At 37.4% G+C, this 144,179-nt stretch overlaps 5 protein-coding genes and 1 long non-coding RNA gene across 13 annotated transcripts in view; 3 read left to right on the top strand and 3 right to left on the bottom strand.

The window, feature by feature from the left end:
• rsph14 (radial spoke head 14 homolog) overlaps window positions 1-20,231 on the top strand; it is a 20,503-nt gene extending 272 nt beyond the window's left edge. The window contains exons 2-8 of one of the 5 annotated variants that reach the window (XR_012383716.1): window positions 2,115-2,330; window positions 2,490-2,592; window positions 5,014-5,132; window positions 5,268-5,493; window positions 8,465-8,601; window positions 17,383-17,465; window positions 18,833-18,964. Coding sequence is in view for 4 of the 5 variants with exons in the window: in NM_001327866.1 (NP_001314795.1) it covers window positions 2,132-2,330; window positions 2,490-2,592; window positions 5,014-5,132; window positions 5,268-5,493; window positions 8,465-8,601; window positions 19,747-19,985 (1,023 nt within the window). In the remaining variant the exon portion in view is untranslated. 5 annotated transcript variants of the gene reach the window in all.
• Window positions 20,232-23,784: 3,553 nt separating this feature from the next.
• Window positions 23,785-83,458, bottom strand: si:dkey-220o5.5. Of its 4 annotated transcripts, XR_012384733.1 has the most exons (12): window positions 83,322-83,412; window positions 70,854-70,991; window positions 67,401-67,505; window positions 55,352-55,485; window positions 36,742-36,838; window positions 36,421-36,626; window positions 32,788-32,964; window positions 32,297-32,382; window positions 31,876-31,969; window positions 29,919-30,133; window positions 24,277-24,380; window positions 23,785-24,125 (listed from the first exon to the last, which is right to left on the bottom strand). XR_012384733.1 is itself a non-coding variant. In XM_073911123.1 (10 exons), exons 1-10 carry the CDS (start codon window positions 83,335-83,337, stop codon window positions 23,969-23,971), a joined length of 1,293 nt encoding a protein of 430 aa, XP_073767224.1. In that variant the 5' UTR covers window positions 83,338-83,458; the 3' UTR covers window positions 23,785-23,968. The 4 variants fall into 4 exon arrangements, 3 of the variants coding, with proteins under 3 accessions (XP_073767224.1, XP_009302509.3, XP_073767225.1); XM_073911123.1 differs by lacking the exons at window positions 67,401-67,505; window positions 70,854-70,991 and having other exon boundaries at window positions 32,297-32,389; window positions 83,322-83,458; XM_009304234.5 differs by lacking the exons at window positions 67,401-67,505; window positions 70,854-70,991; window positions 83,322-83,412 and adding an exon at window positions 47,144-47,199 and having other exon boundaries at window positions 32,297-32,389.
• Window positions 83,459-102,129: 18,671 nt separating this feature from the next.
• Window positions 102,130-105,938, bottom strand: mhc2d8.46a (major histocompatibility complex class II d8.46a). Its single transcript, XM_694857.8, has 4 exons — window positions 105,806-105,938; window positions 105,020-105,268; window positions 104,414-104,695; window positions 102,130-104,333 (listed from the first exon to the last, which is right to left on the bottom strand). Exons 1-4 carry the CDS (start codon window positions 105,855-105,857, stop codon window positions 104,212-104,214), a joined length of 705 nt encoding a protein of 234 aa, XP_699949.2. The 5' UTR covers window positions 105,858-105,938; the 3' UTR covers window positions 102,130-104,211.
• Window positions 105,939-115,460: 9,522 nt separating this feature from the next.
• Window positions 115,461-117,336, top strand: LOC141375553 (uncharacterized). The gene is made up of 3 exons (XR_012383972.1): window positions 115,461-115,508; window positions 115,669-116,135; window positions 116,228-117,336. It is a non-coding gene; the product is annotated as an uncharacterized lncRNA (long non-coding RNA).
• Window positions 117,337-118,264: 928 nt separating this feature from the next.
• Window positions 118,265-123,166, top strand: mhc1lba (major histocompatibility complex class I LBA). The gene is made up of 7 exons (XM_009304231.5): window positions 118,265-118,521; window positions 120,208-120,465; window positions 120,652-120,927; window positions 121,062-121,352; window positions 121,484-121,606; window positions 122,929-122,967; window positions 123,062-123,166. The coding sequence occupies exons 1-7, from the start codon at window positions 118,464-118,466 to the stop codon at window positions 123,082-123,084; spliced, it is 1,068 nt and encodes a 355-aa protein (XP_009302506.3). The 5' UTR covers window positions 118,265-118,463; the 3' UTR covers window positions 123,085-123,166.
• A 10,804-nt stretch (window positions 123,167-133,970) lies between these two features.
• On the bottom strand, window positions 133,971-142,011 carry mhc1laa (major histocompatibility complex class I LAA). Its single transcript, NM_001017904.2, has 7 exons — window positions 141,829-142,011; window positions 140,147-140,404; window positions 139,758-140,036; window positions 137,703-137,993; window positions 137,454-137,576; window positions 137,273-137,317; window positions 133,971-136,367 (listed from the first exon to the last, which is right to left on the bottom strand). The coding sequence occupies exons 2-7, from the start codon at window positions 140,388-140,390 to the stop codon at window positions 136,345-136,347; spliced, it is 1,005 nt and encodes a 334-aa protein (NP_001017904.2). The 5' UTR covers window positions 140,391-140,404; window positions 141,829-142,011; the 3' UTR covers window positions 133,971-136,344.
• Window positions 142,012-144,179: the final 2,168 nt, after the last annotated feature.

The raw sequence follows: 144,179 nt of genomic DNA, 5'->3' as shown, positions 1-144,179 counted from the left end.
ATCACCGTAGCGTTTTACAGAATATTTTTTTAGAGAACTTGACATTTCCTCCCAAAATCCTGCGATCAAATGGACTGGCTCCTCTTTGAGACGTGTAACGTAATTATTTTCACTAAGATCTTATTGGATCTAACGTTACAGGTGACCGTAGTGTTGTTTTTTCTCGTCATTTTGGTTTTGGATCTTTACCAGAGGACATAGACATGTTTTGATTCATTAAGCTTAAAATGTAAGGTTATCAACTTCGTGAAAATTGATATTGTGGTTAAAGATTTCATCGGCCCTAGGATGTTTATGTTGTAAACCTTATTTCATCTTTTGCTGTTTTATGTTCTGCATTAGTGTTAACACCTGGCAATGGACCTGCTGATAATCTGGCAAAGCATGTGCATACAATGTAGCCTAAACATTAATGTTAAAGGGTTGAATGTTAAAAATGAAAATGACCTCATACTTTTTTCTTCTCATGTGGTTAAAAACCTTTAGGAGTTTCTTCTGTTGAACACAAAATAAACATTTTTGAAGGGTGCTGGTTGCTGGGACACATTGACTTCCATTGTAGGAAAAAAAGTTGAAAAGAAAGCAAAGAGCAGAGAATTACCAAGAAGCGGCAATATGTTGCTATTTGGTAAACAGCCACCAGATGCCGCTAGTGTCACGCGGCGGCCATATGGGTTAAAATATTACAGTGCTCTCAGCATAAATTAGTGACATTTTTAACAGTATCTCAATGTAAACAAAAGTAGTTTTAAAAATGTTGAATAAACTAACACATGTTGAACTTATAGCAAGTAAGGTTAACAAAATAACCAAAAAATAACTTTTTTTTTTTACTTTTTTTTTTTTAGCTTTATTCAAATTAGGGTGATGCAAAAATGTGTGTAGCTACCCCACAACCAAAACTACTTTATCTAGTCGTTCGTGTCGCCTCTATAATTTTTAATGATAGCACCAAGACTTCTAGGCATGGAATTACTCTTTGTAAACATTTCACAACATCTATCTTTTCCAATTTTTAAAAATGACCCCTCTTTTAGAGTTGCTCAACTTAATGTGTCATCAGATTTCAGATTTTCTATATTATAATAATATAACATATTAACATAGGTATATGTGATGTATATGTGTGCATATCTACACATGCATGCATGTGTGCAACTTGAGGTAGCCTATATTATAAATTTATGTGTCAAAATTCAATAATTTCGGAGAAAGTGGCTTTTTACATAACATATTCCTTTATAAGTCCTTTTTAAACAGACAACACTGGGGAAAAATACTATATACTATTATAACTTATTAGCTAATACTACAACAAAAAGTGCATGTTCAGTCTGTTATCAGTGTCTCATTTTGAAAGTTATGTTAATTCAATTTAACATGTCAGTCTTCATTTGTATTATGCCAGTGCGTAAACTATTAAATTAAATTAATTTAAAGTAATTTCACCTAAAGTGACAGTTCAATAAAACAAGGATTGTAAAATATCTCATACATTCATTCATTTTCTTGTCGGCTTAGTCCCTTTATTAATTCGGGGTCGCCACAGCGGAATGAACCGCCAACTTATCCAGTAAGTTTTTACGCTGCTGATGCCCTTCCAGCCACAACCCATCTCTAGGAAATGTAAAATATCTGTAAAATAATATTGAACATTAAGTCTGTAAATTAAACTTGTGATTGTAAGTGTTGTATTGTCATCTTTCAGGTAGTATTTCAGCTTTAATGCACTTTTTAGTAAAAACAAATAATAAACAAAGCAATTTCTTGTCATCATGACAGCAATAAGATTCCACAGACAGCCGATCCCTTTCACATCAAAATCTCAGAATTGCGGGACTGTTGCTGGTTGCTATTGTTACAATGGGACGTTCTATTGAGTGTCACCACTTGGTAACTCTAAGCTCTTTGTAGAAAGTTAATAGGTCACAGCAACCAGCATTTTTTAAAATATGTTGTTTGGTTAACAAAAGAAAGAATGTAAATAAATGAAGAGTGAACTATTCCTTTACATTTTTACTGGGTCTCTTTCAAAAAAGGAAAACTAATGTCATTAAACTATTAAATAATCAACTTGTGTTGGCTAATCACATTTAATGTACTCACATTTGAAGCATTCAAGGACTTGAAGATGGCAAGTCCACAAACAACCGAACAGCCCCCACCGCATATTGACCCAACACAAGCACCGATCGCTTTTGGTAACTTGGCGCTTCCTAAGCTGCTTGTGGAGCTGCAGGACGATGATTTGTTTACCCGTCAGAAGGCACTCACTGCACTATGTGACCTTCTTCATGATCCTGAGAGGGCATACGAAGCCATTTTCAGTGGTATGCACATCTTTTATAATATTTTGTAAAACAAAGTTATATACTATATATGGAATCAATGATTGCAATTACACATTTAGAATTTTGTAAATGTACTTTTAATAAAGTACATTTTAATGTAATTATGATGACAGCAACTATTGTTTCTTTGCTTTTTAGAGTGCTTGGAAATACTTAAAGTTTTGCTGCAAGATGAGGATAGCTTAATCAGGGTCAAAACTACTGAAGTGCTTTATGTGCTTGCTTCACACAGTATGGGAAGGTGAGTCCTACAAAAACTAAAAAGATCTGCATTTCTATTTTGTAGCATTTAGCATAAAAATGTGCTTAGGCTCCTTGTTAGCCTACTATGTATTTTGCAAAAAGGAAATACGCAACCCTTTAAGTCAGGTTATTACTAAGTACTCGTTTATGTCTGATAATCAACAGATTGCGAACTCGCCAGATGACCAATCAGTCCCAAGGCCCACATGATATCTGCTCACACAGAACCACAAATATTTTAATGTTTTAAAATGGAAGTGAAGCAGTCAGCTAAGATTACATTATTTTGTAAATAGTTTTCTACTTTAATGAAAATATAGCATTAGAGGTGTGAACCTATACTGGTCTCACGGTTCGGTTCGGTTACGATTACGATTATCATGCCTTCGATTCGGTTCAATTTGATATCTGGGTGCATCAAGGTGCATTGACGATGCTTTCCATATACAGTGTTATATTTTAGGGGTGAGGCTATAACAAGCTGTCTGTATAAACACACAGACACACAGCACCACACTGTCTCTCATTCAAACACATACACAAACATAGACAGCACCAAAGAAACAAACACACACATACACACACGCACACACACACTTAAGCCCTCGCAACAGGGAGAGCTCGTGATGAGCGGAGCAGAAAAACGAAAAAAAGAGAGAAAAAAAAACGAAAAAAATAAGCACTTTTCCGACGGTCCCTTACTGAGAGCTCCTCTCAGCGCGAGCTCTCCCAGCTAAACACATATTGCGAGGGCTTAAACGAAGCAGTGCTCGTAATGTCAAGCGAAAAAAAAGAAAGACAGCTGTGAAACATAACCAGCTTTGTCTTTCTGTAGGAAACACTTTAGATCTTTTTAGGGTAACAGGTTTTTGAGTTATTGCCGTCTGTAACTGAATGTGTGTCAGGAATATCGAAAACAAAACCAACTGAACCGTGCTCATTTCTGGCGCCCCCCTGGATATACAGCACCCTTAGCATTTGCCTATGGTGCCTATGGCACGGACTGGCCCTGAGTTGGCTGAGTGTTGTAAATACTCGCGCTCACCTCCCTCGCGACAGAGCGCATAGGAGATAAATGACGTCAGTACATAATAACTGGTTATGATTATTACTGAACCGATACCTTATTGTCCACGTCTGCATCGCGGTGCACCAAAGAAACAATTAATTTAGGCACCCCTAGTTTTAGTAGTTTAAATATTTATTTTAAATCTAACTTGAATAGTGTAATCAAATGAAATATACAACCAAAGATACCAACCCAAGCTCATTCTGGAAACGTAGCCCCGCGGATGTTTCTGGAGGCCGCGATTTACGTGGCCGGAGGTACGTAAGGCCGCGTTTAGTTTTTTTCGAGCGAACGCTGCGGGGCGGTGTGGCACCGCTCCGCCCCTCCTCTTCGCGCTCGCCGGCCAACGGCTCGCCTCCGAGTGGAGGGCTTTCCCGATGCAACCAGTTTGTCCGCTTAGCTCACAGCGTTGCGTCGGCGGAGCGGAGGCCCCGGAGGAGGAGCCGGCCGCGGGGACGACGACCGGGATCGATTCCGGGGAACAGCGGTACCGGAAATCAGGTAAGACGAAAAACGGAATCCGAAAAATAAGGGCGAGAACGCGGCGGGATCCAAAAACGCAGTCTAAAGCGAAATCGAAGACGAGGGCTTTTGCTTTTTTTTTTTGCGAACCGTCGCTCGGGTTTAGGGGAGAAGGAGGAGGAGAAGGAAGAGGAGGTCGGCCGATCCGGCGGCTTTTTGCGCAAGAACGGCGCGGGCGTGAATGGCGCGCGCTCCCAAGAGGTGCCCGAGACGCGAAAAAGTGCGCACATCGGCTTCTCGCGGATCCGCAAAAACAAAAACCGCTCGAATACGTACCTCCCGGGACGTAAATCGCGGTCCGCAGAAACGTCTGCGGGGCTACGTTTCCACAATGGAAATTTTCACATTTCACATATAGTCAATGGAAATTTTCACAGAAACTTACAGCAGAAGCCCCTATTTCACTGATTTCACTGCGATTGAGAGAATGAAAGTACTCAATCTCTCTCTCAATCTCACTGTGGCCCATTTGACCTGCTGGCGTGACTTTACCTCTCCTCTCGGCTGTTTTACAGCGATACCTGTCTCTAGGAAACATCTGTCTCTGGGAAACATCCACACACACATTCACTCACACACTCATACACTACGGACAATTTTGCCAACCCAATTCACCTGTACCGCATGTCTTTGGACTGTGCAGCTGTAGTTGTCGTCAAACTAAATTATAATAATAATAAACGTATTAATAATAACACTAAAAAGGTTTCTTGAGCTCCAGATCAGTATATTACAAACCTTTTTGAAGGATATTGTGATGTGTGCAGTCATGGGATTTTTAAATTTTGGTTGTCAGAAATATTCAATGTGTCATATGTGTTTGCACAGGGATGCCTTTTTGAATTTTGACATTGTGGGCCCCCTTGCAAACCTGTTAGATGACCCTGAGATTGCCTGTCGTAAAAATGTGCACCGGGCACTTAACAGAATTGCTGAATTTCCCTTGGGTAAATATAGTTTTTAATAAAGTACTAAATAAAGTTAAGTTTTAATAAAGTTTTAATAAAGTTAATGAAGAACTTTTGTTTTAAATGGAAACATATATCAGATGCTTCTAATATGAAGAGTTCTCTATTCTACAGGAGCCGTATTTATGGTGAATAAGGGTCTTGTGCCCAAATTGGTTCCCAAGATCTCAATTGAAGAAGAAAACATTCGTGCTTTAGTTCTGTCAACGTTAAGCTGCTGCCTGAGTGTGAATGCCCTGCCGGCACTGGAGAGTGATGTGATTCAGGTCCTAAGAGATCAACTATCTCACTCCTCTCCTATCATTCGCAAGGAGGCTGCATCTGCCTTAATGGCAATCAGGTAGGTAACAACAGTCTAGTTTGGGTTACATTTACTGGGATGATTTGTGTGAACTACATCTGTAATACTGGTGTAACTACTCATGTAACAACCTACTGAATAGTGTATATAAGTAGACATGTGTAACGTGACATTGGTAACTATACTTTTTTCAGATCAAAAAGTACACATTAACAAGAATTAGTTATCTTTTAATTCTGCAAAATGCCAATACTTTGCCATACTTATTTTGGTCACATTTTATTTTACTTTACAATTCATGCTAGGCAGGCCCGGATTGGCCAATCGGGTGGACCGGGAGAGTTCCCGGTGGGCCGGTCCGTTTTTTGGCTGTGAGGGCCGGTGTTTCTAGCTGCTTGCACTCTCAGCAGTCACACTTTTTTTCAATTATTTATTTATTTGACCATAGCCACACTGTTTTTATTCATTATTTTGCCGCAGCTCCGCTCTTCTTATTTATTGTCTCGCAGCCCCATGAACAAAATGCAGCCTGCAGGGTAATGATGATATAACTATCATTCCGTCCACCTAACTTTAACAGTGCCATTGTGGTCCAGTGGTCAGCACATTGCATTGCAATGCAATTGTAATTCTTTTTTTTTTTCTTTCATTTTTATTGTTAGGACATAAAACTGTAAGGTTGTTGAACATTTGAAGTTCTAAAGCAGCTGTTTTCTTGAAAAAGATGTGATAGAGTAATTAGAAACTGAATTGGAAATGACCTTATTTTAATATAGTCAGTCGTGAATTAAGGTGGGCCGGTCTAATGCTTGAAACTCCAGGGATGAAAAGGAGTCCCCCTCTGGCCCTGATGCTAGGGCTGCATGATATTGGGAACATTTTATATTGAAATATTTTGTTTTTCTGCAATATATGTTGCAATGTTACTACAATTTGACCAAATCGCTTTACACAAAATTTACCTGAAGGACAACAGTTGCACCCTAAATGTGTTGAGTCTTCATGAAAATATGAAAATAAAAAATTATTTCATTTGTCTGTTTTTTCCCCTAAAAAACAAAAACTAAACTTTAAGTATTAAGAATTTATCATTTATTTCTGCTGTTAAAACAGTGCCAAGCTCATTTTAACCCATAAGTCAACAGGAGGGTTAAAGTAGTAAATGTTCTCATTTATATTGCCCAAGTGCTATAATTTATTTTGCCTAAATGCTTTTAACTCACTAAAATGCTCACAGTCACAGGCCTTAAATTCACTCTATTATAGTTCAACTTTTGCAGTAAAGCTTCTCATATAATGATGAATGATGGTTTTATCCAGCTTTTCAATGATATGTTATTGGTCTTATGGATTATTCCTTTATGGATTATATCTATAATGTTAAGTTACTGCTTTTCTTTTCTGAAGGAAACCTACCAGAGCTTTGAAACAGATGGAACATCTTCACCACCTTAAACACACAGACATCAAGAATCAGAGTCTCCATGCAGTGCATGCTGGGAGTCATGGATGAGTTTTGAATGGCTCTCCCAGCATACACTGCAGCATGAAATGTGCCACCATCGATGAGACTCTGATTCTCAAAGTCTGTATCTCTTAATTGGTTCTGATGTGGTGAAAATGTTCATTTATGTTTGTTTTGATTGTAAATAAGTCCTTAATAAAGTAGTTAAATTAGGAGTCTACTTTATCCAATTATTTATTACTCGTACCATGTCATCAACATAATTAGAAATTATGTTCATTCATTCATTTATTCATTTTCTTTTCGGCTTAGTCCCTTTATTAATCAGTGGTCGCCACAGCGGAATGAACTGCCAACTTATCCAGCATTCTCTATGTTTTACGCAGCGGGATGCCCTTCCAGCTGCAACCCATCTCTGGGAAACCCATATACTACCGCCAATTTAGCTTACCCAATTCACTTATAGCGCATGTCTTTGGACTTGCGGGGGAAACCGGAGCACCCGGTGAAAACCCACACAAAAATTAAAAGAACATGCAAACTCAACACACAGAAATGCCAACCGACCCAAGCTTGAACCAGCAACCTTCTTGCTGTGAGACGAACATGCTACCCACTGCACCACCACGTTGCCCCTGCAGTAAACAGTGTAATATAAAATAATAAGCTATAGTTATAGAACACTTCAGTTAGTCAAAGGACATTAATTAGCATTCAGTCACAATTCACTATCGTTTAACTTGCAGTAAGAGAAGCTGCAATTGATTGAATGATGCTAAATGAACTCACAACTGAAGTGCTGTCTTGGCTCATGTGATCTCCTCAGACAGTACTTAGTACTCCTTGTGCCTGAACTGTCAAATACACACCTACTGGGAGTTCACACCTTCTTTTGAGCTGGTACTGTCCTCTCTGTGTATGTGTGCGTGTGTGTATGTGTGTGTGTGTGTGTATGTGTGTGTGTGTGTGTGTGTGTGTGTGTATGTGTACATGTTTTTGTGACATATCAGGACACAAATCTGTATAATGACATGGGTATGACACAGGTATTACAAAAAGGTGGTAAAATATGAGGTCATTGGTGACGTCCTCATTTCTCAAAATGCTTATAAATCCTACAGGATGAGTTTAATCAGAGAGTAAAGCTGCACACAGTCTCCTGTGATGGTTGGGTTTAGGGGTGGGGTGGGGTGAGGGCAATATAATATACGGTTTGGACAGTATAAAATGAATGGAAACCTATGTAATGTCCCCACTTTTCACAAAAACAAACGTGTGTGTGTGTGTGTTTGTAGTGATGCCGCTTGAGTCTTGCCTACAAGAGACCAGACATGATGACAGTGGCAGTGTGATTGACAAATTCACTTGAAATGAATAGGATCATTATTTTATATATAAAAAAATACTGCTGCACCAAAACTTATCAAGCTCATTTTCCTATGTCTCACATTAAGTATGATATACAGAATAAGAATGTTTAAATATCATAAAAGTATGCTGGCTTTCTAATTCCAATTTTTGCTATTCTCTCCTGTTCTCGTTTAGTGTTCCAACAGTTGGGAAGATAAAGGTGTGTGAGGAGAATCTTTTGCCCATATTGGTTAAACTGTTGTCAGATGATGACCAAGAGGTTGTCGCAAATGCTGCAGGGACCATTATGAACACAGCTGTTATCACAAAGGGTCAGTACAAAATCGACGTTCATTATTATTATTTCGTCATCTTAGAATTATAAGGTTCTATCTGACATTTTTGTCAAAATTGAGTTATTGACATATTATTATTAAATGACAACTTATTTACATTATGAGATGTTTTTTATGAGTTGTTTACATCATTCAGAACACAGATAGAAACTTATAAATCCAGAGTGACGATTTGTTGTTGTAATTTTGTTCTGTTTTTACAACTTAAAAACAAATGAACAACTTCTGTTATAGTACAACATGAAGGCATTAAAGGGGTAGCTCACCAAAACAGAAAGAAAGAACAATCTCTTTTTATTTAATACTTTGCAAAAAAAATTATGGCTTTTAATTACATTGATGTAAATATTTTTTATATAAAATATTCACATATTTATTATGAAAAGCGGAAGTTATATATGTTTGGAGTGGCACGAGATAAATAATAGATTAAATAGTTTCAACTGTCGTGCCTAAAGTGAATGTGCCAGTGCAAGTCAAGGCCCTTTGTTTTTCGCCTGATTCCGCTGACAATTTTTGGCTCAACTCATGGGCCAATTTCGGCCAACTCATACCAGCTGGGCCTTTGGGGCGGGGTGAAAGCAAAGTTTCACAAGTTTTACGAGTCAGGTAAAGAGTGTCTGCGGCATGCACAAAAAAAGCATATAGCTATATTCAATTCAATTCAATTCAGCTTTATTTGTATAGCGCTTTTACGATGTAGATTGTGTCAAAGCAGCTTTACATAAATGGTCATAGTAACTGGAACAGTGTAGTTCAGTTTTTAGTGTTTAAGTTCAGTTCAGTTCAGTGTGATTTAAAATCATTACTGAGAGTTCAAACACTGAAGAGCAAATTCATCGATGCGTAGCTCTACAGATCCTGAACCATGCGAGCCAGTGGCGACATATGACATATATGCTTTTTTACTTTTTTTTGAGCATGCCACAGACATTCTTTACCTGACTTATGAAACTCAAGAAACTTTGCTTTCAAACCCTGGTCAAATAAAGATACAGATGCATAAATCACCGTAGGGGTCAGTTTTACTTAAGTCTGCCCTTATGTATAAATAATAATTGTATAAATCTTAAATTTAATGCTCTTAAATTTAAGTTGCATAAAATAATCTTTGAAATGTTAATTAAAGGTTTCTAAAAAAATGTCATAGAACATTTAGAATATTAATTAAATGTCTAAATTTGCTTTAAGTAGGCCTAATGCCTTATTTTAATATTTTGCCAGAAGTAATAATATCATTTTTAGCCCACTTTCATGAACTTTGTTTAGACAGTTTTAAGCCATTAAGCGTTACCCTGGGTATCCCTGAAGAGAGGCATCTCTGATCTACAAAGGCTATGAGGTTTCCCTGTCTCAGGCCTTCAGGGTCAGAAATGGTTTGCGTTGGTATTTTCGTCATCTCACGTTAATAATGGCACCATTTATTACATTAGCACCATTCACTACACTATGTGTAAATGTTTAATGAAGTGTGTTTGTGTTATCTCGTGGCAATTTAAAATTCCATCACTGAATAAGAGACAAACATGTCCAATTATATTTTCAAGACGATTTTATTCTCTTGCAAGAGGGTCAGACAGTCATACAGAAACATAGGTCACTGCAGTGTGTCAAGGAAGGGAGGGCTTTCTCCTGCTTATGTCAGTTATTCAGTGTTACATGACAGACCTGCTGTACGTTTCCACACAAGACAAAGAATATTTTTCCACATAAAAAAATAACAAAACTATATCTCATGCTATGGCCCTGAAAACTTCTTTAAATAGACAAAACATCTTTTGCAATTAAGTTTGGTTAAAAAAATATTTTTCCTCCACAATTTCCAACCTTTTTTTTCATTAACTGGTAATTAAAAATTATTTTAAAAACAAAACTTTAATAATCACACAAGTCCTGGCTACTAATTATTTAACAGTGTTCATGATTTTGTCAAGCTGGGCTAGATGAATATTCACGGTTATTGCATCCCTCATCCTAGTCAGATCTTCAGTCACATCTCCAGAATCAAGAACACACATAAAACAAAACAAATGATTCAAATCACAATCAAAATATCAAAGCAAATCAGATCACAATGAACAGCAAATAAAATCAATAAACAGAAATCAAATTAAAATCTAATACAAGCCATCAAATATTACAGTATCACTAATATTGTTTAGTTGGCCTACCATATTTAAATTTCACAAAATTGGAAAAATAAAGAAATAAACAAGACAAAATACAATCATTTATCATGTTTCATTTGCCTCATCAGCCTCTGTGTCCTTCACAGCTTCATCTGCTCCTGCATTCCCTGTTGATACAGAATCTTTGGTCCCACTTTATATTAAGTGACCTTAACTACTATGTACTTACATCAAAAAATAAATACAATGCACTTGCTGTGTTTATAATGTATTTGAGAACACTTGTGGTGCTTTTGAGTTGGGATAGAGGTTGGGTTATGCACAGGTTTGGTGGCATGGGTAGGTTTAAGGGTGGGTTAAGGTTTAAGGGATGGTCAACAGTGTATTTACAAATGTAATTACAAAAGTTATTTACAGATGTAATTATATACATGTATATAATCAAGCATAAGTACACAGTAAATACATGCATTTACACAACAAGTACATTGTAACAAACTATTAAATCCTGTGTAAGTACATATTAGTTAAGGCCACAATATAAAGTGGGACCGAATCTTGTTATTAGTGTGCGCTGCATCATAGATGGCAAAATTTCATCCAGAGGGGCTGACTGAAAAGAAACATGTTATATAAACATCTTTTTGTGTTTCCACCCACTTTCAAAATTATGTCAAACTACAAAAGCACAAAGTTACCACTTTTTAGGAGTTAAACACAATCTTGGTCTAATTCGACAAAGATCAAATATAAATACAATCCAAACTCAAACACAATTTAACAATAGTTTAACAGCAATCATTATTTCCAATTAAACCTACAAAACTTCCCAAATTCTACTTTACCAAAATTCTCAACTAGTCCGCATACAATTAAACATAACTTCATAAACCTCAAAAATTTAATTAACTTGTTATTTTCTTGTCAAATTAATTAGATATGCTGCCATGTTGCTATCATATCAAAAAAAATTCTCTAAAGATTTGTCAATTGGCAATACACTTGTTCAAAATTTTTAAAAATAGAACAATACAAACATTTCACAATTATTTTAGCCCACCAATAATAATGTTTAGAACAACCACATATTAATTAAAAGAAATCCCCAGTTTCTGTACATTTTCTTTTTAAAAATACAGAGAAAATAAAAGAGAAATAAATCATTGAATTAAGTTGAATTATTTTGGGTTAATAGGTAAATTAAGTAACTCTATGTGATTCTGAAGCCTGAAGGTCTGAGGGAACTGATTAGTTCTGGTGATGTGGAAAAAATATAAGTCAAATAAACACTTTGCATACACAGAGACAGAGAGAGTCCTTAGGAATCCAGGACTAGTAGCAATGCATGTTCACTCATTTTTAACATACATTAAACATAACATTAACTTTGATAACATAATGTCATTGTAATATCTTTTACACTAGCCCATGTTAAAATGAATTTTTCCCCTCTTCCTTAAAGTTAGTTATTTTGCTCTTCGTGTATGTACATTCATTCACTTTTAACCATTGCTTTTTAGATATGTCATAACTGCTTTTATCCAATTAATCTTCGAAATTCGCATTCATGTTACTTTATTACAATTAAAAATCAATCTAACAGAAAATTTACTCTTTTACACAGCCATAAATTACAATTTGTTACTTAAAACTGTTACAGTTTAACTTAGAGTCATGGTGCTGGCTAGTAATTAGATAGCATGGTCCCACTTTAAATTAAGTGGCCTTAACTAATATGTACTTACACAGGAATTAATAGTTTGTTACAATGCACTTATTGTGTAAATGCATGTATTTACTGTGTACTTACGCTTGATTAAATACATGTACGTAATTACATCTGTAATTAACTTTTGTAATTACATTTGTAAATACACTGTTGACCATCCCTTAAACCTTAACCCACCCTTAAACCTACCCATGCCACTAAACCTGTGCATAACCCAACCTCTATCCCAACTCAAAAGCACCACAAGTGTTCTCAAATACATTATAAACACAGTAAGTACATTGTATTTAATTTATTTGATGTAAGTACATAGTAGTTAAGGACACTTAATATAAAGTGGGACTGGGACCGATAGCATAAGTGTTTCAATACATACCATCTGTTTCTAAATAATAAAAATAAAAAAAGCTTTTAAGTTTTTCCAAAGTGCTAATGCACATTTCTGATTTTGACTGATCTTTGTTTGCAGTCAATAAAGGTTCATTTAACCTTCCAGTCATTATCACAGGCCAGACTAATTATTATTATTTTTTCACTACCTTCTTTCAAAACATCCCTTAAGCTGAGAGCTTTAAACCGAGCTGTTTCGAGCATTTGCTCTCTTTTGTATCATTATTTCTACCAAGATTTATCATGTTACTTAATCCCTTATTTTTACACAATGATAATTTTGACGTCGCCTTTTTTTCTGCCTCTTACAGTGCACCTAAAAATGTACACTTCACAATTCACTTGTGTTCTACTCAACACCCCTACTTTTATTTTTACTGTACTTGTTACACTCACCATTTCCTGCTTTAGAAAATCAGTATAAATCATTCATTTCCCCATATCTCTGGCCATATAACTCTTCTCATTTAACAAAACGCATATTTAGTGAGCTTGCTCTAAGATTTCCTCCTACTGGCTGTTGTATCCCTCTTTTTGGAGTTTTTTTGGTACTCCTAATAATTTGGTGGACATTTCCTGCATATCCGTTTTTTCACCTAATCTGGAAAAATTAGGTTCTGGGTTTCACCCTGCTTTGTCATTACACTTTGCCCTTGTGCAAACCACTTTGCTGTCAGGATCTACAATTTTTATGATTTTAGTTTTACATGTTATGATTTTGGCGAGGCAGTGGCGCAGTAGGTAGTGCTGTCGCCTCACAGCAAGAAGGTCACTGGGTCGCTGGTTCGAACCTCGGCTCAGTTGGCGTTTCTGTGTGGAGTTTGCATGTTCTCCCTGCCTTCGCGTGGGTTTCCTCCGGGTGCTCCGGTTTCCCCCAAAGACATGTGGTACAGGTGAATTGGGTAGGCTAAATTGTCTGTAGTGTATGTGTTGTTTTTTGTGGATGTTTCCCAGAGATGGGTTGCGGCTGGAAGGGCATGCGCTGCATAAAAACTTGCTGGATAAGTTGGCGGTTCATTCCGCTGTGGCGACCCCGGATTAATAAAAGGACTAAGCCGACAAGAAAATGAATGAATGAATGTTATGATTTTGTTTCACCACTAGATGTCATTTCTCCCTATTTTTTATTTTGAGTTTAGTGATCTACTTGATTGTTTCCCCCTAAGTTGGGTGTATTTAAGTTGACTCATTTTCCTTGTTTCTTTGTTTGGTTATTGTTGATCCTATCCCATGTCTTTCGTAAGATTGTTCTACTTTTCTAGTTTTTCTGTTTAAAATGTTTGATGGTTATCTTGCCTGTATTTGTTTTTTTAAAAGTTTATTCTACTCATGATTGTGACATATTTTGCCTGTTGGCCTTTTTGTTCATCCGTCAACACAAGTTTTATGTTATCTTTTTTTGTGATCAAGTCTGGATTTAAATTTTTTTTCTTTTTTTTTTTTTTGTCCACTGTGCAAGCAGTGTCTCGCTGTTGGGTTCATTAACCTCCTGTGGCTCATTGGTTAAACTCTTGAAATGTTTTACACTGCAAAGTCCTAACCACCCTGATTTCCCAACCCAGTCTCTACCCTGTTTTGTGACTATAAATCTGCCTTGTGTAAGCTCTAACAAAACAACAGGCACATAACATCTGCCATCTGACCTGGCTTCCCACTTGCAAAATTATAGCCACCCCGTTAGCTAGCCAATGATTCCAATCTCATGTCTGGCTTTGGACAAGTGTGGCCTCTAGCATTTCCTTTTTCCTCTTAGGAGATTGTGCCCACAAGAAATATCCCACCATAGATCTGTAATCAATGCCATCCCACAGACACGGATCTGCTGATATGGTTTTAGCTCTTTTTTTCTCTAATTACATATTCAAATACTTTTTTTCTCCCCAACCCCGGCTGCTGTTCATATTTGAACAAGAGTATGTTGTTTACAGTCAAGTGAGGGGTGACACAGTGGCTCAGTGGTTAGCACTGTTGCCTCACAGCAAGGTTGCTGGTTCGCATCCCGACTGGGTCAGTTGACATTTCTGTGTAGAGTTTGCATTTTTTCCCTGTGTTCATGTGGGTTTCCTGAATGAGTGTGTACGGTTTCCCAATACTGGGTTGCAGCTGGAAGGGCATCTGCTGTGTAAAACATAAGTTGGATAAGTTGGTGGTTCATTCCGCAATGGTGACCCCTGACGAATTATGGGACTAAAACAAAAGAAAATGAATGAACATTATCTCTTTCTTTTGATGAAGTCTATGACACTGCAAGGCAATGCCAGTTGATTTTTACTGTAGCACATTTCATACACAATTTATACTGTAGCACATTTCATACACAATGGTAATTCAAAGTGCTTTACATAAAGAAAGTAAAAACATCATGAAAAAAACAATAAAAACAAGGAATTAAAAACATTCTATTTAAAATTAATAAAGACTCTAAAAACTGAATTAAAATTGATTGTACAAAAACATACAATGGGGTCAATTCGTTTATAGCACAGTGATCATTTAATAAATGCTCAGCTAAACAATAAGCTAATTGTGGCTGTTAAAGTTAAGTTAAAATTTTGCCAAGTCGTCACAAATAGGGTTTTGGGTTTTCTGTTCAAAATGGCAGATTTATCAAACTCGAGAATGCAGGGTAAGTCAAGCCTGTTTCTGAAAGAGAGGTAACTTTAACTCAGAGTCAGTTACCGTGGTAACTTACTCTGTAAACTTAACCTGGTCAGGAGCAGGTTTTATTCTCTAAACTCTTGAGTTTCTGTCTCTCTCCTCCCCTTTTTTAAAGACGAATCGGTATTTCTCACCTCAGACTTAAGTTTCCACGCACCTATTTTGGTGCTCATTTTGGAGATGCGCATAAAAACGATTGATGGAAGCGCCATGATGCACATAACTTTTGAAAATAAGCATAATAAAACATGTGCATAACTGAGTAGGTTAAACTTTTATTCAATAAGAAAAGATGCGCATAAACTGCGTTGGAAACACTTTTACTGAACAAATTCCAGTATGTGCATTAAAAAAAAAGTTGAGCACATTGTAAAACATCCTAAATGTTGTTTTGGTCATTCTTAAATGCCTTAACCGTTTCAATATTCATTCATTCATTCATTCATTCATTTATTCATTTTCTTGTCGGCTTAGTCCCTATTAATCCGGGGTCGCCACAGCGGAATGAACTGCCAAATTATCCAGCAAGTTTTTACACAGCGGATGCCCTTCCAGCCGCAAACCATCTCTGGGAAACATCCACACACACATTCACACACACACTCATACACTACGGACAATTTAGCCTACCCAATTTACCTGTTCCGCATGTCTTTGGACTGTGGGGGAAACCGGAGCACGCGGAGGAAACCCACGCGAAGGCAGGGAGAACATGCAAACTCCACACAGAAACGCCAACTGAGCCAAGGCTCGAACCAGCGACCCAGTGACCTTCTTGCTGAGGCGTCAGCACTACCTACTGCGACCTCCAGAGTGACCTCCAGAGTGTCAAGAGCGTCTGTTCTCTGTGTCTCATGGCTTCAAACGCCCCCACGTGTTTATTGTATGACAACATTGTCTTCTGAGGCGCAAGTACATTTATTAAATAAAGAAAAGATTGACGCAGCTTCTTCTAAAGTTTTTACAGTTGTTATTTGGCGGCAGTTAATCAGGAAGTGACGATTTTGTTCTTTTTAATTAATTGTATGAAAACATTACTTTATTCGCACATCTTTTATTCCAGTTTTGCATGTAAATTAAATTAATATTTTTGGATGGAGACATAGCTATTGCCAACATTTCAGTTACACAAAGAACAAAGTCACGTACAAGAATGGCTTGTCCTTTTTAAATAAATAATTAGCTTAAATTCACTGACCTTTGATATGTACTGTAACTAGATTAATGGGATTATTATTTGTTCTAAAAACTATTTTTTAATTCTGCTTGCATTCTAAATGTCAAATCAACCTCTATCACTTAATCAATAATAGAGGCAGACACACAAATGCACTTTTAAATCTATTAAAACCGATCAATGTGTATAAAAGTGGGAACGTGTAAATTTGTTTTTTATAAATGTCACACATTACTTTTTAAATATACTTAAATATTTAAATACTTTAGATGAAAAATTCCGCATTAAATTGTGCAGCTATGTGTTCCCATGCTAACTGTCTCTGTTTCACTGATGCAGTGGTGTTGCTTTTTAAAATATATGGTCATATTTGCTATAACTTTGCACATCAAGTTCAGATGGAGAAAGAAATGCTGATCTGTTTTTTTCAGATGTTGCCATGGTCACTCATAATATCTGCGCTCCATTGATAATGCCTTTTTATAGTAGCAGTGTGCACGCTTAACGCTGAGTTGGCCTTCTCAAAGTTGATTGACCCGACTCAGATACGCTATTCTAAAACCGAAAACTTGAGTTTTTAATCTCTCGGTAAATCAACTCAGAGAACAAGTTTAAACTCCGAGTTGGTTGAACCTCCTTACTGAAACTGGTGTTTGTGTTCGTTCTGTCTGCAGTGTGGTGTTTCATACCCAGCCTCTCAGTCTAGTTGGTTTTGGTTGTGCTAGGATAACATGCACGTTGCATGTGTGAATGCATGGTGAGTGTTTTCACTTGTCATGTACTCGTGTCTTGCATTTAGTCTTCTGTTGGTGTTATTACACGTTTACATGCGCCACGTGCTTTGTCTCATGTAAACACGGTTAATGAGTTCACTCATTGGTTGCTTGTTCTAGGGCACAGGTGTCAAACTCAGTTCCAAAAGGGCCGCAGCTCTGCACAGTTTAGTTCCAACCCTAATTAAACCCACCTGATCAAACTAACTGAGTCCTTCAGGCTGTTTTGAAACCTACAGGTATGTGTGTTGGAGCAGGGTTGGAACTAAAGTGTGCAGGGCTTCGGCCCTCCAGGAATTGAGTTTGACACCACTGTTCTAGGGTGGACGTCAGTAAGGACGTTCAACCAACTCAGAGTTTATACTTGAAAATGTATTATTTTTACACAAATTATTAATTAAATGTATGTCCAAAGCTGGAATAACACATAAAAGATGTGCGAATAAAGCAGCATTTCCATCCAACGAGTCAAAGAGAACAGAATTGCCACTTCCTGATTAAACGGGTGCCAAAAATCAACAGATGCTCTTAACATGCTCCAGACGCTCTGGAGGTCATTAATAATATAATAACATTAACACTAAAACGATTAAGGCATTTTAGAATGAATGACCAAAACAACATTTAAGATGTTTTACAGTGTGCTCAGCCTGCTGTGTTGTCCATTCACACACATATTCATCATCATATGATCTCTTATAACAAACCTTTTTTAATGCACATACTGTAATTTGTTCAGTAAAAGGGTTTCCATTGTAGTTTAGGCATATCTTTTCTATCAAATAAAAGTTTATCCTATGCATGTGTTTTTATGTAGATTTTTAAAAGTTATGTGCATCATGACGTTTCCATCAATTGTTTTAATGCTCTCCAAATTGAGCATTGAAATAGGTGTGTGGAAAAGTAAGGCCAATACGAGAAATACCGCTTCGTCTTTAAAATAAGAGGATGAGACTTACAGAAGCTCAGAGTTTAGAGAATAAAACCTGCTCCTGACCAGGTTAGGTTCACAGAGTAAGTTACCACGGTAACTGACTCCGAGTTAAAGTTACCTCTCCTTTAGAAAAAGCTTGACGTACCCTGCTTTCTCGAAAAACAGAAAACCCAGAGTTTCTCTCATTTCAGGGTTAAAATACTCTTGAGTTTTCACTTAACCTCCTTTCTGGAATTGGCCTCTAGTCTTGTTTTTTTGTGAACACATGGCTTATGTTTCTTTGTTTCATGTGCTCTACTGTCTATTGTCTAGTCCCACCCTCCTTTTTAAAAATTATTTCTGCTTATATTCTCGTTATGTCTGCTGTCCTGTGCCAGTTCATCACTGTATGCTGCCTTGTCCTGTTTTGTGTTCCAGTCCTGATCCCTGCCAGCCTGCCTAGTCAAGTTTGTTTGTTTATTTATTTTGTCAAAGTTTTCCCCCGTGTGGTAGTTTGTTTTGCCTTTTGTTTCGTTTTTATTATTAATAAACCCATATTATATTAACTGCATTTGAGTCCTCACTCCCTTTCCCCAACCGCTGTGACAGTATATATATTTTTTAAATACTAGGTATATCATGTTTGCAACATTATAATAAAAATGTTTCTTTGACATGAATCCATTTTTCAGAATAATTTCTGAATGATTTTGATACATGGAAATAATGAAAAAAGCTTTGATCACCAGTATAAACAATTTATTAAAAACAGAAAACCTCTAAATCAAAATAATATTTCAATAGCTAATTCAATAAACAAACAAGATTTTAATGTTTATTTTTGCTCAAATAAGTGCAGACTTAGTGAGATTTTGTTTTTTAAACTTTTGACTGGATAAACAAGGGTTAAATAAATAACTAATAATAATAAACAAATAACTTTCGTGTAGCATGTGTCTATTTCTGAGTAAAGCAGCATCTCATCATGAGGTCATAATTCTTACTGACAATAAAATGAAACAAACATTCTACCCAGAGCCACTATGTTTGTGGCTGTTCATAAATTCAGGTGGCTGTCATCATGATTTCTGATTGAATGCAGAAAGTAGGTTTTCGTGCTGTGCTGTGAGTGATTGGCCCTACAGTGGAAACATGTCTATTGGCCCTGCCCAGCTCAATAAAAACCCCGACTTGCACTGGCCTGACAGTGGAAAAGTGGCTATTCAAATATAAATATTTTTTCTTAAAAAAATAAAAATAAAAAATTACACTACTTTCCTGTTGACCCCTTAGCATCCCCTGTACTGTATATTCCAGGTAATGGCAAAATCTCATTGTCTGTCTGATTCTAGGTAAATCCGAGGCATTGGAAGCAGATGCCTTAGCCCCTCTGCTACAGCTAGTGTTGAGTGAGAATACAGCAGTGTGTGCTAATGCCCTCCGTGCCCTTACAGTTCTGGCAGAAGTTCCCAGAGCCCGAGCACATCTGCGGCAGCATGTACCTCTGCTGAAGACCAGACTCACAGATTCTAATTACCTCATTCAAGAAGCTGCCTCCACTACCATCGAAGTGATTTCCTGGCAGCCATGAGGAATAAAGATGTTTGTGAACTAATATTAGCAAGACCCGGTGTTTTATGTTAAAAAAAAGTAAAGATTATCTACATCATTTAAGAACTTGTCATAAATGTAAAGTGAAATTAACGTAATAATAATAATAATGAAGAAATCTAAAGGATTTGAAATTTATGTTTGATTAAAATAATCTGTTACAAATAAACTGCATTGCAGCTGAAATTAGGTGCTTAAAATAAAAATAAACGTACTGGAAGGCAAACTATGTAATCAATTCTTTTGATGTGGTTAAATCTGTGCAGTGTCATTCATAAAATTTTTTTGTCGGCTTAGTCCCTTTATTAATCCAGGGTCACCACAGCGGAATGAACCACCAACTTATCACGCAGCGGATGCCCTTCCAGCCGCAACCCATCTCTGGGAAACATCCACACACACATTCAGACACACACTCATACACTACGGACAATTTAGCTTACCCAATTAACCTGTACTGCATGTCTTTGGACTGTAACCCCACTGGGGTAACCCATGTGAACGCAGGGAGAACATGCAAACTCCTCACAGAAACGCCAGTTGAGCCGAGGATCGAACCAGCGACCCAGCGACCTTCTTGCTGTAAGGCGACAGCACTACCTACTGTGCCACTGCTTCGCCTGTGCAGTGTCATGCTACTTGAAATCACTCTGTGTGGCAAATGGACTGGCCAGCAGTCAACAGGGTTCCAAGAATTTCTGTTTGCGAGATTTTCTGTCTGCTGTGTTGATCCCTAATAAATCAGGGACTAAGCCAAAGTATAGTACGTAAGAGTAAATTATATTTTCTGTTTAAGTGGCCAGTGAGCTTCCTGGACATGCTCTTGGAACTGAGAATTTTAGTTCACACTCCTATCTCATCAGATGTATTTATAATTTCTCAATTCTAATGATTAAATTAGAATCCGTGAAATTTTCTCCTACTTACAAACATAGGTATAAAGCAAGTTATCAAATTTCGGTCCCACTTTATATTAAGCGGCCTTAACTAATATGTACTTACACAGGAATTAATAGTTTGTTAAAATGTACTTATTGTGTAAATGCATGGATTTACTGTGTACTTATGCTTGATTAAATACATGTATGTAACTACGTCTGTAGTTAACTTTTGTAATTACATTTGTAAATACACTGTTGACCATCCCTTACACCTTAACCCACCCTTAAACCTACCCATGCCACCAAACCTGTCCATAACCCAACCTCTATCCCAACTCAAAAGCACCAAAAGTGTTCTAAAATTCATTATAAACACAGTAAGTACATTGTATTTATTTTTTTATGTAAGTACATAGTAGTTAAGGACACTTAATATAAAGTGGGACCCAAATTTCTTAAAGCTAAGTATCACTCTTAGGCCAATTCTATCCCTTAGCACTTCCCCTTACCCCTACCCCTCGTTTTGTGCGTTCCCGTGAAGGGACAGGGGTGTCCTAATTCGCTTTAGCTTGAAGGTGTAGGGCTAAGGGGAAGGGGTAGATACGCCTTAGAATGGAGATTTTTCAGCACCACACTCGAAACCAAGGGGTAAGAAACATTTACCAGAATACACCATCCACAACAACAGGATAGCTGCCCCCGGCAGTAAGGAGATCCACGAATTAGTATTTTTTGTCATTATTACAAACACACATATGTTTTAAAATATTTCTAACCGAAAAATAACATTTAAAAATTTGATGGGTCCCAAATTATGCATTAGTTAAGCTCAGTTAATCTAATATAAACAATAAATAAGAATAATAATACATAAATAATGATTAACTGAAAAAATAGAAAAATTATTTGAACCCTTATTTACAATTTGACAAGCCATATATTAATACTTTTATTCATTGTCTATAAAGTGACGGGGTTTCACACTACATAACTGTACATATGGAAGAATCGCTCAAAACTTTGTCTTGGGCAGCAAACTACGTCTTACAACCAACATGGTATATTTTGTTATTAACTACATAATGAGAAAGAAACATTTAGTTGGGTAGAAAAGTTACTTATTTTGCTCACTTGGCCTAGATGACACATCAAATAGACATGGGTGCTCCTGCCAAATTTCCACTAATTTTTCATCCATTTCTTGGTTCCAAATAGACTGAAAAGAAGCTCTTAACTTCTCCCTTAATCTCTCACTGGCCTTCAGATACCCATACAAGTGGATGCTGCTCTCATTGGCTGTTGGTAATCACCAATGTTATTTTTAATCAGAAAACAGATCCAGATATTTAGCATGCCAAAAATTTGATGACTGTCCGCGACTCATCTGCGATTCTCTAACAATCTGTGTGATTGTTATTCGTGTGCATTTGATTTCAGGCATTTGTTGGCGATTTCTCAAAGCCTGTCATTAAGTCAAAATCGGGGCTATAATCATGCAGTGAACTCGGCGATGTACCCCACCCAGTGTTGATATATAGCCATGTTGCACTGCTAAAAGTGTGAAATTGCGTTTATACAACAGTACGATGGCATAATCATGTATATAAAAATGAAAATCAAACAGGAAGTGTCTCAAAAACCTTTTGTACGAGAAGTACCACTGCTTGGTTGCTAAAAAATTAATTATTATTTATTTATTTTTATTTAATAATATTAACTAAACTGAGTGTAAATAAAAATATATTGATAAATACATTTTAAAACTGCATTTTATGGCAAACGCAAAAAACATGTGACAACTTTTTTCCCCTGGCCCACTTATGTTTGCGGCTACTTGTAGAATGTCAATATTACTATGCCCAGAAAAAGACAACAGCAGTCTGGAGCTGAGGAAAAAAGTACACTATGAATCCTGTGCATCACTTTCAGGTAACATATCCATGAATCTGTTGTACAGCCATTTTCAAATCTCTCCAGAGTTGTTCAATAGGGTTTAGGTCTGGGCTCTGGCTGGGCCACTCAAGAACATTCACAGAGTTGTTGTGAAGCCACTCCATTGATATTTTGGCGGTGGGTTTTGGGTCATTGTCCTGCTGGAAGATGAACCGTCGCCCCAGTCTGAGGTCAAGAGCACTCTGAAGCAAGTTTTCATTCAGGATGTCTCTGTACATTGCTGCTTTCATCTTTCCCTCTATTCTGACTTGTCCTCCTGTTCCTGCTGTTTTATTTCTGGCAAATTCCAGGTAAGGAGTGACTTTCTTCTGCCAACTCTACTATACAAGCCTGATTGGTGGATTGCTGCACAGATGGTTGTCCTTCTGTAAGGTTCTCCTCTCTCCACAGAAGAACGCTGGAGCTCAGTCAGAGTGACCATCGGGTTTTTCACCACCTCCCTAACTAAGGTCCTTCTCCCCTGATCACTCAGCTTAGATAGCTGGCCAGCTCTAGGAAGAGTCCCAGTGGTTCCAAACATCTTCCACTTACAGATGATAGAGGCCACTGTACTCATTGGAACTTTCAGAGCAGCAGATTTTTTCCTGTAACCTTCTTTAATGTACAGTTAATGCTTAACAAATAATTTATTTGCATTTATTTGCTAATACCTAATAAATGATTCATAATGTGTACTTATTTAAAAGTGTTACCAATCATTCATAGTCATTATAGAACAGAGGATGTCAAGTTTTTGTGCTGATTTGGGTACTCCCGTAAAATTACTGTTTAATCAATGTAAACAATCTAAAAGTATAAATATGGGAAAAAAAGTGTATGAGCTGATATAATACCAATATTACATGAGTAATAATAGTATGTAGAGTATATAGACTATAATAATATGGAGTGTTAATATATGCAATAAAATAAAAAATCTGTAATAGACAATGTGCCAAAATGTTTGAAATTTAGAATACTTTATTGTTTTTGAAAGCTGTCTCTTGTGCTGACAAAATACATTTATGTAATCAATAAACTAAAATGTTTATTTGATCTTCTTTTTAAAGATAAAAAGAATTTCTGGCCCAAATTATTTAATGGTGAATTGATACTCATTTTTAATCTGGGTATGTTCTTCACATATTCTTCAAAGGTTTCCTTCACAATTCCTCCCAGACTGCATCATGTCCTCCAGTATGAATGAGTTGGAATAGATAGGCTGCAAGTGGATTCTGCCACCCCGCTTCTGAAATGGGCCTTCTATGTACATGTTTGAGGTGGGAAGCAAATGGCAATTCAGTACACTGCAGAAAATAAGAATACAGAAGAAAAACATGATGTTATAGAAAAATGTGTTTTAATGATTGGACGTTATAGAATGTTGTCATACAGCATCTCTCTCTCTCTCTCTCTCTCTCTCTCTCTGTGTGTGTGTGTGTGTGTGTGTGTATATACTTAAGTGAGTCGTAGCTGGTGCACTGGTATGGAGAAAAAGTTGCATGAGAACACTCATCCTGAAGGAGCTGAACCCACTGATCTCTATCATCCGCACAATTTGCCTGTACATTCATACAAAACAAAAAAAGAAAAAAAATAAGAATTTAATATATTTTAAACAAGCCATGTATGCTTTTCTCATAAATACCCCTGTCCTTTAATAAGTCTAAATATCAGACCCTGGGTTTATTTAATATATGGCAAGTAACATGCAAAACAGGACACAATCTCTGATCCAGTGAATGGAGTATCTTGGTGAACTTTTATTCAAGGTATTTTTAATTTTTTTTATTTTTTTGTGTGTGGAGGGAATACCTAGTTTTTCTTATCAATAGTTTCTACATATGCCAAATTCCGGCTGGTGCGGGTGTTGAAAGTGAAGGGTATGGGCACTAGAAAGGTGTAGAAGTTTGACAATAAATCACACATTTCTCTCATGGCAGCGCGTTGTTGCCTCACCCATTTTGGTTCCTTTGAACTACGTTGAATTAATCATTGTTTAGGCTAATTGACGATTTGTTCAGTTTCTTCTTTGGGTCTACTTAAATGATGGATTTTTATTTTGTGGGCATCAACAGATATTGATGGTTACACAGACCAGGTTCATACCATCATCATTTTGACATGGCATTTTCAAGGCCTTGAAAGGTTTGGGAAAAATAAATAAACCCACAAAGTTTTGGAAAAGTCATGGAAATTTGTTTAACAGTATCTATATAGAATATTTTTCAGTATCAAGCTGTGGTCACACTAGTGTTTGTGCATGCAAAATTCTGTTGTATGGCACTACGCAAAGGGGTGGGATTAAACAAGATGATTAGACATTTAAAAAAGCAATGATTGGTCCATATCCAACACAGTGGCTGCAGACACAATGCACTTTCAGACAGATGCAGTCTCTGCTGCATATCAGACAGTTATGTATTCATGCCGGCATGTTTATTCTCAGCAAAAATGCTAAAATTAAAAAAGTTAAATTTACTTAGTTCAGAGTGTAATTGGTCCCTCTCTAAATTGAGTAAAAGTTACTTAGCAGCAGAGTACAGCTGCGGTCACACTCGACTTTTCTCCCCATAGACTTTCATTCATATCCAGACCAAAATGCAAGTTTGTGCGCCAAGTTCCTGCAGTTCACTGTGTGGCAAAGTTCAAGCTTGGTAAACTCTGACCTGCAAAAAGTGCATCACTTGACTGTGTTTAACCAATCGAGGATCAAAACATGACCTCTCTGGACAGAAATTTTAAGCATTGGCCAATCGCTCGCTTTTTTAAATGTCTAATTATCTGTTTAATCCCACCCCTTTTCGCAGCGGCCTACAACAGAATTTCGCAAGCTTAAACTCTAGTGTGACCACAGCATTAAAGTTAATGAGACAGTGAAAGAATTAAGCAATGACCGAGCACTCATGATGAACATCTGCTGTTAATAAGCATAAACAGAAGATAAACACAAAACTACAGCTGACTTCAAACAGCAGCAGCAGGTTCACTCATAACCTGTTTAACTAATCTCTGACTTGGATTAAAATCCATGTGATTTATTGAGAATAAACTTTTGGGTGTTTCATTTTTAACTTTCGAGTTCTGTTTTAATGTAATTTGATACTGCATGGCGAACGGAAAGAAAAACCTATGCATTTTGTGACTCGGTGGTCCTTTAAGGTAATAAAAAATTGCTGCTTACATGGTAGACTCTTAATAAGAGTATAATTTTAATCATATTAAAATCAGAGTATTATGTAAATGTACTCAGAAAGTGTTAGGTAAAGTCGCGAGCTGTCAAAGAAAGTGCAGTCCTCTGCATTTCAGCATGCGCCCTCCAATGTTTCATTTAGTTTGACATGTTTCCTCCATACAAAATGAAAGTGTTTGCTTCGCGTTGTGTCAGAATCCTTGTGAAATACAACCATACTTTAGAATGCTTAGTTTAAGCAAATTTGATGAACGCGATCTTGCGTGTTGAATCTGAAGGGAGTCGCTCTGGCTGCCCTGTCCTCTTTGTGTGTGTGTCTGTGTCAGGCCCATGCACAGACCCTTACAGGGACAGGTGCTCAACGCGATCGCAAAGTGAAGAGCAAGTGCCTCCTGAGAGGGCCACCTCAGCCAATGAGGGCAGAGGGGAAGTGGCCTTAGCCACCGGGCCACCACCCTGTGCACGGCCCTGGACTATGTCTGTGCGTGCGTGTGTTTCTTAGCAACAAACCTGCCTAAATGTTGTTGTCCGTAACCCCTAAATCAAAAAGTTATGAATTGCTGTGAGACTGCGTTGCACTCTCAGGTTACATCATTAAAAAAAAAAGGTCCACATTGTCCACATGTGTCCAACAGACTGGACCCTCTTAGCAACTGGATGAATGTCATTTTATAATTAATGTTCTCAACTCAGAGCAATATAACTTTAGAATGAGTACAATTGTTTGTATTCAATACTTTATTATTATTATTATTATTATTATTATTATTATTTTCCATTTTCCATGTTTGCAATGCCTGTATTTTGGCATTTTTTTGCAGTCCACTTAGAATCCAACTTGGAAATCAATTTTTTCTTTAATGGCATTGATTGTTTTGATATCAAATGGCATTTACATGCCTGTGTTTTAATTTCTGTAATAAATATGGCTGTCAAGCCAGGATCTTGATGGTTTATTGTGGGTATGTTGTTTACATGAAGAAATCTTTGTTACAAGTTAAGCATAAAAAACAAATAAACAATTATATCTTTAATTAAATATTTTTTTTGTCTTGCGTTTACATTAATTTTACATTTGAATAGCCAAAATTACAAGTTTCCGTCTTTTAAATGTGATTAATTTTCCAAAAAAAGTTTAAAATTGCGATTAATTTTTAAAAAAGTGTGATTAATTAGTTAATTTTTTTAATCGATTGACAGCACTAATAGATTTATAGGTAGTGCTGTCGCCTCAGAGCAAGAAGGTCGCTGGTTCGAGCCTTGGCTGGGTCAGTTGGGGTTTCTGTGTGGAGTTTGCATGTTCTCCCTGTGTTTGCATGGGTTTCCTCTGGGTGCTCCGGTTTCCCCCACAGTCCAAAGACATGCGGTACAGGAGAATTGGGTAGACTAAATTGTCTGTAGTGTATGAGTGTGAATGAGTGTGTGTGTGGATGTTTCCCAGGAATGGGTTGCGGCTGAAAGGGCATCCGCTGCGTAAAAACGTGCCGTATAAGTTCATTGGAGTTGCTTAACCATCCTCTGATTTTGAGATTCAATGTGTTATATTTCAGTTTATTTCATCTAAGGCTGTGTCTAAAGGTAGATGTAGTTTTGTGTTTCTCTTCTGTTTCTGCTTATTAAAAACAGTTGTTTGTCATCAGTGCTCAAACCATCGCTAAACTAGTCCCTTCACTGTTTCATTAACTTTAACTCTGCTGCTGAGTAAATTTTGCTCAATTTAGTGAAGGACCAAACACATTTTGATCTGAGTACATTTTACACTCTATTGCCATGATAATTGCTATCCTTTCTGCTTTGTTGATGTACCAACTGTTATCTTATTTGCCTTGCTATCTTCAAATTCTAGTATGTATATTACAGCTTCTGTCCTATCCGTATTTAAGTTTTTTGACCCATCTGTATGCACTTGGAAAAATGCATAATATTCTGTTCTTATGTTTTGTTTTACAAACTTTAACTTCATCACATATGTCCCTAAATTTGGTGGGTTTATTATCCAGTATGCTATTGAGGGAGTCACAACTACAGGTGCAAATTGTTTACATTCAATATTTGCCTCACACATAGTTTTTCTATATTCCATGCAAATCCTTTACTTGTTTTATTTCAAATTTCCCAGGGTGGTCAGTTTTTTGTCCTTGCAGATTGATCTAAGTGGCAAGTGCAAGTTTTTCCTTTCCTAAATACACTTGCATTTCTCCAGACTTGATCAGTATTACTGCTATTGGAGTCTTCTTAACTGCTCCTAGGATGACTCGAAGAGCTTTATTTTGAATAATATCTAATTTCTTGAATGAAGTAGCTGATGCAGATTCATACACTAGATTTCTGTAGTCTAGAACAGATCTCAGGAGGCCAGTATAAATTCCCTTTAAGGTTTGTTTGTCCCCTCCCCCTAATATTTACTATTGTTTATATAGTTTTGTGCTATATAAATAAAACTTGAAATTGAGTTGCATTAGAATTTGAACTTGAATTGGGGTTAAAGTTTATTTAACCATAATTGCAGATCACAAATCTTTGATCAAATCTTTGTAAATATTTCATACAGTAAAAACTGTACTTGTATTTTTTATGTATTTTTTGCAAAAATGCGATCCGATACGGATCATCTTATACCTAATGAAAAAAAAAAAAACTGACAAAAAGGCACATATTTAAAAACTTATTTAAAATGTTTTATATTTGATGGTATTTTTTTTTTATAAAAAGTTCTGAAAACCTTTTGTATAATAAAAAGATTTTTCAAGTACCTTGTTTACATGTATCTGCATTATTCCAGGTGTTCTCTGTTATTTGTGTTTTGTATTTACTTATCTACATTTAAAAAATAGGGTCAATGTGGCATAACTCATAATGTGGTTAAATGCTCATTAGTTTCTCTTACTGGTAAGTATTAATACTTAAAGATGATTAATACTAGCTTTGCTTTTGCCAGATAAGATTTTGTTATCTTACATATCTGTCTAAGCCACTGGTCTCACCATGAACCTGCTCTGTTCTCCTCACAATACAGTTCAATCACACTTCTCTGACTGCTGTTCTGTCTGCTGGTCTGTCCACAGGCTTATAATTGTATGGCTGTGGTCTATCGTTTGTGTGAATATCTCAGAATATCTTATCTCGGCAACCAAACGCGCACCGTGATCACTTGTCTTCATACTGTGTATATGTGCTATCTGCCTCTTCCGACGTCACTCCCAGTCTGGCGATTTTGCAGATGTGGAAGTAAATTTCTGTGACTAAAAACGACTCCAGATTGCTTAATAATAAACTTTAACGTACATATATAAAAAAATCTAGTTCCTACGTTATGCACATTGACTCACTGGGGTGTCTAACCTATAATATGCTCTTTAAGTGAAGTGAGATCAAAATAATAATATTAATATCAATACCAATATGATAACATCCAAACGATGTTAATATTTGAGACTAAAGAGTAGATAAAGCTAGTTAAAGAATAAAGAGTAATTAACCTGGCATCCTGGCTAAATTTGCCCACTGGCCTCTCACCATCATGGCCTCCCGCTCATTCCCATATAATAATTATATATAACATTATATATCCCATTATATAATTATATATCCAATAATTATAATAATATATACAATAATTATATATCCCATATAACTCTGTCTCCTCTCCACCAATCAGCTGGTGTGTGGTGTGCGGTTTGGCGCAATATGTCACATCATCCAGCTAGATGCTGCTCACTGGTGGTGGATGAGGAGATTCCCCCCAATGAGTAAAGTGCTTTGAGTGTCTAGAAAAGCGCTATATAAATGTAAGGGGTTATTATTATTATTAAATAATCATTTTGTATTTGGTGAAATGTGTGAAATCTCAATACAACTATACTATAAAGCTCTTTGAAAAAAAGAGGATTTTAAATCATTACCTTACCTCTAGTACAACCACGTGGTCTCCATGCTGTGTGATGGTAATGCGGTAAGCATGTTCTGTATCAGGGCCAGGTCGAACATCACTCCCTCTGAGGTGAACTGTGTACTCAGGGATTTCTAAAGAAGCCTCATCACGATACATCTTTAGATTCCCGTCCTTCACCCAACACCATAAACTCTGCCACTGACAGTTCATCAACACTTTTAGAAAGGCCACTAAAGGACAATGAGACGAAGAGAGAGACAGAAGATTTTACACACATTTTTAGTGCAGACAATAATTTGTGTGCATCGTATATTTGCATGTATAGCTACAGTTGAAGTCAGAATTATTAGCCCCCCTGTTTATTTTTCCCCCAATTTCTTTTAACGAGAGAGATTTTTTTTCAACACATTTCTAAACATAATAGTTTTAGTAACTGATTTTTTTTAATCTTTGCCATGACAGTACATAATATTTTACTAGATATTTTTCAAGACACTTCTATACAGCGTAAAGTGACATTTAAAGGCTTAACTAGGTTAATTAGGTTAACTAGGCAGGTTAGGGCAATTGTTATTGTAAAATAATAGTTTGCTCTGTAGACTATCGGGAAAAATGCTTAAAGAGGCTGAACATTTTGTCCTTACTATGGATTAAAAAAATAAAATAAAAACTGCTTTTATTCTAGTCGAAATAAAAAAATAAGACTTTCTCTAGAAGAAAAAAATATTATCAGACATACTGTGAAAATTTTCTCTGTTAAACATCATTTGGAAATTAAAAATAAATAAATAAATAAATTTTAAAAAGTGGGGATAATAATTCTGACTTCAACTGTTTGCACATGCTCATGGTTACAAGTGGCAGTGTATTTTGCCAATGTTTAAATACTTTTTACAATTTCAGCAGAAATGCTCACAACTGCTAGACAACCATTGCTTGAGTTTATTAGTGTTCTGCTACTATCCTTTTTTCAAAATAATTAAAAAAATATCATAGCAACAAATTTCACTGTGTTTTATATTTGTATGGTTGTCCGTTTACTAATCCAGGTAACATCAATAGAAAAACATGCCCCGGGCTACTTTTTTGCAAAACATAAAATATTTTACTCTGGTTATATTTTGCTGCAGGTTTCTAAAGAGGGTGTTGTCTGTATATGTTATGTAGAATGTATTTTGTTATACACATAATTTACATGCCTTTCTTGTACAATTCCACGAGAATACAAAGCTTGTCTCTTATACATATGTTTCATATACACGTACACATATGTTTATATCACTTTGCGATCACCTGACCTAAACTTCATTAATTTTCTTTTTGGCTTAGTCCCTTTATTCATCAGGGGTCGCTACAGTGGAATGAATCACCAATTTAACACAGTTTTACACAGTGGCTGCCCTTCCAGCTGCAATCCAGTACTGGGAAACACCCATACTCTCATGCATTTACATTCATTCACTTCGGCAATTTATTTTATTCAATTCACCTGTACCGCATGTCTTTGTACTGTGGGGGAAACCAGAGCACCCGGAGGAAACCCATGCAAACAAGGGGAGAACATACAAACTCCACAAAGAAATGCCAACTGGCCCAGCCGAGGCTCAAACCAACGACCTTCTTCCTGTAAGGTGGTCGTGCTATCCACTGTGCCACTCTGACCTAACCCCAATCAATATTGTTTTAAAAAGCAAACAAGAGAAATTTGCATTGTGGTCACATTGTTTTACCATGACTTTACACTGATTTTACTTGTTTTGTGGAACCATGCTTCACTGGAATTGAACCTAAACGCTGCTATTTAAAAAGTATTTTCTATTGCTAGAATAGTACATGGCTCTCACTTTTTGATTCACAAATAGTGTCTTAAATCAAATACTTTTTACCTGTATACCAGGGAAACATGCAACTTAAGATGCAGCCAATCTTTGTTGATTTCAACCTTTTTCCTTCAAGCACTGTCTTGTCTTACCTCTGTCTTTGTCTTTATCTTCTACACAGCCAGCTGCAGATAGAAGATTGGACATTTTCTCTTCATCCGAGTCTGTATTGAGGATAGTACTTAACTACAAAATAAAGGAGATTGTCAGAATTGGAATAAGCAAGAACAGAATGTTCTCCATCATGGCTAAATAACTGCTTTGTTTACAAATTGTCATAAATAGGAACACAATACTTTGCCAGTCACTTTAGTTCATGACCAGCAGAACCTTCATGAAAGAGACTGGAATTTGAGGAAAATTTATCCAGATTGTTAACCACAAAAACTAGTACAGTAACATATCAGAGAAATATATATTTTTAATTTCTTGTTGCACCAAATAGATTGATAGTATAGTGAGTATAAGAGAGCAGAAACTGTAATGGTCTCATGGTAAGTATGTGTTATTTACACTGCAAGATTCCAGTCTCTCATTCTTCAGGGTTGATGAGGAAGTTTGGGATCCAGGCTCATAATAAGAGGAGCCACTAACATCTTCTATAACCTTCAAATAAGAAAGAAGGGAAAACACCAGAGGACAAATTAGTTAAAGGATGAAATAAAAAGTATGCTATGTTATTTCTAGATTATATTGTAAACTACTCATCTGCGCATGTGTTTTGACCTAAAACATTAAATGGTCCTTCCAATGGAAAACGCATACTTATGGAAAGGCTGATGCATACAGGACCTCTTTAATGACTTAGTGTTTTTTAAACCCACTTTCCACCTAATGTTTATCTCCCTCCACTTTTAAATGAAATATCAACATCAAACCTAAACAACTTATATACAGTATATATAAATCTGTTACTTTCAAACAGATATTACAATATGGAAAAAAAGACCTGTAGCTACTTATGTTAAATTTCAAAGCAGGTCTAAAATTAAACTTGGTCAGACCTTCCTCCACTCTTTGGCCTGTATACTGCTCTGGAAGCCCAAGATGACTGTTTCAGCACCAGCCACCACTTTCAGTTTGTGCTGAATCTTCTTACTCTGTTTGAATTTGTAGACCACGTTGCAACCCATGAGGTTTAGGTCCAGCAGAGGGTGCAGATCTTTAGCACATTTAAAACACTGCCAGGGAAGATGCAAGTATGTATTTCAATGATTGCAATAACACAAACAGGTCTCAGCAAAAACAGATAAATGCACTTAAATGCGTTATATTTACAATAAATTTAAATAGTTTTGAAGTTTACATTTCTTTTTAATCTAATATCTAGAATGAGTCACTTAAGATTTCAGTACATCTCTATAAGTTATTTATTAATAATTTATTTCTTTGAATAAAGTCAAAATGTATTGCTCAATGTATTGACCTGTGTTAATACTAGTGGTAAGCATTTATCGACGTTAACATGCTGCGTTAACACAAGACTCTTATTGGCGATAAAAATAACGACGTTAATTTATTCTCAAAGTTGAGTTGTGGGTTGGACCAGAAAAGGCTAATAATGTATGGGACTTTGTCAGAGCTTGACAGGAACTTTACAGAGCACAGTTCATGGACCAGTTTTTTGTTCATTTCACAAGTGTAAGAAAGTTTGATTAAAATGGTTGCCTCCATAGTTTTCTACTGCGACACCGCGCATAGGAGATAAATGACGTCAGTACGTAAAAACAGGTTATGATTATTACTAAACAGAATCGAATTGTCCCCATCTGCATCGTGGTGCACTGAAGAAACAAGGAGGGCGAAGGCTCACTCTCTTGAGGGCTCTGTTATGTGTATGCATAACTTTTTCTGTGCAGATTACCTAACAACTGATGATTGAACTGATCTGGATGGAGGATGTTTCTTACTGCAGCGCTTCCGGGTATTCATTTTAAATTTTACATAGTAATTAGCGTATTGTATATGTTTTTTACAGGTAGGTGTAGACCTACAGTATATTGGAGCAGAAAATATTTAATTCTACCTCAGCATTTGCATGTGGTATTTTCTCTGTGACACCTGCTGCACATTCAGAGTAACTCAAGGTAATAAGTACATGACATATACACTGAAAGTTGTCTTGCTAATGATAAACACACATGTTGTGATCTAAAGTGGTTCAATTAAGTTATCATTTAATGTAGTTTACTTACAGCTGGGCAAGTTTGTTTTAAATAGATCACAACATTTGCATGGGAAGTATTTACCTTTCCGTCGCCATTTTTTGCATATCCCACATTTAAGAAATGGGATTCTTCCTCTCTCTAAAGGCTCTTTCTGAAATGGTCTTTCTGAACATTTTATTTGCTATGGTTTGGGGGCTGTTGTTGGGTTTTGTTTTCAGATCATGTAGTGTGTGATCACTATATGTAAACGATCCACTGGTTTTAACATTTGCATTGTTAACACCACAACAACTTAAAAACAAAAATCTAACAAAACTATGAATAAAACTAAAAAACTAAAAATAATGTAATCAACAAAGCGATTTAACAAAGGTCAAAGTCATGCAATGTGTACTAGGCGTTAGTCATGATTACTCATGATTAACTAAATCTGCATCATATCTCTGATCCAACCCATTTAGTTTATTTTACTGGTGTCTTTTCAACAGCAAAACTTAATACTAATAAATTATTTTATTACTATAATGTATATCAAAATGATGACATGGTGAGTTAGTGACAAAATTGGAGTTGCAGCTTAACACCAGTATCACCATCAAAACTGACTATCACACTAAGCCTAGAAAGGACTGTCAATATTTTAAGCAACCAAAAAGATTTAAGAGACAAAAAGATGTCTTAGAAAATCACTATGCAATAAAAAGTTTGGAAACAATACGATTTGGTAAAGTCTTTACATGTCTTTTCTGCTCACCATCTAATAATTAAAAAAAAAAAAATCAAATCCAATCAGCCTGAGAGTATCACACATATTGTCATGGAGATAAAGGCACAGCTTAGCATTTGCATTACTTCGAGACGCTACCCTGATGATAAAGACATACGTTTAATGTCTTACAAATAGGCTGCTGGAATATTTCTAAGAATGTCAATGTAATTAAAACACACACAATGTAATGTGTGTGTGTCTGTGCACATGTTTGTGTGTGTGTATTATATCAGTTTGTCAGCAATGTTACATTTTTAATTAAACTGCATTCAAACGGTTATAAAACATGAACTTGTGAAGATAGAATGAAATGACTTGATTTTGTTTAAAAGCAGATGCTTGTTTCAATAATATGATATACATTATGGTCACATATTCCAGTAACACTTTATAATAACTGCACACTTAAATCATTTATTAAGCATTAGCAAATTGTGAATTCATTATCCGTTAAGCATTAACTCAACATTAATAAACATTAATAAGCAGTTTATAACTGCTTATTATTCAGGCATATATTAATGGTTACTATGTATGTCAATAAATGCTTTATTAACTCAACTTCACCTAGTTTTGTGACCTAATCTAAAGTGAGGGCTATTCATGCTTTATAAATCCTTTATAAATGACAAATAAAGGCTCAGTGAAATTCTAAACAGGAAAAATGACATTATTCATTCATATTCAATTTAAGATACACAAATGAAACTGTACTTCAAATAAAAATTAAATCTTTGCAACCTGATCTAAAATAAAATCACTGTAGAGTTTAAACATTACATTTTATTACATTGTTTAATTATTATATTGTTGTTTTATCCAGTTTTGTTGTATTTTGACACTCCTGTTATTCAGCAATGTTTAAACTTTACAGTAATTTTACATTTTAGAAAAGATTGCAAAGATTATAGTTCATTTGATTCTGAGCCTTTATTTGTCATTTATAAAGGATTTATAAAGCATGAATAGTCCTCACTTAGGTCACAAAACTGCATGAAGTCGAGTTAATAAAGAATTTATTAACATATTAGTTGACTATTAGTATATGCCTGAATAATAAGAATTATAAACGTTGATTTCAATAGTTTATTAATCATTTACTAACTCTTTCTAAATGATCCTAAAAACCCCCAACTACTCTTAAATACAACTGGTTTTTAAATAATGCAATACTTAATTTAGTAATGAAAAATAAATAATTCACTAAGTATGAAAATACAATTATTAAGCACATTTTAAATGTGGTTATAAGTCAAGAAAAGAGCATTTGTAGCTGCAGTTATAAACTGCTTACTAACGTTTAATTATGTTGAGTTAATGCTTAACGGATAATGAATTCACAATTTGCTAATGCTTAATAAATGATTTATAGTGTGTAGTTATTATAAAGTGTTACACATATTCCTAGCAGACATATTCTGATGGCTGTCAATTTTAGGTAAAAATCCTTAATAATGCTCTGCGGTGGCTCGCAACATTATTAAAAATGCTGGAGGGGAAAGAGTTAATGTTGATGCATCTTTTTTTTTACAGTGTTTTTAATAAACTTGAGCACATATGCTTTTACTGGAGTTTTTGGCTACTCTGCCCTTCTCTGACCTCTGAACTGAGAGCACATAAAAGGAAACCTGTTTAGATTAAAGAAAACAGTTTGGATTAGAGGCATCTTTTTTATTACTGATTTAACTAGTGAGGCTTACCAGTAGTGAGTTTTGCTTAATAATGAAGAGCTGACGGGACCAATGACCCAACCATTTCTTCCTCCAAAGATATCCACAGATGCGTGACTCTGAATCGGGTCGTATGGTGGGTTGAGAAAACCTCCAATGGACATAATGAGCTCTGTCCTTCACAAACTCCTCCTCCTCTTCACCATATGACTCATAATGACTACTTTCTGAGTCCACTTTATCAGGCAAAAATATGTAATTTAGCATTTTGAATGAAGTATATTTTAGAATTAAAATTCTAGCTTAAAAATGCATTAAAATGTTTCAGTGCTAATCAGCTGTCATACTGACCTGGAGATTGACTGGTTGGAACAAATGGTTCTTCTCCTTCATAACAGTCCTGATCCTCCAAACACGAGAGGCGTGGAAAAACATCAGGACTCATAGACTAATGACAGAAACAAAAAAGCACAACACCAAATTTAATTTATTTCAATATCACTATATACATGTGATATATTAGGGATAATCAATTAATCGCTCTGCCTTAAAGGATTTTAAATGCAGAACGTTGAGAGAAAGAACCATCCACCACATAAGGGTCATTATCACTATTAAGTGCCTTTGATGTCCCACAAGATTTTATCAGTCCTATAAAAACATGTGAAATAATGAAATTCTGATGTTTTAATATAATTGGTTAAACCTTTACACACATGCAGGTTGAATGATAAGTCTTTTGAAATATGTTTGTCATTTTTTGCCATATTCTTTCTTTGAATGGATGTGATTTTGCCATGTCCTACTGCTCAGCCAACTTCAGGGAGTCTAAAAAGTAGGTAAATTTGATAAAATTAAAAAGATTTATAAATATAATTTTTTTTTGTCAAGGTTAGAGGAAGGAGAATTTGGAATGAGAACAGGGGTGTTTGACAATAATGTGATATTTAGCGTGGTTTTGGTGAAAGTCCAACGGTGAGGAATTGAGTAGTGCTGGGGAGTCTTTGGTGGAGCAGGCAGACAAAGGAAGACCGAGCTTGAGAGTCCTGCTTGAGAGCAACAATGAACCGATGAAGACATAAGAGTAGAGAGCTCATTATAGAGGGAGGAAAGAACAAGAGGACCAGGTGTAAACATTGAGACTAACGAGGACTAGACGAGGGTTAAATAAGGAGGCGTGGCAGTTAGAAACAAGGAGGGAGGAACAGAACGCATGGTGAACAAAAATACAGGCTGAGCCATGTGTTCCGACATAACACAAACAAAGATACATACAAAGATGAAAACACAGATAAGGAAGAGCTATGACAGTACCCATGACAGAAAGAATAGAGTTCAGCGAAAATTACTGGATTAGGGACAGGAATAATTACAGGCCGAAGTTCTGGGAACATAACTGGATCAGGGACTGGACAGAGTTCAGGGGTTGGAGCCGACATTAAACAGAGCTCTTTAGTAAAAGTCTTTGTTACATAGTGCTTGGGTACTGGAGTCTTCTTCTGGATAAACTCAGTAACTAAAGTCAGCACTGTACAGTGCTGTTGGAAAGAAGTCTTCTTTTCACAGCAGTTGGCAACTGGAGCCCTCTTCAGAATACACTTAGGGGCTGAAGCCAGTACAGTGCTGTGCTCAGGGGCTATTTTTTCTACAGCCGACCCTGGAGCTGCCCTCTCAGGAGCAGGTACTGCATTAGCTCTCTCTAGAGCGGAAGCGGGCTCTATGAAGGTTGTCTTAAGAATGTGAGCAGGCTCTGGCACTGATATCTTCAGTTCACAGCCCGTGGGGACTCAAGCCATCTCTAGAACATACTCAGGGGCTGAAGTCAGCTCTGCGCTGTGCTCAGGGGCTGCACTCTCTGGAATAGGAGCCCTGGAGATGCTCTCTCAGGAGCAAGAGCAGGCTCTGGGGAAACCTTTTCTGGAGCAGATACTACAAGACCTGGACTATTGATAGCATGGTTAAGGAGTGACAAGATCTCTTTGATAGACTTTGCAAGGGATTTGCCTTTCTTCAGAGGAGGTTAAAACATCTGATGTGTACACAGTATGCAGATAGCATATGAATGTGGGCCACTTTAGGCAGTTATACAGCACTGGTGGTATTCCTTTAGGCCAGACAAAATTAATGTAAGCCTCAAGTGGCCCACCTGTACAATGGCAAAAGCGGGGGAAAGATTATAATTCTTACAGTATATGAGCATTTTATCGAGAATTATTTACACATTTGGCATTAAGAAGGAACATAGAAACGTTATCTAATTAACATCTAGCAGCAAAATGTGTCTGGAAAAATATTCAAAAGCTTTTATTTTCATAAACCGAGCAGATGTGAACGTGTCTGAGGGTTCTGATTGGCTGGAGTAGATATCTCATGTTAACGCGTTCTTGACGTGAATGAACTCTTCCCAGCAATCTTCTATTTGCGTTCACACAGAGCATAATTCCGGTAAATTATCAGCAATGTTACAACTTCTCTTTCCAGAAAATTGCTAGAACGAATTTACCGTTATTTTCAAAAAGGGCCTGTTCACACATACAGACCTTTCCGGAAAATTGCCGGTGGTTCTTTTTTTCTCAAAAAGTGGACCTTTTTGCAGTTGTATGCCTCAGTTTCTATTTAACTATGATATTTAAATACTGCATTTTAGTGACATTTTAAGCAGTCATTTTTTTTTCTACATTAACTAGTCATCATAACCACACTTTTTGATGTACTAAAAATATTTCCTAATAATTTGCAATAAAGAAAAACAAAATAAGACTAATTTGTAAAATACAAATTACATATTTCATAAAAAAATAGGAATCTGTTTGACGCTGAAGATTACTCTTTCATAACTTTTGCTTATTAAATTAGATGGGATTTTTTGTGAATACAAGTAAGACTGTTTGGTTCTTTTATTTAGCGCCACCCATAGCCAGTCTTTCTACTTTTTGTTGTTTATTGTTTTTGAAATAGATTATATTGTAAATATCTCACTCACAAATTCACCCTCACATTTCCTCACTTTTCACCCAACCAATTCCTCAGTTAAACGTGCAACCCAACTCCCCTAGACAAAAAGTGGTTGTAACAACATGAATCAGCAGTGACAGCACAGGCACAAGAAAAAACATGCGTGAGCATGTAAATGACACGGGCATACACTGTAAAATATCTGTTAATTAACAGGTTCCATGTTTTGTGATGCACAGGTGTTTTTTTTTGTTTGTTTATTTATGGTTGTGAATTGCATTATTGGAATTTTATCTCTGCTCTGTTAACTTTTGATGTAAAAAATTCAACTCTGCAGTTTTAACAGAGTGACTTTTATGGACATTTTAGTAGGTTGAGACTAGAAATTGTTTAAGAAATAATATATAGAGAACTAAGTTTGTAAAGTAACAGAAAATGCACTTATAGCTTATTACCAGGTCTCTGTTCAATGATTTACAACAACCCAAGCTTTTGTAGAAAAGATAAAGGTCCTATAATGCAATTCAAAAGCATAAATAAGTCCAAAAGCATGAATCAAAGAATTTACAGATATTTTTTTTTAAAATGTAGGCTATATAATGCTACAGTTACTAAAATAACTCTCATTCTCCATGGGGGTAAACGGAAATGCTATGTGGAAACTTCCACTATGGGGATTTAGTCAGTATCCAGTATCATCTGAAAGAGTATATAAATGGGTCAATGATATGCAAATGAGAAGGACGCTTCAGCATGGACAGCTGGCGCTACTTACAATAAATTTGGAATAAAAGCACAGTGTGTGCCAAGCTGAGGTATCCTTTTCTAGCTGAAGAGCCTTTCATATCCAACAGCTAAGGGGAAATCATTGTGGTGAAGAAACATAGCATTTCCATCCCCCGAGCATTCTCCTTTGGGAGGGGAACTTCGATGCTATGTGGAAGCTTCCACTATGGGGAAATGTATGGAAAACACCACAATTATTGAATTCTACCTTGCCCCCGACAAGAGGTTATGCCAAGCCAAGAACATGAGCGCACCTGCAGCACCAGAGGCGTGGTCTTCCAATGTGTTCGCTGGCCCTGACTTATCTCACTTCAACCGAAGTTTTACAGATTTAAATATATTTTTGGGAGTCGTAATGCATCTGGTTAATTTCTAGGAATTTATATACGACATTACGTTGGGAAAGTGAGTTAGCCTTATTCAATAGCCTTATTATTGTAGAATGAAAACGATCCGCGTCCACACTCGCGTTTTACCCAGCGTTTCTGAACAGCTCTCCGTCCACACCAAAACGCTGAAAATGCACATCACGTGACCACACACACACTCTCGGGCAAGCGCTCCAGCATTTCTACCCAGATGAGAGCTCTGCTTGTCGGACTGCTCATCAAGCATCTCCCGCTGGATCTAATCTCCCTATATTTGCTAAACGTGATATTTCATTCATGTTGTTGTCTTTATCTAACGACATAGGCCAATTCCCTGACTTTGATCATTGGAATCTATTAAGTTACTTGTTCACGGGTAACATGTTTTGGTTAAGCGCAAAGATAAGTTAATGATTAATCCAGGTACATTGACTGATCGCTTGCCTTTATTTCCTACAATGTATAAACTTATTGTATGTTATACTTTTATAATTATCGATTATTAAAACTGATATTCAGCAAAAGAGAGGGTGCGTTTCGTATTTTCACTGAAATTGAAAGGAGGCAGTAGTTGTAGGCTCCGTTTTGTTATAAATATCCACACAGTGAAGATGACGCTCATATATTCAGCACGGCGCCTCAACATTTCTGCTGTCTGTTAAGTTGCTAATGTTAAAAAGAAAATAGGAAGTTCCTTAAATCATGTTTACATTTTATTGTTGAGAAAGTGAAACAACGTAGCCAAGGTGATGTGAATGAAGTTATAAAGTACACTGTTCCCTTTGAAGATTTACCCGTGTCCTCGGTATGTTTTCCATATCAAACTGAGAAGGGGGAGACTGCAGCCTTGATCAAACTTGCGAAGTCTTAACTTACAAGAAGAGGATGCGAGACTGAACTGTGTGTGGGCTACTTAATATTGAGGAAAAGCCCCAATCAGATAGGCGAACGTTTGCAGCCCCGCCTCCGTTTTCAGATGTCTCCGTCTTTCCCCATCCACACTGAGACGGAGCAGCAGCGTTTTAGAATGAAAACAGCCTCTCCAGCGTTTTCAAAAAGCTCCGTTTTCGGCGCTCGAGAACTCCGGCGTAGTGTGGACGGATGGCGTAACCGTAGCAAAACTTATGCGTTTTCAAACTAAAACGCACTAGTGTAAACGGGGCCTTAGAGCAGTCTTTTTGGATGGAGGAGAAACACCTCCCACAGCATGTGCTTTTTGTGGCAGGTCAGTTTTTGACTGTCCAGCCACATGTTCATGGCTGCCTGGTGCTGCACCTTCCTCTTCTCTGGGGTTCTGCAGAAGCAGAGTTACAAAAAATTTAAATGTTAGACACGCAAACATAATTATTAAATATTGGGAACTCTTAAAAAAAAAGTCGCACACACAAAGTATTTTCAAACAAATACCTGGTTCTGCATCTGTGTTGCTTTTAACTTGAGCCTGTTGAAAATGTCATCCCTTTCGCTGTTATTCAGATGGGGTAGTGCCCGGAACCGGGGGTCCAACGCACTGCTCTCATACAGAAACTCTGCTTGCTCCCCTTGGTAACGGTCTGCCAAATCATTCAGTATTGCTGCCTTCATTTGAGAGACGGTGTTTGAGTCTGCATTGCACGGTGCCATGCTCACTTGTATCATGTGTTTGAGAGGCATGATAAGAGAGACTGTTAGTCGAGACTCATCGCACAGCACAGTGGTTGCTTTTTTCAAGGGTGTGAGAAGTTTATTTATGTCCTCAGCATCTGCGATGTCAGCTGCATCTAGAGTGTCTGTTTCACGTGCATTACGTCTAACTTCAGAACTTTGTAGGGCTGCAGCAATTGCCTGTTGTTGCTCCAGGTAGCGCTCAATCATGTCAAGTGAGCTGTTCCACCTAGTTACTACATCCATTATCACTTTATGTACTGGCAGGTTTAACATTTGCTGCTTGGAGGTCAGCACAGCTGTTGCAGTTGAACTGCGGTGAAAAAAACGCTGCTACACGCCTCACTCTGCCAAGCAGACGACTGACACGATTTACCTTCAAACCTGCCTGGGACGCAAGGTTTAAGGTGTAAACATTTTACATGTGGGGACAGACCAGCCTCTTTCACTGCCACACCCATGTTTCTTGCGTTGTCAGTAACCACAGCGATGCCGAGGTGATTGTTGTTGTAAATCATGTCAAGCTCCCACTCTGAAACAGCAGCTTTTAACACCTCACCTATGTTGTGTCCAGTGTGTGACTCAAAGAGTACCCGTGTCTGTAGGACAAAAGGTTTTATCTCCCATTCACTTGTCATAGCATGTGCTGTGATAGTAACATAGCTCTGAGTGGCTCGTGACCCGAGTGGTCCACCCATCTGTGGTGATTGAAATGCACTCTGCTTGTTTGAGGCTCTGTGCAACTTTCTCCCTTGTCTTTTTGTAAAGAGCTGGTAAAACAGTTTGACTAAAGTGTGGCCGCGACGGGATTTTATACTTTGGCTCCAGCATGTTTACTAACCTCTTAAAACCTTCATTGGCCCCACCGAAAAGGGCCGTAGGTCTTTGGCTATATATTCACCAATGCATCTCGTGATTCTCTGTGCTCTCACACTGTTGTGAGGGAGAGAGGCTGTAAACGCTTCTTTTATAGTCTTTTGACCTGGCTTGATTTTGCTCCCCGTATCTTCACGTTACTTTTCGGGATAATGATTTAACAAATGGCTCCTCATGTTACTCGTATTCCCCGACTTGTATTTTTTTACAGTCTGCCAGTGCCTGCATATCGTTTTTTCTTTGTCAGTCACATTTTCTCCTTTCTCGTTTCTCTTCAGAGAGAAACTAAAATGCTTCCACTCATCAGATTTAAAACATGCTTTAAATTCAACCATTTTCAGCTCTCCTTCCACGCTACTACCAGCACCCTCCATTTCTGCATTACTGTAGTGGCAACAGACCGCAAAGGATGTTGGCCACGCATGGGCTGATGGGAATTGTATTTCCAGCTGGCCCTTTCGCTACATTCGCCTGAGAATTTTTCTCAACAGGTCTTAAGTTTTACAGAGTCATGCGACCATGGTAATATTACATTTTTTTTATTGCGGTACGACGGTATTTACAATACCGTTACATCACTAATGTTTATTGTTCGGATATCACTACTGCTTTCTTTAGAAACAACCAAAACAGAAAAAAATACCCTTCTGAGTGTGGTGCTTTAACTATGAATAAATTACAAAGTGATTTGAGGTAAAAACAATTGATTTAAATTCAGATTCATTTAAGATAACATTTTATTTTTTAACTAGTCATAAAACCATGTTAAAACTGTTTGCTGAAATGAAGTTCTGTTTTTATGTTTTAGGTGATTTCAGTGTGCTTTGATGGATTGCTTTGTACATAAATTAAATGAATGACAGCTTCCGGAACCTGTACTTTTTAAGGTATTTTTTCCTGTTATGTCCTATTTGTCTTGTGCTTTTGTGCAAATAGTGTAAACTGATCATCACAAAACTGACATCTTCAAATTAATATTATTTTAATGTATTGTCTTTAGCATAAAACTTGACAAAACTTGTTTGTAGTGCAAGTAATTCAATTTACTACCTTTTGTTATTCTTCTAGTCTTTTACCCTTAACAGCTAATGAATTGTAAGTCTAACACATTCGCAGAAACAAGCATACTTTCTTGTTGCAAAATAAGGTGGATAATTGACAATGCGTAGATAAAATGTGTAGAATTATGAACAATACCCAGAGTCTAATTCAGGTTTTCATGTGTATTGTGTGTTCATACAATTTTTAAAAATGTATTTGCACTAAACATGGTATGCCCAAAGTTGAAATAACAGACCAGCCCTGGGTACATTAAAGAGAGGCTGAAGAACATATGAAAGTATCTGAGGCACTTGAGAAGGCCATAAGGAGAGAAGGAAGATGCACCAACCAGGACAGTCATGCCAGGTAATGGGTAGCCTTCATTTATAAAACAGTAATAAAAGATAAAAAAACTACAATCTTAAACCCCTTAACTTTAAGATGTCAAGTGAAAAGGACTTTTTTGTTTAGCTTATACAAATTATATTAGGTAGCCAGCCTCTAAATAATACGTACACTTTTTTTCAAAACACTTTTGCTGATATTGAAGTGAGATACGTGTAAAGTTTGGGACAGGTTTGGTGACTTGGGTAGGTGCGATAGTGGGTTAAGATATAAGTGATAGGTTATCAGTGCAATTAAAAATATTTCAAAATGTCATTCCAGTCAATTTGTATAAATGTGTCTGTTAAATGTAAATATAATGTGGTAATAATCTGGTAACAATTTACAATATTTTGTATTTGCTATTATTTTTTTTTAACATCTGTTAATACTATTCCTTCAACTAACAAAGTAACAATGAGCAACAAATTTGTTACAGCTTTTATTAATCTTTGTTAATGTTAAAGTTAAAGTCATTTATTGGTTATGTTATTTCACAATGCATTAACAATGTTTGACATGCTTTGTAGGCCAATCAAGTGCTCCATGCATACCCACACCTTGACTCTTACACTCTGATAGACATTTTTTCATTTGCATTATCTGTCCTCTGGGTTGGAACAAATATGGTGGAGTACCTCCAGCAGACTAAAGCATCAAGACATTACCCTTCCTTAAAGACACTTTGACTTCCAGGCTTTTGTCATCCTCCCAGGAGAAGCTTTGGAGCTAAGGACTCTCACAGACCATTTAGCTTATTTAATTAACCTATAGTGCATGTCTTTGGACATGTGGGAGAAACTGGAACACCCAGAGGAAACCCATGTAAACACAGGGTGAACATGCAAACTCCACACAGAAATGCCAACTGACCCAGCCTGGACTTGAACCAGCGACCTTTTTGCTGTGATGCCACAGCGCTACCCACTGAACTACCACAGCACTAACAGGTAGCATTATAGCTTCTTTTGTTTTCATTTTACAGGTTTTGTTTTTTTGTATGTAAACAGCTTATTGCTTGAGGAAGAGTATTACTTTATGTTCACACTCTGATGAATATTGACATTTTTGTCCAGCACAAATGAATATATGGTTCATAATATAGACTAAAAACACTGCTTTGTAACAAACAATTGTTGAGGTATTTTGGAATTTTGAATTTGATGAGCATGGCTTTATGTGCAAACAGCTTTACTAAACCTTTAGGTTTTTTTGTAGTTAATGAATTTTTTAAAATGTTAAAACATTTGGCATTTTAAATTCAATTGCATGTGAATTCATGTGAATTGTTTAAAATGTTTTACCTTGAGGTAATTTGGAGAAAAAAACTTAAAACCTCAGGCAACCTATATATGAAACAAATTGTTTTGAATGCAGTTAATAATTTGTTTTTCGTTTTGTATAATCTCTTGAATTTTTAATTGAGGTAAAGTGTATTAACAAAGTGTAATGTGCTGAACAATTTTAATGGAACAAAAAATAAAGCTTATACAATATTGACCTGTTTTTTTTCATGTTTTTTATGTGGTTAATGATTTTAAAAGAAAACAAAAAATTACATTCGAAAAATAACCTATTTATTAAATCAATTTAACCTATAACTTAAGTAAAAATGTCAATTTATTGGGTAGAAAAAACAACCCAATTGTGGGGTTAAAAATAATAACCCAATTACTTGGGTTAATTTACCCCCTGATGTGCTCTGTCCCAAATTTACCCAGCAGTAGGGTTAAAAACAAGCCAATTTGTGTAGTTTTAACCCTGTGTTTTTTTAGAGTGAATTGTGGTCAAAAAACTAAGTTTTAAAAACTGGTCCAAAACATGACAGGTGGACAAATCTAAGCCTATTTTTATTAAAACAAATATCAATATGCATATAATAAATAATACTGCTAATAATAATAACACTATACAAAAGCAAGTTGTCGTAAATAAACTGAAAAAAGCCCCCCGAGATGAAAAAGGCATGAAGGCAGTGGTTTTTATTTTTATGTAAATAGTAATAATTTTTGTAACATTTAAATCCTTTAATTGTTTTTCATTTGTAAAGATGTTTCAGTATTGTTATACATCCTGCATGTTTTAAGCAATATGTAAGTGAGGTGCACAACTAGTGTGCTCTGTGCTGGATTTTAGACCTGCTCTCAGCTGGTCTATTGCGCAGGACACTTTAGATCCCTTAAAATAGCAACGTGCCAACAATGCACCTAAACATACCTCTTTTCTTGACTGGAACACCTATGAGTCCACAATGTGGCGCAAACGGATTTGCTATTTAAACAACATGGCTGAAAACTGGAAAAACAAGACTGCATTGTTCTGAAAATAGTAAGATATCACAGAAACACATCTTGCATCTTATTGCACCAGGTGTATGAACACAGTCACATACACACGCATACACATTGACATATATCCACACACTTTGAATGCTTCAATTGCGAGAAAACAATTGAAGGCCATCTACTGAACAAGCCTCTTTCATTCAGCCTCCTACTTTCGACCATGGATTTAGGAAATGGTGGTGAATGCACTCCACTGAAGACATCATTACATAGCCTATTTCATTTAATGATTTGGCCTGTTAAGCGTTTTTTAAATTTGTTTAAAAACTAAATAAATAATAAATAAATAAATAATAAATAAACAGTAATAACGAAGTGTGGTCAACAAACTGAGTTATATTTAAACACACTTACATCCTATGCCTCATTTGGTGATGGATATGCCTCCAAAACCCAACAGGTGGACAAATCTAAACCAAAAAATGAATAAAACAAATATAAATACGCTTCATGAATACTACTACCAATATAACATTAAACAAATGCAAATTGTAATAAATATGGAATGTAAGGAGGCAGCGTTTTTTATATTTATATTTGTATTTTTCAACATTTTTTCCTTTATTAATTTTTTTTTATATGTAAAGATTTAAGCTGTATATTGCTGTATGTCCCTTTGTGTATTACACAATATGTATGCATGTTTTGGTCCTGCGTATGTGCATATATAACATGTTCTTTAAATAATAAAAATTCTGCACCATTGACTTCAGACCAGCTATTTTTGGTCAATGGCGCAGTCTATTTCAGTTGCTTCAAAAAGCAAAGCGCCAACAATGCACCTTAACACACCTCCTTTTCAGACCAGCATGCCCATGAGTCCACAAATTGGCACAAATAAATTTGCTATTTAAACAGCGTGGCACAAAATGTGAAAATGACACCTGCCCTGGTCTAAAAAAAGCACTTGCCTGGTGCCATATTGCGCCAGGTGTGTGATAGGGCTCTTAGTGTTTTAGCACCAACCATTTTAGACTTTATGTTTAGAGCTTTTGATTTCTCATTCTTTTATTTTCTAATGCAATTTTTTTCTCAAAACAGCAACATTTTCTGAAAGCTAAGCAAACCAACAAAGTCATTTTTCATGAGCCTAAACTTAAAAATTAAGAACTAAAACAGACACTGATGATGTTAATGATGATCAACAAAACAATTCAAGACAAAAAAATTAAGTTGAAAGGACCTTTAAAGATGAATAACCTTTAAAACAATCTTCCAACATTAACAAAGCCAGCCATTTTTGTAACAAAAACATATGGTTTGGAAAACATTGTTATACCAAAAACAATGTTTTTTTAGTTGCCCAGCACAAACTGTGGGCTAAATGTGCTCATGTTCATAAGACCTCAAAATTTCCACTCAATCTTGACTGGTAACTTCCTCCCAAATCTCCCAGGAGATCCTTCTTGCACCATCAGACGTCCTTCCCTTCTGAATCAGTCCCTGAATCAGTCTCTTTATCATTCCATCACTGTTCTCTATCACGTACACAGTCATAATTAAACACGCATTTCCTTTCCAACCAATCACACTGCGGCCTCTCGCTTAAACATGGCATTTCCTGTTAAAGATAAGGCCTGTCCTCCTCATCCCCTCTCCATCTTTTGCAAACAAACTTGATTTCATCAAGGGTTCTCGAATTAGGTGAACTTCCTATTGTACTTAACTGCTTTGAAATAGAAAAATGTAAGCTTTTAGGAACAGATCAAAGAAAGTATAGTGGTGTCTTTAAAGGAACATTTTAGCTGCAAATTTTAATTCTTAAAATGAAACATTGCTGACAAAATAAAGTGAAAGCATTACGGAAACAAAGTTATACATAATATAACTAATATACATATATAACTAATATACATATATAAAAACGATAAGGTTAAATATATTCTACTGTTTTGCTGACATCAGAGGAGGAATGCCATACCAGAGAGAAAGTAAGAAGACCTTGTTGACCTCAAGAAGCATTGTTAGATAACAAAGTAAATTTGTTACAACTCTAAATTAGAAAAAAGTTGGGACAGAATGGAAAAGGCAAACAAAAAAAAAGAAAGTATAAAAAGATTTCATGTTTCGTCTGGTCAACTTCATTTAATTTGTGTATATACATTCTTTCCTGTCATCCAAACCTGAAATACATTCCAAAAAAAAGTCGGGAAAGAAGCAATTTAGAACTAGTAATCAGGTAAAATTGGTTAAATTTTGATGTTATTTAAAACAGGTGTCAACTAGTCATTGTAACTATGATTTGGTACAAAATCAGCAAAAGAAGGGTCTAGTTCTTTAGGAGCAAAGATGGGCAGAGGATTGTGTAAGGGTCCATCTATTAGTCCTATGATGGAACTAATGGTATAGGTGAAGGTTAAATGCGTGTTAGCATTTTTAGCATATGTGAAAAAAAAAATTTTTATTTGTGAAATTATTTTAGTTTGTTTCCAGCTTTGAATCTGATAATTTTAATTTAATTTAATCCAATTTAAGCTGATTACCTTATAGGTTGTGATTTGGTCTAATTTAGATTGATTAACCTAATAAATTCTTATTATCAGTTAATGGTTCATCGTTTACCCTAAGTCGCTTAGTCAGTATGCTGGCCAGTTCCATCTGTTCACGGACACATTCTTGCCAGTTCTGATTCTTAGATGATATAATTGTAAACTAATTTCCTTTAAGAAATATTAGGCCACCCCATGCTTGCTTATACATAAAAGCGTCTGCTAAATGACTAAATGTAAATGTAAAGGAAGTTTGATTTACTCACTAGATTATATCATACCAAGTCAGTGATTGTCAGCAATCAACAGGGGCCTTATGTTCGAAGACTTGCGTTGATTGCATACTAAAACATTGCATACGCACAAAGCTGAAAATGTGCATACGCAGTAAAAAAATTCAGATGTATGAATCACTGCATACGCGGAATCCCACGCATATTCTCTTTGTACATGTGAATTAACGTGAAACTGAGTGCACGAGCACAAAACTCTTTCCTTCCTCCTCCCCCTATAAATATGGTAATGACTCTACTTTGGCAAAGCCAAATGAAAAAGCAATGGCAAAAGCCATCAAAACTTTGAACAGATTGTGAATTGGAGGTGCTCCTATTGGTGGTAGACCGGAGAAAAACTGTTATTTGCTGTGTTATTGCTGTGTTATAAAACTGTGTTATTTGCAAGTTTGTCCTCATCACTTGATGACTTCAGTGCTTAAATGTCTTTTAAGTGTTCTGAAAAAAATTACAATACTTCATAGTGGTAAATGCTTTACTGTTCCAACTTTTTTTCAAAAGTGTTGCAAGAAAAAAAAAATTGGAAAACATGTTTAAAAAAAAAAAAAAAAAAAAAAATCAATAAAAGCTCACTCCTCTCTTTCATTTACATTTGACCCCTCCAGCACCAGTTCTATTCACAAACTCTGCCCTTTACCTACAGTAACTCACACAAAATGGTCATCTCAAAGTATAAATGTTCTATATCAATAGACTTTTTCATCCTGTTTGATATCATTTGAAATGTCCCAGTGCGACTGGCACAATGGTCTCGTTCTGAAAGAAATAGATAATCTATGTAAACACTTGAAACTTTATGGATCTTTGACTTACTGCCGAAGGGGTGTCATTTGTCATGGCCCTCTAGCCAAATTACCAGCCTGATCTCACGAGAAAACGTAAGTATTTTACGTTTTTCCAGTTTAGTGGCTAATTCGTACGAATTCGTACGAGTTCAGTCGTACGAAATGGTACGATTTTAAAAAGGAGGCGTGGCACCTGACCCCACCTCTAACCCCAACCGTCATTGGGGGATAAGCAAATCGTACTAAATTGTACGAATTAGATCGTACGAATTCATACGAATTAGCCACTAAATGAAAAAGTTACGAATTGCCGTGAGATTGTGTTGAAATTACCTCTTGATTGCCACAGCAAGAGGGCTTCCATTATGTCTTCAGCTTGTGATCTGTCTTCAGAACTTCTATGTCTTAAGCTTGTGAATTAGTATAATTCATTAGCATGATACTATTCTGTAAAATATTATCTGGTTTACTACATTGGGCTGCTGCTGACTCTAATTTTAGGGACATGATCACAACATCAGGCCAAAACATAATAAAATAAAGACATTTATTTTATTTATCAACTATTTATTTATCAAATTTTTATTTATTTCAAACTTTCTAAGAAATTAGTAAATTGTATTCTGGGTATTTTTAAAGTTCACTATAACAATACTGTACATGTTTTTGATGATTTTGGATGGAACACTGTTATTTATGTCATTTCTTTCCTATTCACTTATCATTTGAATTTATTATTCTTAATATTCTTTCATTTTATGAATGCATCATGCAAATTTTCCCCATGTCACTCTGTAGTTTTGTACCAGCTTCAAACCACATACCTGCAACAAAAAGCAAGACAGCCATATCTCTTTGCTGTTCTTTGCACTTCTACATAATTCTTGACAAGTCATTCTTCACTTTTATGCCTCATTCACTCTAGCAGCAACTTTGTATCTGCCTGTCGCTCTGGGTGGCGATCGAAGTTGCTACTGGGCATTCCTACCTTGAGGTTGCTCAGGTAACATTTAAGGTGATATTCACCAAGTGCAAATTAGTTTTATGCAACTGAAAGCAAACTTGTGTTAAAATGTTATTATGGCCTCCGACATCATTGTGTAAGTATGGAGCCATATTGACAAGAGCAGTGATGTTTATTAATGTGCCCAAGCATTTATAACTGAAAATTTGTTTATTTTGTCCTCCAAATAATCACAAAGAAATCATTGTCAAAAAAGCTTGCTTCTCCTGCTAGCTGATCACCCATCACTCGTGTGCTATTAGGTAAGTAGGTGGAGCTAATCCATATTACCAAACCCCTCTGTATGTGACATATAATTATAACAGCATAATATTATTAATCTTAATTATTCATAATTTTCAAACAACAAATAAACAAATAACATATAAAATATATAAATAACACAAATAGCACAAACATAACAGCCACTAATTGTCAACAAAATGACAATTAGGAATAAATAGATGTGGAATTACATATAGTTCCTCTATAAATGATAAAAGTCCATACAGATATGGCTATCGCAAGTGAATGAATGATACCTCGCGTGACACTGGAGTATTCCACAACAGCAAGCACAATGCTCTAATAAAAAAAAAGACAAGCAGGGGGCAGTTATATAACATAGTGAACATATTGAACGTCGCGGTTACGTTGGTAACCCACTTTCCCTGAAGGAGGATAATACACATATATTAGCCTCTAAAGAAGCCAAACACTGAGCGATCATGGTGGAGGCGACACACATCTCCTTTTCCTCCCACAACATACTTTCACATCTGTCACTCGATGACACTCAAATCCCCTGTCAGAAAAGTCTAGTGGCTGTGAATGACCTTTTTGCAGTGTCTGGTATAATGTAATGTTGTTTTGGTGTGGTTACATAGATGAATATGGCCACTGTGTAAAGTACAGTACAGTTACAAGCTTATTGCCACATTTTATCATGATATCATTGCCTACAGGGATTTCCTAAAGATCAATACCAAAAAGAAAATGCCCAAAAAAAGTACTTGCAGGGGCAACAGGGTGCATCGCCCTTTTGCAAGAGTGAGCCGCAAGCTTAGCTGCACAACAAATGTGCCATCGCAGTGATGGCATGCACTGCCCTTGAGCACCGCATTAACATGCTGAACCCTCAGACATGCAACACAGTGCTCGTGTCCATCATCCAGGGACAGAAAACTATCGCATCCAGTAATGCACAATCTGAACAATGTCTTTGAAAAGACACGCTGCACGACCATGTTGCTCTTTTAGGATAATTGCTTTATGTGCACCGCTCTTGAAGTATTGGTCCAGCGAAACGCCCAGGGACGAGAGAAGCCCAGCTTGACTGTTGCTTCTCATGCTGTTGCTCGCACTGGAACTGGGAAAAATCAGCCTCTCAGAAGACGGCAACTTTCTTTCCCTTTCTCTAATGTAATCGGAGGACGACGGCAAAATTTCTCTTTCAGTCTGCATGTGAGGTTTCTGTAAGCAAAAAATGTGCTGAGTGACGCTGACATTCTTATTCACAATTGATTGTGACTGCCACCAGCTGCGTGCACTGCCACTGCCAATTCATTGGCCCATAGTATTTCTCTTCAGATGATTACCTTCCTAGGTGACGCAGTGGCGCAGTGGGTAGCACGTTCGCCTCACAGCAAGAAGGCCGCTGGGTCGCTGGTTCGAACCTCAGCTCAGTTGGCGTTTCTGTGTGGAGTTTGCATGTTCTCCCTGCCTTCGCGTAGGTTTCCTCCGGGCGCTCCGGTTTCCCCCACAGTCCAAAGACATGTGGTACAGGTGAATTGGGTAGGCTAAACTGTCCATAGTGTATGAGAGTGTGTGTGGATGTTTCCCAGAGATAGGTTGCGGCTGGAAGGGCATCCGCTGTGTAAAAACTTGCTGTGGCGACCCCGGATTAATAAAGGGACTAAGCCGAATGAATGATTACCTTTAAGGGAAAATGTCCTCCAAAATCTCATCAACAATGTGGAAGTCAACAATAACTAGTTCACTTTATTTTAATTGCCATAATAAAGAGGGATTAATAGTGAAGTTTATTTGAAGAGTGAATAGTACAGTAGGCTATAATAACTTATCAAGTGTTTCCCTATTTTCTATTAGTTACATTTCTGCTTGCGTTAGTTATATTTTTGTTTAAATGTTTTTTATTTGATTGATATGGTTCACCTTTTGAATGTTTAATAAACGTTTTTAAAATAAAATGTATTTTTTACAACGTCTATTGTCTGTGTCTTTAAGTGTTTGAAACTGGAAATATCTCATCATATAACATACAGCCAAAAATGTTATAGTTTATTAGATAAATATTTTTTATATGTAAGTCTATTTTAGTATTGTGGTTATTGTTGATAAATAGTGCACTAATATAAATCATATCAAAAAGCACGAAAGGAAGGCAGAACATAAGACACAAATTGTGAGTCTGCATATAATCTGCATATTTGAGAGAGCGTGAGAAAATTTGCACACAAGCAGCGTATATTAGAGAGCTAAAATATTCTTATCATGTCTTCTGTTTGTGCCAGTTTTGTCCACAAACAGAAGAAATTAGTGCACAACCATCATACTGAGAAAGCTATGTTTATAATGCTCACTTTGTGCATGACAATTTTATGTTGTGAGCCACTTGAATTTAAAGTGAATAAAATAATGACAACAATAAGAAAAGAAATCTGTATCTTGTCATGGCATTGGAGTTTACATATAGGCCTGTTGTGTCTAATATGAATATAGTCAAGCTATTCACAGATATTACAACACAATCTCACGGCAATTCGTAACTTTTTCATTTAGTGGCTAATTCGTATGAATTCGTACGATCTAATTCGTACAATTTAGTACGATTTGCTTATCCCCCAATGACGGTTGGGGTTAGGGACTCACCCCTGGCTTCAGTTGTTCGGTTTTGTGGTTTTTAAAAGTAACAATTATATATAACAGTTAAAATATGTAATTGTATATAATAAAAAAATAAAATGCAACAAACAACAGCAATATTAACTATAATCAATTAGCATCAACTAGAGACCCACTCAAAATTACGGAGTATCTTTTTCTCTCGATATTTTCTGTTTGGAATCTTTCATGTTTGTTTCGCACCATAAAAATGCTCATATAAAATGTACTTTTGAAAATCTTTGTTTTGCAACATCATTTCAAAAGCTAAATGAATAATTTAAAGTGCATAATGTGTAATGGGGTTATGAACAAGTACTGTATCATGAACTTTTTTAACTATTTAATTAAACAAAGTAGGGGAGGACAATTATATATTTAAACTATTTAATGTGTAACCGTAACCTAACACAGTCCTTAGCTTAACTAACAGTATTGAACATTCATTTATCCGTTCATTCATTCATTTTCTTTTCGGCTTAGTCCCTTTATTACTCAGGGGTTGCCACATTCACACATTCATACACTATGGGCAATTTAGCCTATTAAATTCACCTATAGCCTATATAAATTCACCTTATTATATATCACCTATATCTTTTTGGATTGTCGGAAGCTATAAAAATTAAACATGTAAAACAGGAAATACATTGGGACAAAAATGCTCTATAGCAAGATTTAGCTCATAATATTTCTTTCATGCTTGCTTTTTTATTTCTGTCTTTCTTTATTTGTTGCAAAGTCAATCTTTCTTCTCTCTGTTTTCCTTTTTTTTCCGCCCGACATAATATTTCACCCCTTCCTGATTTCAGGTCAGCTGTGACCTGTCACAGCTTCCGACATTCTCCCACAACTTTTCATTCTTTGTTTTCTCTGTTCCCTTACTGCTGTTTGACTGTCTCAGACTTCAGCCACCCTCTTGTCTAGTAGCCCCAATTGCCAATTATCTGTTAACAGTCATTGTGCATTTTGGTCTTGCATGGGATTGCCCTGACTGTTCATTGATGAACAAAATATTTTAGTCAGTAAATCTTTCAGGGATATTTTATCAAATAATGAAATCAAAATAGATGGAGGGCTGGACTCACCCCTGGCTTCAGTTGTTCGGTAGAGATGTGTGAGAAAGCTTCCTCTGTCAAAGGAGCCTTAGCCGTAATGGATTCCATGATATCACTGGGCCCTCCAGAGGGACAGTTCATAATCATGTACTCTGCATCCTCATCTAAATAAACAAAACATGAACACATTCAATTAGCTATTTACACAGAATTATTAGCTGTGATGTCTTAAATAAATGTACTATGTTCTTATGTTTTAAAGCCATTTATTTGTTAAATATAACATTAATGAGAAAGAATTGAACCAGATTAATCAATTATTTAGTGATTAGCAGGGATGGACTCAATCAATAAATGAGATAAGCAACTGCTTAGGGCCCCAACTAATGCCAAGAAGCCTATATTAATCATATACAATTTCTATCACATGTAAAATGTGTCGATAACAGTTAAGATTTTAATGTTATTGCTTCTTTTCAAAACAGGGGGCCTCCCATGAATAATGGAACAATCCTTCCTTACTGCACATGCGCGAGATGTGAATGCTTTAATCAAAGACACTGCCAGCCAGTGTTGCCAAATGTAGACCCCCTAGTGCCAAATGTTCAAAAATGTGACTACAGAATGTTTTTTTGGTGTTACTGGAAATTTTTAGAGACTCATGCTCTACCGTTCCACTTTTGGCAATGAGCTGCGGGTGATGCCAACACAGATGGCAGAGAGGCATTGATTCACTGCTGAAGTTCTATCAGAATCAACATTTTGGTTGAGGTTGAATATTCAGCATTGAATTAAATTATGAATCGACATTGACAATTAAATCTGTCATAATCACTAGCACTCTACCCATCATAGATCACTGGAGAAGATTCACATTGCATAGAACTGCAAATCTGCCATTAAACAGACTACACGATCCAGTCATGCACCTCTCACACACCAGGGGTCCGTTCTTCGTACCTCGCTTAAATAATCTAAGATGATTTGGCAGATCCTGGATCTTTTAATCTTGATAAGTGATCTCTGGCTAATTTGTTCTGCAAACAAGTTCGCAAATCAGATTAAAATGTCTAGATGAACTGATCTGAGATTTCTGCATTTGTTGTGAAGGGCAGATCTATCGATCCTCGAAATCATGATCAGCAATGCAATGATTGGCTGATGGCACAGCAGCGCAATGACATCATCTAAATAATATTCAATCATCCATGTGAGCAAAATTACATCAAATTAGCAGTAAACGGTTTGTTAAATATGACACGCAATAACTTTCCACATTTGTTGTGGGCTGCAGGCTTTACACTTTCATGTGTCAAGAGTATTCATCATGTATTTCAATGCATATCAATGTATTTAGTTCTACATTTAGAGAAGATTTTCTTTATTATAGTATAGGCCTACCCAAGTTTTTTTTTTTTTTTTTTTAATCGGTGTAAGGTACTGTATAAATAACTTTGCATCAAAAAAGCATTTTTGATATCTGTAAAGGTGTCAATCACCAGCATTTTAGTGATCAAAACACGTGCATGACTGCATTTATTATTATCCTTTTTTTAATAGTCGAATATCGTGCATGTATCTCATTTGCATCTAAAAGTTCATATATATAATATTTCTCTTTAAACCACCAGGTGGTAGTCTTTTACTTTTATTTCGGAGTGCAGATTGCATAAGTTTTATTAATATATATTTTTTACTTTATGTTTTTATATATATTTTTCCAAAACTACTGTAAGAAATTATCAGCATTAAACAGCAATAAACAGCCATAAACAGCAAGACCTGCTGGCGACAGGGCTTGCTGCCCAACCCAGTAATACTATTATGCTAGCCTCTCCTGTACTCCTGTCCCCTGTTCAACAGCCTAGACCACAGCCAGATTATAAGATGGTCGTCTCCAGTTCACAAAATGGCGGTCTCTAGTCCTCCAGTTCACAAAATGGCCGCTTATAGTCCTCCTGCTCACAAGATGGCCACCTCCAGTCGGCCAGCTCACAAAGTCGCCGCAACCAGCCCTCCAGCTCACACAATGGTAATCGCCAATCTGTCACCAGCTCACAAGATAGCTTCATGATCCGAATCTGTTCCTGCCATAGTTCCTGAAATGCCATCACCTGAGCCATCAGAATGGCCACCACCACCTGAGTTGCCAGAGCTGCTGCCACCACCAGAGTTGTTATTGCAAGAGCCAACACCTGAGTCCCACAAAAGGCCAGAGCCCCACAAATAGCTCCTGAATCAAAGCCTTCTGACCCAATGGGGTTGGATGAACTGCCAGTGCCTTCTCAACCAAGGCCTTCTGACCCACTGGGGTTTGACTAACTGCCAGTGCCTCCTGAACCCAAGCCTCCTAACCCACTGATGTTAAGTGAACTGCCAGAGCCCCCTGAACCAAAGCCTCCTGACCCACTGGGGTTTGATTAACTGCCAGTGCCTCTTGAAACCAAGCCTCCTGACCCACTGGGTTTAAGTGAACTGCCAGTGCCCACTGAACCAAAGCCTCCTGACCTGCTGGGGTTAAATGAACTGCCAGTGCCTCCTGAACCAAAGCCTCCTGATCCACTGGGGTTTGATTAACTGCCAGTGCCTCCTGAATCAAAGTCTCCTGATCCACTGGGGTTGAATGTACTACCAGTGCCTCTTGAACCAAGGACTCCAGGCCCTCCGCAGCTCCATGCTTCAGGCCCTCCGAAGCGCCACACTTTATGCCCTGTGCAGTTCTACGCTCCAGGTACACCTCCGCTGCATGGTCCTGGCACTCTCAGGCATCCCTCCCACTATTTCGCCTCCGCACTACGGATGGGGGGGTTGCTACTTTGTCTTGATCACCAGTTATCTAACAATCATAGATCGCTGGAGAACATTCACATTGCATAGAATTACAAATCCGCCATTAAATAGACAACAAGATCCAGTCACGCACCACTCACACACCTGGGCTAGATCATCATGATTGCAGACAGACAAAGCTACAGCCACTCATGAACTGATTACATGGACTATAAAGTTAGCACACAAACACACAGAAGTTGCTGAGTCTTTTTATCTGTTTATGTGACATTACAATGCGTTTTCCTTTCCTTGTCTTGCCGGTTTTGACCCCTGCTTTGTTTTGTTTGTTTTATTGTTTATCCCTCGCTGCTGCCTGCCTTCTGACCACTCGCCTGTTATTTTGTTATTCTGAGCTAATAGCCTCGGACCTTGAGCTCAAAGGCTGAAATCATTCTGTGTTCAAAGTAAAAAGTTCCAAAAGCCAGAGGGAGATTAATGACAACACATGCTTATTCACTAACCACAAACAGGAAAAAGTATTTACATGCTTTTTTTATTTTTTATTTGCTAATGTCTTGCAGGCGAAAGGTTTTTTGCAACGCACGCTTTACTGAATATGTACCGAGTAAAATATTACTGAAAATGTATTAGTACTGCCTTACACTACTAAGTTATAGAAAAAGGTAATATGTTACTGTAATACATAACTTTTGTAACCATTACTCCTAACACAGCCTGACAGTGATGTCTACTTTACTGACTCGGATTTTTGAGTCTTGTTCATCGAGATAAACAAATCTTTTTTCGAGTCATTTCGTTCATTTGGTTCAATTTGACAAAATATTATTAAAATGTTACAAATTGCTTCCAAACACATCTACAACAAGCCCAAGTTGATCACACGACAGATAAATCATAAATAGAATACTATAAAAAGGAGAAAATAACTATGTTTACCTGCTCTTTTGTCTATGAACTTGAACTATGAATAATTGCTATTGTTGTGTCTTTGTTTAGCTCACCTCTTCATGTCTTCAAATGTCAGTGGTTCGTTCACATTACACTGACAGTCACATATAATCTTAACCAAAATACACAGTCTGAGCCGATCTTCTAGTTCTTGAGTCGTTCGTTCATCACGTGACAGAATGACTCAAACAGGAAGACTCGAGAGATGAAAGGTTCAATTCTTTTTCCGGCTCTAAATGCATATGATTGGCCTGTGAGGAACAAACGACTCAGACCCGATAGAAGACTCCTGTCAACACCATTCTCATCAATACTCTGTCACCTTCCAAGGAAAACCACTAGGATGAGGAAGGGTCAAGTAATGTTCTCCCCCTATAACACTCTAAGGGCCTACTCACACTATGCAATCCGTACCGTGCCCAGGCCCGTTTCCTGGATCGTTTGAGAAGTGTGAGTGCGGTATCATTCTCCTAACCTGACTGATCACATTAGATGTGTGTGAGCTTGATTCCAAACCTTCTCACTGCGTTGTAACCAGTCTGTGACAGCGGTGTAATTCTGTGGGTTCTCCCGACCATGGGAATAAAGGGGGTTTATAGCCCGGAATACATCTAAAGGGAGTGATGCCTGTAGCGGGTTTTATCAACAAATTCTCCACATACTCCGCCCACATCAGAGAATGGCTCCATTCATGTTGTCGTTGGTAGCAGTAGGAGCGAAGGAAGCGAATGACTTCTAGATTCAAATGATCAGTTTGTCCGTTAGACTGAGGATGATACCCTGATGTGAGACTGATACCCGAGAGGTGAATTGGGGACTACAATCTGATACAATATCGGCTGGTAAGCCAAAGATCTGAAACACTTGATTACACAATGCTTTAGCCGTACCGAAGCCAGAGGGTAGTTTGGGTCAAGGAATCAAACGACAAGCCTTGGAGAAACGATCGACTACTGTCAAGATGACTGTGTTGTTCTGTAATAAGGGTCGATCAATAATAAAGCCCACTGTAATGTGAGACCATGGACATTGAGGAGTGGGCAGTGCTTGTAATAGGGCAGCAGGGGTCTGATGTAAAGCCTTGGTTATTTGGCAGATATTGTAGTTCTGAATGTATGTGATCACGTCTTTAGGAAGAGCTGGCCACAAGAACCGGGATGTGACTAGTTCCAGAGTTGCTGTGACACCTTGATGACCTGAACTTGAAGTGTCGTGAATGTGCGCCAATAATCGTAAACGTATATTGATGGGTGCAAAGGTAAGATTAGCAAGGCAATTTGGAGGAGGTGGCAATAGTATCTGGATGCAGTCTTTATGATGCAAGCTGAGACTGCATAACCCAGCAATGCAATGTCAGACACAATGCACTCAAATGGAGCTAGTCTCGTCACTGTGACGGGTAGGGTTAGGGGTGGGGTAATGTGAGCCCATTAAAAAGCATTGGATGCAGCCCAGACTGCACTGCACCAGGTCTGCAACCAGACCCCTCTCGGAGGTGAAGTTTCTTGCGTTAATCAAGTTTGGTGTAGTATTTGGCTTGTCTTAACTGTTCCAATGCAGAAAGAACGAGGGGCAAGGGATAGCGGAACTTAATGGTCTCTTCATTCAGTCCTCTATAATTGATGCAGGGTAGTAAACTGCCATCTTTCTTTTTTACAAAGAAGAATCCAGCAGATGCCGGAGAAGTAGAGGGTCGGATAAAGCCTTAGGCCAACTGCTCTTCAATATACTCGGCCATAGCTTTCCATTTGGGTTGAGAGAGAGGGAATATTCGTCCTTTAGGAGGTACAGAGACAGGAATCAGTTTAATTGTGCAGTCACTGGAATGGTGTGGAGGGAGTTAAGAAGCTTTTTGTTTGCTGAAGCCTTCGAGTAAATCATGGTATTCAATGGGGATTTGATAATCTTTTGGAAGATGGTTAATGTTAGAGCTCGGATAGGAATATTTTGTATGGGTTATATGCAACGAGTCATGCAGGAATCACTCCACTTGAGAATTTGCACTTCTCTTCACGAAATGTGAGGGTTATGATGACGTAACCAGGGCAGACCCAGTCAATTATGTCAATTGAGTCAATTATGTAAAACTGTATTTCTTCAGTGTGAAATACCACAAATTGCAACTGCATTCCTGTGTTTTTTTATGAATTCTTCTTTCTCCAACAGGGCTACCATCTAGCGCTTCCACTGCAAGACATGAATCACAAGTGCTGAGAGACAGTTTACGGTATTGTGCGAATTATTTGGCTATGAAATTACCTACAGAACCTGAATCTATAAAAGCAGTGGTGTTAATACTTTCACTGTTGTGGATAATCGCTACAGGAATGAGTACACTGAAAAATGAGAGACTAGTAGAGGGACTCATCGAATGGGAAAAAGTAGGAGGTTGTACGGGGCAAGTGGATTTGACATGTCCAGCTTGGCCGCAATACAGGCAGAGATGATTCTGCAACCTATGATCTCTTTCCTCCTGGGTCAAGCGTGTGAATCCTAGTTGCATGGGTTCATCGTGGGAATGTTCAAAAATTGTACAGAACATGGACCATGGATTTCTCCTACTTCGGATGAGGTGATCGATGCGAATGGCAAGTTCAATGAGTTCATTCAGATTCCTTCCCTCATCACGACAAGCCAGTTCTGATTGCAATTTGGTGGTCTGTCCCTGACGAAAAAGTATTTTCAGGGTGTCTTCCACCCATGTGGTTTGTGCTGCGAGAGTACGGAGGGTAAGAGCATAGTCTTACGGTAGCTGGAGCACCAGGAGCAGTCTTTAGTGTGGGAGCTGGCACTGGCACAAAGGGCGAAGCTGCCGGGTTGGGTGTAAGAAGCTGTTGCATGGCCTTCACCAATTCCTCTGCGAGAGAAGTAATCGTGTCAGCTGCTGATGATGGAGTGCTAGTTGAGTGGCTTGAGCAGATAGTTCGGTTGAGAAATGTGCTACAGCTGCCAGATCCTGTATCGGCAAAGTCTTCTGTTGTGATGAGTCAGAAGCCATTGGATCCATTTGCAAGCGTTATTAGCACAATCACACAAGTATAACAAACAGTGGGACAAACCAGAAATCAGGTCATTGAACAGGCAGAGTTCGGGGCAGGCAGAGAACAATTACAGTTGATGAAACGGGCTAGAGTTTAGTAAACAGATCAGGCAGGAATGGAATGGAAAACGCTCGGTAATGATTGCTGGGCAAATCAAGACTTCACACTCAGAGAGGGTGAAAGTGTGGTTTAAATGCACTGAGATGAAGGGAACCACCTCTACCGCAATCAGTGACACGTAGAATCGCTTTTTGAGTCCGAGAGTCCGATTGGAATTCAGGCGACGGCCCCCTCTGGTGGTGCACAAGAGAAGCAGCCGCGTTCTCACTGTGAAAAGACGACATTGCAGAAAGCACAACCACGTGCTATGTAAATATTATGCAACATCAGATGAGCTAGTTACATAACATAAATTAATAGCTAGATTAAAAAAAAGATAGGCTAGTGTTAATATATTCTGTTAGCATAGATGGAGGGCAAACAAACCCCAGGGTAAGGCTAAGATATTCGCTTTATTGCATTAAAAAATAATATATATATATTTTTTAATAATCCCTGCTTGTTTCCCAAACAGCCAATAACCCTTAACCGGTCAGATTAATATTAATATATATATATATATATATATATATATATATATATATATATATATATATATTAGCGCTGTCAAAATTAGTGCGTTAACGCATGCGATTAATTTTAAATAATTAACGCGTTAAAAGAAATTTACGCAGTTGCAGGTTTTTTTTACTTCCTGTTGTGGTGGACGTGTGTTTAACATGCAAGAAATGTGGATAAATCCAAGGAAGCACTTTTTGAAGGCAAGTTCCAGTATAAAACAATTAGTTGCATCACAGGTTATTCAGAGTTTCATGCAATTTCGGGTGTTTCATTTTTAACTTTCGATTTCTGTTGTAAGTTGATACCGCATGGCGAACAGAAAGAAAATCCTCCGCATTTCTTGACTCGGTGTTGCTTTGGGGTAATAAAATTGCTGCTTAGGCTAAACGGTAGACTTTTAATAAGAGTATAATCTTAATCATAATAAAATCGGAGTATTGGTGTCTTATGTACTTGAACTCAGAAAGTCTCTGTTGAAGTCGCGAGCTGTCAAAGACAGGGCATTACTCTACCTTTCAGCATGAGCCGTCCAAGTTTAGCGTGTTTCCTCATTAAACGCAACGAAAGCTTATGCTTTGCGTTGTTGTGTCAGAATCCTTGTGAAATACAGTAATACTTTAGAATGCTTAGTTTAAGCAAATTTTATGAACGTGATCATGCGTGTTGAATCTGAGGGGAGTCGCCCCAGTATGGAAGGCCGTTGTGTGTGTGTCTGTGTGTGAGTCTGTGTCAGGCCCGTTGAGGGGTGTCAGGGGTGGAGTGAGCGACGTTTCTTAATAGGGGCGTGTGCGCGCGAGACGTACCTGAAGGACGTGGGGGTAAGTTGCATGCGACATAGGCTACCTGAAGAGCTAGAAGGGATGCAGGGGAGAGGCGTGTGCAATGTATTTAACGACCGGTTTGCGAGTTATTAGCATTCATTTGTGGGCATTTGGGAGTCTCTGTGCACTTGCGGGATACTCCTAGTCTTAGCAACTGGGTGAATGTAAAGGAGGATTAAGCAAAATTGTTTCTACTCTATAACTAATGTTCTCAACTCACAGCAATAAAACTTTACTGAGTGCAACAGTTTGTATTCTATTGTTTATTATTATAATTTTTCATTTTCCATATCTGCAATTCCTGTATTTTGGCTTTTTTTTTTGCAATGTTTTTTGCAATCAATGTTTTTTTTAATTGCCATTGATTGTTTTGACATTTAAATGTCATTAACAGGCCTGTGTTTTAATTTCTTCATTAAATATGGCTGTCAAGCCAGGATCTTGATGGTTTATTGTGGGTATGTTGTTTACATGAAGAAATCTGTGTTACAAATAAAACAAAAATTCTATTAAACAATTATATTTTAAATTTTAATCCTAATAAACAATTATATTTTGAATTTACATATTTTTTGTCTCGCGTTTACATTATTTTACATTTGAATAGCCAAAATTACAAGTTTCAGTATCTTAAATGCGATTAATCGAGATAAATTTTTTTTAAAAAGGTGCGATTAATTAGTTAATTTTTTTTATCGATTTGACAGCACTACTAAAAACATGTTATATGGCCCCATAAATGTCCAACGTTTATTTAACTGAAAAGTTTAGCTGTTGAAATTTGCTCATTTTCTTTTTTTTTAAACATTTGTTATTTTTTTTATTAGAAACAATACCGACATTTAAGAATCCATATTTATTTAATTAACTCCCTCAGTCATTCATTTGACTTGTTTATAGGTGCACATATAAAGCGATTTTTTTTTGTGCTACCAAAATACAGCGCTGCATGTAATAAACGTATGCTAAAAAATATATTCTTTAATCTAAACAACTCTTTGGCTTAAACCACTTATTTGTTCACCGCAAATCTTTTTAAATGCATTGAAAAGCAAGCGCATATCATAGCCTTACCCTGAGGTTGTTCACATTCTACCTGTATTAACAATCATGCTGTATTTTAAAATAGCTAATTTTGATGAATTAGCTCTACCTTTTGACAGCTTTTTTTCGTTCTACGCGATTATGCGCGCATTATATTTCACACGCAATGTGACTGAAATTGAAGTTAAAATACAAAATGTACTGAGCCATTACTACAAGTAAAAAAACAAAACAATAATTATACTTTAAAGGAGAAAATTGACGTTTTGAAAAACAAAAAAAACTGAACTGAAACTAAATTATTAAAAATAAACTTATGCTTATTATTTATGTTCTGCGGCAAAATTATTTTTATTATACTTTTAGTAATCTTTTTATTTTTATGCTTTTGATAAAGCAGCATTCAACTTAAGCTCTTTAGACCATGTGCCGGACCGTTTCTAAGTGTTTTGCTGCAATGTCTTTAAATAAATAAATATTTAGGCCTATTTTTATTATTTATTTATTATTCATTATTTGTTTAATATTATGTACAATAATTGAGACAAATGAGATAGTAAAATATAATCAACAATGAAAATTTAAATAAAAAAACAATTGAAAATGCTTATTTAATGACTGTCTTATTCCTATAAAAATAGCAAACACTGAACAGGGGTCCGTTCTTCGTACATGGATTACTCAATTAGCTGGATTTGGATATTGACGATTTGACACGATCCAGGATCGTTTCGTTCTTCAAAGCTGATCCGAGAGTTGTTGTCATAGCAACAGTTCTGCTAGGTCAAACCTGATCGGGAGCAGGTTCAATTCATATAAACAGGATTAGATCGGCTTAGTTCAAGCAAAGATAATACAGAAAGTATGTTCCGAATTCTGATATTTTCTTACAGTAATAGTTATATACACTTGGGAAAATGGTACATATTTTTTAACAATATATATAAAGTTATAGTCATTAATAAAATAAATAAAGTTATGCATATTATTAAAACTTATGCAATCTGCACCCTCGAAATGAAAATACAAAGACTGCCACCTGGTGGTGCAAAGAGAAAACTTATTGATATGAACTTTTTAGATCGCTTTAGTACAAATTGTGTACAATAGAAATGCACAATATGTGACTTTTTAAAAAAAAAAATCAATAATACATTTATGCAGTCATAAACATGTTTTGATAGTTAATATGCCGGTGATTTGATGCTTCACAAAAGTTGCAGATGCCTTTACCAATATCAAAATGCTTTTGTAAACAACCAGTTATTCTTTACACCTATTAAAAAACGGCTGCTATAATAAAGAAAATCTTTTCTAAATGTAGAACTAAATACACTGATTTGCATTGTAATACATGATGAATACTCTTGACACATGAAAGTGTAAAGCCTGCAGCTCACAACAAATGTGGAAGGTTATTGCGTGCAGCGTGTCACATTTAACATCCGTTTACTGCTAATTTGATGTAAGTTTTCTCACATGGATAATTGAATATTAATCAGATGATGTCATTACGCTGCTGTGTCGTCAGCCAATCGTTGTATTGCTGATCATGATTTCGAGGATCGATAGATCTGCCCTTCACAACACACACAGCGATCTTAGATCAGTTCATCCAGATATTCTAATCTGATTCGCGAACTTGTTTGAAGAACCAAATTAGCGAGAGATCAGTTATCAAGATTAAAAGATCCAGGATCTGCCAAATATTCTTAGATCATTTAAGCGAGGTACAAAGAACAGACCCCATCTCTCTATATTTAGGCTAAAAGACTGCTTTATTTATTTATTTAGCCTATTTGTACTTAATGTTTGTCCTTTCATTTTAGTTGTCCTTTATTTCTTCATTCATACTTTCTAAAATGAATCTTTATTGCACCTAACAAGTTTACATATTTCCCAGAGATGGGTTGCGACTGGTAGGGCATCCGCTGCATAAAAACGTGCTGGATTAGTTGGCGGTTCATTCCGCTGTGGCGACCCCGAATTTATAAAGGGACTAAGCCGACAAGAAAATGAATGAAGTTTACAATGATAATAAAGCGTGTTAACAAATTTTTAATGATTAATGAAGGAATTATAATGCTTTGTTTTATCGTTTCATCTTCATTTATAAATACAGTAGCATATTTACAGCTGCTGTATAGGCTGTTTCTGTCTGTACGCATCCCGTCTCTACGTGCCCCCTAGCAGCATATTCACAAACTGCAGTCATACATTAAAAAACACGTGCTTGCCCATTTAAAGCGGCGGCGGTATATGCCACATCGAACTCTCATCTACTGTATGTTACGTATACATCTGACATTTTCCAATTATTATTTTTTTTTTTTTACAATTACTTTTATTTTCTGTTCTCTATTTTTCTGTTTTCTATCCACATTTTAAAGATGTTTTTTTGGTAATGTATTTTTCTTTAGTTTGGCATTTGAAGTTTGTTATATGTATGTCTTTGAATTTGTACTAGATGTTCTACTCTGCCATATTTGTTCAAAGGATGTCAAAATCACAACTTGCATCTTCCATAATTTATCTAACTTCAAATATTGTGTTCCAGGGGTAGCGTTGACAAGACCTATAACTTAAGTTCGTCTGACCGTGTCACATCCAGGCCAGGTTCTCCCCACTCCCAATCATCACAAACGCACCGTTCCCAGTCACCTGCTTCCTAATTAGCCCTGGACCTGCACGTTATTCTCACTGCTTCATAAAACCAGTCACCCCACTCCACTCAGTGTCCGGCCTTATCACAACATGAAAGAGCTGCACTTTCCACACCGTCAGTGTATTAATACTAGTTGCAGGACTTACCTCATTTTCCCATGTGATCTCCAGTGTCTGCATCTCTCCTCTTTAATGTGGCTTCTCCTGGTTCCTTGTCTGGTCATCGTAGTCTCCCCTGTGTCTGGTCTCCTCCTGTATTGTTACATCCATTCTCCGGTCATCTTCATCCAGCCACTGGCATCTATTATATATTTATACTGGCATCTAATTCAATTGTGTGTTCATACATTCTATCCTTGTCAAGTCAGTCTTGTGACAGAAGGCTGGACTTGAACAGCCAGGATGAGCAGTAACGACCCATTTCAGGCCCTAGTTGTCACGTTAGGCGTGATCAAAACCATAACAAAAACGGGAACAAAAGATAGCGGATTCAAGTGTAGATTTTAATATATTAAAGTGCAAAAACAGTGAACAAAAATCCAAAATATCAAAGTGTAAAGTAACAAATAAACAACAAAACAAGAAACTAAGACAGATAAACATGAACTAGATTAAAGCAAGATACGAGGCAAGATCAGGAACAACAACTAGGAAAAACAGACTTACTGGGTACAAGAAAGACAAACAACGCGATGACAAACAGTGGTTGAATGGCAGAATATATAGTCCTGGTAATCACGGAGAATGGAGACAGCTGTGGTTGTAAATCAATGTAAATGACAGACCGGGTGTGTGCGAAAGAATGTAGTTTGTAGTTTGTCCATTGAACTACAGCGCCCTCAGGTGGTCACTGACAGATGTGACATTACCCCCCCCCCCCCCTCTAAAGAGCGGCTTCCAGACGCTCCCAGACTAGTTCCCAGAGGGGGGGCAGAGCGGAGCAGGAACAAAGGGAGGGATGGGAGGGCCAGATCAGGGTGAGTCTGTGGGTCAGGCGCCCGGCAGGAAGCCAGGGTGCAGCCGGGGAATCCGTCCCAAACAATGGTAAGGACCACCAGGGAGGGGCAGGAGGGATGACCCACGGATGATCCTGCAGAAAACAAAAGGCAGGGGAGTCCAGGAGAGCCAGCTGGAGAGGCAACTGGACTGGAGCCGGCGGGACAGGAGGCAGCTGGGCTGGAGCCGGTGGGACAGGAGGCAGCTGGGCTGGAGCAGGCAGAGCAAGGAGCCCGAGCGAGGTCGGCAGAGCAAAGAGCCGGACTGGAGCCGGCAGGACAAGGAGCCGGACTGGGGCTGGCAGGGCAAGACGTCTGGGAGGCGCCGGCAGGGCAAGACATCTGGATGGTGATGGTAAAGCCAGGAGCCGGGCTGGGACCGTCAGGGCAAGGAGCCGGTAAAGCCAGGAGCCGGACAGGAACCGGCACTGTACTGCGCTCTGGGGCTGGAGCCGACACTGGCGGGCGCTCTGGGGCTGGAGCCGACACTGGCGGGCGCTCTGGGGCTGGAGCCGACACTGGCGGGCGCTCTGGGGCTGGAGCCGACACTGGCGGGCGCTCTGGGGCTGGAGCCGACACTGGCGGGCGCTCTGGGGCTGGAGCCGACACTGGCGGGCGCTCTGGGGCTGGAGCCGACACTGGCGGGCACTCTGGGGTATGGGCAGTCCTCTTCCTGCGCGTCCTCCGTCTGGTTGTCTGAGTACTAGGAGGAGCGTTGTAAACCGGAAGAGGAGCATGCTCTGGGACTGGAACAGACACTGGCGGGCGCTGAGGGACTGGAGCAGACACTGGGGTTTCACAGAGTTCCAGGAGCCTCTCCAGAGGCTCCGAAAAAGATGATCTCCGAATCGCCCGACATGGATAAGCCCGTAGCTTCAATCCAGCATTTCTCTTTCCTCCTGCGGCTAGATCAGCAGGCCCCGAAAACAGATCTTGCTGTGAATTACTCAGGCCTCCCTCCTGAGGATTCTGCTCCACCAAGGTGATAGAGAGAGGAGAGCCAGACATCAACAGCGCATGCTCCATGAAACGATAGAGGCTCCAGTCCTCCTCATAAGATGGCATTTGAAATCGGACTGGTTCTAAAAGTCCTTCCCGGAAATACATCATTAACAGCAAGTCGCTGAACGTACTTCAACTCCTTAATGAAACGTTCAACGGAGCGGTTACCCTGCTTAATACGCACTAGAATATTATCTGCTGAATCCATAGTGATCGCGTCGTTCTGTCAGTTAGGCGTGATCAAAACAATAACAAAACGGGAACAAAAGATAGCGGATTCAAGTGCAGATTTTAATATATTAAAGTGCAAAAACAGTGAACAAAAATCCAAAATATCAAAGTGCAAAGTAACAAATAAACAACAAAACAAGAAACTAAGACAGATAAACATGAACTAGACTAAAGCAAGATACGAGGCAAGATCAGGAACAACAACTAGAAAAAACAGACTTACTGGGTACAAGAAAGACAAACAACGCAATGACAAACAGTGGTTGAATGGCTGAATATATAGTCCTGGTAATCACGGAGAATGGAGACAGCTGTGGTTGTAAATCAATGTAAATGACAGACCGGGTGTGTGCGAAAGAATGTAGTTTCACTCAGTGTCCATTGAACTACAGCGCCCTCAGGTGGTCACTGACAGATGTGACACTAGTAGACTCAAACAGGCACCATGAGCACTTCTGCCTTCCACACGATTCCTTCTCAGGCTGTCAATGCCAGTCCCATGGCCCAGCCAGTGGCCTACTCAGGCGTGGTGGTGCTCTCTTGGGGCAATGGGGAAATTTTGAAGTGGGAAAATAATTGTTTCTACAATTGTTTTTTTTTCGGGGGGTTGGGGTTACACCCATGCTACGACTATCATGCCCTGAACAGGATCGCCATCAAAAACAGGTACCCACTTCCTCTCATTCCAGCTAATCTTTACAGCTCCTACAATCTCTGTCCACTGCTTAGGAGCTGTCAGCTTCTCGGCGTGCCTGCCCAACATTGCTCCCTGATGTTCCACGGTGGAGAGGATTGGTGATACCCTCACTGAGTCCATTGCTTGGCTTGATAGTTCGGTCACAGTCCTGCAGGAGACCCAAATGCAAGGGATAAATGTATTTGTTAAAGGAAAAGAATCAGTCGGGCAGATCATCCTTCTTATGGGCGATGCTAGACTGGACAAAAATAAAGAATCCTCCCATGAAAAAAAATGTATGTGAAAAAACTGGACAAACTTAAGGCTGGTGAGCAGATCACAGGGCTTCCAGAGTCATTTATACACAGACTGTGGGCAGAGCAGAGATGAGCCGATGCACAATAGGATGAATACAGACACGGTGAAATGAGACACGACAGAGCTAAACTGGACAAGACAACAAATAATCTTCGAACAGGTAAGACCAAAAAAATTATAATTTAATTAATCTGATTACAATCTAATTACTGGAATTGTCATATTTAATTTAGTTTAAAATCAAATTACCAGAAAAAAAGGTTTATACTAGAAATCCAGCCCTAAAAGTGGCTTCCATCATTTACATTTTGACATATGGGCCATTACATTCTGTCTCTAATACGCATACATATTTACTTTATACAATCAAATGGTTACCTGATTTGTCCTTATTGTCCCGAAGTTTATGTAGTAGCTCTGAGATGGACTTTTTCTGGGCCTGAGCAATATAACTGAGATTTTCACTATCCAAAACCAGTAAAAATGCCTGCAGGTCGGAAACCAGCCGAGCTAGCACTACAAAATCAAAGAAAACAGACATATCTATTATCAGTACACACAAATGATTTTCTCACAGCTTACACTCTAAAAAGCATATGTTAAATATTAGCACATTTCGTGTTGTGACTATTTTAATTAGGTCCAATGACTGATTGAGGCAGACCAGGCCTACTGATCATTTATGATAAACACCATTTATTAACAAGCAGAATCACTGAAGTGAAATACAAAATAGACCTTAGTCACAGCCTTAAGGTGCGATCACACTAGAGTTTAATAATGTAAAATTCTGTTGTGCCGCACTGCGAAAAGAGGCGGGAGTAAACAAGATTATTAGGCTTTAAAAAGCGAGCGATTGCTCCATGTTTTAAATTTCTGTCCAAAGTAGTCATGTTTTGATCCTTGGTTGGTGTCACGCAGTCAAGTGATGCGATATCGCAGGTCAGAATTCACCAAGCTTGAACTTTGCAAAGCAGCGACAAGCGAAACTTGACGCATGACCTACGTTTCTGGTCTGACGCGTTCGTATGAACGGAATTCTATGGGAAGAAAAGCTTAGTGTGACCGCAGCTTTAGTCGCATTCAATCCTCCCAGTGAGAAAAGTCCATAGTGAGATTTGCTGAAAATATTACTTTTGCTAAACCTAACTATTGATGGAGGAAATTAATAATAGTATTTTATTATTATAAAACAGTATGATTCATGAAATATATTTCATTGTTACATAAACTTTTTAAGCAGCTCTTAGAAACCACAAACTCATCCAACCAGGAGGTGATAACAGCCACCCCTAGGTTAGACTTACCATGGACACCATCTTGATAAGCGAACCTCAAAAGGACACAAACAGAACTGGACCCTTTTAAAAATAGCCATTTCTTCTGTATATTCTAGTATGTAATGGTTGTAATGTATGTAATGGTTATGTAATGGTTGTAATGTATGTAATGGTCATGTTTGTATGTTCATGTTCTTCTTACCCTGGGTAGAATGCCATATCTGTGTTAAAAAGAGTTTGTTGATGATTTACTGGTGTTTTACTTTAAAATGTTCTTTGAATCCTTAAACGTATAGTTTAACAACTTACGCTCAAACAACACAACAGAAGTGTTTGGTATGTATGCACAGTGGTTTAAAGAACAACTTTATGCATTGTATTTTGGTATTGCATGTTGAAATAATAAAATCTTTAACATTTCTCTACAACCACTACTCAACAAGCATATGTAAATCATCAGATATCAACAAAGGGCCATAAAATTGGCTTCCCATTGGCTAACTCAGTATGTCTGATAATATTTTTTTTCCAAAAATTTTTTTTTTTGGCTACATTAAAAGCAGTTTTTAATTGTTTTTAAATTCAATTTTAAGGTCAAAATTATTAACCCCTGTAGGCTATATATTTCTTTCATTATACAAGAACTTGCCTAATTACCTTTAACAGCCTTTAAATGTCACTTTAAGCTGTAAAGAGTTGTTTTGAAAAATATCTAGTAAAATATTATTTACTGTCACAAAGGACAAAATAAACCAGTTATTAGAAATAAGTTAATAAAACTATTATGTTTAGAAATATGTAAAAAAAAAATCTTCTCTCTGTTAAACAGAAATTGGGGAAAAAATAAACGGGGGTTGGGGGGACTAATAATTCAGGGGGGTTAATAATTCTGACTTTAACTGTATATATCTTTATCTTTAGTTTCTTTTCTTCAACACTTCTTCACTCGGTCACCAGCCAAAATGGTTTTTCAGTCTAGGTTTTTAGGCCTCACCCAACCTGAGGCCAGGCTTTGGCCTTTTCACTCTTCAAAGACTTTCAGCATCAAGCCAAGTCTCTACTGTGGACAATTCCAACTCATAGCCTCACTGAAATGCTGATCAACCGATCAGAATGGAGAAAAAACCAACAATGACTCATCAGAAAACAGACTTAGAAGTTACAAGAGAACTTCTAAGTCAGCACACTGCGCACACACAAAGCTGTTGTAGTTTTTCTTAATGAAGAAATCTAGTAAACAGACGTGTTGAAAATGGAATTGTAGTATCGGATACATTGTTGTCAGTTGCGCGCGCCACTCCATTCACCTGCTACTAAAGTGGTAATTTTAAATGTTCCTCCTGTCGTCTCTAATGATGACTTTACAAGAGAACTAAGTTTATTTAGTAGGTTCAGAAGTTCTATTAAAATGGTCCCACTTAGATAATAAAGTGCTTCATTGAACAATGCTTCACTTTATTTTACAACCCTCAAATGTGGTATTCACCCTTTAAGTACAGGAAACAAGAGGGAACAAATACTGTATTTACCCTTTAACTACATTGAAGAAGCTGATCTTCAACACACTAGTGTATACTTGAACACTAAGTACAGAGAAAACTACAGCATCAGTTTTTATTGATTGAAGACCAAATTACTACATTTTTCTATAAAGCATCAGCTATACGTTCAATGAAATGCAACAGTTAGTCCCCTCTCTGCAAACAGCAGTAAAGAAGCTAGCCTGTATTAATCTGCATTGAACCCTGACGGTAGGCCTATATCATGCAAGTGATGATAGTAATGTTGAGACATCGATGGCTGTGGTAAGATCGACGAGTAAACATTCATAAGGTAAGTAGTGTATGGAAATATATTTTATATTGAATTGCAGATTTAAAATAAATACAGTATACAATAAGGTTTTATAATTTCACAGGTTTTAAACCTTTTATACATCAAACACCCCATATAAAACCCATGCACTGAATAAGAGTACTAATGTACTTACTCAGGTGCATGGACATTTGCAGGTTACATTGGGTTGTCACCACCCTTGCATAATTCTTTAAATGTATACAATACTTGAAGTAAAGTACATCGTAAAGTAATATACTTACGCATTTTTTGCGTGTTGAATATCTTATTGTTACCCACCTATTACACAAACATTATGGTTTGTTTCTTGCAATTTAAAGAAAAGTACACTGTTATTTCACTGTACTTTTGCACTGTACACATGGTACTTTTCATGTTGAATATCTGGTTGTTACTCTCTCATTATCCATGCATTATAGTTTGTTCCCTTATACCTACGCAAACGTTATTTATACTTGCACTATACATGCAGAAAAAAAATCACCGTTATTTCGCTGTAATTACGAGTAATTTTGGTAATTTTGGTGTTAAATATATGGTTGTTACCAAGCGGCAACCTCCCGCTCTCCCTCGGGAGGCCAATACGGAAGTAACTGAAACTGCAATCCGCTAGTCCTGGCTCCATAATAGAGCAAATTTCAATTGAGCCCACTGTTAAAATGGCAAACTTTACAGCAGAAAAAAAGGTGTTAACAGCCTGGTACAAAGAACGATTTTGGTTCATTAAAGCTAATATTACCCTTCATGACAACTGTGAGGGGGGTGAATTTTTTTTTATAACTCATCCGTTTCCTTTATATTAGGTTACATTAAGTTTGCATTACTAAATCGTGGCCACTTGATTGACAGCTAGGTCTCGCTGTCGCCGTCACTTCACCTGAGCTGACAGGCCCGTGCAGAGACCGTCCAAAAGGCATGTGCAGGATAAATTTTTTGAAGCGTGGGGGGGTGGATGGGGTGTTGTCACGCGCGTTCTGATCAGCTGTGTTGTCGCGCGCGTTCTGATCAGCTGGTTGTCGCGCGCCTACTGAAGGGCGGGACCGAGGGTGTGTTGCGTCGCGAGGGCACTTTAGATCATTTTGGAAGGGCACTTTCTATCCAAGACTAAAAAGGGCATGTGCACTGCACAGGTTGAGCCCTATGTGTGCACGTGCCTGTCAGCTGACTCCGGCAGATTAGCCAGTGATTTCGGCATATTCATCATATTTTTGTTTTGTTTTATGTGGCTTTACACAGTCAGTTGACTTTTGGGATTATTTCATACAATTATCAGATGATATGGGATGCTGTGTGCACTTAATTTAGCTCACAAACCATTCACGTGGCCTCCGTTTCCCGTGTGAGTACAATTATATACTTATATACCATCTCTATAAATATATTTGTTTTATTTCAGATCATTTATCATTTATAATGTTTTTTAGAGCTGTAATGCACTGCAGAATCTGACAGATTGATTAGATGTGGACTGTTGAACAGTCATCCGAAGTGTTAATATACAGTGTTATGCTAAATTTCATCAATAGTCTTGCATTTACTAACACAGACTATATCTGTAATTGGAAGTAATTTGCGTTTTCCTCCAGTAGAAAAACATCATAAGAACAATACTTAGTGGCTCAATGTATTACAGCTGTGTTTTTAGAAGACTAAACATTTTATTGATATAGTGTACAGCCAAGCACATGTGGTCAGACTACAAACGAGTCGCAGGTGATAAAGTATTAAGCGTTTTCCCAAAGTAAAGTGTGTCTGAGCCAGGTCTAAGAAAAATGCCAGCAGGTGTCTGTAGCTCCGCTCACTCTCCGCCTCTTTGCCCTTGTTTGGTATCCCGCCGTAAGTGCGATGACGGGCGAACAAAATGGCGACGGTTGGCCACGCCTACTTGTGGCTTCTTTCAAGCTCTTCAAAAATCTATGGGTGACGTCACGGAGACTTCGTCCATATATTTTACAGTCTATGGTTGTTACCCCCTTATTACCCAAGCATTACAGTTTGTTTCCTTATACCTACACATACGTTCATTATACTTACACTATACGTACAGAAAGTAAACTGTTATTTTACTCTACTTACGCGGTACTTTGTGGGTTGTAAAAGAAAGCGTTACCCAATGTTTTATTGCATCGCACATCACTTCAGGAGGTGGCGTGAATCAATTTAGCTAAACTGTGACATGGTCATCTTGCGGAAATATTACCAACAATCCATCAGGTAATGTTTTCCTTCTCTCGCTGTCAACAAATATTTTTCCTCCAAATCCTATAATGTACAGCACATCGGCCTACGGCAGCTGGATTAGTCCAAAAGGCGCAGTACTTTTTGCAGTTGGGTTTGTTTTAGTTTAACTTAAGATCTTGGTTCATGTCTGTTCTGTATGATTGCTCCTTCTGCTGATAGAGTACTACTGATAGAGTAAAGACTTGTGACTTATGAAAAATAAAAATAGCTGTGGATTTCTACTTAGGACATTGATTCTAGTTGCATTTCACAACTTTTTTTATAGCTTACCACTATCACTAAGGAAGAAAGTCATACTCTGCATTCTTTGCTATCATTTAAGGATTTAACTGATGCTGTTATGCAAATGTAAATTGGTCGTGCCCCTCGGATTGATGGTCTGTCAGTGGACTGTTTTAAAGCGTATAGTGAGGTCATTGGAAAATATTTTCATCAGGTAGTACAAAGATGTTTTAAAGATGATGTACTTCCCACTAGTGCTCAAAGAGCTGTGTTGGAACTGATGCACAAAAAAGGTGATTTGAGCCTTTTAAAAAAACTGGAGACCAGTTTCTATTTGAACAATTAATTACAAATTGATAGCTAAAGTTTTGAAAATAGACATAAATTAGTTTTGGGTGATATCATGCATATATATCGGTTGTATTGTATTCCAGGAAGAGCATAATTTAATCAATTTTTGATCAGAGACATTCTGGAAAATATTGTAAGGCTTCCCTCCACATTTAATGATATTATTGCTTGTATAAGTTTGTAGTAATGATGACAAAAATGTTTTCAAGTAAATGGTATGTTTATTACTATATCTAGATATGTTTATGCACAAATAATAGGGGGGTTGTTTCTTTGGTTGGTAGGTGACCATCAACCTTTTTCTCAGAGGATGACAAGCTGACAAAACATTGCTGTCGCTCTGATACAAGTTTTATTTATGGAGAAAATTACAAAGTACTGCAGTGTTTGTGTGTTCTGTGTTTGTCTGCGATAATTAGACTTACCGAAATGTATATATTCCACACAAGCTGAAGCTGATTGGTCAATTCCTGTCACATGACTTGCGGTGCACTCGCGGACCGGGGTTGATTTGGGCGATTGCATCAAGCAAATGGGTGCACAAGCCGCACAACTCCATTGGAAACAACAAACTTACGCAAACTCTAGAAATACATAATATGCGAACGGCCCCTAAAAGGCCGCTGTCATTTGCAATCTCCATCAATTAATCTTCTTGTACAGACATGCTAGATTCACCTGATTTGTTGACAAATGGGTTGCAAATCCATTCCTTGGCAGTTCGTGGGTCGTTCACTGGACCTTTTCCCCTTAGCAAAGAAACTTTCCAAAGTCTGTTTCTTACTCATTTTGCTGTTTGTGGGTTAAATTTGGGCACCCAACTGACTGCAATGTAACCTATAGAACACGGTTATTTTTCAAAGTAAAAGACTTTTTAAAATAAAAGATTGTTCAGACTCAAATAATAAATAAAACTGAAATAATTAATGATTTCTTGTGTGGCCCGGTACAAATTGTTCCATGGACCAGTGGTTGAGGCGAAAGAGCGATATTAAATGCTCAGCCAGAACAGGAGAGGAAGAGTCGTTCAGGTACTGCTGGCCGTTTTCCCTTGGAGGTTTATTAGCGAGAACAGGGCAGCCAGACCGAACCACAGCGAGCAGGATGACGGGACAAAGTATCAAAATAAAGAAGAGAAAAAAATGAAACCAAAACAAGCTGGTGCTTGGAGTCTGGAGAGACACGACACAACACTCACAGTTGGAAGTACAAGCCTCACGAGCATGTAAAACGGACTGACGAAAGACAAGAGACGAGAGGAGACTAAATAGGGGAGAAATCAAGCAGCAACAGGTGAAGGAGAGAATTGCTAATTGATTACCAGCTCTATAAGGCGGGGAAAACAAAAAGCACACGGACAAGAAGCACATGGCCAGCTGTCAAAACAAAACCACGTGCTCCAAACAAACAAAGACAACACAAACAGGTAAGTCATTCCATACTGGTAACAGTTTGATAGAATGCATGCTTTTGGGTTTGGAAATTTATTTATTTCCCAGATCAAACTTCTGTATATGAAAGCAGCTTGTATTTTTTAAGTAGGTGGTTGGCAAAATCGACCAATAAGGCTACAAAAAGGTATCAGGCAGGGTTGTCCACTTTCAGGACAATTGTTTGCTTCAGCAGTGGAACCACTGTTGTGTTTAATAAGAAAGAAGAAGAAGAAAGAAGTCTGGTTTAGAAATTATTGTAAAAAACAGTAAGATAATGATGTTGTTGATTATTGTATTGGTCTATATAAAAAAGCATCATCTGAAAAACTTAAATGAGAAATCCAAAAGGGTTTTCTAATTTTTTTTGGTCAGGGAAACATTGGTTGTGGGAATCAGTCCTGTATCTAGAGCTACATGAAGCAGGTCAAGGACTTATGGATATACGATCTAAGGTAGCTGCTTTTAGGTTGCAAACAATTCTAAAGTTACTTTATCGTCAGCCTTCAAATTGGACTAGAACAGCTTATTCTTTAGGATGAATTTGGACAAGCATATTTTTTGATGAATTTAAAAGAAATTAACTGCAATTTCCTCTTTTTATGATTCTGTGTTTAATGTTTGGCAAATTTTTAAGGTGGAAAATGAAAAGATATCTAATTAGTCGATTTAAAAAAAAAACTTTAATTTTTAATTCTCACATTCCTAGTGTGATCTTTGAATCACAGATGATATGAACAAATTTGATGAGAGCAGGAATATATAAGATCATCTTAGATTATCATTGGATACCTGCAGAAGAGTTGGCAGTAAGACTTGGAATATTTTGTGTTTCAATAGTACAAAAACTGAAATCAAAGGTTATGTTTCTATTTTGCCACACAAGAGGAAACACCTGATAGTGTCTTCCCTAAGATTAGTGTAACTGAATATTGGTGACTGGCAAAAGGTGGAAGGGAGGTTGCTTTCTTTTAAGACACCTGAATTTGGTCTTTTAATACTATTTCTAAGAAAGCTCTTTAAAAAAAAGACAATAAAACTTTAAAAAGATCTTCCAGAGACTAAGTGGACTGATTTACAAGTTCTTTTCTACAAGGATGTTGGAGATCCCTTTATAAGAAACCTATTTAAAAAAACAATTGGAGATCTACGGTGGAGTACCTTACATTGCATCATAGCAACGAATAGATTTAAAGGACGTTTAGATCTTTTGCAAGGTGAAGAGTTACTTCTGTGACATTTCAGAGACTGAATTTTTATTGGTTGTTCCAGGTTAAAGGAAATTTTAAGCTTTTAAGTTGAACCTTAATTTTGGTTTTTATCTTTAGAAAAATCTGTTTTGCTTGTTTTTGGATCAAAATATAGTGCTCTAAATAAGAAAAAAAATGTGTTAATAAATGTCTTGTTAGGAAAAGCTAAAATGGCCATTTGGTTAACAAGAAAGAATAAAACATTGCTTAGTGGAAGCACTGATCCCTTACTGATGTTTAAGGCTCTGGTAAGAAGTAGGTTAATGCTGGAGTATAAGTATTATTAATTAGTAAATTATTTAGAGTCATTGTTTTCTTAGTGTTTTTTTTTTATATAAATAACCCAGTGAAGAAAGGTTTTAATATGATGTTTTAAAGAGCCCCTATTATACATTAAAAAAGGTTCATAGTTTGGTTTTAAGGGTCTTCAACAACAGGCTGATATGCATGCAAGATCAAAAACACTTTCATTGTCTTATAATATGCATTTATTTATACCAAATTCTTCCAGCGATACGTTTAGCGATTCATTTGTTTCCAAACCCCTCCTTAGCGTGAAGCTAATCTGCGCTGATTTGACCGATGACAGTCTGTTGCAATTGGTCGACGGCATTCAGTGTGAGACAGAGTGAAATGCCCACCACGGCTTATCAACAATATTCAAGTAGTCAAAGTGCATAGTGTATCTCATATTTCAGACCCATCTCCACCAACTAATTAACATATGTGAACACATACAGCCTCTTACAGTCTCAGATATGTTACCAACTACAGAAAAACTACACACAACAGTGATTTTGTCCTTATTTAGGTTCAAAACAACACAAAATATAGCCCACAGTCTGTGAAAAACTCTTATCTGTGTCTGTAATCTTCAGCAGCATGTGTAGCCTCTGTTAAAGAGTAATTCCATCATTCCCTGTTCATATTAGTTCAAAAGGTGAGGATAAAAATTAAAACGGCACGTTTTTTTTTCACGTTTGCTGAAGAAATAATATGCTCCTTTTTTCTGGCTTCTCCTGTTTTTCACGCTTCACTCTCGTGTTTGTCCAAACCACCAAATCACCGTTGTACCAAACCGAACGTACCATACCGTACCACTCAGTGAAAACTGGCCATTAAAGCAGGGCAGTTAAACATCAGCATATTGCTTTACTCTTAACCATGTTACACATTCAGTATTATTCCACACAGTGGCAAAACCTGAACTATTCTTAACCTTGACCCCCACACGTGCAGGAACAGCTAAAGGTGGCCATAGCAATGCCACACGGTAGTGGAACGTGAGCTCACAAACTCATTTAAATTTGTAAACAAAGCGGCCTGCACTGCGTTTTCAACGTGACTTTAGATGCGAAATGAGAATATAAAGGGTAAACCAGATTTACAAGTGACAAAAAACAATTAAATTCATAATTTGCAAGCTAGAAAAAAACAAGCAGGCAGCCATTTTAATCACACTTACACTTGTGAAATGGAGGAAGAAACTGATCCATTCATTCATTTTCTTGTCGGCTTAGTCCCTTTATTTATTGCCACAACGGAATGAACCGCCAACTTATCCAGCACATTTTTACACAGCAGATGCCATTCCAGCCACAACCCATCTCTGGAAAACAGCCACACACACACTCATACACTATGGACAATTTAGTGTCTTTGGACTGTAGGGGAATCCGGAGCACCCGGAGGAAACCCACGCGAACGCAGGGAGAACATGCAAACCCCACACAGAAACACCAACTGAACCAAGGCTCGAACCAGCGACCTTCTTGCTGTGAGGCGACAGCCTTTTTTAAATATTTCTCAAATGATGTTTAACAGAGCAAGGAAAAGGTATGTCTGACAGTATGTCTGATAATTTGTTTCTTCTGGAGAAAGTGTTATTTGTTTTATTTCGGCTAGAATAAAAGCAGTTTTTAATTATTTTAAAAACCTTTTAAGGTCAAAATTATTAGCCCCTTTAAGCTATATATTTTTTCGATCATCTACAGAATAAACCATCGTTACAAAATAACTTGCCTAATTACCCTAACCTGCCTAGTTAACCTAATTAAACTAGTTAAACCTTTAAATGTCACTTTAAGCTGTATAGAAGTGTCTTGAAAAAATATCTAGTGAAATATTGTTGACTAATTCTGAAATCAACTTTACATATGTGTGTGTGTGTGTGTGACATTGCCTTGATACTGTGTGTGATACTGCCTTCACCATCGCTAAAGAGCACGCATTCACTGTGATAAAATGAATTTTGCAGCTAATGAAAAGACCGTTACTGCTATTAAGATGAATTTTACAAAAAATAAGTTATGTCAATATATGTGCAATATCAGACAGCACCCGTGAGAACAGCACAGTTATTATTGTTAATTCAGTTCATCTCATCCACATCAAGCAGTGCGTGCAGGGCCGGTGAGCGCATGCAGATTTTTGTTTATTTGTTAGTTTTGATTAGAGTGTTAATATATATAATAGAATTTGTTTATATAAAAAATGTAGTAACGGTTCCCATCATTTTTGGTGGGTCCGACTAAATTTTGTCTGGTGCCGCCTACATTTTTGAAGAGCCCCAGTGCTACCAAGAAAAAAGGTTAATTTCAAGCCCTGTGAGACCTTAATCTGTAGTGGAAATGTCTAGTTTTAAGAAAATGTTGAATGTAATAGAGCCCAGTTGCATTATTCCTTCATAAGCCCTTTTCAGTCAGATAATTCCTGCTTTTCAAATCAAGCAGATCTGTGCTTTCTGAAGAAAAGGTGAACTCTCATCTTTCTGAAAATAAAAAAAAATACTTAAAAATGTAATGAAACAGTTCCATATAAAACTAAATTGTTCTCTTTTTTTAATTGTTTAACTACTATAATATTACAATCATTTTTTATAAGCAGCATTTTGGTTTTGAGTATAAAGAAGGATTTGTTTTATTTGCCGCTAAGCAGAAACCCCAGAAGTATAGCGCTATCACAGTTTAAAGTAAAAGAAAAAAAAATACTTCTATAATGTTAGTTTTAATACATTAAAAAAATTTAATCAAAGAAATCCTCTGGCTTTTTTCTTTTTTTTTTGCTGTATCGAAAACATATCGAACCGTGACACTGTGTTGTATTGAACCCAACCGTCATTTTTGTGAACCGTTACACATCTTTTATATATATAGATACAAATTCTCTTCTTTATGACCTGCGGTTTATTATTTAATTGTCTATCAGCAAAAAATATGTAGTAAACTTCTTTGTTTTTCCAAAACAGAATTGAGGGCAGAGGGTGATGGAAAACTGGATGCTCTTCTGCAGCCTTGTAGTATAGTAGATGGTGCCCAGTGGTAATAATTTAACCATTGAGAAAGATTTGGACACTTCAACTTACTTAGCCACTTTGAAATAAGTAATACTGTCACATAATTTTATCGGTCAACAAAAAACACCATAAGAGCAACAGGATGACATTTAATTATTATTATAAATATTGTATAAATACTATATATTTTTATTATTTAACGATGTAAACGTTGCTTTATCATGATTTCTTAATGAGCAAATGTCTAAATGTATTAGTAGACAGTCGGATAGTTTAGTAATGTACACAAATCTACGCTTCATGAAATGCTGACTCAGGCATCTTACATGTAATACTTGTAATAATTTTAATATTGCAACAAACCTGCCAACAGATGTTTTGTGCATGCACACCTGCCTGTGTTGCCATGTAAACTTATAGCATAAGGGTTTGTTCGTGGTTTATGAATTAAGTGTATTAGAATTATTAATAGTGGCCAGATGCGAATAGCAAAAATGAAGCATTTGTTGAATTATTGCTATTTTCTTTCCAAGATTTAGTAATTAAAATGAGTCACAATTTGTAACTAATTCCTTGTTTGTTTGTTTTTTGCTTAAAACAGCTGATTACTGTGTGCACTAAAAAACAACACCAATTACTTAAGTCAGGAGGTCTACATAAAGGAGATCTTATACGATTAGTGATTACTAACAGTGATTTCATCCCAGGCAGCTTATATAGACAGCAACTCTGTACATCGTAAGTTGATTCAATAACTGGATAATACAATTCAAAGTATACATCTTTAGTTAATCTTAAGTACCAAAACTTATTAATTATTAAAAATAAAATAAGAAATAGTCGTTTTCAAGAGGATCAAATATGGCTCATGTAAAATATGTTATACTCTGCTACATAATACTAACAAAAAAGTAAAATACCTTTCTGTTTGTCCATTGCAGGATATGCACAATTCCTTTAAGTGAAATGTAGACAGTTGCTTCCTGAGTTCATTGGTAAGAGTGGTTTTGGATCAGTCCAGACAAGCGGCTACTTTGTCAACAACTACTTCTCTCTCAACCTCCGCCTCCAGTTTTTGAAACACGCTCCTCTACAATAGCTCAATAGCTCCACACTGCAGTAACATGGACCATGGCATTACAATAATATTAATCATCATCATCATCATCATCATATTTTCTACTCATAATAACAATAAACTTAATACTGACACACAGACTAATTTAGCCTGTATATATGATTAATTATTTAATTCACACCACACTCCATCATTCCTTTATACAAAACATACAGCTGCAACCCTCTAAATATACAGTACAATCAAATACTTATAGCTGTCTCCCGTGGTTAAGTAGCAACGGACTGTCATGATTATGCTAACATTACAAAGTTGGATGATTCTGCTGAGGAAACTAAAAGAAAAGACCTGTTCCCCTTCGGGTGGGGAACTCCAATGCTATTGGTGGATTTGATTTAGAAAATCCATGAATTGGGAGGATTCGGTTCAGAAGCCACCTGTCTGAAAGAGTATGAAACAGGCCAATGAATGCCAATGAATTGGCAGCGTAAGCTTGCGCACGTGTGCTTCATTGCCAATTAACCCAGCATATCCTTTTCGCTTCAGAGACTTTTCTGATCGAGTCGATGAGGGTTCCTCTTGCTGAATACAGCGACTTCCGAGCGAACAAGTGTCTCCTGGTCCAGAGTGGGTATACGCGGCGGCAGATGGTTGAGCTGGGATTCTCCCTTGCCTGGCGTTCTTTGGGTCCGGTCCTCCAGAGCGGTGCGTATAAGTTGCAATTTTTCCTAAAAGAGCAACACAGTCGTGCAGAACGTCCTTTTCAGGATGCCACTCCGACTGTGCTTTTCTGGATGCGGATGCTTCCTGGCTCCGGATGATGGACACGATCACTGCATTACATGTTTGGGGGTCCAACATGTTAATGTGGTGCTCGCGGGCGGTTCATGAACCACCCCTGCTGTCCCCTGCTCTGCAGTGGGCACTCCGGCAGATCTGAGGGTCCCAGCGGGAGATAATAAAAGGGGTCTGGGACCTCCTGCTCCTCCAGGTGCTCCATCCAGGCTTCGGGCAGTGGGAGTGATCCGTCTAACCAGATGGAATCTCTCACGTTTGCTGACACCGGAGATCAGACGTCCATCGGCATCGGATGGGCTTTCAATGTCCGACGAAGATCCAGACCCGCTCGCCCCCTCTGGGCAGGTGAGCACTGTCAAAACTGATCCTAAGGCGGACATGTTAGCCGTACATTCCCGGGCTGCTTCGGCCGTGGGGTTGGAGTTGGTTCATCCCCCAGCTCCGCGCCCGGACCGATTAGATGGGTGATACGTAGAGGACCAGAAGGCGAAGCCTTCGAAGCCTTTCGTCCCCTTCTTCCCGGAGGTGCACAGTAGGCTCACGCGGTCTTGAAGGGCACTTTTTTCTGCTCATGCTGCGTGTCCCTCCACCCTCATCACTCTTGACGGTGGTGTGGCCAGGGGGTATGTGGCGATTCCTCAGGTTGAGAGCATGATTGAGGTCAATCCTTGTCCGCTTGGCGCCTCTTCTTGGCGGGGTCCGCCTCGTCTCCCATCCAAAGCCTGTAAGTTATCTGCCTCCCTCGGAGCTAGAGCTTACAAGGCTGTGGGCCAGGCTGCTTCGCCTTGCATGCGATAGCCACCTACCAGCGCTACCAAGCGCAGGCGCTGGCCGAGCTGCATGAGGGTGGGTCCAACCCAGGCTTTGGAGCTTCGCACCGCATCCGACTATGCTCTTCGGACCACTAAGTCCGCTGCGTGTGCGTTGGGGAGGACGATGTCCACACTAGTGGTCTAGGAGCACCACCCCTGGCTAAAACTCGTTAAAACTCGACAGTAAAATAGTGGTCCCACTGAAACTATTTCAGAGGCTCCTGGGGCATATGGCATCCGCAGCCCCTTCACGCCGCGCGTATTACTCTATATAAGACCACTCCAGCACTGGCTTCAGGATCGAGTCCCCAGACGCACATGGCACGCGCGCGCACACAGAGTCTCTGTTACTGCGATGTGTCGCCGCGCCCTCAGCCCTTGGAGCGACCCCTCGTTCCTACAGACCTGAGTGCCTCTAGGACAGGCGTCCAGTCTTGTTGTCGTTTCAACAGACGCTTCCAACACGGGCTGGGGGGCTGTGCGTTGCGGGCATGCAGCGGCGGAACTGTGGAAAGGAACCCAGTTGCATTAGCATATCGCCTGGAGCTGTTGGCAGTGTTCCTTGCTCTCCACCGTTTTTTTCCGGTGCTGGAGCAGCAACACGTGCTGGTCAGAACGGACAGCACGGCGGCGGTGGCGTATATCAACCGCTTGGGCGGTATTCGCTCTCGCCGCATGTCTCATGTCTCAGAGAGTGAGAAAAAATCAGAATGTCATCCAGGTGGACATAGATAAACGGATCTATCATATCTCTCAACACGTCATTGACGAGTGTCTGGAAAACAGCCGGAGCGTTGGAAAGGCCGAAGGGCAGAACGCAGTACTCAAAATGCCCTCAGAGTGTGTTAAACGCTGTTTTCCACTCATCCCTGGGTCTTATGCGAACCAAATGATAAGCATTACGGAGATCTAGTTTTGTGAAAAGTTCGCCCCCTGCAGACGTTCAAAGGCTGAAGACATCAACGGCAAAGGATAAGTATTCTTAAACGTGATGCTGTTCAGCCCCCGATAATCAATGCAGGGATGAAGGGAACCATCCTTCTTTTTCACAAAAAAAATCCCGCCCCCGCCGGTGAAGAAGACGGACGGATGATCTTGGCTGCTAGAGAATCAGAAATATATTTCTCCATGGCCTCCCTCTCTGGAACAGACAGTGAATATAACTTGCCCTTAAGCAGAGACGCACCTGTCAATAAGTCTATAGCACAATCATAGGGACGATTAGGAGGTAAAGAAGCAGCCCGGGACTTACTGAACACTCCCTTTAGGTAATGGTACTCACGAGGCACGTTTGAAAGATCTATCTGCTCCTCCTGAAACACAGAACGAGAAACAGTAGAACAAGCAGACAATAAACAGGACTCATGACAGCTCTCGTTCCAGGAAAACATGGCATTGTGACCCCAATTAATGTGAGGTCAATGTAACACTAACCAAGGATGACCCAAAATGACAGGGGTACCGATAGCATCTGTTAAAAAAAATTTAATAGTCTCAGTGTGGTTACCAGAAGAAATGAGTTTTATTGGAGCAGTGATATGTGTGATGGTTGGAAGAGACAGGCCACTAAGGGCGTGCACAGCAATGGGTGAAGAAAGTGGAGAAACAGGGATTTTTAAAGTATTAGCCAATTTGGAGTCAATAAAGTTTCCCTCCGCTCCAGAGTCAATGAGCGCGTGACCAATATGAGTGTAGGAATTAAAACCCAAAGTTATGGGTAAAGTTGTTGTGTTATGGGACTCCTTTTTACCCATAATCTCCCCCACCAATAAACTCTTACCCATGGTCGACTTCTTACTCTTGGTGGGGCAAAAAGCCACAAAATGTCCTGCAACTCCACAGTATATACATAACCCCTCCGTACGGCGGCGATCTCGCTCCTCCACAGTAAGATGACATCTGCCCTTCTGCTTGAGCTCTGGTTCAGATACAGAGAGCTTCATCTCGGGAGAGCGGGTCCTTGAGATCGGATGTTGTGGGCGGGGCTCCTTGCGCAAACCTCTCCGTTGTAGGCGGTTGTCCACTTTGATGGCCAAGTCGATGAGGTCATCTAGGGTCTCGGGTAACTCCATGACGTAGATCTCGTCCTTGATGTGATTAGTGAGTCTGTGAAAAAACATATCTCGCTGAGCCTCCATGTTCCACTTACAACTCCGCCACACTCAAATCCTCCTGACGGAGCTCCGCAAGCCTCCTGGATGCCTCTCTCCCCGAAGCCGCTCGATCAAACATGGCTCTGAGTTCATCTGAAAAAGCTTTGAATGTTTTACAACAAGAATGTTCTTTCTCCCATACAGTGGTTCCCCATTGAGCCGCTTTACCTGACAGCAGTTTAATAATAAAAGCCACCTAGCTCTCCTCGCTGGGAAACGACGAGGGCTGTAGTGATATGTAAAGCGAGCATTTGACCAAAAAGGCTCGACATAAATGAGGTTCGCCCGCATAACTCAGTGGCGGAGGAAGTCGCGGCTCGGCGGAGCAAAGAGCCTCATTAAACACAGGACTTACTATTGTGTTAGTGGGAGGAGCAGTCAGAGTGGACTCGGCGTTGGGTCCCGAGCGGAGTTTCTGGAGATGTGTGGTCAGCTTGGAAATCTGGTTGACTAGAACCTAAATAGCTTGACTGGTGGTCGTCATCTGTTTTTCTTGATGATCCAAACGAGCCGAAACAGTGAAAAACTTGCTGGGTCCATAACTGGTCAGTTCATTCTGTCACGGTCATACAAGAGACGTGGAACCCAAATGCAAGTCTTTTAATGGATTTATCACACAAAAAAAACAGATAAGTAGATGAGTGGCTAGAGAACAAGGATCCGAGAATAAAGGAGTGAACAAACTAAGAGAGATCGGCAGCGCTGATAAAATGTTCATGGAAAAACAACAACAACGAGGATCTAACAATCATCTCCGATGGAAACAGGAAACATATTGTAGCAGCAACAAGGATATCACCCAATCCACTCACCACCAGCAAACACAGTGAGGAGAGCCTGACAGAGACACAGAAGACCGTGAACTAACAATGAACTGACAAAGTGAGACAGGAACGCTGAACATTTATAGGCGCAGTAATGCACTACACCTGTGGTGCATTGATTATCAACTGAGCGGTGCTAAGCAGCGACTACCGGAGACAGCGATCATGTGACCGCCCAGCTGATGACATGAAAACAATAACACTGACAGACACGCGACTCTCACACAAACATAGAAACAAGCGCACACACACTAGTGATACAAGCACCGCAGATACAGATAAACTCTCACACCGCGCAGACACATCATAAAAGAGCAGACAGATCCATAACCGTGACAGTTAGTGATTTGATGTTTTAGAATAGAATATGTAATGGTCAATAATATTAGTAAAGGAAACACAGGTCCTATATGTGCAGTTTACATATATTTCAATTAATATAGAATACGAGTGCATGTTTTTACCAAAGCTAATATTGCATTTTTTCTTTAATGTGTGTGTGTGTATGTGTGTAAAACAATATAATTTACGCAAAGAAATGGGGTTCTTCACTGAAAAAGTAGTTCCTCCACCCCACATGTCAGGATAAACTAGTCCTTTAAAATGTCCTTGCTTATTTATAGAGAAGTTCTGAATTTGCAGGGTTATCAACAATGTGCGCATATTTAGGCTTGGAACAGCCCTCTGTTAAAGATTTGTGTTCATCCTTGCATCGTTGTGTTCATCCTTGCTAAACTTCATTGAATCCATATATATTAAGTATCATACTCTGTATCGGCAAGTACATAAATTAAAATACTCACTCTTATCAGTTTGTAAAAAAAAGTGATATCGGTGCATCCCTAGACTACACCAATAGTAATGGTTAAATCAACGCATTGGCCTTATTTAAAAAAAATAATAATCTACTCGTTTTAATCTTGCAATCATGATAATTTTTAGAGAATGGCTTTTTAATAATCAACTTTTCTGTCATTTATTTCTCATTTGCTAATTATTTTGTTAATTTGTTAATGTTAATATATTACATAGGCTATTTTATATGCACGTCTAAAATCCTTTGGCATTCAAATTTGCTTTAAACTTGAAAGGGAGAAAGTAGATTTGACCTGTCAGTGTGAGCACATTGCTTCTTAACAGCATAAAGCATTTCTTTTTAATTTCAATCTTTTCTTTAACCTATTAAAAAAAAAAAGTCAAACAGTTATTATTAAAAATGAAATCGTTTTGTTTATGGCATATAGTTAACCATTTATGCGATTGGGTAAATGGTGTATATCAAGAACTGGTGTATATAGGGACCTTTCTGCCTCTTTTGCCTCTGATCTCTATTCTCTTGAAGTACTGACACAGTTTAATTTCCACTTCTGAGAGGGCCATGTTAATATCTGGATGTTCAACTGATTGGTTGCTGGATGTGTACGCAGTCAAAGGCATCTGTGATACTTCACCTTCTCGTCTTCGACTGAAAAGCATAACTTGAGTTAGCGTAACCTTGGCTAATTTTGACCAATGTTGAGATAAGGGCTGTTTTGACAAGATTTTGCAATTTATTTTTTCCTGCTCATCAAGATACAAGTGTAGACGTTTAACATCTTCAGTGAATGGAAGCAGAAGTGTGCAGTTCCAATTGGCTTCCTCCAGTGTTCACCGGGCTGTTGCAGAAATGTACTCAGGCCATCAGGACTGATACAGTTGCTGAAAACTCTGTGCATTCTTTGCTGCCTCTTCATCTCCACAGATGGTAGAATGGCTCTCTATAAGCATAGCTTAACATATTACTCAAGCTATGTCCTAGTTTTACAGCAATACTATCTGTTCCATACATATCCTTCTCCTCATTGTATCCAGCTGTTCTTTTAACTGCATTAATTGTATGCATAAAGTTTTTGGGATGGATGAGCTCTTTAATAGATGTAACAGCTGATACCTCTCTTGCAGATATTAGGAGCCTTCCAAGCTCTCTCATTTTCTGACGAATGTGCTCATGCATTTTAACTCTTGATTCATACTTGTTATAAAGATGCTTCCCCAGCTCTAAAATGCACCAGTCATTTCTTGCTTCAAGTGCCACTTGGTCTTGATTCATGGCATTTAAGAGTTTGCTACTTCTACCTCCTTGCAATGTTTACGCTCCAGGTGTCTAGCAATTTTTGCTTGAGCACAGCCACAAAAACAGTGTTGTTTCTAGTTGTAAACTCTTGCTCCATTACTTTTTTTAGTTATAGCTGGAATAATGACTGAAATGTCAGGACCTGAGGATGTGGCATGACTCTGGGAGCTCTCTGTTTCACTGGTGTTTTAAGATCTGCCCTTTTTCCTGCTCTTATCTAAAGTCCACCTGATTGGCTGCACTTCTGTATTTCCTATTGGTAAATCACTAAAGCTCGAACTGCAATCTGAACTCTCTTCAGTGTCCGGGACATACTCCTCCTCACTGACTTCATCTTCATATGAGTCTGAGTGCTCCAAACTCTTCTCTCTAGCCTTAAAGACAATGACTATTACTTTCAGTTACCCTTTAAAAAAAAAAGATAATGAAAAATACAAAACACTTACTCTGACATTCCACACTGCATTGAATGATAATGATTTTGTACATTCTTCATGGCTTGAGGGTTGCATCTTAAAAACAAACAAACAAACAAAAAAAAAACCACACACAACACAAGAACTTGTTTTTTCTCAGAAAAAACAAATCTCAACTAATCCAGAAAAAAAAGTACATGCTTTGATGGTGTTTTACATTTTACTGCTTTTTAAATATGCACAATCTAATTCTTTAGATCACAATCTAATTTCTATGATGATCACGCTTGGACAGATCGTTAAGATGTGTTTACAGGTGTACCCTTTCAGACAAATTCTGTTCAAAGTGATTCATATTCAGCTCAAACGAAGTGTAATGCAAATTACATTTGGACTAGTGAAATAAAGAACTACAGCACCACGAAAACCAAACAACAATAACAACAAAGAATTTAAATGAAATTAGATGTAGCGTTAAATATGACATGTGCAGAAATATTTGAGACCTAGAACAGCCAATTTAAGACTTAAGTCTAAAATTTAAAAAGTGAAATTTTAGGCCTTTAGACCTCAATGGAAACTCTTGTGCAGTCATATTATCATCCTTCAATAAAAGCTATATATAAACATTTATTTTTTAGTTAGACAGTAAAACTCAAGGGTTGGGCTCTGGTCCCAACAATGTTACACAAGTGCGTACGCTCACAAATTAAGCCACACCCACCATTTCATTTCTATATTTAATTTTTATTACGCTAATTACAATTAAGTATGCTACGAATAATAATAATAATGATAATGTTAATAATAATGATAATAATAATAATGATGAGGATGATAATAATGATAATGATGATAATAATAATATTGATAATGATGATGTGCGTTCTGTTTAACTCTTTAAGGTGCTGACTGACTGACAGGTGCGTGATGAGAGACCAGCAAACACGGTGTAGCTTTCAGTTATGATAAACACAGTTTCCATATTTATACTTTATTTATAGATAAAGGTCTGTGGCTCTTCATATAATGACTTTATCTTGCTGGAGTTTATAGCTGTTTCACTTTACTTTAGGATGCATTAATGCCGCAGTCCCCTCCACAAAGTCTATCGGAGGCAATCATAAATGTTCCTAAATCTAATAAATGTTGGGAGACATACTCGGTACATAAACGCACTAAATCACACTTCAGCCGCGTTTATTTGAGGGCGTGCAAGAAAATCTGCACTTTAGCAGCGTATATTTGAGACGCGCAAGAAGTTTTGTGCACGAACAGAGGATTTCGGCGCTCAAGCAGAGACTGACATGCTCGTAGGCGCCCACGACATTTGTCAATGAAATAACGCCTCATGTAGTAGTAGATCTGTGTAAAATGCCCAACAGAGTCTGCCGCCACAGCTCGAAAAAATCCTAGAGGAAACACTGGTCATGGTCCCCACTATGTCAGACCTTACTGTGTGTGTGTATTCAGGACAAAGTGTGCTACACAGCTTTTCTAACGTGGCTCTGGTCCCCATAATGTTACACTAGTGCGTACACTCACAAATTAAGCATGCATGCCTCAGAGAGATGTGGGACTCCTACTGAAACAGAGCAGTTCTCTTCTGCAGTCGTATGGTCATCCTTCAGTGAAAAACAAACATATTTGTAGAAATTATTCCCCCCGCGACTTGGACTCTTCCAGTCACCCCCGCCGATCAGCGTGAAATGGGCTGATCCAAAGTTTCTTGCGGAGTTTCGGAAAGTGGCAGAGGGGAGAAAGAGTTGATGATGATAGGGGTTAGTTTGATAATTAAAGCTGTGCATTGTAAATAGTTAGAGGACAAGAAGTATTTCAATTTGAGAAGTTCATTGATGGTGTGTGTGCTTACATCTAAAAGGTAAGTAAAACAGAATGTTCAATGCTTAGTTTAGTGAAAGTTCATACCTATTTGTTTGTTTATAAACTGTACCGAACCACTGTAAAGATTGCCTATTTAGATGTACACACATATGTTTATGTTTACAATTATCATTTCTTATATCTATATTATTCCTGCCGATAAATTTTATCTGTAATCATACGCTATTAACGCACACACCTTAGGTAGCGCATGCGCTGTTACCACTTCACAAGTCAGCTTGTGTAGCAGGGGTGTTCACGTGCGCAGCTCGTGGCCAACACACACACTTTAGGTAGCGCATGCTCTGTAATGCTGTTTGCCGCTTCATGAGTCAGCTCGCACAGCAGGGGTGTTTACGTGCGCAGCTGGTGCCCAACGCACATACATAGCCAATGTATCGACCAGCATTGACACCAATTGCTCCTCTGGTTAACCCATTGTGTTTATGCTGTATGTTTCATTTATTGTAAATGTATATTCATTTATAATGTAACTTTTATTAATGTTATATTGTACTTTTATATGTTTATTCATTTTATATTTTTTTCTATTGCAGAACCACACACCCATACACACACAAACAAGCAAGTTGATGCCAATCAATAAATGAAGATTTAGATCATTCTCTGGAGTGAGACTGTTGTCTTGACACGCAACCCGTAGCCTTCAGCAAACCAAACGAACTAGTTCAAAGACAGAGATTTTACATGGTCCTTCGAGCCGGATCGCTGACTTGCTATGGAAATGTCTCAACCAGAAACACCTGTTGTGCGCCTAAGGAGAAGAGTGCAGCGACCAGCTTATCTGGCTGATTAGGAGCTTGTTGCCCCAATAGCCCATCAACAACCACTCCCTGCTTCTACACAAAGTTGCAGGCTCTCACCACCGGAGGGATCTGGTAGAGTGTCTCCTCCGATCAGTCAGGATTCAGAGCATGGACAGCGGATTGTGAGAGATGAGTGGGAAAGTGTATCTGATGGATATCTGAAATCAGATCCTTACTGACCACTTGAAGCTGGAAGAAGCACTTCTTGTGTCAGATTCAGGACAACAATGAGGCAATGGGCCCGCAGATATCAATGGAGAAATCATTCTACGTTGATAACTGTCTTCAAAGTTTTGCTGTGAAGGAAGAGGCGAAGGATTGTGTAGACAGGCTATGTATTAAGGCAATGTATTAAGCTCAGGAGGCTTTGAGTTAAGACAATGGGCAAGCAACGAACCATCAGTCATTAGCCACCTACCTACTGAAGCTCAGTCACAAAGCATTATTCGATGGCTCAGTGAAGGCTTTCCTACAAACCCCATCAAACCTCCAACCCAGTACCCACTATGTGAAGCATCTATCACGTTCTAGCCAGTCAGTATGACCCGCTTGGTTACATTGTTCCATATACCACAAGAGCCAAAGTAATTGTGCAAAGATTATGGGACAAAAAACGAGAATGGGATGACCCACGATTGCCAGATGAGCTATTGAGTTCATGGAAAGCCTCGGAAAACGAGCTAAATGACTTACAGTACATCAGCTGGCCACGTTGTTACAGTACCAAAGAGCTTGATCACCCCACCAGTTCAAGGCAAATCCATATTTTCTGCGACTCCTCAGAACAGGCTTACGGTTCTGTAGGATACTTGCGAACTGAAAACCAAGAGGGCAGGGTAGAAGTAGCCTTTGTCACTGCAAGATCCCGAGTGGCTCCTAAAAAACAGCAAAGCATCCCTTGCTTAGAGCTATGCGCAGCTTTGATGGGTGCACAGCTTGCGAAGGTGTTGAGAACAGAACTAACTCTACCTTTTTAGAGCATCACATTGTGGTCTGACACAACCACTGTGCTCAATTGGGTACTGTCTCAATCATGTTGTTTTAAGGTGTTTGTGGGCACCAGAGTGGCAGAGATACAGGAGCTCACCGAAAATTATGCATGGAGGTATGTGCCATCACAGGAAAATCCCGCAGATGACCTCACAAAGGGCAAAACTGTTTGTGAAATAGGCTGCGAAAGCAGATGGTACCAGGGGCCAAAATTTCTCAACCAAACATCTAATTACTGGCCAGAGATGCCGTCACTAACATGCACTGACCCTGACAACGAACTGAGAAATGCAACTTTTTGAAATGCAACTTTTTTCTTACCTCCCCTCCAACTAACTCAGATCAGCAGCCACACTCCAACTTCATAGACCTGTTGAAAGCCAACATTCACCCCGACAAAGTACCAACAGCAGATGATTACAAAGAGGCAGAATTGGCAGTCCTCTGCCAAGTTCAATCTGACTGCTTTGGTGAAGACTTAACATGCTTAAGATCAGGTAAACAATTGCCAAAAACCAGTCGACTGCTATGTCTCGCAGCTGAATTTGATCCTGCAACCGGTCTGATACGAGTGGGTGGCCGGCTTCGTCGACACAGCCAACTAGAAGAGGATGCCATACATCCTATCGTCCTCGACTCTCAGCACCCCACTACTAAACTGATAATTAAAGACTATGATGATAGGTTGCATCACCCAGGGCCAGACAGGGTGTTTGCAGAGCTCAGACGAAAGTACTGGGTGCTAAGGAGACGAGCAGCAGTCAAAAAGCACCAATATCAATGCCTCGAGTGTCAAAGATGGCGAGGAAAACCAACTCCACCTAGAATGGCAGATCTCCCCCAGCAAGATTGTGGACTCATAAGCCAGTCTTCTATTCCACAGGTGTGGACTGTTTTGGGCCGTATACTATAAAGGTGGGACGTAGAAATGAAAAGAGATGGGGAATCATCTTTAAGTGTCTGACTTCACGTGCAGTTCACCTCGACATACTCACTAGTATTGACACTGACTCCTTCCTAATGGCCCTTAGGAGGTTCATTTCTAGACGTGGCAAACCTTTCGAGCTCTTAGCAGATCAGGGGACCAATTTTAAAGGAGGTGAAAGAGAGCTTAAAGAGTCCTTCACAGCTCTTCATCCTGAACTTCAAACCCACCTTGCCAGCCAACAGATCCGATTTCTCTTCAACCCACCGAGCGCGCCCCACTTTGGCGGATGTTGGGAGAGAGAGAGATACGCTCCTTAAAGTCTGCCCTTCAAGTCACACTCGGCACCCAGACAGTCAGTGAAGAAATATTAAGAACAGTGCTAATAGAGATAGAGGGGATTCTCAACTCAAAGCCCATCGCCTATACTTCTTCAGACATCAGTGATCCAGATCCAATAACTTCAAACATCCTTTTGATGGGGCGGCGAGACGCTTCATTACCACAAGTCATGTATCACGATACTGAGCTCTTAAGCCGCAGGAAATGGAAACACAGTCAACTCCTAGCTGACCACTTTTGGAAACACTTCATTCGCTACTACCTATCAAACCTTCAAATAAGACAAAAATGGAAAACTGAGGGGGCAAAACTTCAAATTGAAGACGCTGTAATGATTGTAGATCAACAATTGCCACGTGCCCTGTGGCCAGTGGGAAGGGTTGTGCAAATCTTTCCTGGGAATGATGAACGAACTAGATCGGCCAAAATTCAAGTGAAGGACAAAACCTACATTCGGCCTGTAGCTTAATTAATCTGCCTGCCCCCACTCCCAGATAAGTTTGAGACTTACACTTGACTGTTATCTCATGTCTCTATAGCAAATTCACCCGGTGAATTTGGGGGCGGCTGTAGAAATTATTCCTCTCGCGACTTGGACTCTTCCAGTCACCCCCGCCGATCAGCGTGAAATGGGCTGATCCAAAGTTTCTTGCGGAGTTTCGGAAAGTGGCAGAGGGGAGAAAGAGTTGATGATGATAGGGGTTAGTTAGATAATTGCATTGTGCATTGTAAAACAATCAATAAATGAAGATTTAGATCATTCTCTGGAGTGAGACTGTTGTCTTGACCCGCAACCCGTAGCCTTCAGCAAACCAAGCGAACTAGCTCAAAGACAGAGATTTTACAATATTAGTTAGAAAGTAGAACTCAACGGTCAATTTACAATTTACTCCTACAAATAATTAATTCCCCATTTAGTGTGAACTCAACATGTGTCATTATCACTAGCTGTTGGCTCAAAGTTCGCCCTTAACATGCATCACAACGCATTTTTGCATTTTCATGTGAACAGAGAATTAGAAAAAAAAAAAAAAAAAAACAGGAAAAACCTTGTTTATAAAATATTTGCTTGGTCCAAACAAGAGTGCAACTAAATCCACATGAAACAATTAATTGACTGACGAAACCTAGTATAACATTTTTAATACTTTATGCTCATAACAGCCACAGTTTATTTGTGTATTTGAAGTTGTTATTAGAAAAAATGTCATTTTAGAGTTTAAAATGTCAAAACTGAGAGTGATACTTGATGACAGTTGACATAAGCATGCAAAAAATCTCATTCACATTCATGACAAATTTCATCATTATAAAGGTTTCATGACAGTCTCATGAACACCGCTTCACGTGTTACCGACCTAATTTTATCTTTAAAAAAATCATTTAGAAAGTGCTTGTCACATCCACAATGATGCGATCACTATGGATCCAGCAGATAATTTAATAATGATAATAAAACAAGGTAATCCCTCTATTGAGGCTCCAGCCCCAGAGCGCCCGCCAGTGTCGGCTCCAGCCCTAGAGCACCCGCCAGTGTCAGCTCCAGAGCGCCCGCCAGTGTTGGCTCCAGCCCCAGAGCGCCCGCCAGTGTCGGCTCCAGTCCCAGAGCGCCCGCCAGTGTCAGCTCCAGCCCCAGACCGCCCGCCAGTGTCGGCTACAGCCCTCCTCGCCCTGCCGGTCCCAGCCCGGTTCCTGGCATTACCAACGCCATTCAGACGTCTTGCCCTGGCGGCACCTCCCAGACGTTTTGCCCTGCTGGCCCCAGTCCGGCTCCATGCCCTGCCGGTTCCAGCCCGGCTCTTTGCTCTGCCGACCTCACTCGGGCTCCTTGCTCTGCCGACTCCAGTCCAGCTGCCTCCAGTCCAGCTGCCTCCAGTCCGCCGGCTCCAGTCCAGCTGGCTCCAGTCCAGTGGCCTCCAGTCCCGCCGGCTCCAGTCCAGCGGCCTCCAGTCTCGCCGGCTCCAGTCCAGCTGCCTACAGTCTACTCTCCTAAGAACCCCTGCCTTGTGTTTCCTGCAGGATCATCCATTGGTCATCCCTCCCACCCCTCCCTGGTGGTCCTTCCCACTGTATGGGACGGATTCCCCGGCCGCACCCTGGCTTCCTGCCGGGGCGCCTGAACCACAGACTTGCCCTGATTTGGCCCTACCATCCCTCCCTTTGTTCTTGCTCCGCTCTGCACCCCCCCCCCCCTCCCTGGGAGCGTCTGGAAGCCGCTCTTTAGAGGGGGGTAATGTCACATCCGTCAGTGACCACCCTGAGGCCGCTGTAGTGCACTAGGACTTTGTAGGCACTGAAGCGTTCTCATTCTCATACATACCATGCGCATACACCGGAACACTTACACTGACCGGTCATCTCATCTGTTCTGTGTTACCATTGATTATCTGGACTATATATTCAACCATTCCACCTTTGTTTGTCATCGCGTCGTTTGTCTTTCTGGTCTTCTATGTCTCGCTTGTTCCTAGTTCCACAGTAAGTCTTGTATTCATAGTTTGTTGTTCCTGATCCGTGTTTTTGTATTTTTGCCTAAGTCTAGTTTGTAGTGTTATTGTTTCTGAGCCTTGTCTCTGTTTTAGTTTCTGGTTTGTCATTTGTTTGTTACTTTGTATTTTTGATCACCTTGTTTGTTTCACTGTAAATAAATCTGCACTTGGATCCGCACCTTTTTGTTTTTGTTCCTGTTTTGATCACGCTAAACGTGACAGTGCTATTTTAGAAAAATTAATTACATTAACATTACATACACATATGAATGACTCTTTATGTACCCTTAATCTTAACATGAAAAACTCTAAGCATTGCTGAATGTATCAAGCAGTATGTATTAGTTGGTCAAATTGTCAAACCTTTCTCCAAGGCCAATCACATGCTCCGTAGTCTTGTGTAATTTCCTCTCCAGGGAAAATATCCCTGGCTGCAAAAAGGCACAACTGAGGTTTTCCCTGAACCACAATCTTTTTGACAGTGCAGTTGGGGTGCAGATTGTCATCATTTACCAGCCGACCGAGGATTTCATCCTCATGACAGGCATCAATGCTGCAAAAAAATTAATAAAAAAAGCAAATTTTAATTATTCTCTCTCATAACAATATCAAAAATCTAAAATATGATACAAACACAATTAACTAAATATATATGTAAATTTGAAAGGTGAAAACACTTATCACCACTTCTTATTTTGCCATGTAAAGTCAAACATAAATACGGTATTTTGATTGCGATCCCGTCTATACTCTGCTTCCACAAATCTATCATCTCCCCTGTATTCAACTACAAAACTTCCTCTCATAAACGTAGACAAATAAACTTTACGAAAAATATAAATAAAACATAAGTTAGGGTTCAAAAATCTCACATTAGCATCCTCTCTGTGTGTGAATTATATACAAAGTAATTATTTTGAAGTGGATCAAAACCTTTCATAAAAGATGTTCTAAATCTATTAAGCACCTGTTCTTTTCTTAGGGCAATTTTAATGAACTTTTTTGATCCACTTCAAAAGTTGACTGCTGATAAATAAAAAATAAAACACACACAATGCATATTTATGTACTTTAAGGCATATTTTAAATTTGGTGATGTTATTATTTTTAACCTTAAATTAGTAACTGTTTAAAACTTTATAGAACTAACATAAACTACATTTCTAGGAGCAGAAGGTCACACATGTTTAAAATTTAACCTCAGTATTATTACAGCAACCTATATAATAGTGTATAATAATATTATTTGATGAAATAATATATGAAAAGGCTTAGATGTTGCAAAGCAATTGCACATTTAACTATTTCACTTAATTTATTAAAGCACAATACAAGAACCATGAAATCTTACCTTTGTAATCATCTATATATTTAGTTTACAAAGAATGGATCTTGTCGGTGGAGCTGGTGATGTGTTTCTCGGCATCGTGTAAAGGTTTAATCCTCCGTCTATTCATTTTGTGGCTCAGGGTTTTGGTGACCGTCAGGCCGCGGCTCATGCACTCTGGCCTTTGATCCACACATCACCCGGTGTCAGAGAGTTAGCACATTAGCACGCAAAATATATACTCATGTAAACAAGCTGAATCACATACCCAACGACAGTTTATGTTGTACGTGTTTTAGAAATACCTACGTTGAAACAACATCGATTGAAACATGCAAAAATTCGTTTAAAATAAAATTAACTTTGCCTGATACATTTTGAACCACGACATAAATATACGACCGAAACACTCATCACATAACCAATTTTATTATATTATGATAAGGAAAAACAGTCTAACTTGCCTACAAACCTTGATTTATTTATTGATGTATCTTAAATAAGTTGATTAAAGTCGGATTGCTTCATTTGATGTTCCAATTTGCCCACGTGCTGTACGCAATGTGTAAATCGCGGCAGGTGTGCTTAAGGGTGCAGTACCGCAATCCGACTACATGAGCGCTATATAGAGCAGCACAGCGATACACACTTACACACTCAAGTCAGGTGAATGGTCAAGGTGGGGATCAATGAAAAAAACTGCACTAGGCATATCAGCAACGCCTCCTGAGTATTTTAAAGGCAAAACATAGTGGGGACCGGGACTTTGGTCCCCACCATGTTTTTGGTCCCCACATTGTGAGTGTGCTAACATGCTGAGGTCCCCACCATGTAATAAAAACAAACACACACACCTACACAAACTCAGCTTCTTAGGGAGATTTGAGATTGTTTGAAGGGTTGAGGGTGAAAAAGATTCAAATGTGCAAGCGGTGATGTACCAGTCCAGCCTGTGCTACTACTCCAGCAGGTGAGCGTTCAGATACTGACAGGTTTGCTTTGTGAGAAATGTCTGAGCTGATTCTCATGGTTCTGATATTCACTAGTGAGGCCATGAAGCTGCTTGGGATCCCGGGACACCACATTAGGCACTGCCCCACTAATGTGGTAACTGGGTTTTCCAAGCTCACGGTTGCTGTGAACTTGAGCTCTTGTCCTCATCAGTCAGATTGTTTGCTCAGAGTTTGACTGTCACTCCTCAATTCACAGGGCAGCGGCTCTGCTCCGCACAAGTGCATCCGGAAGAGCACAGGGATTTCCCGCAGCTTCCTGTTGGAGGTGGGCGACCCAGACCGAAATGGAGTCATAATAGATGGCAGCGGCAGATTCGTCATTCCCATCATAGACGCGTGAGTAAACTGTACTTGGCATAGCCACATGTCCAAATCTCCACATGATGTCTGCTTGTGTGTGTTTGTGCTCGATCTGTTCAGTGAGGCCTATGCTGCTGAGAAGAGAAAGAGGCCGTCCTTCTCCTGCCAGACCGAGCCTTTGCCCTCCTCGTCCTCAGCAGGTGCGGCATCTTCGGTCCTGGAACCCACTCCCTATCTCCACCAGAGACGCACTGTGACTAGAAGAGACCACGTCGCTGAGAGACCTTCATCCAAGAGACATGGAGTCAACGTGTAAATATTGTACATAGTTTATTAATAAAAGATAATAAAGATTATAGCTGCATGAACTGGTGGACTGGTTAACCTTCACTCCAGTAGTGCAACACACACTAATTAATTCATTAACATAATATTATGAAGTTTTGCTTTAATTTAGGAAAAGAAAAACTCTTCTAGGCTAAAATCTGATGTTTTTTTCAGCGTTCTTACTTCAATCTTTAATGTCAGGTTATCCTTCAAATGTCAGTGTAAAGTGTTGAGTACACTATTAGTGCTCAGTCATGTTTTTCATAGTTACCAGTGCTGATGGAGTTTTTTAAAGTGTCATATTCTGCTGGAAACGTTTAATTTTAATGGTAATGAATAAGCTGAGGTATTGTGAGCAACTTCACAAGTTGGCCATAGTCTACACAGATGACATGCTCATCTACTCCCAGAACGAAATGTTGCAGCTTGTCTGGTCTTCAATGAGCCCAAGAGAGGCCCCGTTTGCTAAAATCAGGTTCTGTTATGCAGAGTATTATAAGATTTTGAGAGTGATAACCTGAATATGATACGACATTTATCTTTCAGGTCAATCCTTTTTTCATAATTGGACCCCAAATCATGACATTTTCGACCCTCTTGAAACCATGATGGTGCATTAAAAGGGTTAATCCTAAAAATAATCAAACATCACTTTAAATTTTGAAAACATTTCATTAGTTTATTTCGCATTTGGTGCTTATTCAAAATCTTTCAGCACTAACACACAGACCATTTCCAGACCATTTAGTTGTAAATACACTATTAAATATTATTATTTACAGTATTATTTCTTAAACAATAATATTTAATACACAAAGTAGCCATTACAAAATTTGTCAAGCTGTTTAGTCAAAACTTAGTTTATTTATGCAACTGCATTATAGGACCTTGATCTCTGCTCTGTTGACTTTTGATGTGTACAATTCTTAAGCCGAAGTAAATTCGGATGTGGATACATATGTATTATTATTATTATTATTATTATTTTGTTCAGTTATGACTCCGAAGTCACATGCCTTGGTGTAAGCTTTGTGAGGTTTGTGATGGTGTTGATGTGTCGATGAGGGTGTTTATTTCAACTGTAGCGAAAATGAAAGATCAGCACTTATATTGTGTGGATGGCATCGCTATTTATTTTATTCCATTTAATATCCACAATGCAATATTAAAGTAAAAAAAAAGACAAGAAACGTACAGTGAAACAAAGAGACAGGTTATAAAGTTTTACAGAACTGGTCACATAAGTCTGGGGGAAAAATTTGCTCGTAATTTGAGATTTAATTTCTTCACCTGCTCATGTAACTATTAAGGATTTTGATTTTAATAATTCACCATATTTAGTGCTTGCAGCAACAACTTTATTCTCAGTAACGTTGAACAGAAATTTTGTGTCTCCATTTACTGGAGTGGGCTATATGCCCAATTAAAGTCTACTGTCTGTGACCTTGTAAGAGTTTTGAGTTACTATTTAAATGATAAGTCAGTGTATTAATTAAGAGGGGTAATCCCAGAGTAAAGATAATATTGTCTATGTAAAACCGAGTCACTGCTTGTGAAAGCAATGTAGTTTAACTCAAAACAAACTGACTCATGTGCAGGAAATCATCCCAGCACAAGTCTTGTTTATTTAACTTCAAGTATTAACTTAAAAGTTTATACTGTATGTTAGGGATATTGAAAGATCATACACTGTAATTCAGTGTTGTTTTCTTAGATGGAATGAGACCCAGTGCAGTTGCAGTAAACTAATCCCAGTCTAAATTGGCATCTCAATTCATCAAACTGGAAAATCCAGTTCATGAGTATGACTGACCCACAAAACAACATGTGATCAAGTAACACACTGTGAGACTTTTCACAGCTGCGTAGCTGAACAACACTGAAGCGAAAGTTCTGTGGTTATTGCTGGCAAATAGACTTGGAGGTAAATGAACTGATCATTTGTTTGGTTATTTGGGTTTTTCCAAATACAGGTGTACAGGATACCCTCTCACCCCCCAAAAAGGACTGTATGTATGTGCCAAAAATGTGAATTTCAATTCTTTAAAACGGCAGTCTACAAGTATTTTGGTCTCCATTACTTTTAGAAACCTGCTGTAAAAAGCAGAAAGATCATCTTGACAAGGTCTTTACGGTGAAGCTCTTCAATGCTAATAAGTCTGATGTTTCAAGGAGTATGTGTAGCTGTGTGGATACTGTACACATTAAAAGAACAAATACATTTTCTTGGTAATACTTTTTAACCCAAAAGGATTTTCTTCGCAAAAAGTAATCTAAACAAACAACATTTTTGGCAGATATGTCATTTCACATCGCTCTGTTATGTGTTAATATCTGATTAATTGCTTAGTACATTAAACCATGCAAATTGGTATTGGTATTTTTATGTTATTAGCTATACTTCTCTTCTATACAATGCTTCTGGTTACTGTTAACAACATCAGCATGTCATAGTGTGTTTAACGTTACGTGTAGAATTGCAACTTATCTACACAGTCTATCATTTCTAATTGTCATACCATCCAATATTCATATTGATAAGTTTATTTATTCCAGCTGCTGTGAGAAAAGGCTGTTAATGACCCTTACATAGGGTCACAGTAGCCTTTATCTGTCTATATAAGTCCTTCTGTACAATGAGACAACAAAGATGGAAATCTGCCGCTCAAATTGGAAAGCATTATCGCATGCTTATACTGTGAATCAGGCTAAGGAAACAAGATAGATTTGAAGACTGACTGGTTAGGTTCTTGCTCATTCTTTGAATATATATTTTTTTAAATTACAGCATTAAGTATATTCTGGTAAACAAGATGTCTCTCTGAAACACCTGACAATACATCAAATATCAAACTAAAGCAATATTTGCATATTAAAATAATATCTATTTACTGTCTGATTGAAAAATATGTGTCATTTTACAACATTTATATTTACAGTATGCATTCAGCAGAATATGTTCTGCATTTGTCACAAACTTCCCTATGCCGTCACGTGAGACTTCTAGAATTTTAATATTAGTCACTTCTAAGGTACTAGACCAATGATTCCAGTAGATTGCTCAGAGAAACCTCTAAACTCTTTTGCCCTTGCACTTTACAATGAATAAAGAATTGTTTTCTGTTCATCACATGAGTTTATACAGTATGTACAATTTATGTGTGCACCACTTTGTCTGCTTCAGGATAATTATTAGTTACAGTTGTTTCCCTTTGCAGTGAAAAAGACCCCAGTAGCAAAACCCAGTAGCCCGAGAGCAAGACCAACTCCACAGAACACTGATGGACCAATGCTGGGCTGCTTTACCTCCACATCTGCACACAACACACACAAACATTTGGGAAATTCATGTGTTTTATTCGTGATTATATGTGAATGTTGAATAAACACTCACCCCATGTTCTGGTCTGAGGTTGCTGAAGAGCTTTGTGCTCCACTGAACAGCTATAAATGTCGCCTTCCTCAGGAATGAAGCTCAGTCGAGAAAAGACATTCATTGTGCCATCTTTGTTAGGGTAATATCTGCTGATGGTTGATCCGTCTGTCACATTCACATTGTTCTTGGTCCACAAGACTCTGACCGGCGGAGGGAAGAATCCAGTCACATGACAGATCAGAGTGTTCTTGAGATTTAATTGTGGATCACTTTTAGGATAAATTGAGCTCCAGGGAGGTTCTGGCAAAGATTAGATCAACCACCATTTTAAACATTTTACTAAAACATTTTTTTGTTAAGACTTTATAATAAGATTGTATAAGTTATCGTATTTACTATCACAAACAAATGATGAAGAATATTTATAACAGTATTGATTCATCTTTTGTAATGATAGTTAATAAACGTTTTTTTTTTTTTTTTTGTTACTTCTTGTTAACTCACGGTGCATTAACTGATATTAACAAACAAGAATCTGTTGCTGTATTATTCCTAGCTCATGTTAGTAAATATTGCAAACTTATCATAAAGTGTGACTCATTTTTATCCCTATTTTTGTCTTACCAAGTACTTCAGGTGAACTGGCATACACCTCTCTAAGCACAGCCAGGTAGGCTTTGCAATTGAATTCTGCCCTTTTAGCATCCACATATATTGGCGGAAGCACAGCCTGACCAGCAAATTCAGGTAATGTAATAACATCTTTCTGCTCTTTGAAGTCCACGTGTGCCAACTGTTCATCATCAAACTGGACAATAAAATCTTCCTGATCTGCATCACCACACGCCCCAATCAGTCCATATTTATGATAATCTAAAAAAAAAAAAAAAACAGGTTTACAGGTCTGAGTATTATTATTTTTGTTAAGGAATAGCATTTTTAATATATTTACATGAAGCATACATGAGTATAATCTTATTTATCAACTTGATTATCTATGAAATCTCATTTAACAAGTGTGAAATCATTTACGGTATCATTAGTTATGTGTTACTGAAAAGCAAGCAGCTTTAAATGGATAGTTCACTCCAAAATGAAACTTTACTCTCTATGTACTCACACTAAAGTGGTTCTAACCCTTAAACACAAAAGAAGACATTTTGTGGAAAGTTGAAAATCTGTGAGCACTGACTTCCTTATTAGTAAAAACAAATACTACAGCAGTCAATGGTAACAGGATTTCAGCTTTGTTCAAGATACCTTCTCTTGTGTCAAGCAGAAGAAATAATCTCTTAAAGGATTGAAGCCACTTGAAAGAGAAGAGTAAGGAAGAGTAAATGATGACAGCATTTTAAATTTGGATGAACTAAGTCTTCAATGCTAAAATGATTTTATGCTTGGTTCACTCACCTTTAGCTTGCACACAAACACAGATGAGTGTGATTCTTAACAATGCCTCCATTGTACATCACAAACAGTAAGTGCAGGTAGCAGAAAATGCCACTCGACGGCATGTCAGTAGAGTTTTGTTAGAAATGGTACAACCTATTATTCAAACAAGCTTTATTTAATCACTTACCTCATCCAATTGGCTGTGCAGCTATTCTGTGACAGAACAGTCTCTATGGGACATGGTCTGGGTTGAAGGCATGAGGAACTCTGTTTTAGTTCCTTTGTTAACCACTAGATGGTTCTGCTTCTTTACCACAAGTAACATTTTGGCCACTTTCAGGTACAGTTAGTCAAACGCTTGCTATGTAAATATCTAATTAGCCAATTAAATGACTGCAGCTTCATGCATTTAAGTGACTTTGAACTAGGTTATTGGTGACATATAGGGGCTAGTCTGAGAATCAAGGTCACAAACAAAAATGAAAAAATAAATTGTGGTTGTGTTTTCTTGACACACTTTAGGCGCTTTAGTGCCAACAGAGCATTGTTTAAACACCACAGCCTACTGTACTCGAGTATTATAGTTAATGTTGCAACCTCCTGGCTCCAGAAAGTAGCAACAAAAACCAAATAAAGTTCCAAACCAGAAAATCAAATCAACTTAAATTTATTTAATCAAAAATTAAGTGAAATGATACATTAATATAAAGAAAAGAAAACAAAAAACTCCAAAACTGAAGAGGGAAGGATGAACACCGGGCTGTGTCCGAAACCGCATACTTCCATACTATATGGTACGCCAAAATCAGTATGCAAGCCGAGTAGTATGTCCGAATTCATAAGCTGCGTCCCAAATGGCACACTATACACTCATGCACTATGTACTTATGCACTTACACACTCAACAGGATAGTATATGTTTGTAGTGTTGTCCCAAATGGCACACTAATGTTTTTTTACTAAGCGGAAATTCAAACCGTTTCCCTGATGATGTTTGACGGTTGCCAAATCAGTGAAATAAACAACCGAATTATCAAATAATACCTGCGGTAAGTATTAGTATAGTCATGCAAACATTTGTTTGTAGAGCAAGTAGTTTGACCGTTTTTTGCTGTTTATTATTCCTTGTCATTTCTCCCATAGGCGACTGAAACTAAGACAATCGCGAAAACAGGCGCACTTCCGCATTTTGGAATAAGGTCAATTGCAATGAAACTGAACCCTCACCTTCTCCTAGCAGTACATATGCGATCCATCATTTAACAGCTTGTTTGCTGGGATATGTTCAGCAGAGCAGCAGCTCTTGTCATATACAATGTTGATTTTGATCAACAAAATGGCCGCCGGGCTTTTTGCACCTTTTGCATTGCCTGACTAAAACTCCTAAGCCAATAGCTGTAAGGAGAAGCGTCACCATCCAATGAGCTCTAAATAACTAGAGATGGTCCCGCCCTCTCTCTCGACTCTCTTGCTAAGACCTTATGAATTAATTTTGCCAGACACGCTTGTGAATTAAGTAAAGTTAAGATTACAACAAAATCTTATTCATAGATTAAAGAAAAGCCATTACTAACATTCCATTTACAGTTTTACTAAGTGGTGACATCGCTTTTAAGTCTTATAAAGTTTGATGTTGGCAATTGATATATATATATAAAAAATAAAAATAAATAAATAAATAAATAATAATAATAATAATAATAATATAAATTAATTAAATAAATAAATTAATAAAAAAAAGGTAAAGAAACAAAATTCCCACTTGACTGTTATAAATAGAACTTTAAACTTCACTATCACTTCACCTGCTCAGTCTTCAAGAGGTAACAGTTTTCCAGGACTACCAGACAAGCCACACCCCATATCCTCAGCTCTCCATCCATCTGCCATGCCGTGGGGGGACGAACGCCCACCCCTACCATCCTTACACATCGTGTCAACGAAGCTATCGGGCCAAGCATTAACTATTTCATGTCTGTCATACATGTATGATGTTGTAAAGATTTGATTTCTAATTCTGTTTGTTTTTCAATTTCAGAAATCATGACTACCGGCTCCAGAAGCTGACCCCCATCCAACCTATTACACTCCACACCCATTCCAAATACATTCACACTCTTCATAAAAGATACATTCCACTCACACAGCATGTGTGTGACATGTTCACACTAGCCTTTCGATTTTGAGATGTTCTGAACTAACCTCAAATTTCAATCTCTCAATCCACCCCACAATATTTGATCTAATTTCTTAATTGAGCCCCTTTAGTTGGTTTCGGGGGATATTACCAAGGGCATGGGTTCACTTCACTATGGTCCCCCCAAATTCTCGAAATCCTCAGAACCAACAATCATCACCTTTTGAACTATATCCCATCATCTCCGCGGCTATCTAGCGGGGCTATGAATGGGCCGCATCTAGCATCCTCGTACACTGAATCGGCTGTTCAATGCATCTTTAAGGGGCGTTCTCATGCCATTAAGGCGCTAAACTTGGACTAAACTTTTGTATAGTTGCTGAACATGTATCAGCTCAAAACTGACTCTGTCTCTTTTCTTTTTCTAGAAGTTTTGGCGACTGGCTCCAGAGGCAGATCCCCATCCAACACCAGTCCAACACTATCCAGAAATGATATTGCCCAAAGCCACCCGCTTTATCACACTACGCTACGGATACCTTTCCAAACACACAGCCCGCACCCTCAACGCTATGTACACCCTGGCATTTTGGCCTCCTAAGATGTTCTGAACTAACCATAACATCTAACTTTAACCCCACCATCCACCCCACCGTATCTGATCTGATTTTGACGAATAAAGAAACTCTTTCATTCTTTGTCAAGCAAAGCAAAACAGACCAAATCCAGAGGGGGTACTACATTTACATTTTGACTCATTGCGCTTTCCAACCCCTTTTTAGCCTTTACATTTACGAGAACCCAAGAGCCCAACTCTCTCACCCCCCTCTTTACTGATGAGGCTAACCGTCCAGTAACACGTTTTTTGGTTTCAAAAACACCTAAAAGAAGTACTCCGCCTCAGGATTCCCCCCAGAACCATTCTCCAGCCACTCATTCAGAATTCGGGCAGCCACCACAGCAGCCCACCATGGGTTCTCCCAAGGACAGATTCAGATCCCCGGACGATGGTCTTCCGAAGCCTTCAAATCATACATTCGCCTCAGCCACTACCATCTCAAGGAAGCCCAGCTGATCCTCTCCAGCTGACACCCAACCACTGGAGCTCAAGGGCATGAGCACGACTCTGCTATTTCCTCCTATTTTCCCTCTAAGTAGCCTCTTAGCTACCTTTCATATTCTCCTCTCTCAAGCACGAGCTATACTCCGCTTCCCCCTCATTTCCTGCCCTCCCCCGCTCCAACTCTCTGGAGTTACTCTCAACCTCTACCCCCGCAGGGGTCCTGCCGAGCCAATCCTCAGCCCAACCCTTAGCAGCCACTTGCTAGCAAGAGCCCTCACCGCCCCCTCCTTCCTCCCATCTCTTGCTACACCCTGCCCCCCCCCCCCACGGGTCCCCGCAGGGATGGCCCCGAGCTTCGACCCCCGCAGGGGTCTCACTGCCCATCCCAGCCACTAGTTCCCCCCCACCCCTTTACCTTTTCCGGCCTCAAGATCCTCAGCCCCTCTTTCTCCCTTCCAGTATTTAATAGCCCATTCTTTTTCTATTTTCAGCGCTGAGTAATTCCGCTCTCCATCCCCCCTTTTTCTGATCCCCTTTTTCATTTCCCATCTTTCCCTACCCCCCCTCCCCGCTTATCTTTTCAGCGTGAGTTCCTCCGCTTCTTTTCTCTTTAGCGACCAGTTCAGTCGCAATACTATCTTTCTTCTGGCGTTGAGTTCCTCCGCTACTCTCTCTCTTTTCCATAGGCCATCATTCCCCAGCTCTAACTCCCGCAGGAGTGACTAAAACGAGCTTCGATTCCCGCAGGAATCATGCCACGGCCACCTCTCGCTAGAGTCTTCACCACCCCCTCATTTTCCCAGACTACAGCAAGAGTATTGCCCCCGCAGCTCTAACTCACGCAGGAGTTACCCTGAGCTTCGACTCCTGCAGGAGTCAATCACTTTCCCTCCCGGCCACTAGAGTAAGAAAAAAAACAAACAAAAAAAACTCCTAACTTTTCTTCTTTCTGACGTTGAGTTCTTCCGTCCCTCTTTCTATCTCCCTTCCGGCATTTAGGTGCCCCTTCTTTTCTTTATTACAGAGCCGAGCGCTTCTGCTACCCCCCCCAACCTTTTACTCCCACTTCCCCCCCTCTCCCCCTCCTTTCACATCGTTGAGTTCCTCCGCTAATTTTCTTCCTTCAGCATAAGTTTACTGCTATCTTTCTTTCTTCTAGTGTTGAGTCATCCACTATCCTTTTCTTCCTTCCGCATAGGCCCTCACTCCCTTAGTTCAGACTCCCACGAAGTCCCCCTAGCTTAATCTTCACAGGAGTTCTTATAAGCTCAGGGCTCTCTCCCGGGACAGCACGCCAAACTAGCTTTATTATCAATCATCAGCTAAGTGTGAAGTCTTGAATTGTTTTTTAGGGAAAGAATGAATAGAGCAGAAAAAAAATTAAGTCGAACTTCCTTGGGGTTCCGTATAAATGTCTGAAGTTGAAGAACAAGAAACTCTTTTGGAAATTAGTTCTTCTAAGAAAAAAATACATTATCAGAACAAACAAACAAGTTTAATTGAAGGAAAAAAAAAACTAAACCAGAGACAAATGTTATAAAAAAAAAAATACTAGTCACTGAATTAAAACAGGACAGGACAATAACAATACAAGGATCAAAACATGACAGGACAAACAGGGGAAAATGCAGGGGAAAAACAAGACTCAGTAAAGAGTCTGTGTGAATGAGGTGTCTTTATAGTGCAAGTAATCAGTCCATCATGAGCTTCCATCATGAGCTTGTGTGTCAGGAGAACCAGAAACTGGTTTCTCCAATTAAATTATATTTTGAGCATTTAATTTGTCATTTAATTATTACAGGATTTTACTGAGTTGTTTATGAAAGTTAAATATCAAACACATTTGATTTCTCATTTGAGAATGCATTTTAATTCATAATTTGATTGTAATTCTGACATCCATATATAAATATATATACACAACAGTTAATACAAATTAACAGTCCACATGTGCTAAGAGTTTTTTTTTTGTAAAGCGAGCTAGGTAAATATAAGATGAAAATTCACATTAAAAGTCTTTCTGGAGCTTTTTGTGAGGATTAGAAATACTGCAACCTTTATTTTTTTCAAGTGAGGAGGTCTGAGATAAACTAGACTTTGTTTGGGTGAACTTGCAATATTTTGCTCTTAAACTAATTTTTTTTAACTTAATGAAGAAATTTTTGATATTAGTTAAGTAAACAGGTTAAATGTAGGTGTTCAGACATTTTTACAGAATTTTGCCAAACCAAGAAAACAAACAAACAAACAAATAAATAAATAAATAAATAAATAAATAAATAAATAAATAAATAAATAAATAAATAAATAAATAAAATAATTTTAACGTTTTTCAAGTTGGATTTTTTTACAGTGTAGAAATACTTAACATAATTTATGCTGATGTAGTTTCTCTCTAAATCTTTTGGTTTAACTTTAACCATGTAATTTAGGACGAGGCTCTGAAAAGTGTGATTACTCCCCGACTCCATGTAGGTATTATGATGTAAAATTCACCATCATATCTGTTCTTTAAGGTTAGGTTTGGACAAATCAACAAAAAAATTATTTCCTTTATTTCAGCCTCTTCGCAAGATGAAACATGAATAGTGAGACTGCATATTAAACTCATGAGAATGGGAAGACGCCTGTTGACAAATAAAAATTGCTATAAACCCATCATGAAATGGTCTCCTGATTATTGTTGCTCAAAGAAATAGTTGCTTATATTTTTTTCTTTATTTAATTGTATCTCTAACTCTTGGTCTAGATTAACTTGTGCACACTTTAAATATTTTGTAGTTATAAGTGAGAAACGAGTAACACATGTAAATGAAACCACTTGACCGACAGCATCAATGACTGTTTAACATGCCTTAATGCACCATTTACAAGGAAAATGTTTGAACTACTGCAAAATTTAAAAACACTTAGAAATCAGCAATTACCCTTTTATTATCAACACTGGTGACAATCAGAAAATAAAAATCAACCCAGAACAATATAAAACATACTGAAATATTACTCCACAAGAACAACATAAAATAAAAGCAAAGAAAGAAGTAAAGAACTTTAAGCTGCATAATTCATTCATTCTGCAATGCATGCTGGGAGGTTTGTACTATGCTGGCACCCAGCATGCATTGCAGCATAAATGAATTATGGATTTTTTTAGCAACCATGGTTGAGGTTCATACCCTGGTTCTTGATGTCTGTGTGTCTTAAATGTGCTGCTGGAGCTCTCAAGGGTTTGTGCATGAAACTAATTAAATTATTAAATTCTCGATAATTGTTTGTTGACCCTCCATGTAAACTTGCAGTATTGACCCATACAATATCAAATAAAAGCTGTTTTTTATTATTCAACTTATAAAATACTAGAAATTATATCAGTAACCATTCAGTACATACAAATTTCTTCAAGTTGTGCTTGTTAACAGCAGGTGTTCATCAGTGTCTGAATTTAGACATTTGTGGTCATTCAAGCTGTCTAGTGGACTAAACTAATCCACTAATTTAGGGACTAGTGAATGAGGGTGTGTGTTGAGATTTCAGACACTTTGATTAGTTTCTAAAATACAAAGGTTTGATCTGTTACAGTTATTTTCCGTATTTTGTCCAGAAATGAGCTGTTAATCATTGAAAAGGTTTTCACTGTAGATTTTACAGACTTTTACTGGTAAAATCACAGACATTTTTTACAGTGTAGTATTTATGCCTTAAAGTCACTGCATGGGTAAATAAGAAAAATAAATAAATAAATAAATAAATAATTACATTTATATATATATATATATATATATATATATATATATATATATATATATATATATATATATATATATATGTAATTATTTATTTATCCCCCCGTTACAGTCCTTATTGTTGAGCCCTGTATATTTATATATATGTGTGTGTGTGTATATATATATATATATATATATATATATATATATATATATATATATATATATATATATATATATATATATATATATATATATATATATATATATATAGGGCTCAACAATAAGGACTGTAACGGGGAGACTGACACGGAGGGATCCATTTTGCAGTATTTATTGATCACAATCAAGCACAAACATCCAATACGCACTACAGCGCGAACACACATCAACAGTAATCAATCAAGGTCGTTGGGTTGGCGACTGACAGACACAGAGTGATTTACCAGGCTTAGATCAGTGGCAGGCGGCATGGTTCAGAGTCCTTATAGCAGGCGTGGGTCGAGGGCAGGCAGCGTGGTTCAGAATCCGTGTGACAAGCAAGGGTCGTGGGCAGGCAGAAGGCAACTCAGAGTCAGAACAGTCCGGGGTGATACACAGGAGATCAGGCAGGAAATAACGCTCAGTAATGCTGGCCGGGGCTAAACAAGACTTCGCACTGAACAGTGGTTAGAGTGTGGCTTATATAGGTGGCGTGGGTCGTTAACGTGATTCAGATCAGGTGTCTGCACAATCAGTCTAAGTGGATGATGTAATGCTAGAAGTCCGGGGATGGTGGCCTCTGCTGACCAGCGAGGGGAATGACTGGCACCGAGTCGGTGACAGAGCCCCCCTCCAACGAACGGCTCCTGAAGTGAGAAGAATCCCGACGCCGGGGTCTTCCATGGGGGCGAGGGGCCGGCATCTCCGGATGTTGCAAGTGGAACTCATTCAACAGAGTTGGGTCGAGAATGTCCTTACGGTTGATCCAAGATCTTTCCTCCGGGCCGTACCCCTCCCAGTCGATGAGATACTGAAGTTGTCCGCCCCGGCGTCTGGATCTCAAGATCTCGTGGATCCGGTAAGCCTCTTCTCCGTCGACCACTGTCTCCGTTAGAGTGTGGCTTATATAGGTGGCGTGGGTCGTTAACGTGATTCAGATCAGGTGTCTGCACAATCAGTCTAAGTGGATGATGTAATGCTAGAAGTCCGGGGATGGCGGCCTCTGCTGACCAGCGGTGACAAGGACTGCCCGGTGGCCCGGGGTCGGCCTTAAAAGAAGCTCGGGACAGTTGACAGGATTGTTACTGGCCCCTATTGGCCAGTAACGAGCACGTGATTTTTTTCCATGACCTGGTCACAACAAGTACAGCGAAAAAATGGCAACATGGCAGCAACATAAAACTTATGAGGCTAAAAGAAAATGTCTGTTTCTAAAGTATTACAAGCAGACAATTACATGTGTAAAAAATTAAGAAACTGGAAAAATAACAATAAAAAGCATTTTTATAAAAAATAATTAAGAATTGCAATAAAATACCAGCACATTTTTCATACTGCTCTTTCGTTTGCATAAAATCTTAAATTTTGCTCATTATACATTTATTAACATTTTTAAAATTTTAAAATTCTAGATTCATTCATTAATTTTCTTGTTGGCTTACCCTCTTTATTAATCCGGGGTTGCCACAGCGGAATAAACCGCCAACTTATCCAGCACATTTTTTATGCAGCGGATGCCCTTCCAGCTGCAACCCATCTCTGGGAAACATCCATCCACACACACACACACACTCATACACTACGAACAATTTAGCCTACCCAATTCACCCGTACCACATGTCTTTGGACTGTGGGGGAAATCAGAGCACCTGGAGGAAACCCACATGCGGCAAGAAATGCTGAGGCTCAAACTAGCGACCTTGTTGCTGTGAGGCGTCAGTACTACCTACTGCGGCACGGTCATCTAAATTCTAGATTCACAGACAATATTATATAAGTAATAGCTATTAGCTTTTTTTTTTTTTTTTTTTTTTTTTGGTGGGGCCAGTGAAAATTTTGGCAGGGCAAGTAAAAATCTCAACCACTGGCCTGATCGGCCCAGTAGAAAAAATCCTTAGCGTTAAACCCTGTATATATGTATGTATATATATATATATAGGCTCTTGTATAGTAAATAAGTTAATATTGTTCTATCATAAAGTTTTGAATTAAACTTTGGATTTGGATAAAACAACTTAAATACAAATGGATTTGCATTGAAAATCATGAGCTAAAGGAGTTTCAAACCATTTTGAACACACAGATGAGCTTTTGTGCAAAATAAACTTTAAGATGCCTTTAAAAAAGTGTCAAAGTACTTTTAAAAACAAAAAAGTAAATCCCCAATAGGTGGCAGCAAGAGGCCGCTTTATTTGAGTGAAACATTGAGCGATTCATTCAGCCCGTGAAGCGAATAGGATGATCGGACTGTTGAATCAATCACTGAATCATCGACTCACCCGAATCTTCTTTGCGAAGGCCTGAATCGTTCGTCTTTGGAAACGCTGTTATTCATGTTATACATCATAGTTATGGTCAACTGTTCTGCTATTTTTATATTAATCATTATAGTTATTTTTAGCAATGTTTTTACTTATTAAGAAGAAAACAATTATGTGTTTTAAATAAATAATCTGGTTATATGAAGACTCCTGGTCTGTCCCTGGTGTTTTAGTCACACAAGCTCCTTTGTTTTGCAGACATCAAGCTGGACGATGGGGTGAATCTTCACCAAGAGGTTTTCCTTCACTCCTCTCACTGGAGCAGTTGTTGAAGGTATTGAACAAATGAATAGCACAATAGCAAAATGCAATGTAAAGCACACAATATACACACACACACACACACACACACATTCTGCTTCTTAGGGAGATTTGAGATTGTTTAAAGGGTTGAGGGTAAAAAAGATTCAAATGTGCAAATGCCTGTGAAACAGACTGAGAATCTGGCTGAGGTAAAGGCGTCAGAGGAGAACAAGCTGAAAGCGGTGATGTACCAGTCCAGCCTGTGCTACTACTCCAGCAGGTGAGCATTCAGATACTGACAGGTTTGCTTTGTGAGAAATGTCTGAGCTGATTCTCATGGTTCTGATATTCACTAGTGAGGCCATAAAGCTGGTTGGGATCCCGGGACACCACATTAGGCACTGCCCCACTAATGTGGTAACTGGGTTTCCAAGCTCACGGTTGCTGTGAACCTGAGCTCTTGTGCTCATCAGTCAGATTGTTTGCTCAGAGTTTGACTGTCACTCCTCAATTCACAGGACAGTGGCTCTGCTCCGCACAAGCGCATCCGGAAGAGCACAGGGATTCCCCGCAGCTTCCTGTTGGAGGTGGACGACCCAGACCGAAAGGGAGTCATGATAGACGGCAGTGGCAGATACGTTATTCCCATCATAGACGCGTGAGTAAACTGTACTTGGCATAGCCGCATGTTCTAGTTTTTTTCCAAATCTCACATGTTTGCTTGTGTGTGTTTGCGCTCGATCTGTTCAGTGAGGCCTAAGCTGCTGAGAAGAGAAAGAGGCCGTCCTTCTCCTGCCAGACCAAGCCTTTGCCCTCCTCGTCCTCAGCAGGTGCAGCATCTTCGGTCCGGGACGCAGGAGGGAAACGGTCCCGCTCCGCATCTCCACCAGAGACGCGCGGCGACCAGAAGAGACAACGTCGCTGAGAGACCTTCATCCAAGAGACCTGGAGCCAACGTTTAAATATTGTACATAGTTTATTAATAAAAGATAATAAAGATTATAGCTGCATGAACTGTGTGGACTGGTTAACCTTCACTCCAGCAGTGCAACACAGACATCAATAAAGAAAACGATCAACACATTAATATAGAAATGATGAACAAACATGGAGCAGGAGTACCAGTGTACTGTCCTGCACAGAATGTAAACAGGGTGTCTGTGTGTCTTAAAAAGAATTAAAAAGTCTTAAATGCTTTTTTACAAGGTATTAAATTGTGTATCATTTTTGATTCTACAATGTATAGTTGTATGAATTTTTTGAATTGTTGTATGAGTTGTATGAATTTTGTATGAGTTGTTTGCCTGAATTTTATAATATTGGGCTGCTGTGTATTTTTCGAAATCGATCAAATCCTGGAGTTCTTTAGGCGCTAATTAGCATTTTTATTCAGTTTATGAATTATGTTTTAGTTTATGATTAGCTTGTTTTATCGGTACTTAGTAAATATACTGTATATTAAAATGTCGCCAGTCTTACAGGTGAAACTTAAAGTGGCGATGAGGGCTTAACATGTATGGAAAGAGTCTTTAAAAAGTCTTGAAAGTTACTGAATTTCATTCTCTGACTGCTATATACACCCTGGTAAAGCTTTTAGTTGAAGTCTAGTTTAGTGAGTGAAGCTCAGGGAGATCAAACATCTGCTAGTGAAACCCCATAAGTTAGTCGATTTGGGTTTAAACCTATTTTTTAAACAAACCAATGGAGAGTAGGCCGGACCACTTTTTAAATGTGGGCTGGTCAGTTATTTTTTTTTTATTTTTTTTTTATATATTCTTTTTACATGCAGGCAGATTTTATCTCTTGCAAGATGTGGATATGATGATGATAATAGTAATAATAATAAAAAATGTTAGCCCAATCGGCAGTGGTTTTAAGTTTTATGGTTTTGAGATGGGCCGACTCAATCTGACCTAATCAGAGGTTACGCAGACGTAATCAAAATTTGGCTAGAATGTCAAGCAAACAATAAGTGCAACACGAGCTAATTGTCAGAGATGGACGGTAAAAAGGGAAAAGCTGTGCCAAAAAGGTCAGAGAAAGATGCAGTGGCACAGTGGATAGCGCTGTCACTTCACAGCAAGAAAGTTGCTGGTTTGAATCCTGGCTGGGTCAGTTGTCATTTCTGTGTGGAGTTTGCATGTTCCTTCCATGTTGGATAAGGTAGGCTAAATTTTCCGTAGTAAATTTGTGTGTATTCACAAAACATATGCTGTTCATATATAAAACATATGCGGTTCATTTTGCTGTGGCGACCACAGATTAATAAAGGGACTAAGCTGAAAAGAAAATTAATGAATGAATTAAATGTATGTATAAATTTGTTATAAATGGGTTGTTTTTGTTCACATACATTAAATGTTTAAATATCTATTACATATGGTGCTTATATTATTTCACCATCTGTACACCAATATATGTAGTGAATGTGTGTGTCCGTGGGCTGGTGTGGCTACCGTGCCAGGGCAGATTTTTTGTCCCAGTCTGCCCCTGCTTTCCCTTCACCGCGCTGCCCAGACCATTTCTTAATTGTAAATATTCTATTAAATATTATTCTTATTTACAATATTATTTATTTAACAACAAAATTTAATACACAAAGTAGCAATTACAAAAGTTGATATGCAGCAGAAAACGGTTGAGAAAATACTGGATCTATACTTGATCAATTCTCAAACAACCTAAAATAAGTAATTCAATATAAAATAATAAAAAAAACTGAAAAAAATAATTTGACAAGACATCTATAGTAAATATGTTAGTAGCATGTTCTGGACACAATGACTCAGTACTTCATCAACAACTGATACTTGCACTGAAGCCATATTCACCGCTCACAAAGCACTAAATCAGAGCTTGTTTTGGGTAAAACTGGTAAATCAGGTCAAGTAGGTTACATACGTTTGTTGTTTACAGTGGCTGAAATGAGATCTACAGGAAGAATAAAATACACGACATCTTTATTTTAAAGCACAAGAAATTTTTCATGAAGACAATGCTCTTTCTTTTGTATCTGTTGTCATGTTTAACATTCACTGATGCAGGTAAGTTTTGCCTTTTATTCACATTTATTGGTCTCCCAAATACAAACACTTAAAACACTTATTCTCAAGTGTGTTTATCTTATTTCACTGTAAGATTTTCTTTATTATCCGTTACATAAAATATTATTGGGCACTTCCAGTCTACAAAAAGTACATTTATGTGTGTCAGATATGGACCAGGAATAAAAAGAGCCCCTATTAGCTATGGGTTTAAATGAGGTGTGTATGTATGCGAATGCAAAAATTTGAACATTAAAGGTCTGTTTTCTTTAAAAGTCATCGATCTCCACTGGCTGAGTATACGATATAAAGTGGGTCCCAGATTGTACAAAAAGCACTGCATTAAATTACATTTTCCCCCACCATGTCTATATAAAATGAGCATTTATTTTACTCAATGGCGCTTCTGCGCTATCCTGCCGATTCTGATGGGCGTGTGCAAGTAAACGACTTTTTGTCTCGTTTTACGCTTGAGCAACTAAATGAATGACAGAGTCTGTTTGACTGAATGTATTTTAATTATATTACAACATCGATGCTGTAAAGGGAACCGTATAAAATGGGGAAAAATCACAATAAAGGTTAACAGAAGTTTATCAGCATGGGAAAAACACTAGCTCGGCATATACCCTATGACAGCACATTAGCAACATCGAATAAAGTCTTGATAAGAGACTAAATAACATTTAAAAAGGTGAAATATTACTACAATAAAGTAAAAAGTATATATACAAAAAAAAGGACTGTTGCCTCACTGCGACAGCCCTGGTTGGAGCCTCTGGTGGGCCAGTTGGCATTTCTGTGTGGAGTTTTCATGTTTTTCCCAGTGTTCGCGTGGGTTTCCTCTGGGTGCTCTGGTTTCCACAGTCCTAAGACGTGGTATAGGTGAATTGAATAAACTAAATTGGCCGTAGTGTATGAGTGTGTATGAATGAGTGTATGGGTTTTTCCCAGTACTGCATTGTGGCATGCGCTGTTTAAAACATATGTTGGAATAGTTGGTGATTCACTGCGCTGTGGTGACCCCTGATAAATAAGGGACTCAGCCGAATAAATGAATGAATTTGGGCTAAAATTAGTTTAGATTTTGATGCTGAGAAATGTTAATGATGACATCATGTCAATTAGTGTGCTGTCATATGAAGATTTTTTTCCTCTTTAGACTTAAACAACTTGTTTTAAAGATGGACACTTATTTGTTATTTGACATGTTTTTAGCCTATTTGAAAAATGGGAAAGATTTTCTGTTTTTCTACAATGATTAAAATTTTATATATATTTTTTAAATTTGATCTGGTGGTGTGTCCTGAAAAGTGTGAGGCTAGATATTTTATATGACAAAAAAGCTAATTAAAACACACACACTGGATGAAAGACTTTTAGACTAAGAGAATACATAACAAACTACCTGTGTGTTTTCTTGTGAATTTAACTAAATTCAAAACACCTTAAAAAATATAATAATCATAAAAAAACTACTCTATCTGACGTGTCCTTTAAACCTTGAGGGGAAAGAAGATGAAAGGATTACATGGGTATATTACACAAAATCACATACAGTACTTTAGTTTCTTTAGAACTGTTTGCGTTTTCCCCCTTATTTTATTTAAATATCAAATTTTTTTTAGATTTATTTTATTATTGGTTTAGTTTGACTAATATTTATTTGCCTTCATGTATCCACAGGTTTTCACTCACTTCTGGTATTAGCAACATATGTGGATGGACAGACACCATTTCCAGAGTTAAGTGTTGTAGTCATGTTAGATGATGTGCAAATAATTTATTATGACTCAGATACATGGAGGGTTTTCCATCGCAGCCCAAGTGATTCAAAATACTATGATGAAGACCAAAGTGATGCTGATGCTGTATTCCATGATACGTATGATGAAATGAAATACAGAGTCTTGCATCTAAAAAATCAGCTAAATCACACTGATGGTGAGAACGATTAGTATTAAAACAGCACACATTATATTTGATGCAGTCTTTATGTATTTCACTGTGTAACATTTACAATCATTTTACATATACAAATATTTACTTAATATTTTAAGTTGTAATATGTTGAAGTACAATATTTTTCTATTTATTTAAAGGTGTACACATTTTTGTTTTCATTTATAGGTATAACTGTCCTTCAAAGAATTGTTGGATGTGAATTGTTCAATGATAAACCTGGAATCTATCATTTATGGGATGCTCATGATGGAAAAACTATAGAGAAGTTCACCTTTAACATATACAATCATGAATTCCAGCTGAAAAACCAATGGTTTAGAACATGGGACCAAGTTATGATACAACAGAAAAGGATTGTACATGAAAATATTTATTATCCTGTTTGCATTAAAGTTTTAAGAAGGTACCTGAATGTGGAAAAAAACAGTGTGATGAGAAAAGGTGAGAGAATAAGCCTTATTAAATAGATTATTTTATTACTAACAATAAATTTTTGACTGAATAATTTAGGAATCAATATTTCAGAAGTGATTGAGTGATGTGATCAAATCAATCATTCTCATTCTTGTCTGTAGTGAAACCCAGAGTCAGACTCATGAAGAAGAAACTTCCAGATTCTCAAGGGCTTCAGATCAGCTGTCTGGCCACTGGTTTTTACCCGCGTCACATTAACCTGACCCTGTTCAGAGATGCTGAGCCTGTAGATGATGATCAGATCATAGGAGGAGAGATTTTGCCCAATGGAGACGGGATGTACCAGATGAGGAAGAGTTTGATTGTTAGTAAAGAAGAACTGGATGAAGGACATGAATACACCTGCACAATGAAACACCTCAATCTGGACAACAAACTGGACATTGTGTTTGGTAAATAATTTTGTTCAAAACATCAAACTAACAAAACTGTACCGTAAAAAAATAAGATGTTAGATTCAAGACACCTTATTTAATATATGAAGTTTAATGCAACAACGGTTGTTTTTTAACCCCAATTCTAGATGTGTCTGGAACTGTCCCAGGATGCTTCAGTGTGTCTGTGGTGATCAGTGTGCTGGTGTTCATGTGTGTGTCTGTCTTCATCATAACTAAACTCATTATGAGGAGGAAGAGACAAGATACTGGTAACTTTTTCAGTAAATCCAAAAGAAAAGTCAAACTTCAGTTATTTTACACTGTAAAAAAATTTAAGCCAGTACAAAAAAAAAAAAAAACACACAATCCTTACTTCCTTTCACTTTTTCTTGTTCACTCAATTTTTGAAGAAATCAGCTGTACCGGCCTAAAATTATTTGTCAGTAATACAAAAAAAAAAAAAAAAAAAAAACTGTAGTTGGGTTAATTAACATTATTAGTTATTTGGAGAGGTGAACTACTCTGTAACAAAACTTTTAAGTTGTGCTAACTGAACATTTTTGTCGGCAGAACTGGAATGTCTGAAGTTTAGTGAACAAAAAACTCATAATCCTAATTTCCTTTAGTTTTTTCTTGTGTAAACTTTTAAAAAACATTGGTTACATAGTCTGAAGTTGAGTTAACAAAAACTCTTTTGGAAAATAGTTCTAAGAAATAATACATTATCAGAACAAACAAACAAGTTTAATTGAAAAAAAAAGAAAAAAGAAAAATGTTAACAAAACATTTATTAGACACTGAATTAAAAACAGGACAGGACAATAACAATACAAGGATCAAAACATGGACAGGAAAAGTACAGGACAAACGGGGGAAAATGCAGGGAAAAACAAGACTCAGCAAAGAGTCTGTGTGAATGAGATGTCTTTATAGTCCAAGTAATCAGTCCATCATGAGCTTCCATCATGAGCATGTGTGTAATCAGAAGAACCAGAAACTGGTTCCTCCAATTAAATTATAGTTTGAGCATTTGATTTGTCATTTAAATATTACAGGATTTTACTGAGTTGTTTATGAAAATAAATTTCAAACTCATTTGATTTCTCATTTAAGAATGAATTTTGATTTATTATTTGATTGTAATTCTGTTAGGAAAAAAAACTTTACAACAGTTAATACAAATTAACAGTCCAAATTAACAAATTAAGTACAAATTAAAAGCCTTTCTGCAGCTTTCGTCGTTAGAAATACTGCAACCTTTATTTTTTTCAAGTGAGGAGGTCTGAGATTAATTTAACATAAAGTAGCAAGTTGGCAGACGCTTTTTAGGGTGAACTTGCAAAAATTTGCTCTCAAACGAATCTTTTTAACTTAATGAAGAAAATTTTGATTTCGGTTAAGTAAACAGGTTAAATGTAGCTGTTCACACATTTTTACTGAATTTTGCCAAACCAACGAAATAAACAAAAATAAATAAATAAAGTAAAGTTTTTCAAGTTGGATTTTTTACAGTGTAGAAAAACTTAACATAGTATATGCTGTTGTAGTTTCTCTCTAAATCTTTTGGTTTAATTTCATCCATGTAATCTAGGACGAGGCTCTGAAAAGTGTGATTACTCCCCGACTATATGTAGGTATTATGATGTAAAATTCACCATCATATCTGTTCTCTAAGGTTAAGTTTGGACAAGACAGCCTAAAAATAATAATTTCCTTTATTTCAGCTTCTTCGCAAGATGAAATATGAATATTGAGACTGCATATTAAACTCATGAGAATGGGAAGATGCCTGTTGACAAATAAAAATAGCTATAAACCCATGATAAAAGAGTCTCATGATTATTGTTGCTCAAAGAAATATTTGTATGCATTATTTTTCTTTATTTAATTGTTTTAATTTATTTAATTTTATTTAATTTTAATCTGGTCTAGATTAACTTGTGCACACTTTGAATTTTTTGTAGTTATAAGTGAGAAACGAGTATCACATGTAAATGAAACCACTTGACCGACAGCATCAATGATTGTTTAACATGCCTTAATGCACCATTTACAATGAGAATGTTTGAACTACTGCAAAATTTAAAAACACACAGACATCAGCAATTACCCTTTTATTCTCAACACTGGTGACAATCAAAAAATAAAAATCAACCCAGAACATTAAAAAACACCGAAATATTACTCCACAAGAACAACATAAAATAAAGGCTAAGAAAGATGTAAAGAACTTTAAACTGCATAATTCATTCATGCTGCAATGCATGCTAGGAGGTTTGTACTATGCTGGCACCCAGCATGCATTGCAGCATGAATGAATTATGGATTTTTCTAGCAACCATGGTTGAGGTTCATACCCTGATTTTTGATGTCTGTGTGTCCTTAATGTAATGCTGGAGCTTGCAAGGTTTTGTGCATGAAACTAATTAAATTATTAAATTCTTGATAATTGTTGACCCTCCAAGTAAAATTGCAGTACTGACTCATACAATATCAAATAAAAGCTGTTTTTTATGATTCAACTTATAAAATACTAGAAATTGTATCAGTAATAATTCAGTACTTATACGTTTCTCTTTGCCTTTCTAGCTAGTTTCAGAAACAGTTATAACAGCTAGAGAAACATTAAAATGAAAGAGTAAAGGATTAAATGTCAAACTAAAGCAGCCTCTGATCTCCATAATGCTGAGGTCAAATAAAAAATTTTCAATAAAAATATATAAACCTCTGTTAATTATCAAATACTCTTGCAGATATGAGAGAAATAAAGACAAACTGTAATCAGTGAAGCTGCTAATGCTTTTGTTTAATGGAGTTGTTTAATCCTCTGTTTTAATTGAGTTGTTTTGTTGTAATGTTGTTACTGTATAGTTTTATTTCTTGTTCTTTGCTTCAGTGATTGTGCTTGTTAACAGCAGGTGTTCATCAGTGTCTGAATTCAGTCATTTGTGGTCATTCAAGCTGTCTAGTGGACTAACTAATCCACTAATTTAGGGACTAGTGAATGAGGGTGTGTGTTGAGATTTCAGACACTCTGATTAGTTTCTCGAAAACAAAGGTTAGATCATTTACAGTTATTTTCCATATTTTGTCCAGAAATGAGCAGTTAATCATTTAAAAGGTTTTCAGGTTTTCACTGGCCCCTATTGGCCAGTAACAATGAGCACATTATTTTTTTCCATACACCTGGTCACAACAAGTACAGCGAAAAGATGGCAACATGGCAGCAACATCAAACTATGAGGCTAAAAGAAAATTTAAAGCAGACAATTACATGTGTAAAAAACTAAGAAACTGGAAAAATAAAAATAAATAGTTGTCAGTTTGGCAAGCCATTTTTATAAAAAATAATTTAGAATTGCAATAAAATACCAGCACATTTTCCATACTGCTTTTCCATTTGCATAAAATCTTGAATGTTGCTCATTATACGTTTATTAACATTTTTAAAATGTTTAAGTTCTTGATTCATTCATTTATTTTCTTGTCCGCTTAGTCGCTTTATTATTCCGGGGTCGCCACAGCGGAATAAACCGCCAACTTATCCAGCACGTTTTTTTATGTAGCGGATGCCCTTCCAGCCGCAACCCATCTCTGGGAAACATTCTAGATACACAGATATTATTTTGCCACATTATTTAAAATATGTTGCTAAGAAATAGCTATTAACATTTTTTTTTTTGGTGGGGCCAGTGAAAATTTTGCCAGGGCAAGTAAAAATCTCAACCACTGGCCTGATCGGCCCAGTTGGAAAAATCCTTAGCAATGAACCCTATATATATATATATATATATATATATATATATATATATATATATATATATATATATATATATATATATATATATATGGGCTACTGTAAAGTAAATATGGTTCTATCATAAAGTTTTGAATTAAACTTTGGATTTGGATAAAACAACTTTGATATTGTGTTGATTTTTAGGCATAATAAAGATCAAATGTGAATATGAATGGATTTTCATTGAAAATTTCAAATGCATCAAGAAAATCATGAGCTAAAGGAGTTTCAAACCATGTTGAACACACAGAAACGACCTATTGTGCAAAAAGAACTTAAAGGTGCCTTTAAAAAGTTTCAAAGTACTTTTAAAAACAAAAAAGCAAACCCCCAATAGGTGGCAGCAAGAGGCCACTTTATTTGAGTAAAAATTGAGCGATTCATTCAGCCAAAGAAGCGAATAGGATGAACGGACAGTTGAATCAATCACTGAATCATCGACTCACCCGAGTCTTTATATATAACATAGTTAAAAAAAAATATTTACCATTGTCCCAAGTGTAACTACTACTGTAAGAAAATATCAGAATTCGAAACATACTTTCTGTATTATCTTTGCTTGAACTGAGCCGATCCTGTTTATATGAATTGAACCTGCTTATATATATATTAATAAAATAAAGTTATACATATTAATAAAACTTATGCAATCTGTACCTTTGAAATGAAAGTACAAAGACTGCCACCTGGTGGTGCAAAGAGAAAATGATATGAACTTTTTAGATCGCTTTAGTACAAATTTTGTATAATAGAAATGCACAATATGTGACTTAAAAGCAATAATATATTTATGCACTAATAAACATGTTTTGATAGTTAATATGCTAGTGATTTGATGCTTCTCAAAAGTTTCAGACGCCTTTACCAATATCAAAATGCTTTTGTAAACAACCAGTTATTCTTTACAATGATTAAAAAAACGGCTACTATAATAAGGAAAATCCTCTCTAAATGTAGAACCAAATACACTGATATACATAGAAATACGATGAATACTCTTGAAACATGAACGTGTAAAGCCTACCGCTCATAACAAATGTGTAAAGTTATTGCGTGTCATATTTAACAAACCGTTAACTGCTAATTTGATGTAGGCTAATTTTGCTTACATGGATAATTGAATATTAATCAGATGATGTCATTACGCTGCTATGCCGTCAGCCAATCGTTGCATCGCTGATCATGATTTCAAGGATCGATAGATCTGTCCTTCACAACACACGCAGCGATCTCAGATCAGTTCATCCAGACATTCTAATCTGATTCACGAAATTGTTTGAAGAACCAAATTAGCGAGAGATCAGTTATCAAGATTAAAAGATCCAGGATCTGCCAAACAATCTTAGATCATTTAAGCGAGGTACGAAGTACGGACCCCAGGCTGGACGATGGGGTGAATCTTCACCAAGAGGTGATCCCTCACTCCTCTCACTGGAGCAGTTGTTGAAGGTATTGAAGAAATGAATAGCAGAATAGCAAAACGCAATGTAAAGCACACAATACACACACACACACACACACACACACACACAGTCTTATTTGGGAGATTTGAGATTGTTTGAAGGGTTGAGGGTGAAAAAGATTTAAATGTGCAAATGCCTGTGAAACAGACTGAGAATCTGGCTGAGGCAAAGGCGTCAGAGGAGAACAAGCTGAAAGCGGTGATGTACCAGTCCAGCCTGTGCTACTACTCCAGCAGGTGAGCGTTCAGATACTGACAGGTTTGCTTTGAGAGAAATGTCTGAGCTGATTTTCTTGGTTCTGATATTCATGGCCATGAAGCTGCTTGGGATCCCGAGACACCACATTAGGCACTGCCCCACTAATGTGGTAACTGGGGTTTCCAAGCTCACGGTTGCTGTGAACTTGAGCTCTTGTCCTCATCAGTCAGATTGTTTGCTCAGAGTTTGACTGTCACTCCTCAATTCACAGGGCAGCGGCTCTGCTCCGCACAAGTGCATCCAGAAGAGCACAGGGAGCACAGGGATTAAACTTCGCTCCAGCAGTGCAACACACACATTAACACAGACATTAATAAAGAAAACGATCAACACATTAATATAGAAATGATAGAAAATCCCTCAATCAGCCCTTACGATCATGGCCTCCCAATCATCCCCATCCACCGAATTGGCTCTATCACTGTCTCTTCACTCCACTAATAGCTGGTGGTTGGTGAAGCACTGGCGCCGCTGTCCTGTGGCTACCGTCGCATCATCCAAGTGGATGCTGCACACTGGTGGTGGTGTGTAAGTGACCCCCCCCCTTATGATTGTAAAGCGCATTGGGTGTATAGCCATACACAATAAAGGCGCTACATAAATACACATTACATTACAGTCTTAATATTCTCTAAACCAGTGGTCTCAAACTCAATTCCTGGAGGGCTGCAGCTTTGCATAGTTTATCTCCAACCACCTTCAACTCACAGCTGCCTAAAAGACTATGGTAATCTTGAATAGCTTGATTATTTGGATCAGCTGTGTTTGATTAGGGTTGGAACTGTGAGTGCGAATGTCAAAATGGTTTGCTGGAACTTCAGAACATGATTATAGCATATCTGCCAAATGTGATTACTCACCCAAAACATTTCATTCATGCTTCAAAACTTAGTTATCATGTCAGTAATATTAATACACATTCACAGGTTACTCCTATCATAAGTAGCATCTTTTACTGTATGTATAAATTTGTTATAAACAGGTTGTTTTTGTTACAGTCACATAAATTAAGTGTTTAAATAGCTCTGCTTATATTTTTTCACCGTCTGTACACCAATATAAGTAGAGAATGTGCGTGTCCGTGATTGGGACTGTGTCAGTGTGGTAATGTGGGCTGGTGTGGCTACAGTGCCAGGGCTGAATTTTTGTCTCAGTCCACCCATGGTGTCTGCTGTCATATTTATCTAGGGATGTAACGGTATCAGAATTTCACGGTACGGTAATACCTCGGTATCAATGTCACGGTACGGTATTTATTGAATCATTTACAGGAAAAAACAAAACTTATGAAAATACTCCAAAAAAGTGCCAAAAGTGTCAATGACATACAAATTAGTCATCTATCTGTAAGCTTTGAAACAGGAACTTCAATTTTAATAACAAAAAAATATTAAACCATGTAAAAAAATAAAGTTTCAATTTAGTAGTGTTGAAAACTCATCACATTCAACATTTAATCACTCACTTACTTAGATAGAGATGGGTTTTAAGGAAAATGATCATATAAATATAATCTGGTAAAAGCTGGTATCTTTGGGTATTTACAATGTCCCCTGCAACAGAAAAAAACCCTCTCATTTGGGACTGAGGTTTCTGGGACAAGAGAGATATGACTTGGCCCAGGTTGACAGCAGTGGGTAACGTTGTGCATTGTCTTTCCCCCACTTGAGAGGACAAACCATGAGTGAGATAGAGATCTCATGTCTGCATCAATCTGAACAGTGTGCTGTGTTTCTGCAGTCCCCATGACTGATTATTAGTTGTATTCCCCAACTTGCAGGCACGTGCACACACAGTGCTCAACCTGTGCAGTGCACATGCCCTTTTTAGTCTTGGATAGAAAGTTCCCTTCCAAAATGATCAAAAGTGCCCCTGCGACGCGACATACCCTCCGTCCCCGCTTTACAGTACGCGCGCGACAACACAGCTGATAAGAACTCGTGCGACAACACCGCTATTCAGTACGCGCGCGACAACACAGTTGATAAGAACTCGCGCGACAACACCAATATTCAGTACGCGCGCGGTGACAACACCCGCTTTAGGGTTTTCCAGCTCTTTTTGATCCCCGCTTCTAGCAGCACACTCCATTTCCGCATTACTGGATCTGTAGCGACAACAGACCGCAAGGGATTATGGCCAAGCCTGGGCTGATGGGAATTGTAGTTTCCGGTACCTCCCGTTCGCTTCATTCGCCTGAGCAAATTTTCTCAGAAGACCTATAGTTTTACTGAGTCATGCGACTACGGTAATATCGAAAAAAATTCATATTGCGGTATGACGGTATTTACAATACCGTTACATCCCTATATTTATCAATATCTGAATTTGCAGGAAACAAGTTTTACTTTACCAAACATAATGTCCATTCTGTTGTCCAGTCAAGGTGTTTCACTGTGTAGTTGTATTGATGTCCTTCACTCAGCCCTTCTTCACTTTTGATCAAAGTCTTCCTCATCTTGTTATACATAGTTATACATAGCACAAAATATAAGACCAGCATTGTTGTTTTTATCATCATGGTACTTCAAAACCCTCTGAGTCATTCATAACACTCCAAGTGGTTGATTCATAATATCCTATAATATCTGCAGATCATCCAACAACAGAACAACGCTAAACCCTGGAATTAGAATCTCTCCAACTATATATGTTGTAAAAGTCATCAGTAAATAAGAACCTGAAGACAAGATCAATATTTTAATGGTCAAAAATGAGACTTATACGCACAAATTAGACCCCCAAAATTAAAACCCATTGCTTTTACAAAAGTTTGTAGAATTTACTATAAAAAGTGCCAACCTTCAACACTGGCTCATTGGAGATATGTGCCCAGGGCTACATTTTCTTGCAGTTTTTGTTATCACAAATCCACTAGAGTAAGCGTGAGAGAAGCTGGTCGACTTGTCATGATTAATAACCCAACCGATACAAAGTAATAGAGAAAGTATAACCATGTTATAACACTGCTCTTTGTTTTGGGCTTTGTTTTAACTGGTTTTTGTAACCAGCCTTCATTTGGCTCAAACCGCAGCCCACTACGCCTCCAAAATCTGATGCCGTTTAAAACAAACTCCAAAGCAAACCAGTCAATCTGAAAAAAAGCTGTATACATACAGTATAGACGTAAGGGGTCAGCGGGACCAGCCTGAAGCATTTGCTTTACATTAAATGTTTTTATTATGTACTCCAAGGCACATAATTCTTGAAATGTAGCCCTGACATATTCCCTTTATATATAAAACTTTATCAATTTTGTGTTGCCTCATCTTTTCTTTTTTCTTTTTTCTCTGCAGATACTTTTTATTGATTCAAAACATTAAAAAATGCAATACATAGTGTATTAGTAACCAAACACCAACCAAAGAACACCCACCCTATCCCTGACAAAGCCATAAAGATATGCATATGCAAAAATAAATAAATACGACTAATAGTAATAAACAATATAAATAAAAAAAATAATAAAATAGAAAAATAAAATTTAGTAAAATACATAAAAAATAAGTTCAACACATTAAACTCCAATAAAAGTGAAAAATATATTTAAATAAATCATAACAAATATCAGGTGCTTTGCATGCAATAAACACAGGTTTACAAACTTCTGTTTGTATGTTTTCAGATATAAGGCAGGTGGAAAAAGAACACACATTTTAGGGAAAACAGGGATTTTTTTAAACAGGCAGGGAATTGAAATGAGTCAATTATGACACATAAAATTACTCAGTTTATATAAGGAAAAAACTATAGATGCATTTTTCCTTTTCATCTTGTCTGAGCTAGCAGACACAGCATAAACACTAAAGACTAAGACAATCTACAAAAGTAAAAAAAAATTAAATGTCCCATTTAAGTAAAGCTACTAATCACTTTTTACTTTGTCTTTACCAGTAAGATTACATTCCATACAATGTTATTTATTTAATACTTCATATTTTTTATGATTTTGGTATGATGTATTTTAAAAGTGTAGAAAGTAGGAAATTTCAATGTCTAACTGACACATAGTTGTCATCTCTGCAAAAAATAAATAAATAAATAAATAAATATACACACACACACACACACACACACACACACACACACACACACACACACACACATACACACACACACACACACACAGTTAAAGTCAAATTTATTAGCACCCTTTTGTTTTTTCTTTTTTTTTTCTCTCTCTTTTTTAAATGTTTCCCAAATGATGTTTAATAGAGCAAGGAAATTTTCATAGATTGTCTGATAATATTTTTTCTTCTGGAGAAAGTCTTATTTGTTTTATTTCGGCTAGAATAAAAGCAGTTTTTAATTTTTTAAAAAACAGTTTTGGGACAAAATTATTAGCCTCTTCAAGCTATTTTTTTTCTCGATAGTCTACAGAACAAACCATTTTTATAGAATAACTTCCCTAATTACCCTAACCTGCCTAGTTCACCTTATTGACCTAGTTAAGCCTTTAAATGTCACTTTAAGCTGTATAGAAGTGTCTTAAAAAATATCTAGTCTAATATTATTTACTGTCATCATGGCAAAGATAAAATTAGTCAGTTATTAGATATAAGTTTTTAAAACTATCATGCATAGAAATGTGCTGAAACAATCTTGCCTCCAATAAACAGAAATTGGGGAAAAAAATAAACAGGGGCGCTTATAATTCAGGTGGGCTAATAATTCTGACTTCAACTTATATATATATATTTAATGTATGTCTCTGTTTAATAAAAAAGAAAAAATATGTAATGAACACAATATAACAAAATATAATTAACGAAGAAGCTGAACAAACCTAATCCTACCCATAAAAAAATCCTAAAATCAGAAGAAAAAAATAAATGATGAATAATAATGCGGGAGCAAGCTAACCTCAATTGTAAGCCTAAACATAACATAAACTACAAATATGTCCCTAACAACAAGGAAATGCTGTTCATGTTAACAAGATGTTGCACTTGGTAAAAATACATTTTATGAAAGCTCATGCTTCACACAATTGCACTGATAATTATTTGTCAAAGTTGTTGATAAAAAGGTAAAACTAATGTAAATAAGTGTATTGTCAGAAGCCATTAATATCAATTTCATTTTGCCTTTATGTTTTTTAACTCTCAAAGAAACGGGAGCTAAACTGACTCACATATTTATGAGTTTTATTTAAGACAGATTAAGCTAAAAATCTATAAAGCATATATAACATTTTTAACAAATTAGTTTTCCTAAAAGCATCAAGTAGTGTTTTAAAAACAGGGCAATTCTAATTTTACTTTATATTTTGTATGAGCATACAAATCTCATTTTTATGTAACAAAGATATTGTTATATGCTATTTTTGTTATATTCTGTATATATGTGGAATAACACATTCACTCTGCCTTATAAGAAGGCCATCTGCTTGTTATAGTATAAATATACTTTATCCAGTAAGCAAATGAGCAAAAACAAAATGAGAAATCAAATTTAAGCATATATCAATAAAACATGGTGGCTTTTTAAAATCTGAGTACGTTCAATTGTTCACTTACTGTATATATATTTTGGAATACCACTAAATAATGTTTATTTAAAATTACCTACCAGCTTTGATGGCTGTCAAACAGGACAACAGATAAACGAAATACAGCATAATTCTAATACAAAATAATCCATATAACTCAAAATACAGACACTATTTAATCTTTCTGTAAATCTGTTTCAGTCATCAGTTTCCTGAAACCAGAAAAGTGTTTGGTTCAAGAACAAGTAACATGATTTACTGGTTTAAAAAAACAAAAAAACAAAAAAACGCTGTTTTCTGATTAGAATACTAAGTAGGCTACATTCCTTATGCTTGCTTTTTTTGCTCCTTTGCATGCATTGCATGATGATTCATGATGTTATACATGTCAAGAAATAGACCTAGCAATACTATGGTTTTCCCTAAAGAACTGTTAATCATATAAGCCACTTTACCTTATCAGTGCAATACTGAACTATCTACAGTATGTTAAAGTGGAAACCTGTTGATACACAGAGAAAAGTATATATGGTGTGATTTAATAGTTCCCGTAACATGATTTCTTTATTTTTTTAAGTATATTTTACAAGTATCATCACCTGCTATGTGCTTCTCTTAAAAAACTACACAAAACTACTATTTTTGCTGTTTCAAAGTTATCAAAAGTTTATTTGAAAAGTTTTATTAACTTATAAATAAATTAAGTGAACTATTCCAAATTATTTTATTTAATCTCAATTTATTTTATTACATTAATATGTTATTACTTTAAAATATTTTATTTTATTTAATCAAGTGCTATTTTTGGCTTTCCGTCTGGATTTTGCCAACCCAATTTAAAAGCTTCCCAAATCCACATGCAGAGGAGTAAATGCAAAAGTTGGGTATCATTGTAAAGAGACCCTTTGGACTTTTATGAAACACTGTTAAAAGTGATTCAAATAATTGTATATGTTATCTCTGTTATAATAAACCCCTACGCATTTTTTTTTTTTACTCAAATTTGAAAGTGTACCTTTTAGGTTCTGTGTGTTCTATGTTGCTGTAAATAATTGTGTTGGTGCATGTCAGTAATTATAAGAAAAATCTCTCTATTAATCTCATAATGGGAACACATTTATAGGGTATTGGGCCAGTACAGGTTTTTAAATTTTAAAGAATGCGGAAGTAAATGATGTCACAAACCCAGTACAGGGTGTGCAAAGTTCTGTGGCTTGCTAAATATATTTATTTGTAATTAAGATTGGGCAAAATATATAAGAACTAAATTAATTCAGAATTAAACAGATATGAGGAAATAGAAAGTGCAAGAATGACTAATGGTTTTAGAATAGTATAGAATGATTTTTATTGTCACTGTACACAATAAATAATACAGTTTTCAAAACTAATGTGATGCATTATATTGAGCTTGTCTTTTTTGTTTGTTTAATACTGTACTAAATCAAAAGGTCTTTGTTCACAATACTAAGGAATAATGAAAGGGTAAGTTCATCCAAAAATTTTAATTCTATTATTAGCTATTCATTCTTGTGCTGCGCCAGTCCCCAGAGACATTTGTTAATCTTCGGAACCCAAATTATGATATTTTAGAGCACAAATGTTAGAATGAATACACTGGATGACAAAGAAAAAGTCATTTAATACTCTTCCACATTGCTAAGGATTTGACATGGACTGCTTACACAGACGCAATGCTGAAGAAGGCATAACAATGCCTTATTCCTCAGGCATCTCAGGAGGTTTGGAATGAGCCCCTACATCCTCCGCTCAATCTACACCTACACTGTGGAGAGCATCCTGTCTGGCTGTATCACCACCTTGTATGGAAATAGCACCAGCAGCAGTCGCAAAGACCTACATTATTGTGCAAACTGCTAGATGCGTAGCAGCAGGTGAGCTTCCATCCCTCCAGGACATCTACACCAGGCGGTGCATGAGGAAAGCCAAGAGAATTATCAGAGACTCCAGCCACCCAAGCCATAGACTATTCTCTTTGCTACCCTTAAGCAGACGGTTCCGCTGCATCCGACCACGCATCAGCCGGCTGAAGGAAAGCTTCTTCCCTCAGACTATCAGGCTAATGAACACGTAACACACCTCACACAGACTTCCATACCCCTCACTGCACACCATCAATATGTAGCATGCACTGCACTTAAACCAATCCATACTTGAAACAATACTGGCTACAACTATGTGGACACCTATTCATTGTACATAGTGCTGTCAATTTTACATTGTCCTGTATTTTATTTATTTGTTATTTTTTGAGGAGTATGCTGTTGTATTTTGCACTGTCATTTTATGTGCTTTATCTGTATTGGGGGAGTGCCAGGAAGTGAGGTGTATCTAGATGATATCGTTGTTCATTCAACAACGTGGCAAGAACACATCCATCAGTTGACACAGGTTTTTGAGAAACTGACTGATGCCAATTTAACGGTTAACTTGGCCAAATGTGATTTTGCAAAAGCAATGGTAGTCTACTTGGGTAAGATTGTGGGCAGTGGCATGGTAAAACTAGTACATGCCAAGATTTAGGCTATCACGGCATTCCCAGTCCCTTCCACACGTCGCGAATTACAGTGCTTTCTGGGAATGATGGAATATTACTGTAATTTTTGTAAAAACTTTTCGAGAGCAGGTTCTCCTCTCACTGACCTATTAAGTCCGAAGTCGGTTTTTAAATGGTCACCAGAACGTCAACATTCTTTTGAGTCACTTAAACACCTTTTAATGCATGCACCCGTCTTGGCGGCTCCAGTGTACGACCGTACATTCAAATTGGCTATTGATGCTAGTGATGTAGGGGCAGGCGCTGTGCTATTGCAGGATGGGCTTGATGGAGTTGAGCACCCAGTGTGCTACTTTTAAAAAAAAATCCAAAAACATCAAAAAGCATACTCCACAATTAAAAAAAGAAGCTCTGGCGCTGATTTTGGCCCTTAACAATTTTGAAGTTTATATTGGATCTTCATCTTATTAAGTAACAGTCTACACTGATCACAACCTGTTATCTTTAGTCATAGAATGCGTAATTCTAACCGACGCTTAATGAGATGGGCTTTGTTTGTCCAAGCCTTTAACTTGGACATGAAACATGTTGTCGGTAAAGATAATGTGCTGGCCGATGCAATGTCACATATTACCTTATGGCGATGGGTGGTGTTTATTTGTGTATTTTTGTTTTGTTTACCAGTCACCATGTTGGGGGTGGAGGTGTTGCGTGTGGCGTTCACGCCTGCACTTAATAATTACTTCCAATTGATCTTGTTTGTCTTTTTCCCTTTTAAGTTTTCTATTGGTTGATCTGGTGGCATCAGGCCTTTAAAACAAACGGAAGCGGACTTCTACCGGCACCTCATTCCCCCACGCCACCATAGTTTTTGACGGCTTTATTGTTGTAATCTCCTTTATGCTTTCCTTTTGATACTTGTTTGGAGTGGGGAGCTCCAACCTCCCTTAAGTTTGTTTGGTTGTTCTTTATTATGTTGTTGGGCTACCCATCTCTTGTCAATTTAGATTGTTTTGCTGGTTATGTTATGTTAATAAATAATTTAGCTGGAGCACTTTTGCCGTTGATTATTTATGTTACGTTTTCTTTGGGTCACGAGACATATTTAAGTTAGGGACCGTAACATTTGCATTGTCGTTGTATTTGCACTACCTGTATTTTGAACTGTCTGGAGCCAGCACCTAAGCTTTTCACTCATCATAGCTTACGTGCTGCTAATGATGTGACAACAAAAGTGATTTGATTCATAGGAGCAAAATTGAAGAATAGCTCATAATAAAATTCAGTTTAACATTACTTTTTGGCAGAAAACTCCTGAGTCACTGGTTTATTCACACTTACTGCAGTGTGTCAGAGTTGAAATTTTCATGATTTCATAAAGTTTTCCTTCTAAAACTGTTCCCAAAGTCTGACATCCACAGGAGACATAATACTGTGAGTATACTGCTTCAGAACTGGAGGTGATTTGAGATCCTTGTTCATGTCGCATCTTGCACCGAAGCTGGAAAAGAGCAAATAAATCAGTTCACAAGACTGCATGTTGATGGTTCAGGTTTCTGCCTTCCAATCTATCCCAGCATGGATCAACATTTATCCTTTTTCTCATTACTTTATTAATATGATTATTTGAATAATGAATAAAGTTAACACATTGCTTAATAAAAGAATGATCAGTGTATTTGCCTGTCTCTTTGTGACTATTTTCAGGAGCCAACAAATTATGTCAGAGGTCATGGAGACATCGAGTGGAACTGAAGGGCTTGATGATTGAAAACAACTGTACAACTGTTTTCCTATTTGAATTGCTATGTGTTAATACTGTCTAAAGTGATTTTGATATTATTATGTGTTAATTCTGTTTAAAGTGATTCTACTCTTTATTCAAGATAGACTTTGTGTTGTAAGGATATAACTGCCTGAATGTAGATTCTAGCGGTTTTTAACCAGTTTTGATAAAGACAGCTGAGAGTACACTTAACCTTGGGTAAGAAACAGATTGTACTTTAAGTGTGTGCGTTCTACTTGATTGTGGATCCTTTTCACAGGTCTGGGGTCAGCTCTAAACATTCTAGTGGATGTCTGACATTTATATGCTTAAGATATTGTTCAGAATTGTACGCACGCAAATGTTCCTAGTCTATCTGTGTTTTAACCAATTAGGTAAACACACTTATATTTATACATTTATTTATTTCAATCTCTGACTCCGGCTCTTCTTCATCTGACAGACTGCCCATTCTTTGGGTTAAACTGTAAATTATCCCTACAATGTAAAATATAAGTAAATTTATTATTAATCGTTTGTGCTGCTAAAATGACTGTTGGAAAAGTAAACAATCACAAAAAATATTTCTTTCATAATCAATTAGAGCAGTGAAATTCAGTTTAAAGATTTTATTTACTCACTTTGTGCATAAACGTACTGATTCTGTGACGTCCCAGAAACTGAACCTGAAATAAGAAGAAGCGGTTATAATAAATCAGAGCATGACTTTTTCAATAAAATACTTTTTTTTTTTTTTTTGCAATTGCTTTACTATTATTAAATACCAGATGCAGTTTTATTGCTTTCCCATAGAACATTTACCAGTATCCCGTCTTTTTCTCCTCATGATGAGTGCAGTTATACTGAGAACAGACAAACCCACGAACACCAGCACACCCATCACTACTGACACACTGAAGGATCCTGGGTCACTTTCAGCCACATCTAAAAGTACATTGAGAATAAAAAAACAGAAGTAAAACAACCAGCAAGTTAGACACAGTAATGTAACCAGACATTTCTTTCATAATCAGATTGGCATTTTGGTTATTAGACTGTTTTTTTTTTTACCAAACACAATGTCCATTTTGTTGTCCAGATTGAGGTAGTTTGCGGTGCAGTTGTATTTATGTCCTTTCTGCAGCTCTTCTTCACTTACGATCAAACTCTTCCTCATCTGGTACGTCCCGTCTCCATTGGGCAGAATCTCTCCTCCTGTGATCTGATCATCATCCACAAGTTCTGCATCTCTGAACAGGGTCAGATTAATGTGACGCGGGTAAAAACCAGTGGCCAGACAGCTGATCTGAAGCCCTTGAGAATCTGATAGTTTCTTCTGCATGAGTCTGACTCTGGGTTTCACTACAGAAAACAAATAATAATTCATACTGTTGGGTTCATTCTTACATACAGGGGGTAAAATAAGCATTGAACCCCTTATGTTTTTTTTCTGGTAAATATATTTCTAAAGGAGCTGTTGACTGTTAATATTGAGCCAGATTTTTCGGTAAAAGCCCACACAATCCAAGCACAGCTAAAATCTAATGTGTAATAACAGAAAGACAAAGAAATAGTTCTAAATTACTTAAATGTATTTAAAACTTTGTATAAAATCCTTTTTTGGGGTAATTACAGCGTCTAGACATCTTTTGATGTAGAATGAGTCATTGCATTGCTTAGGTGTAATGTTTTCCACCAGACTTCAACAGAGTCATCAAATGTTGAGATGTCGGTGGGTCTCTTCTATGAATTTTACCACTAATTTCTTTTAATCTCAGGTCAGGGGATTCCCTGAGCCATTCTGGCAGCTTCATTTGATTTCTTTATGCTTTCTAAAAATTTAGAGATTTCAGCTGTTTTCTGGGCTTTCCATGCCCTTTTTACACCTCTATTTCTTCATGTGTTATAATACTTTTCCCTGAGTAATTTCATTTTATTGCATATAGCTTAATTTCTAATCTAAGCATGTAGGAAATAATCTAAACACCTTTAGATTTTTTTTGTTGTGCATTTAATTTTTATTTTACCCACTGTTTATATATATATATATATATATATATATATATATATATATATATATATATATATATATATATATATACATATATATATATATATATATATATATATATATATATATATATATATATTATACTATGTATTTTATTATAGTTTATTATATATTTTCTTCTAGTGAGTGCACTACAGTTCATCTTTATGAATTAAATAAGTACAGAAATGTAAACACTAACATAAAGGCAAAAATGTTTCATACAATAGACCAAAAGTCTGAATGGAAAATACTGAAGTTCAGATTTGAATGATCTTGGTTACAAAGGCTACAAGCTGTCATTGAGGCACCAACAGAGTATTAACAGTTTTGTAAATATTGTCATCTGAAATATTTTGGTTGATTTTAATCCATAACATACTGAAATTCTATCCAAGTTAACCTGACACAGTTTATATATATATATATATATATATATATATATATATATATATATATATTTATTTATATTTATATATATATATATATATTTWTATATATATATATATATATATATATATATATATATATATATATATATATATATATATATATATATATACAAACACACACACACGCACACACATACATGACAGTAAATAACATTTGACTAGATATTTTTTAAGACGCTTGTTAACTGGGCAGGTTAGGGTAATTAGGCAAGTTGTTGTATAATGATCGTTTGTTCTGTAGACTATCTAAAAAATATAGCTTAAAGGTACTAATAATTTTATCTTTAAAATGGCTTTTAAAAAAATTTAAATCTGCTTTTATTCTAACCGAAATAAAACAAATAAGACTTTCTCCAGAAGAAAAAATATTATCAGACATACTGTGAAAATTTCCTTGCTCTGTTAAACAACAATTGAAATATTTGGGGAAATATTTAAAAAAGAAAAAAAATCAAAAGGGGGGCTAAAAATTCAGACTTGAACTGTGTGTGTGTGTGTCTATACATATATATATATATATATATATATGTTAAAGGTGTGTGAAAAGATTCTGGTGTGACTATATAAGTCTATTATGCTTCATCATTTGAATTATACTTGAGTTGATCTGGGTGTTTCTTTTACCTTTTCTCATCACATTCTTCTTTTCCATATTCAGGTACCTTCGCAAAGTTTTGATGCAAATAGGATGATACACATTGTCGTACATGAAGTTTTCATGAAGCCTCTTGAGTTGGTCCCATGTTATCACCCATGGCATTTTGACCTGAATAGTATGTTTTTCGGTGTCAAAAATAAACTCTTCCATATTTTGTCCACCAAAAGCATCCCAGTAATGAAGTGGACCAGTTTTTTCATTGTTTAACAACTCACAGCCAACGAGTCTCTGATGCACATGTACACCTTTAAATCGAAAAAAAAAAAGAAAATAAATGATTACTTATACTGTATTATGTCATTGTACATCTCTCACTGTTTTGTGATAATTCTCATATTAAGTCAATAACACTTACCATCAGTGTGATTTTGGTGATCTTTTAGATAAAAGGCTCGATCTTTCATGTCATAAAACATATCTCGAAACACAATACCAGCATCACTTTGTTCTTCATCGTAATATTTTGAATCACTGCCAGAGCGATAGATCGTTTTCCAGCCGATTGAGTCATAATATGCTAGCTGCAGGTCATCCAACATCACCACAACACTGAACTCAGGAAATGGTGTCTGTCCAACTATGTATGTTGCCAAAGCCATCAGTGAGTGAGAGCCTGTGAAAACACAAATGCTTTAACACAAGCCTGTGAAAACACAAATGCATGCTTTATAAGCTAAGGTTTAAAAAAAAAATTATAAAAAAGCATGACTGTACATAGTATGATTTAATATTTTTGCAAAAATCTGACAGCGTGACAGCATTAGAACCCAGAGCATAGTTTCATGCATAGGCACTATGCATAGGATGATAATTATTTTCAAGGTATACCGCGGTTTGGAAAAGAGAAGGTTTTAAAACCGCCAAATTTTTCAGCTATATCGTTTCTACAGTATATATAGGATTTAAAAAAAAATTTTTTTAGGACAACAGTAACTCTAGCAGAAATGACATCTAAAGATGGCGTTTTAAATTGTAAGAAAATTTGTGTTTTTGAAACTAATGAAAACAGCAAAAGATAATGATTTATATGAATTAATTAGCCTGATGTTTACATTTAATATATATTTTAAATGCTTCTCAAACTAAAATATTGTGTGTTCAAAGTGCGGAAAGTTTTAGTTTTTTACCCAGACATTTAAAAAGAATATATTTTAGAACAGTAATTACAATACCATGAAACCATGATTTTTTATTTTTTTATCCAAGGTTATGATACTGTGAGAATTTTATACCAGCCCATGCCTAATCACACAACACCTGTCATAATTTTACGATCATGAAGAATCTCAACTTTATGTTTTCTACTGACAATAAGGCCCATTTTACTTCATGAATATGAATTCGGAAACACTCTTGAGAAACAAAAATGTTTTTTTTTTTTTTGAAAGTTCTGTCAAACAAATTATAAGCAGTTAAAAAATCATAAACAACAACAAAAACAGCTTTATATGATGTGGGATACTCTATATTGTATTGATGTAAGGTTGATTTTATATTCACGCATTAATACTTTCTATTTAATAATATAATGCCAGAAACGCAATCTTTGCAATTTATAAATAGACAAAACATTAATTGACGTAAAGTTGGTTTTATATTCGCACATTCGTTCAATGACAACTTGTGACATGCTCCCTATAGTGTTTACCATGATACTTTGAATATTTAGTCTGAAACCAGATGTAAGTATGACTTCAAAACAACATTAGCCCTATTTATTTGACTGTGAACAATGTTGAACTTTTATATTCATTAGCTGCCATAATGTTTTGTGTCGACTATTTATAAACTTTGAAGACTGCTTTTCTGAAATGATATTAAGGAGAAAGTCAGAATGTGAAAATAAACAGCTTTACCTCAGTTATATCAATACTATTAAACACAATAGGTTATAACCATTATTTATAAGTGAAGCATTCAACATAACTAAAAAAAACTCACCAAAAACAAACGCAAAATAAGATAGCATTGCGTGATGAAATAACAGACTTCACCGTGCACACTGCACAACATATGGATGATAGTTAGTAAACTTACCGGCATTAACGACGCCAATAAATGGCAACAAACAAACAAAACAAAACATTCTCAAAAACATTCAATCCATGTGGATTAAAAAATAGTAAAACGGCGCATGTGTGTTTCCAAAAGCATCATCTTATACTTAGTTGTCTTCGTTGTCTGCTCAGCTGTATGTTGTTGTTCTTCTTGGTTTCTAGTATTGTACACTGCACTGGTGAGTTGCATACAGTACTGCCACCTACTGCGTGTGTCGTGATTTGCTGCTTAGAAAAGCAGTACAGGTCAATTTCCCCTTCTTGTTTGGACTATAAAAATCCAAATGAAGTAAATTCAGCCTCAAAATATGACCTGCAAGTTTCATTAATGACAGTTGGTGGGTATTAGACTGGTGGGGTTAACTCACAATGCATTCTTCTTTCAATGGGCAAAGGTCTTTACTGGTCTCAAGGATTATGTTTCATAGTGTGCTTTGTCTCAAAAGGAAAGCTGAACAGACTTTTGTCAGATTTCATAAACAGTGTCAGGTGAAGAAAATATCATGTAGGAAATGTCAGCAACTCTTTACAATAACAGTACATGAATGATGTATTAATATGTAAACTAAACATTATTTATTATGTACTAATGAAGAGTTAGGGCATGTGCTAAAAATGTGCTAATCAGCTAACATTACAACATGAGTCACATGACTTCATGTGTGAATAATGGCTACTTTAATTACTTGTTAGTACAAGTTGTCAATTAATGTGATTATTAACTTTAAGTTTAAGCTAAATGTAACCAACATGAACTCACGAGCTGTTCATGTATCTGACTTGGAGGGGCACATCGCCATTAACTCATCCTAACCACTCCTGAATGCCTGTTCAGACTGTTGATGTTGATAGCACACTTTTCTATTGTTATTCAGCAAAGGCTAAACACATTACATCAGAGATGCCCAAACTAGGGCCCGCGGGCCAAAGCTGGCCAATGATAACCTTTTATTTGGTACACCATCCCATCTGAGAAGAGAGGGAGAATGGTTGACGATGGTTTAGGGACTGTAATTTCTAATATACTGTAATGTAACCTTTTTGTTTGTTTGTTTGGTTGGTTGGTTGGTTGTTTTTTTTATTGCTAAGCTACAAATACTAACTGAAAATAAATATTTCGATTAAATGTTGTAAATAAATCAGATTTTTAAAATGTACTTACATGTCACCTGACAGACATCAGTGACCAAATATGCAAAGGCAGATACTGATTGACCAGTGAACTCAGCATTGAACTCTGCTGTTGTTTATGTTTATGTAAATTGTTTGTTTTTTATTGTAATAAGGTATAATTCATAAATTGTACTGTATTAGTTAATACTATTTAAAGAAATGTTTTTATTATTATAAGTATTTTATTATTTTAGTATTATGTTTAATTCATTCATTAATTTTCTTTTCGGGTAAGTCCCATTATTAATTTGATGTCGCCACAGCGGAATAAACTGCCAACTTATCCAGCACATGTTTCACGCAACAGATGTTTTACTACAAACCAGTACTGGGAAACATTTATACATAAATAGATGAACGATATTTGTTTTTTGGCCCTTCATACGTAAAAGTTTGGGCACCTCTGTACTATGGCCATACAAGAAGTTCGTGAGCAGTTAAAAATGGGTTAATGATGATGTGCCCCTCCAAGTAAAGTCTCAACATACTTATACATTAACATTTTATGAGTTCATGATGGTTTAATTAAGCATAAACTAATGAGGTAATTAAAACATTAATTAACAAAAAACATGTTTTAACAAGTAATTAAGGTAGCTGTTATTCACACATGAACTCGTGTGACTCATGCTGTAGTTAAAGTTAGTTGATGATTAGAGCATGCATTAACTCATTATTAGCCCATAGTGTTATTGTAAAGTGTTACCTAAATGTCCTTTAGTTGTCCTGTTTGCCAGGTTTGTCCAATGACACTGCAAGAACAAGAGACATACCATTGTATTCAACATAACAAACTATTTGTAAAAAGCAATAGTTTAATGCTTTATCTCCTTAAGCTTTGCAACATATTTAGATTTTTTTAAAGAATCTAAATTCAAGACAGCCATGCTCACAAACGTTATGCACTCACAAATACATTAATAAAAGTTTTCTTATTTTACAGAAAACTCTTTACGTGCGGAATATTTGATATTTTTATTGTTTTCTTTTCATAATTGTATCATAAACACATGAACACACAGATTCTTTATTTGAGAGTTAGTTAGGATCTGAAATGTTTTTTTTTTTTGCCTTTAAAAACAACAATTTGGCCAAACTCAATCCAAATATAATCTTGCACAAGCTGACTGAGACATGTCAAATATACAGTGAATCAAA

The sequence above is a fragment of the Danio rerio genome, chromosome 8 (genome assembly GCF_049306965.1).
Source record: "Danio rerio strain Tuebingen ecotype United States chromosome 8, GRCz12tu, whole genome shotgun sequence".
Taxonomy (NCBI): domain Eukaryota; kingdom Metazoa; phylum Chordata; class Actinopteri; order Cypriniformes; family Danionidae; genus Danio; species Danio rerio.
The sequence above is the reverse complement of the archived record's forward strand: the minus strand, read 5'-3'. Positions and strand labels throughout refer to the sequence as shown.

Coding starts and splice junctions, on each gene's coding strand:
- si:dkey-220o5.5 (XM_073911123.1), bottom strand. Junction 31,970..32,296: donor AGAGACTGGAATCTTGCAGT/GTAAATAACACA, acceptor TTTATTTTGTAG/TTAAGTACTATCCTCAATAC. Junction 30,134..31,875: donor AGATAAAGACAAAGACAGAG/GTAAGACAAGAC, acceptor ATTGTCCTTTAG/TGGCCTTTCTAAAAGTGTTG.
- mhc1lba (XM_009304231.5), top strand. CDS start 118,464: ATGAAGACAATGCTCTTTCTTTTGTATCTGTTGTCATGTTTAACATTC. Junction 120,928..121,061: donor AAACAGTGTGATGAGAAAAG/GTGAGAGAATAA, acceptor TCTTGTCTGTAG/TGAAACCCAGAGTCAGACTC. Junction 121,607..122,928: donor GAGGAAGAGACAAGATACTG/GTAACTTTTTCA, acceptor CATGTAATCTAG/GACGAGGCTCTGAAAAGTGT.
- mhc1laa (NM_001017904.2), bottom strand. CDS start 140,390: ATGGCTTTGGCAACATACATAGTTGGACAGACACCATTTCCTGAGTTC. Junction 140,037..140,146: donor TCACCAAAATCACACTGATG/GTAAGTGTTATT, acceptor TTCGATTTAAAG/GTGTACATGTGCATCAGAGA. Junction 136,368..137,272: donor TCAGTACGTTTATGCACAAA/GTGAGTAAATAA, acceptor GCTCTTTTCCAG/CTTCGGTGCAAGATGCGACA.
- mhc2d8.46a (XM_694857.8), bottom strand. CDS start 105,857: ATGGAGGCATTGTTAAGAATCACACTCATCTGTGTTTGTGTGCAAGCT. Junction 105,269..105,805: donor TGTTTGTGTGCAAGCTAAAG/GTGAGTGAACCA, acceptor TTTTTTTTTTAG/ATTATCATAAATATGGACTG. Junction 104,696..105,019: donor CAGTTCACCTGAAGTACTTG/GTAAGACAAAAA, acceptor AATCTTTGCCAG/AACCTCCCTGGAGCTCAATT.